We start from the raw sequence: 144,179 nt of genomic DNA on the forward strand, positions 1-144,179 counted from the left end.
AGCTCACTATTAAAGATAAATTTCCTATTCCTGTCATTGATGAATTATTGGATGAATTACATGGAGCAATTTATTTCACCAAGTTGGATCTTCGTTCAGGATATCATCAAATCATGATGAATACTAAATACATTCCGAAAACAACATTTAGAACTCATGAGGGTCATTATGAATTTTTGGTGATGCCTTTTAGCCTTACCAATGCACCTTCTACATTTCAAGGTTTGATGAATTCCATTTTCAAACCCTTAGAAAAATTGTGTTAGTATTTTTTGATGATATACTAATCTACAGTAAGTCTTGGAAGGATCATGTTCAACATGTTGACAGGGTGCTCAAACTATTGGTGGAGAAACAATTATATGCAAAAGCTTCCAAATTTTTCTTTGGAGTAAAAGAGGTGGAATATCTGGGTCATATTGTACCTCATGAAGGTGTTAAGGTAGACCCTAGGAAAATTAAATCCATTAAGGAATGCAAAATCCCCACATCCATAAAGCATCTGCGAGGATTTATCAGGTTGACATGGTATTATCGCAAGTTTGTTAAGAATTATGGGAGAATAGCAGCACCTCTAACAACATTACTTAAGAAAGATGCATTTTCTTAGACCCCAGAAGAAACAAAGGCCTTTGAACATCTTAAAGAGGCAATGTGCCAAGCACCGGTCTTAGCTACGCTATATTTCACAAAAACCTTTATTGTGGAATGTTATGCCTTAGGAAATGGAATTGGTGTCATTTTAATGCAAGAAGGAGGACCCATTTCTTTCGAAAGTCATCCAATCAAAGGAAAGTATTTACACAAAGCTATTTATGAAAAGGAAATGTTTGCAATACTACATGCACTTAAGAAATGGAGACCTTACCTAATGGGAAGACACTTCAAAGTGAAAATGGATCATGAGAGTCTTAAATACTTTTTAAAACAAATATTATCTTTAGAAGAGCAGAAAAATGGGTCACAAAGATGTTGGGTTATGACTTTGAAATCATCTACAAAAAAGGGAAGAAAAATGTTGGTGCAGATGCACTCTCAAGAAAGGATGAGGATGTGGAAGCATTGTTTTGTGCCATTTATATTATCCAACTAGATTGGATAAACGAATTAAGGGATGAATGGAATAATGACGAAGAAATGTACGAACGCAGTCAAACATTGCAGCAAGATCGCAGTAAATCTGATACATTTAGCTAGAAAAATGATTCATTATGGTACAAATATCGCTTATACCTCTTCTTGTACTACAACACACCGTTGCCCCCCATTTATAAAGAACAATAGCTAAGGTTAGGGCTATAAATGGGGACCCTTTTAAATTTTTCGGCTTAGGATAATAATACCTAACTCTAAGAAAATACCTAGAAAAACCTTGCAAAACAAACTGAGGATGAAATCCACATCGCAAATCGCAAATCGTACTTTTCCGCATGACTATGTTAAAACACCTTCGAAAAATTGTGATATGCGATTAAGTCTCCCGCTACAAAAACATCACATTGTCATTTCACAATTTCATTTCACACTTTGCATACTTCGCAAGAAACGTAACCATGCCATTAGAATGACCGTTAGCGATTTGTGAAATGAAATATTGCGATATTCACAATCGCATTTCACTTGATGCATCTAATAGCGCTATACTGTATCCCTTTAAAGATCGAGATGAATGATTAAGAGCGGTAAAATGTGTGGAATAATTATGTTTTAAATACCAAAACAAACAAGTTGACAGGTTAATAAATATTTAGCGGCTTGAGGAAGGATAATCCTTTTCCAGGTTATGGGTAGTTATAATCAAATATCTCATTAAACCTTTCTCATGATCCAAAGTCATTTCAGAGAAGCTTTCAGTCTTAATTACCATATATCATCTGTGCTGATATATATTGTCTATTTCAGGTAAGTGACAAAATACATGTTACTAAGAAAGGTGATGCAGAAACAGAGCAAACAGACCATTGTTGAATCTGAGTTGACAAAGATGGCTCTTATCTTCACTGATAAAGTTTGTGATGCTATCGGAGGCGTAACAACTTGGGAAGTGATTTACAATAGGCTAGAGGACGAGCGTCCTAAAATCATTGTTACAAGAGCAACAACTGACTCAAAAAGGCCTTCAGAACTTCAATGCAGAGATGCTTCCTATTCTTTCCTTCATATGATAGGAGCAAGAGCTAAAATCCTCCCCTATATAGATATGATCAGGTGGGTGATCGAAAACCTTATCATTGAAGATAGGCAGTTCAAGAATTCAAGGATGGAGCTCATAGGGTCATTTAGAGTATAGGACTTGAAGAAGATGTACCACATACCTAGCCTGCAAGATATCTACAACAACACATTTGTGGCTAATTTCACAAAGAAGAACCCAAAGACCTTCAAGTTAATTCAGGGTTGGAGAGTGTTGGACAAAAAATTCAAATATGAAAAATCGGGTATGTATTCTATAGCCTCTTTGGAAATCCCCTACAACTATGCAGCAACCATGTTATGTAGATTATATGGGCTACCCAATAATACTAAGTTTTCAATAGAATGGATTCCTTTGATTAATGCTTGTGTTAATTCCAATATCATGAATTAGCCTTCCATCCTATCTAACAACCTAGCCACCACCATTATCGAATATCGACAGAAAAAAAACCTCCTTTTCAGATAACCTTCCCCCCTTCTATTTTAGTGCCTACATTATGGATGCTATCTATTTTTGCATGACATTTCCAACCATGGGTTGGAAATGGACCTTATAATATCCTTACCTAATCCATCTCAGTCATAAAAAAATATGGGAATTGCATTACATACCTCACTTCTATAAGATATTCCATGTTGTTTTGTTGCCCCTACATCAAATAATTTTCAATAAGAAAGCCCCTAGGTTTTCCCAAGAAGCCGCAACAGACCTGCTTACTGTTGGCAAGTATTTCATTGAAGAGTGGTTCACCTACATTAGGGTTTTTGGTAGCACATCTGATCCACACGTCCTTCCTTTATATGTTTATGATAAGTTATTAGCAAGAGGGATTTCCTACCAGACTGTGGAAAGGGGCCTGACTAAAGTTCTCAAAGACGACAAGAAGTCATTATGGCCCATTTTCCCTGTCAAATGCAGTTCTTTTTCTTTAGGCAATTTTGTTCATGATACTAAGGAATCAACACATATGGAATCTCTCAGGCTTCATACATTTCCCATGAGGAAATTTGATCCAAACAACGTAGCATATAATATCACTACTGGAGTAAAGCTCAAGCCATACAATCATGAAGACAAATATTTTGAGGATTTGTTACAGTCGGCCGTATCATTTGAACAAGCATTCGAATGGGCAATGGTGAATCTAAAACTTGAAGATTTTCAAAGATTTCAAGAATTTAGAGATGAGAGGCTCTAGGTGATCCCAACGAATCTATTAAATCCCGAGGATAAGTCTACACCAAGTGTCACTGTTGATACTGGAGGTCCTAGCTTTCAAATAGACTCTCAAGTAAACACTAAGAAGGCACCAGACACAAGGAAACCCCAAGGCATAGACAACATAGCTGAGTCCAGTAGGAAGTGAGCTGAGAAACAAGTGATGAGCACCCCGACTAAAGATATCGGTTCAAAGGCCACAGGCGGTAGTTTGGAGCAGGAGTGGGATCAGTTTAATTAGAAATTGCAAGGCACTCCCAAAGCCTAAAATATCCAAGAAACAAAGGAATGCAAAATTCCTCTACATGTTCATAAGGATACAGAGCCCAAGTTTGTCGGCGAACAATCCACACCTATGGAGGAACAAGAAACAACATCCCAGCATAATTAAATTATACCTGCTCTGCCCACATCAAAAATTGTTCTGAAAGTAACTAAAATACCTCCACTTGAAGTGTTTTATAGCCCTATCCACAATGTTGTAGTTAGAAGGAAGAGAAAAAGGAGAAGGGTAGATACACCTGAATTCCCACTTGGAAACGAGCCAGTGGATGTTGTTTGGAAGGACATTCCTTTCAATCTGCTTGAGAACTTGACTAGACTATCATAGTTCATGGGAGCATATGCATCGGCCACTATGGACAAGGCTAATGAAGCGTCAGGGAGAAAGAGGAGAGAATTGTGCAGCTCAAACAAGAGATTGAGATAGAGAAAGTAAGCGCAAATAGGTAGGTGGCTGAGCAACTGGCACAATTGGAGCAAGACATGGAGGTCCTGAAAATAAGCCATGATTTTGATATATCGGCCAAAAATATGCAACTCCAGGAAATGCAGCAATCCATGGAAAGATACAAGGATGTTCCCACTACTGAGGAGTTGATTAAAGATGCCCTGGAATTAAATTCCCTTCTGGTGAAACAACAGGAGTATATCTGCCAAAAGATGTCACACATTAATCCCTATCTAAATACTAGTGACCAGCTAACAGATAAGGCAATTGAGCAGAGAATGGAGTTTAACGATTTAAAGACCAGAATCTCTGAGTTCATCTAATGGCAGGAAACAAAAGATGGAAGGAAATCCAATCTACCTGAGATTGAGGAAATGTTGGCATTTTGGCACAGGTGTGGCCCTATGGTATAGGTGTTGTCCTTGATGGCAACTCACTTTGGTGTCAAACCTCAGTTCAGGCGCTCAGAATGAAAGAAATCTTGTATACGTAGGTTCACCTTGCCGAAGACGCGTATACACACGGGTTATACGTTCAGAAGTCGTGTATGCGTATACACACACTTTTATGCACAGAAAAGCACGTACATGGTGGGAAACTTATTTTTGGTCCATGGTTGTTAGTCCTTGGAATTTGAACCTATGGTTTTGGACCAAGGTATCTTGTCAGAAGTGTTGACCCCAGGTTTTGGGCCCTTGGTATTGGTTTATTATGGTTTTGGACCGTGGTATTGTGGAATGCCTAAAACTATAAAAGAGGAAGGAGATCATGTGACAAGGCATCATCGGAATTATTATTGAATATTTGATAATGTACGAGATCTGAAATATTGGTGATTAGCATTGTGGAGCAGATCTGGATCTGAATGAAGGAGGAACCTTAGCGAAAAGAAGGATAAGTTCTATTGATGGGTCATAATCTCTTGGCTTGAATGATAATATCTTTGCATGATTTTGATCTGTTATATCTGACACATGCGTGATCTATAAATCTGATAATCTGGGTTAATCAGTGCCTGAATACTTGAAAGAGTGAATTATGTTTGTAGATTTGTACGCAGGTTCAGTTAAGCTAAGGTGCGTATATACGCAGGTTCAGTGAAGGAAAACAACATATACGCAGGTTGTTCCATACACAGAAGCGTATGCACGCAGGTTTCAGGTCATTAAAGTAGCGTATACATTTTGAGTTGTGTTTTTGCTACCTCTGTTTATTGCTGTAGTGTTCTGGGTTCAGTTTTTCTGGGTACAGTCGTCAGAAAGGTGTTTATGTTGATTTTAGTTTTGGTTAAAAGGTGATTGGTTGATGCAAAAATTCTTGATGGTTGATTGATGTTATTTGTGGGTCCAGTATGAAAATTTATGAAACGTGGTCCTTGAAAGAAAGAGAAGGTTGTAGCCTTCTGTAGGCCTGCACCTACATACTAGTATCTTGGCTAGTGCAAGAGCTAAGGGGGTTGTAGCTCCCTTCCAGGAGAAGCTGGAAAATGAGAGAGAGTTGTAGCTCTCTGCAGGTTGCAGCCTGCATATTGGTAAAAGGATTGCACCAGTACATTTGTAAAGAGAAGTTTCTAATTAAAGAAAAGATAGAGACGAATTGCAGCAGGTGGTTTTCACCCACATTGGGTTTCCACCTTATATCTTGTGTTCTTGTGTGCGATTGTCTCTCTGCTCTGCTTTACTGTTTCTGGTTACTGGTTAATTGCTTCTGAATCATAGATTAATAACTGACATCTGAAAGATAAATCAAATTATAAGACTACTTTGTATATGCGGGTTTCTTTATCTATAGTTGCGTATATACGCGGTTTTTATTAAGAGAAGTAGCGTATATCATCTGGAATTGAAAGGAAATATTTGACTTGATAATACTGATTCACCCCCACTCTCAGTATTATTTCCAACAATTGGTATCAGAGCAGGTCCTTCTGAAGAAGCTTGATCACGTGAAGGAAGACCCTTCATCATGAGCAACTACGAGAGGGAAGCATCAATCAGGCCACCAGTTTTTGATGGGACAAACTTCGTATATTGGAAGGTAAGAGTTACTGCCTATCTTCAATCATTGGGTACAGAAGTCTGGGATATCATAGATACAGGATATACTTTTCCAGCAACAACTCCTACAGATCCAGCTGAGAAGAAGAAATATGAAGCAAATGCAAAGGCGGTCAATACTCTGTTGGGATGTTTATCTCAATCAGAATTCGTGAAAGTTATGCAGTTAAAATCAGCAAAAGAAATATGGGACAAGATTGTCCTAAGCTATGAAGGAGATGATCAGGCAAAATGAGCAAAACTTCAAACCCTCAGGATTCAGTATGAAAATCTCAAGATGTATAATGATGAAAGTGTGGCTAACTATTTTCTTCGTGTAGATGAGATTGTTAACTGTATGAAAAATTTGGGTGAAGAAATAAAAGAGGCTGTTGTGGTTGAAAAAGTTCTAAGATCTTTGTCCCCTAGGTTTGAATCTAAAGTTTCTGCAATAGAAGAAAATGAGAATCTACAAAGCCTTAAAATGTCACAGCTGCACGGTATTCTAACTGCTTATGAAATGAGGAAAGGAGGACCATCATATAGGAGAGAAGCTGCCTTCAAGGCTTCAGGCAAAGGCGAGTACTATGAGTCAGGACGTGTGTCAGAAGAAGAAGAAGAATCAAATTTTGTCAGAAATCTTCAACGGGGTACTGGACGGTTCCGCGGTAAGTTACCTTTCAAATGCTTTGCTTGCGGAAGAGTCGGTCACTATGCTGCCAAATGTCCTCACAAGGATAAGATTGACAAAGGGAAGGAACTTGTTAGATGGAACAAGAAACATAATGCAAATCAGAAAAGCTATTACACTTATGAAGATAGTGATGGACCTTCAAATAGTGACGAAGATGAACGAGGTAATAAATATAAACTTTTAATGGCTTTTGAAGATGATGACTACATGGATGCTATAGATGTAGAAGGTTTTTCTGAAGAGATGACTAATCTCAAAATCTGCTTAGAAGAGAAAAGTGAAATTATTGAGTCTCTACAATATCAACTAGCTGAAAGGGAAAAACATCTTGAAAAATTGGAATGTGAAATTGTTTGTCTTAGAAAGGAGATTGAGAAAACAAAAGCTATTAATATTAAATTTGTTAAAGGATCTGAAACTCTAGATGAGATTATCAATGTGCAACGTTCTCCACTAATCAAGACAGGTCTGGGATATAATGGAGAAACATCTCAAGCTTCTACCTCCAAAAGTTATCTTGATGCAGCAAAGAAGAGCGAGCAAAGGCCTAATAGAAATCATCAGGTAAATCAGGGACAGTTTACCTCAAGAACGAATAAAGACTATCAAGAAAATCAGGGACAAGCTACCTTAAGGACAAACAGAAGCTACAATCAGCCACAGGTAAAATCTTCCCAATTTGCCTCAAGAATGGATAGAAACTACAATCGATTGGATGATAGATTTGATAATCACAGGAGTTTCTTCAATGGCCAATGTTTCTCTTGCCATAATTTTGGTCACAAAGCAGCTCAATGTGTTGCCTATAAGACAATCATGACTAGAGAAGCTCAAAAACAAAGGAATATGAATGGAATCATGAAAAGGACTTATAACAAATTTTCGGCCCTTGAAAATGAAGTTGAATGTTCTATTTGTAATAACTTTGGTCATGAAGATTCTGAATGCAGGAGCAGGTTTTGGAAGACAACTCAGAAGGAACATACCTCAAGTGCCAGAACATGGAGAATGAAGGAACCACAACTAGAAAGATGTGGGATAGCCTTCTATGCAGAAGGACAGGAAAATATATGGTATATCGACAGCGGATGTTCAAAGCATATGACAGGGGATAAAGAAAAACTTGAATCATATACTGCAGTAGAAAAGGGGAAGAAGGTGTCTTTTGGAAATGATACCCCTGCAGCCATAAAAGGAAAAGGCACTGCTCAGTTGAAAGAACAGGTCAAAGCTGGAAATGTTTTGTATGTTGATGGCTTGAAGCATAATCTACTAAGTGTTAGTCAGATGTGCGATCAAGGAACCGAGGTAATATTTCGATCAAATGGATGTAGTGTTCGTGATCTTGATACAGGAGAAACAATGATCAAAGGCAGAAGAACTCTAAATAATCTATACATATTTGAAGAAGGACAACAACAATGTTATTTAAGCAAGGATGATGAACACTGGTTATGGTACCGGAGGTTGGGGCATCTAAGCTTTTCACAAATAAGGAAAGCATGCAAATACCAGGCAGTTTGTGGTCTTCCAGATATCAAAATTCCAGACAACACCATATGCAAATCATGTCAGTTTGGTAAGCAAACTAGAACTAACTTTCCTGAGAAGGAAGGATCAGCTAGTAGGCCTCTTGAGCTAGTCCATACAGATGTATGTGGTCCATTTAGGACAAGGTCACCTCAAGGAGAAGAATACCTTATACTATTCATTGACGACTTCTCCAGGTTTGTTTGGTTAGGACTTATAAAGCACAAAGACAAAGCATTCGAAAAATTCAAAGCCTTGGCTGAAAATGAATTAGATTACAAAATTAAGTGCCTCAGGTCCGATAGAGGTGGGGAATTTACCTCAAATGAATTTTTTGATTTCTGTGAAGAACATGGAATAAGAAGGGAATTCTCTATAGCTAGGACTCCTCAGCAAAATGGAGTGGTGGAAAGGATGAATAGAACAGTCCAACAAATGGCTCGTGCTATGCTTGATGAGTCTGGAACTCTCGCAACCTTCTGGGGTGAAGCTGCTTACGTAGCGGTTTTTATTCTCAACAAAACAAATGTCCGAGTGAACAGCACTCAAACTCCTCATGAGCTCTAGTATGGTGAAACTCCTTCGGTAAAGCATTTCAAAATTTTTGGGAGCAAATGCTATATTAAGAATACTGATGAGCAGCTTGGCAAACTTGAACCTAGAGCAGATGAAGGCATTCTCCTTGGTTATTCTCCATACAGCAAAGCATATAAGTGTTACAATAAAAGGCTTGGAAGAATTTTTGACAGCATTGATGTAGTGGTTGATGAAAAAGGATACATCCCTAGGGAAGTGAATCATGAAAATATCAATGAGGATGAAGACTACTCTCTAAATCAGACAGATGATGAAGAAGAACCCAAAGAGGCACCAGAGGAATAGATAAGGATAGAAGAAAAGACTCCATCCAGGTACGTTCAGAAGAATCATCCAGAATCTCAAATTTTGGGGCAGAAAGAAGAAGGTATACAAACAAGAAGAACAATAGCAGAAGCTTCAAGCTATTTGGCATTGCTCTCTTCCACTGAACCGCAAAATGTAAAAGAAGCATGCAAAGATGAGTGTTGGGTTAAGGCAATGGATGAAGAGCTTGAGTAGATCGAAAAGAATAACACTTGGGAGTCGGTTCCTAGACCAAAAGACAAAAATGTCATAGGAACAAAATGGATCTTCAAAAATAAGTTGAATGAAAATGGGGAAGTGATTAGAAACAAGGCCAGACCTGTTTGCAAAGGGTATGCTCAACAGGAAGGAATAGACTTTGAAGAAACTTTTGCTCCTGTTGCTAGACTTGAGGCCATCAGAATGTTCCTTGCTCTCTCTAGCTTCCAGAAGTTCAAAGTATTTCAAATGGACGTAAAATCAACCTTTCTGAATGGAGACTTAGAAGAAGAAGTGTACATATAGCAACCAGATGGCTTTATCCTTGGGAATGATCCAAATCTTGTATGCAGACTTAGAAAGGCTCTCTAAGGGCTTAAACAAGCTCCAAGGGCTTGGTACTATCATTTGGATAAATATCTTCATCAACAAGGTTTTTCAAAAGGATCAGCAGATAGAAATCTCTATATAAAAATTGAAAATAACAAATTGCTAATACTTGTTGTGTATGTAGATGATATTATCTTTGGAAGCAATGAAGAAGCTATAAGTCAAAGCTTTGCTTTGGTGATGCAGAAAGAATTTGAAATGTCCTTGCTTGGAGAACTGACATACTTTCTTGGATTGCAAATCCAACAAAATGAAGGCGGTATCTTCTTGTCTCAAACCAAGTACCTCAAGCAGATTCTGAAGAAGTATGGCATGGAAGATTCAAAACCAGTATGTGCCCCCATGGTTACAGGATGCAGCCTCAGTGCAAATGATGAATCGGTAGTAGTGCATCAACCAACCTATAGATCTATGATTGGAAGTCTTCTTTATTTGACAGGTACCCGACCAGACATCATGCATGCAGTGGGAATAGTTGGAAGATTTCAGGCAAATCCAAAGGAAACTCATCTTCAGGCAGTCAAGCGAATCTTCAAGTACCTTCAAGGAACTCAAAACTATGGCTTATGGTACCTTAGAGATACAGATCTCACACTTCATGCTTACACAGATGCAGATTGGGCCGGAAGCGTGGATGATAGGAAGAGCACAAGTGGTGGTGCATTCTTTATGGGTTCCAGATTAGTATCTTGGTTCAGCAAGAAATAGAGTTCGATTGCTTTATCTACAGCTGAAGCGAAATATGTGGCTGCTGCATCTTGTTGCACTCAACTTCTTTGGATGATGCAAACCTTGCAGGACTTTCAAATCACATGTACTCCACCTGTCTCTATCTTTTGTGATAATACAAGTGCAATAAGCATTTCAAAGAATCCTGTCATGCATTCAAAGACCAAGCACATACCTATCAAATATCACTTTCTTCGGGAACAAGTGCTTGAGCAAAAAATCAAGTTGGAGTATGTTCCTTCTAAGGATCAAATTGCCGATATCCTCACCAAACCACTGCCCAGGGAAACTTTTGAATATCTCAGACAGAAGCTGGGAGTAGTTGATGCTTCATCCTGCTGTTGAAGCTTGTCTGTATCAAAGAAAAGTTGGTGTACGCGAGTTGGATGAGGGGAATCAGCATACATACGTCGATTTATGCAGGTGCAATCGCGTATCTGGAGAAAATTAGCAAGGACAGACTCTGGTTGAAGAGAGTCTGATATGGGTCTATCAGAGACCATCGGGCATGGGTTCAGGGGGAGCAGATAATCTTCTAATAATGCATTGTTGGCATTACCTTAGAAGCTCTTGGTTCTAGTACTCAAGCTGTTTTTGGTTCAGGTGGATCAGCTGCAGAAAGGAGATCAGAAGGAGAACATGGTTGCTGATATATACAGTGATTGTCAGAAGCTGCTGATAGTAGTTATTGGTCATTTGCATAAGTCTTGATATTTCGTCTCTATGTCATGTATATTATTTTATCAAGGTCATGTAACGGCCTATTTTGGTTTCCCCACTATGCCTGGGATGATTGATGTGATTGGTTGTCATATGTAAAATTCTGATGTATCCCCACTTCGATGATCCCCACTTGGTTGGGTGATGGTTGTATGTATTGAGTCTTTTGGTGATAGGAAGATCTTTTATGATGTATATGGTTCTTCTTGAAGAACATGTTTTTTGCAGATCTTTCCTACAGTCAGGGGGAGCACAGCAGAGCAGAGATATCAACATGTACTCAGGGGGAGCACAGCCCTTTGCCCTTGATGACAAAGGGGGAGAATGACTTTAAGGATCGTGGGGTTGCCATCAAGTCCAAAGGGGGAGATTGTTGGCATTTTGGCACAGGTGTGGCCCTATGGTACAGGTGTTGTCCTTGATGGAAACTCACTTTCGTGTCAGACCTCAGTTCAGGTGCTCAGAATGAAGGAAATCTTGTATACACAGGTTCACCTTGCCGAAGACGCGTATACACGCGGGTTATACGTTCATAAGTCGCATATGTGTATACACGCACTTTTATGCACAGAAAAGCGCGTACATGGTGGGAAACTTATTTTTGGTCCATGGTTGTTAGTCCTTGGAATTTGAACCTATGGTTTTGGACCAAGGTATCTCGTCAGAAGTGTTGACCCTAGGTTTTGGGCCCTTGGTATTGGTTTATTATGGTTTTGGATTGTGGTATTGTGGAAGGCCCAAAACTATAAAAGAGGAAGGAGATCATGTGACAAGGCATCATCGGAATTATTACTAAATATCTGATAATGTACGAGATCTGAAATATTGGTGATTAGCATTGTGGAGTAGATCTGGATCTGAATGAAGGAGGAACCTTAGCGAAAAGAAGGATAAGTTCTATTGATGGGTCATAATCTCTTGGCTTGAATGATAATATCTTTGCATGATTTTGATCTGTTATATCTGGCACATGCGTGATCTATAAATCTGATAATTTGGGTTAATCAGTGCCTGAATACTTGAAAGAGTGAATTATGTTTGTAGATCTGTACGCAGGTTCAGTGCAGCTAAGGTGCGTATATACGCAGGTTCAGTGAAGGAAAACAGCGTATACGCAGGTTGTTCCATACGCAGAAGCGTATGCACGCAGGTTTCAAGTCATTAAAGTAGCGTATACATTTTGAGTTGTGTTTTTGCTGCCTCTGTTTATTGCTGCAGTGTTTTGGGTTCAGTTTTTCTAGGTACAGTTGTCAGAAAGGTGTTTATGTTGATTTTAGTTTTGGTGAAAAGGTGATTGGTTGATGCAGAAATTCTTTATGGTTGATTGATGTTATTTGTGGGTCCAGTATGAAAATTTATGAAACGTGGTCCTTGAAAGAAAGAGAAGGTTGTTGCCTTCTGTAGGCCTGCACCTACGTACTAGTATCTTGGCTAGTGCAAGAGCTAAGGGGGTTGTAGCTCCCTTCCAGGAGAAGCTGGAAAATGAGAGAGAGTTGTAGTTCTCTGCAGGTTGCAGCCTGCGTAGTGGTAAAAGGACTGCACCAGTACATTTGTAAAGAGAAGTTTCTAATTAAAGAAAAGATAGAGACGAATCGCAGCAGGTGGTTTTCACCCACATTGGGTTTCCACCTTATATCTTGTGTTCTTGTGTGCGATTGTCTTTCTGCTCTGCTTTACTGTTTCTGGTTACTGGTTATTTGCTTCTGAATCACAGATTAATAACTGACATATGAAAGATAAATCAAATTATAAGACCGCTTTGTATACGCGGGTTTCTTTATCTATAGTTGCGTATATACACAGTTTTTATTAAGAGAAGTAGCGTATATCATCTGGAACTGAAAGGAAATATTTGACTTGATAATATTGATTCACCCCCCCTCTCAGTATTATTTCCAACAGGAAACACATAAAGACATTCTCTTCATAGATTGGGATGCCAGAATCAAATAGGTCGAGCTATTAGTCGCAAGGGTAGCCGAAGTATCAAAGAATATTATCAAAGCAATGAATCACATCTTGTTTGCCACCAATCTCATTAAAGAAGGAAATACAAAAGAAATGCCCGATTTAACTGCTCTGTATAAAGGCTGGCAAGAAAAGGAGGGGAGTCAAAGGGAGTCAATTACAAAATTGACCATGACCAACTAGGAGTTGTATTGGCAGTATCTTGTTAACCCACATATTCAAATTATGACTCTCAACTATTCCGTTCATACGACTCAAAGGATGCTACCACTCTCTAATGCAATCTTCACAGGACAACTCAAGACTCATTTCGGGGCACCTCCTCAAATTCAATCGATGACCGATATTTGAGATTTAAAGGACAAGATGGCAGACAACAAGTCATCCTCTTAGTTTTGTTCATTTAGCCTCTGTTTATTTGTGCAGTTAGTTACCTAGTTAGGAGGAAGGTTGTTTGAAACCTTCTCAAATTTTGTATAATCTATTTTTGCACACTTAGATATAATAGTATTTATACCCTTCTCATGCATTTAGAGAAGGGTCCAGAATTTTATCAAAAACATTTGCAAAGAATTCACTATTGTAATTTTGTGAATGCTTTGGTGAAATTATGGAACATGGTCATTTCTTTTAGATATCATACTATTTTCCTTTGTTGACTTTTGTATTGTTGGGAGACAATTTGATTTGAAGAAAGAAGATGGTCTATGTCATTTGTCAAATGAGCAGCACTTCACACATGTGGTACTATTATTGTGTATGCTTGATTATGTTTACGTTTAATTAGTGGAAAAACTTTACTTTTATGAATTATATGTGAGATTTATTGTTTCTGTTAAGCATTAATTGCACTTTTGTATGATGCCTAGTTGAAGTTGTGATTTTCATATATAACTCATCATATATGCGATATATTTTATAAATTCCTTTGACTAACTATTTATTCAGAGGAATTATGTTTTACGTTATCATCTCTGTTTAGTTGTGTTCAATCTTTATTATCACATGTTAAACATATATCCTTGTAGATCGCATACCACACAGGAATACCCGAGTTTATATTAGAATAAGTTAGTTAGAGGAATAGGTCAATTATATTATCATTATTCTATTGCAAAGCACTCATGAACCACCCACTCTCATCTTAAAACTCACACTGGGAAACTGGTTCCATTATCCCCAGTCGGAGTCACCACTTTAAACGGAAAAGGAGTTGTCCTAAGGTATGGACCGGGTGGTTATTCCCCATGTTTCGGCAACAGAATTCTGAGGCCGCAACATTTTTGCGCTATAAGAAGAGCATTCAATTGTGAATGGCATATAAACCTAAAGATCATTCAAAAAGCATTCATAAGAGTCAAAACCCCTCCACCATTTCCACACCTTCTGAAACTCGTTCAAAATCTCCTGATCGGAAGTCTGAAGTTGTAGAAACATGTCCCTCATCTCCTGAAGTAGTAAGACAACCACCCTCTCTAGATTACACTCCCGAGTCTCCTGAAGTTCATTCTTTGATATAGAAATTGGAACAGATATCCATTTCTGCATAGAAACTAGAGAGACCCCAAATGTTTGAAGAAAGTGTTACCTCCTTATTACAACAAATTGGTGTATTGACTAGAATGCAAAGTGAGAGACTTGGGGTTACCCCTTTCGAGTTCCCCATCCCTCCACGATGTAGGAAAGTCACTTCATCAAAATCTGGATCAGATACCAGCGAGATCACATCACCTTTCCATCCATTTTCTTCCCCATCCACTTCTACTCAATCCAATACTTATCAAATATCCATTTATTCAATTAGTACTACAATTAACAGTACTAATATAGTAGTAAGTTCTCCCACCATCTATACCTACTTCTCTACCGACCTTCCCATTTTCTCAGTTCCCAACTCAAGTTATGGCTAATCAACCTTGGACAAATCTTGGTGTTGTCCTAGTTGCAAATCCAAATGCACTCCCAGCAAACCCAGAAAAATGGTTGCTTAAGTATAATCTTGACGATTCTCTCCCGGTCGAAGAACATCTAAATAATTTTATGTTAGCCATGAATCTCAATGGGGTTGCACATGAAGATGTTGTAATCAGACTGTTTCCTTATACTTTCCAAGGATCTATTGGGTCTTAGTATTTTTCCCTTCCAGCAGGTTCAATTAGAGACTGGGATACTTTTTAAGAAGTATTTCTTGCAAAATTTGGTGATGATAGGACCATAGCATCCTTGATCAATGATCTTTCTAATTTGAAAGCTAATCCAGATGAAAAGATCAAAGATTTCAATTCTAGATTTAACAAATTGCTAAACAAAATCCCAGTTGCCTCTAATTTAACCTGTCGTAGATGTACAAATAGAATGGTATATATCGTCTCTTCCTTCTAATATTGCAATATTTCTAGATAGAGCCAATAAGGCTATCCTTGTAGAAAACATGAAAGAATCCCTCTGTGTAGAAAGAAGAATCATAGCTTTGGAAAAGAGATCATAAACAGCCGAAAGAAAGTCCAAGAAAGTAACATTTAAGGATGACTCTAAGAAGAAAGCTTCAAAGGACCCTTTCAATCTTAAAGGCCTTCAAAAAGTGTTAAAATAAATGTTTAATGAAATGGTCGAAATTAAAAAACAGGTCACAGAATCTTCTGCTCCTAAGAAACCTTTTCGATCTTTCAAAAAGAAGCCTTCTTTTGCATCCAAAAACCATTTCAAGAAGAATATTCTCCAAACGAAGAGGAAGTTGAAACGAAAGAAGAAATTTAACTAAACGGGATGTGGGATTTCATCCCCCCAACTGAAGAAGAGGCACAAGCAATGCTAGTGACTACAAGAAGTAAAAATTCTCCTGACATGTCTATCACAAATCAGAAGCAAAAAGTTGCTACTCCTGCAAAGGAGAAAATAGTAGCTAAGAAATCTAAGACTAGCCAAATCGATCCTATCCCTCTAGATTCCCCAAATACCTCAAAAACATTGGTAATCTCAGATACGGTCGAATACAATATAGTGGAAGACGTGAAAAAGACTAGAGCTAACATCTCATTGCATGATCTCACTAATCTCAAATAACAACAGAAGATTCTATTAAGGGAGTTGAAAGTAGTTCCTATATCTCCTCTACCATCTGTTGTAGTTACTCAAGCTGCCTACAATATGGGAAAACCTCCCTCATCCTCAAACAAAGTAGATCCTTCAGATCTAGTTCTGATTGGTGATAAGTCTATTTCTCATGTTCCTCCATTTCTGCTCACTTATGAAATTTTCAACAGGAACGTTCACAACTGCCTTGTTGATTCAAAAGCCACCTCAAATATAATGCCAAGAGTTGTGTGTACCAAATTGAACATTACACCTCAAAAATCTGTAGTACACATAGTTCAGTTAGATAGGACAAAAGTCGAGGTGCTTGGAGAAATAACATTAGTTTCAATTAGGCTTTCCTCTAATCCAAAAGTTTCACAAATAATTGATATTTTGGTGGCCGATATCCCTGAATTTTATGGTTTAATTCTCAGTAGGGATTGGTTTGAAAATTTGCACGGTTATTTCGCAATTGATTGGTCTCACATGTGGTTGCCACACAATGGTAAACCAAACCAAATCAGGGTAAACCGAGAGAAATTCATGAAATATACAGCCACCAACCTCGAGGGAAGCAACGAACTTGTTTCCTTCACTAATAATATCATTGGAAATTACTCAGCCGAGTCCTCTTTAGGATCCTTTAATTCTCAAAGGTCTCCCTTTTTAGATAACGTTGTAGTTTCTCAAATCAAAATTTTTTCACAAACAGATGCTTCCAAATGTCTAAATTTAGTAGATAAAGTTCCTAATAACTCTTCGTTCTAGACTCTATTTTGATGGTTCTAAATCAGAAGACAACATAGGTGCAGGATGCATTTTAATGAATCCTCAATGAGAGAAAACCATGCTGGCCTGCAGACTTGAATTCCAGTGCACTAATAATATCGTTGAATATGAAGCACTGATCCAAGGACTATATAAATCCATCGGTCTTAATGTCAAATACCTGCAAGTCTATGGTGATTCGTAAATAATTGTGAAACAGGTGAGAAATACAATCCATTGTGTCTCTGGGCACCTTAAACACTATCAATCTTTAGCTAAGAAATTGACTTCTCATTTTTCTTCTTTCAACATATCTTCAGTCCCTAGACTACAAAACGCAAGTGCTAACTTACTTGCTAATGTGGCATCCAAGCTTATACCTTCAGAAGATTTTAGCCCAGATAGATTTTCAATAGAGTTAATATTTACACCATTTGTTCCTAATAATGTAACAAATTGGAGAGTATTCAACAATGATGCAGATATAGTTAATTTCCTTACATCAGAGGGATCGTATGAAGAACAGATCATAGATGAACATGAGCATGATCTAGAAATCAAGCATAATCATGATCAAAACCCAATCCCAAAGTTTGTGGCTAAGATGGAAGATCTTTATGATCTAAAGGATAGATTCAAGAAAATTACTAACTCCAAAACTCAAAGCTCTACTCTGAGATTTGAAGTAGTAAACCTAGGGTCAAATGAAAAACCTCAAAATTTCAACCTAGGTCTTGGTCTATCATCTGAAGAAATAATATCATTCATTAGGTTATTTAAAAAATATAAAGGCATCTTTGCTTGGGATTATGCATATCTCAAGACTTATGATGCCTCTATAATTCAACATACCATACCCATGACTTTGAATGAAAAGCCAATTCAACAGAAGCTTCGCAAAATTCACCCAAACCTTGAAAGTCAAATCAAATATGGATTGAACAAGCTTCTGAAGGCCAAGATAATCTCCCCTGTTAGACATTCTAAGTGGGTATCGAATATAGTACCCGTAAGGAAAAAGAACGGTGATATTAGGATTTGTAATGATTTTAGAAACCTGAATAAAGCTTGTCAAAAAGATAATTTTCCCTTGCCTACTATGCAACAGATATTGCAATCAATTGCAGGTTCCGAATTAATGTATTTTCTAGATGGATTCTCAGGATGTTGAAAATGGCAACAAGAAATGCTGAAAATAGAACTGCTAAAAATAGCACTGCTATAAATAGCAGTTCGGGTACCAGTGTTGGACTTAGCAACAAGGAATGAAAAATGGAAGTGCTAAAAATAGCATTGCTATAAATAGCATTTCAGGATGGATTCCAATTTTAGTTAGTCCCTGAAATAAAATTGAGAAGTAAAATTCGAATTTGATCTTAGCAGCTGTTTGTAAAATAATTAATTAATTCATCTTGAGTTAATTAGTTGTAGAAAATCAAACATGAAGTCTATGTGAAGACATGCAACAATTTCTCCATTGATTGAGGAATTTATCCATCAGTTAAAGAGATAAGGATGAGTTATAATTTGACTTGTAATTAGTTAGCTCAGTTAACTGAGTTAATTCCAGTTAGATTAATTCAAACAGTTTGTTGAATTAATTGTGAGTTCAGTTAGTTAATGATTTCATGCATGTAATTGCTGCACTTCGGATAACTGAATATTATCTCATAGATAACTCATGCATGTCAGTTCAGTTAGAGACCCAGTTGAGATCAGAGGAAGGGACATTGTACTATCAGCTGGAGGATTTTTCCTATATAGGAAACTCAGCCATTTAGAAGGAATTATCTCCTTCAGGTTTGTGCGATTATTTCTGAGCCAAGTGAGCAGTGTGAGGTGGGAATTCACACAAGTGGAAGCACTGGACCCCAAGAAAAACTGCGCATGGAAATAGGAGGCTTGGAGGGTAGAGGAGAAGGTTTGTGACAGGCCTTTGACTGTCTATGAGCAATAAAGGGATTATACTGAGAGTTGGTTGGCTTCCAAGCTAAGGCTTTGTGTAATTCTGTGACTATTTTCCACTTGTATGATAATACAGAGATTGGGCTTTTAGCTGAGGTTTTCCCCAGAGTATTCTTCTATGTTTCATGTGATTGCTTTCTCATTCTCAGTTATATGTGTTCTTATTGATCTTGCTCATATTCGATTAAGCTTCTGCAAAGTTTGTTGTAGAAGTAGATCTTGTATTTTGCTTTAGTATATTGCATAATCTGTTGATCTACAGTGGGAATTTCTACGTGGTATCAGAGCAAAGGTGATCAAAGGATAGAAAATTATACTGTGATGGGAGAAGTTCGAAGTTTGAGGTTCCTAAATATAGAAATCAAGTTCTTATCACATCTCTAATTTCACCAATGGCGTTCAATGGTTTAAGGCTCAAGTATTGCCTTGATGGCAGCTCGAATTATATAGCTTGGAAGGATCGCATGGAAGCAGTATTAGAGGATAACAAGCTGAAGGACTTCATTGATCAAGAAGTCCCCAATCCCACAACAGCTAATGCTACAGAATTGGTGGAATGGAAGAAATGTGTGGCTAGAGCTAGGAGGATTCTTCTAGAGGGAGTTCGAGACCACATAGTCTTGAGTCTCCATGGGAAGGAGACACCATTTTCGATGCGGAAAACATTGAAAGATCTATATCAGAATAGCAACAATCAGAGGAAGCTAGCACTGAAAGATAAGCTTCGGAAAATCAAGTGTGAAAAGGGTGACACGATCTCTACATATCTGAACAAGCTCACCACCTGCAGGGATGAGCTTGGAAGTGTAGGGATTGTGACATCCGATGATGACATGGTGAGTCTTGCACTCCTTGGTCTTCCTAAGAGCTGGCATAGCTACCAAGACTCGGTAAATGGAAGAGAGAAACTGCCAGATTGGGAGTGACTTTGGTTGGATCCGATGCAGGAGGAGATAAGAAGAAGCCCCAGAGATGGTTCTTCATCCAAGGAGGATGAAGAAAATTGCACCTTAGCGAGTAAGGTGAAGAAAGGGAAGGAGAAGGATTCTCATCCCAAATCTAGTTCTTCCCATGGTGGGAAGAAGTTTGAAAAATTGAAAGCGCGATGCTTTCATTGTCATGAGGTGCGCCATTTTGCTACAAATTGTGCACTGAGGAAATCCAAGAAGGGATTCAAGGAAGGATCAAGAAGGTGAGGCACTGGCCTCACAGTTCGAGTTGGATTTCACCCTCTTCACATGCATGGTTTCATCCATGGTGGGATGTGGTTGGTTTCTTGACAGTGGAGCTTCTTTCCACACGATCGGCGACAAGAGTTTGTTCAATACCTTGGAGGAGAAAGATCTCCAGATACTCATAGCGATAGGTAATGATGAAAAGTATAGTGTCTCAGATGTAGGCACTGTTTTTTTTTAGAGGGAGCATGGAGCTCACATTACCTTGACCGATGTCAACTATGTACCAGAACTAAGGAAAAATTTGGTGTCGATCGCAATGCTGGAAGACAAAGGCTTTGATGTAGTCTTCAGTAAGGGAAAGGTTTTCCTTCGACACATCACCACGAGACAGGTTAAGTAGATCGGTTCACAAGTCAAGAACCTGCATGCTCTTGAGGTTCAAGATGCATTAAAAGCCTTGAGGAGCAAGGCGACTGATGGAGACTTGGTGGTTGAGAGGGAGAGTAAATTATCTCTCAACATGTAGTGCTAGAAGAAGTCTTAGACAATTGTGGAGGAGCCACAATTGGTGAAGCAACTTCAGGAGGTTGTGGAGCAGCCACAACTAGAGGAGACAAGAGGATATCGAGTAGAGACATCTACTCATGTAGAGACCTCTAGTAGGAGGAAATTTCGAGCCGAGTGGGTAGAGGGATGACATGCATCCATACCTCCAAGTGGGAGGTGGGGCGATGTGAAGTGATAGTACCAAGAAGGCTAAAATAGGTATAGGATCCATGAGGTACCCAACCTCTTTAATTAGACCTTGCTACGAGAGCCCCGACAAGGAGTAGCAGGATTGGCTAAGTGGGTAGAGATGGATGTGGATGGAGCGGCAAAGAGAGCTACAGTGCAGGAATCCCAAGACAGTGCAAAGCTAGTAGGCTACAACAATGCGAGAGGCACAGGAGTGTTGCACTAGTGTAGGATGGCACAGAGAGGTGTGCAATGTTGTGAGATGCATGGAGTATTGCAGCAGCTCAGAGGTCAGAGAAGGATCACTTGTCAGTGGCAGATGGAGATTCAACATGAGAGGATGTTTCTAGCCCAACAGGAAGGTTAGTTGGGAGTTTTTTTGTTTCTAGAGTTGTTGGGGTAACAACACTTGGAAGAAGTGTTGCATGCAAAACATTCCAAAGGTTCAGGATCGGGTTCGAGTTGAATGCCTTTCCTGTTGAGAGGGAGTGTTGAAAATGGCATCAAGAAATGCTAAAAATAGAAGTGCTAAAAATAGCATTGCTATAAATAGAAGTTCGGGTACCAGTGTTGGACTTAGCAACAAGGAATGAAAAATGGAAGTGCTAAAAATAGCATTGCTATAAATAGCATTTCAGGATGGATTCCAATTTTAGTTAGTCCCTGAACTAAAATTGAGAAGTAAAATTCGAATTTGATCTTAGAAGTTGTTTGTAAAATAATTAATTAATTCATCTTGAGTTAATTAGTTGTAGAAAATAAAAAATGAAGTCTATGTGAAGACATGCAACAGTTTATGCATTGATTGAGGAATTTATCTATCAGTTAAAGAGATAAGGATGAGTTGTAATTTGAGTTTTAATTAGTTAGCTTAGTTAACTGAGTTAAGTCCAATTAGATTAATTCAAACAGTTTGTTGAATTAATCGTGAGTTCAGTAAGTTAATTCTTGCATGCATGTAACTGTTGCACTTCAGATAACTGAATATTCTCTTATAAATAACTCATGCATGTCAGTTCAGTCAGATACCCAGTTGAGATTAGAGGAAGGGACAGTGTACTATTAGCTGGAGGATTTTTCCTATATAGGAAACTCATCCATGCAGAAGGAATTATCTCCTTCAGGTTTGTGCAGTTATTTCTGAGCCAAGTGAGCAGTGTGAGGTGGGAATTCGCACAAGTGGAAGCATTGGACCTCAGGAAAAACTGCGCAAGGAAATAGGAGGCTTGGAGGGTAGAGGAGAAGGTTTGTGAGAGGCCTTTGACTGTCTATGAGCAACAGGGGGATTATACTGAGAGCTGGTTGGATTCTAAGCTAAGGCTTTGTGTAATTCTATGACTATTTTCCACTTGTATGATAATACAGAGATTGGGGTTTTAGCTGAGGCTTTCCCCAGAGTATTCTTCTGTGTTTCATGTGATTTCTTTCTCATTCTCAGTTATATGTGTTCTTATTGATCTTGCTCATATTCGATTAAGCTTCTGCCAAGTTTGTTGTAGAAGCAGATCTTGTTTTCTTCTTTAGTATATTGCATAATCTATTGATCTACAGTGGAATTTCTACACAGGATATAATCAATTTTTTGTGCATCCAGATGACATATTAAAGATAACATTCAGGACCAAGTGGGGAACATATGCCTATCAGAAGATGCCTTTCGGACTCATTAATGTTGGTGCCACATTTCAACGTGCTATGGACATTGCCTTCAGAGGTCTAATCAATAAATCGGTTGTTATTTACTTGGACGATATCACAGTCTATTCTAAGGATAGGAACAATCATTTGAGTGACCTGAAACACATTTTTGAAAGATGCAAGAAGTATGGAATTTCCTTAAATCCCAAAAAATCCTATTTTTCTTTACTAGAAGGCAAACTCCTTGGGTTTATAGTATCCAAGAAAGGAATTTACATTGATCCTGATAGAGTCCAAGAGATTGAAAAGATTCCCCTCCCACACAACCAAAAAAACCATGCAATCATTCCTGGGCCAAATAAATTTTGTAAAACGATTTGTCCCAGATTTTTCACAAATTGTCCTACCCCTTCAAGCAATGATAAGAAAAAATGCAGTTTTCAGATGGAGCAAGGATGAAAGAGAGTCATTTGAGTTGATTGAAAAAGCCATTATTAATGTTGCCTCATTGACAACCCCTGAATTTCTCAAACCTTTTGCATTATATACGTTTTCATCTCATACATCATATGTAGCAATTTTGACATAGCTGAACGATGAAAATATTGAGGCACCCATATCCTTTTTCAGTTCTAACTTGTCAGGATCCGAATAAAATTAGTCAGCTGTAGAGAAACAAGAATTTGCTATTTTTAAAACTTTGAAACATTTCAGACCTTTTCTTCTTAAAACCCATAGAAAGATAGTTGTACCCTACCCTGTAGTAAGACAACTATTGATCCAAAGAGAAGTAGGGGAGAAAAGAGCTAATTGGGTAACTGCACTCCACGAATATGATGTAGAAATAAAGTGAGCTAAAATTTTTAGGGGCCAAGGTTTTTGCAAGATGTTAACAGGAGCTTCCCAGTTACCACCAGAAGAAGATCAAGGTAATGAAGTACAAATGTCAGAGGTAATCCTCAATGATACGTAATCACAATATGTTGATTTGAAATTTTATCTAAAAAATGGGTATGCTACTATGCATCTTAATTATAAAACAAAGCAAGCTTTAAGATTGAAATCAAATTAGTCTTAACTAGTCAATGATGTATTGTTTAGGAAAAATTATGATTCAGTATTGCTAAGATTCCTAGAGAAACCTGAAGCTGAAAAGGTCATGCAGGAATTACATGATGGACCAGCTGGAGGACATTTTGGAGGAAATACCACTGCTCACAAAATCCTACATGCAAGATATTATTGGCCAACGGTATCTAAAGATGCACATGAATATGAAAGGAAGTGCAAAACTTGTCAAACCATAGCCAGAAGAGAAAGAAAGCCAACATTCCCACTACAACCAGTTAACATCCAACAACCATTGGAACAATGGGGATTAGACATAATTGGTGAGATTATTCCTAACTCTTCCAAACAACATAGGTGCATCCTTACATCTATTGATTACATCACTAAGTGGGTAGAACCATTAAAGATAGCTAATACAGAAAACATTACAAACTTCATTGATCAGTATATAATTACTAGGTTTGGCTTACCCTCAACTTTAATGTTTGACAATGCATCTTACTTTTTTGGAAATACAATGGTATAATTTGCTCTTAAGTGAGGTTTCAAGTTGAAATATTCAGCCAATTATTATCCTCAAGGTAATGGATTAGTAGAATCAAGAAACAAGAACCTCATCAGAATTATCAAAAGGACTATTGATCAAAATCACAGGAATTGGCACAAAGCATTAACATTTTCTCTATGGGCAAACAAGATCACTCAGAAAGGCTCTATTGGTTCTTCTCCTAAATTCTCTTTAGTTTATCGAAAAGAAGTTGTTCTTCCCACAAGCGTAGCAATACCATCTCTTGCCCTAGTACAATTCATCGATGAAAACCCTTCATCTTCTCTCCAAGCTAGACAATTTCAAATTCTCAAGCTTGAAGAAGAAAGAGAAAAGGCTAAAGTAACCCATTTCCATCATCAACAATTTGTCAAAGCTTCTTTTGACACAACTTCTGCCAGTCCAAAAACTCTTGAAGTAGGTGACTTGGTTATGAAATGGGACAAAGCACACAAGGAAAAGGGTATACATACCAAATTCCAAAGCCTATGGCTTGGCCCTTTTCAAATCATTGAAAAAATTGGACAATCAACATTTCTTTTACAAGACTTGTCAGGAAAAAAAGATTCTTTGCCCGTTAATGGGAAAATTTTGAAAAAATACTTCTCCTAGGAGATAACGTCTTCCAATTTTGTAACATATTGCTTTTTAGGAAAATAATGGTTAACTAGTATTTATTTTTGGCTTTTCAAAATAAAATCTTTGATAACATTTCTGTTTTTTTGCTTTTATAAGAAAGTAAGAGTTAAAATGAATGATTAGGACATTTGAGTACTAAAGTAAACTTGATTTCTTTGGAAAAAGATTGATCTTGCTTAAAATATTTATTTTATGAACAAACTCTTATCTTTATAGAATATGAAGGTTTTGTTATCAGTCAAGAAAAGAATATTTAACCTAGTAAGGACTTTCTGCATATCAGTATCTTAAAAACTCTATCATTATCACCCAAAACTCTCAAAAGAGCCAATGATCCACCCCATCTATTAAAATTTTCCTTTTTCAGAGTGTAATTCTAAAATATATAAACTTAAAAGATAAAAAGTCTCATTACGAGCTTGTTTACCATGTTCATAGGGAAGTGATTAAAACTGATATTACCAATACTACATATCAAACAGGGTAATAGCTAATGATCTCCTCGATCAGAAGACAAGGGGTCTCATCAAGAGCCAGCTTGTTCAGTTTAGTTACAACCAGTGAATGGCATTGTCACTAGTAGGTTACCACGCCTAGACAATGTCTTTTAAGAAACCAAAAAAGAAAAAGATTACATTCAAAAGGGAAAAAAGGGACAAGGTCCAAGTGAGATTCAATCCAAGTGAATATCATTTTGAAATTTGAAAATTCATATAGATGGGATAATGAATCATTGTTGGTTAAAAGATAACCCTATCGAGGCTATGAACACCTGCTGGCAGCAGAGGCTCTATCTGTGATAAATGAGTAAACACCAAAAAACTAATCTGCAGAAGACACCTGCTATATTACTTTAAACTTTATTATTGGCTGATGCAAACGTTTATACTTCTATCATTACAAGGGTAAAGTAATTAAGTAAATAAGCTGAGCAAGTAATGATGATTCCAGAGAAATGTTGTTTACCTTATAACTCATGTAATCATTATTCTTATAACTCTAATTACTTTGAAAGTTTTTAGAAAATTTCAGAAAACTACTCAGAGATAACTAGTTCTCCCAAGTGAATCACCAATTGTTGTACTACGAAACAACACCCCCATTTATAAAGAACAATAGCTAAGGTTAGGACTATAAATGGCGACCCTTTTAAATTTTTAGGCTTAGGATAATAATACCTAACTCTAAGAAAATACCTAGCAAAACCTTACAAAACAAACTGAGGATGAAATCCACATCGCAAATCAAAAATCGCACTTTTCCGCATGACTATGTTAAAACACCTTCGAAAAATTGCGATATGTGATTGAGTCTCCCGCTGCAATAACATCACCTTGTCATTTCGCAATCGTATTTCACACTTATCATACTTCGCAATAAAATTAAGCATCCCATTAGAACGACCGTTAGCAATTTGTGAATGCAATATTGCGATTTTCGCAATTGCATTTCGCTTGATGCATCCGATAGCGCTATACTGTATCCCTTTAAAGACCGAGATGCACAATTAAGAGTGGTAAAATGTGTGGAATAATTATGTTTTAAATACCAAAACAAATGAGTTGACAGGCTAATAAATATTTAGCGGCCCGAGGAAGGATAATCATTTTCCAGGTTATGGGTAGTTATAATCGAGTATCTCATTAAACCTTTCTCACGATCCAAAGTCATTTCAAAGAAGCTTTCAGTCTTAATTACCAAATATCGTCTGCGCTAATATATCTTGTCTATTTTAGGCAAGCAACAAAAGACATGTCACTAAGAAATGTGATGCAGAAGCAAACAGACCATTGTTGAATCTGAGTTGACGGAGATGGCTCGTATCTTCGCTAATATAGTTTGTGATGCTGCTAGAGGTGAAAAAGCTTGGGAAGTGATTTATAATAGGCAGGAGGAAGAGCGTCCTAAAATCATTGTTACAAGAACAACATGTGACTCAAAAAAGCCTTCAGAACTTTAATGCAGAGATGATTCATGTTCTTTCCTTCATAGGATAGGAGCAAGAGCTAAAATCCTCCCCTATACAGATATGATCAGGTGGGTGATCGAAAACCTTATCATTGAAGATAGGCAGTTCAAGAATTCAAGGATGGAGCTCATAGGGTCGTTCAGAGTAGAGGACTTGAAGAATATGTACCACATACCTGACCCGCAGGATATCTATGACAACGCATTTGTGGCTAATTTCGCAAATAAGAACCCAGACCCCTTCAAGCTAATTGAAGGTTAGAGAGTGTTGGACAACAAACTCAAATATGACAAATCGAGTATGTATGCTATAACCTCTTTGGAAAACCCCTACAACTATGCAACAACCATGTTATGTAGATTGTATGGGCTACCCAATAATACTAAGTTTTCAATAGAATGGATTCCTCTAATTGATGCCTATGTTAATTCCCATATCATGAATTGGCATTCCATCCTATTTGAAAACCTAGCCACCACCATTACCGAATATCAACAGAAGAAAGCCTCCTTTTCAGATAACCTTCCCCCCTTCTATTTTAGTGCCTACATTATGGATGCTATCTGTTTTTGCACAACATTTCCAGCCATGGGACCTTACAATATCCTTACCCAATCCATCTCACTCATAAAAAAATATGGGTATCACATTGCATACCTCACTTCTATAAGATATTCCATGTTGTTTTGTTGCCCCTACATCAAATATTTTTCAATACGAAAACCCCTAGGTTTTCCCAAGAAGTCGCAACAGGCTTGCTTACTGTCGGAAAGTATTTCATTGAAGAGCGGTTCACCTACATTAGGGTTTTTGGTAGCATAGTTGATCCATGCGTCCTTCCTTTATATGTTTGTGATAAGTTATTACCAAGAGAGATTGCCTACCAGACTATGAAAAGGGGCCTAACTAAAGTTCTCAAAGATGGCAAGAAGTCATTATGGCCCATTTTCCCTATAAAATGTGGTTCTTTTGATTTAGCCAATTTTTTTCATGCTACTAAGGAATCAGCACATATGGAAGCCCTCAGGCTTCATACATTGTCTAAGAGGCAATTTGATCCAAACAAAGTGGCATATAATGTCACTACTAGAGTAAAGTTCAAGCCACACAATCATGAAGCCAATTATTTTGAGTATTTGCTACAGTTGGCCGTGTCCTTCGAACAAGCATTCAAATGGGCAAAGGCAAATCTAAAACCTAAAGATTTTCAAAGATTTCAAGAATTGATAGATGAGAGGCTCCGGGTGTTCCCAATGCATCTATTAAAGCCTGAGGATAAGTCTACACCAAGTGTCACTGTTGATATTGGACGTCCTAGCTCTCAAATAGACTCTCAGGTAAACACTGAGAAGGCACCAGACATAGGGAAACCCTAAGACGTAGACAACACAGCTGAGTCCAACAGGAAGTTAGCTGAGAAACAAGTGATGAGCACCTCGACTACAGAGATCAGTTCAGAGGCCAAAGGCAGTAATTTGTAGCAGGAGTGGGATCAATTTAATCAGAAATTGCTAGGCACTCCCAAAGCCTCAAATACCCAAGAAACAGAGGAACGCAAAAATCCTATGCATGTTCATAAGGATATAGAGCCCAAGTCTATCAGTGAACAATCCACACCTATAGAGGAACAAGAAACAACATCCCAGTGTACTGAAATTATCCCTGCTCTGCCTGCATCAGAAATGGTTCTAAAAGTAACTAAAATACCTCCACTTGATGTGTTCTATAGCCCTCTCCACAAGGTTGTAGTTAGAAGGCAAAGAAGAAGGAGAAGGGTAGATACTGTAGAAATTTCACCTATAGATTAAACTGATAATGCAATTCTCTAAAGCAATATACTTAATCTACTTCTACAATCAAACTTGTGGAAGCTTAATTGATTTTGAGCAAGATAATATAGAACACATATAGCAAAGAATGAGAAATCAATCACACATGAACACAAAAGAATACTCTAGGGAAAGCCTCAGCTAAAAACCCCGATCTCTGCATTATCATACAAGTGGAAATATCTGTATTACACAAAGCTTTAGCTCACAAGCTATCTAGCTCTCAATACAATCCCTCAATACAGCTCACAGACTGAATAGACGCAACATATGCCTTCCCTCAGACTTCCAAGCCTCCTATTTACTTGTGCAGTTTCTCCTGGGGTCCAATGTTGCCACCTATGTGAATTGGCCTCATATCACACTCATCGAAACTCAAAATTAACTGCACAATCTCCAAGGAATGAATTCCTTTTGCATGCAAGAGATATCCTTGATGGAATATTCCTGCAACTGATAGTACACTGTCCCATCATCTGATCTCAATTGGGTCTCTGAATGAACTGACATGCATGAGTTATTTATGAGAGAATATTCAGTTATCTGAAGTGTAGCAGTTACATGCATGCATGCATTAACTAACTGAACTCACAATTAGTTCAACAAACTATTGGAACTAATCTAACTGGACTTAACTCAGATAACTGAGCTAACTAATTACAACTCAAAGTACAACTCATCCTGATCTCCTTAATCAAGGGATAACTTCCTCAATCAATGGAGAAACTGTTGCATGTCCTCACATAGACTTCATGTTTGATTTCCTACAACTAATTAACTCAAGATGAATTAATTAATTATTTTACAAACAGCTGCTAAGATCAAATTCGAATTTCAGTTCTCAAATTTAGTTTAGGGACTAAATAAAATTGGAATGTATCTCGAAATTATATTTATAGCAGTGTTATTTTTATCACTTCTATTTTTAGCATTTCTTGTTTCTATTTTCAACAGATACACATGAATTCCCACTTGGAAACAAGCCGATGGACGTTGTTTGGAAGGACATTCCTTTCAATCTGGTCGAGAACTTGACTAGACAATCACAGTTCATGGGAGCATACGCATTGGCCACTATGGAAAAGGTTACTGAGGTCTCTACTTTACTAAGGGAGAAAGAGGAGAGAATTGCGCAGCTCGAACAAGAGCTCGAGACAGAGAAAGAAAGCGCAAACAGGTAGGTGGCTGAGCAACTGGCACAATTGCAGCAAGACATGGAGGTCTTGAAAATAAGCCATGAAGCTGATATATCAGCCAAAAATATGCAACTCCAGGAAATGTAGCAATCCATGGAAAGATACAAGGATGTTCCCACTACTAAGGAGTTCATTAAAGAGGCCCTAGAATTAAATTCCCTTCTGGTGAAACAATAGGAGTATTTCTGCCAAAAGATGTCACACATTACTCCCTATTTGACTACTAGCGACCAACTGACAGATAAGGCAATCGACCAGAGAACAGATTTTAACGATTTAAACACCAGAATCTCTGAGTTCATCGAATGGCAGGAAACAAAAGATGGAAGGAAAGCCAATCTACCCGAGATTGAGGAAACTCATAAAGACATTCTCTTCATAAATTGGGATGCGAGAATCAAACAAGCCAAGCTAGTAGTCGCAAGGGAAGCCGGAGTATCAAATAATATCATCAAAGCAGTGAATCACATCTTGTTCGCCACCAATCTCATTAAAGAAGGCAATACGAAATAAATGCCCGATTTAACTGCTCTGTATAAAGCCTGGTAAGAAAAGGCGGGGAGTTAAAGAGAGGCAATTACAAAACTGACCACAACCAACTGGGAGTCGTATTCACAGTATCTTGTTAAGCCACATAGTCAGATTATGACTCTCAATTGTTCCCTTCATACGACTCAAAGGATGCTGCTACCGCTCACTGATGCGATCTTCACAGGACAACTCAGGACTCATTTCGGGGCATCTCCTCAAATTCAACTAATGATCGATATTCGCGATTTAAAGGACAAACTGACAGACAACAAGTCATCCTCTTATTTTTTTTTATTTAGCCTCTGTTTATTTTTGGAGTTAGTTACCTAGTTAGGAGGAAGGTTGTTTGAAACCTCCTCAATTTTTTTATAATCTATTTTTGCACACTTAGTTAGAATAGTATTTATACCCTTCTCATGCATTTAGAGAAGGGTCCAAAATTTTATCAAAAACATTTGCAAAGAATGCAGTACTGTAAGTTTATGAATTCTTTGGTAAAATTATGGAACATGATCGTTTCTTTTAGATATCAAACTACCTTCCTTTGTTGATGCACTTTTGTATTCTTGGAAGACAAATTGTTTTGAAGAAATAAGTTGGTCTATGTCATTTGTCAAATGAGCAGGACTTCACACGTATGGTACTATTATCATGTATTCTTGATTCTGTTTATATTTAATTAGTGGAAAAACTTTACTTTCATGAATTATATGTGAGATTTATTGCTTCCGTTAAGCGTTAATTTCACTTTTGTATGATACCTAGCTGAAGTTTTGATTTTCATATATAACTCATCATATATGTGATATATCTATAAATTCCTTTGACTAACTATTTAGTCAAAGGAATTATATTTTACGTTATCATCTCTGTATAGTTGTGTTCAATCTTTATTATCACATGTTAAAAAGATATCCTTGTAGATCGCATATCACACAATAATACCTCGGTTTATATTAGAATAAGTTATTTAAAGGAATTTCATTATTGAATAGGTCACTTTTATTATCATTATTCTATTGCAAAGCACTCATGAACCACCCACTCTCATCTTGAAACCCACACTGGGAAAATGGTCCCATTATCCCCAGTCGGAGCCACCACTTTAAATGGAAAAGAAGTTGTCCTAAGGTCCGGACCAGGTGGTTATCCCCCATGTTTCAGTAGAAGAATTCTGAGGCTGCAACACCTCTGTAAGAATTCCCAACTCAAACAAAAGATTCTTCTGGAATTGCACACCTCTCCCTTAGGAGGGCACTCAGGATTTTTAAAAGCTTACCACAGGGTTAAGAAGGAATTTTTTTGGGATGGCCTTAAATCTGATATTCAAATGTTTGTGGCAGAATGTTTGATTTTCCAACAAAATAAAGTTGAGACAATTAAGACCCCAAATTTGTTACAAAATTTATCCATTCCAAGTCAATGTTGGGAGGAGGTTTTTGGATTTTATCATAGGTTTAGCCAAGTCTGAAGGAAAGAGTGTCATAAGGGTGGTAGTTGATAAACATACCGAGTATGCACACTTTTATGCATTATATCATTCATTTAAAGCCAATATAGTTGCTACTACATTTATGGAAACAATTCAAAAGCTACATGGAAACCCAAAGATTATTGTAAGCGACAGAGATCCCATTTTCACTAGAAATTTTTGGACATAATTATTTTCTTGTTTGGGTACCCAGTTAGCTCATAGCTCATCTTATCATCCCCAATCTGATGGGAAAACTGAGATAGTGAACACATGTTTGGAGGGATATCGTCGTTTCTTTGTATCTAATAAATAGACACAATCGGTCAAGTGGTTGCCTCTAGTTGAATGGTAGTATAATACTTCCTTCTATACTACATATAAAATGACCCCATTTATGGCACTTTATGGATATCATCCACCATCTGTCACATCATATTTAAGAGAAAATTCTAAGGTTCAAGTAGTGGAAGATCACATCGACCATCAACAACAAGTTCTCCAACTCTTAAAAGATAACCTCACTTTGGCGCAGAATAGAATGAAACAACAGGAAAATTAACATCGTAGCGAAAGAAGTTTTGATGTAGGTGATTGGGTATTTCTATGACTATAACCATACAAACAAACATCCCTCAAGCAAGCTAATAAGGATAATAAATTATCACCAAAGTATTATGGTCCGTACAAGGTGTTACAAATTATTGGTACTATGGCATACAAATTGGAGCTTGCTGCATCTTCATGAGTGCACCTAGTTTTCCATGTGTCATTCTTAAAGAAGGTTATAAGTGACAAGCTCCCAGTTCAAACAATATTTCCAGAACTTGACGAGGAAGGAAAAATCATATTGGAACCTGAGGTAGTCACAGAAACAAGAAATTGACAACTACGAAATCGATCAATTTTAGAGTATCTCATCAAGTGGAAGAAGCTACTCGCTGAAGATTCCACATGGAAGGATGATAATTTTATACAACAGCATCTAGAACTACTCAAGCGTTGAGGACAACACTTTTCTGAAGGAGGGGCACGTTAGGTCCCTATAATACTAGTGTAGCCCCTTATCGTTATTAGTGCAACCCCCTTATTGTATTGTTGTGCCCATGTAGTCCCCATATTTTTATAATTGTGCCCCTTAGAATCCCACTATTGTTGTTATTGTGCCCTTAGAATATTATTGTTATGTTGGCTCTAATTATATTGTGACCCCTTATAATCCAATATATAGAAAGGAGGTCTTGTCATTTGTATCATCCAAGAATTGTTCATTTGTGTAATGTAAAGGAGGTTACCCCCTCGAAGAGGCTGATTTTGAAGTTGTTGATCTATCTTTTCTTCTATTTTGTGAGTTAGCTGCATAACATAATCCAATCTCGGCTTGGTGTAATTGAACATCAATTCATCTTGATTCCCAACATGATATTACTGAATTAGAAGGAAGGAAAGTTGGATTATGTACTATGGAATATCTAAAAATGGTGAATAAATCTAAATTTACACAATTGTGAAGGTACTTGCAATATATTCACTTGTAATATGGATGATTTTTTTATATTATTTAGATATCAAAGGGTGATATATTAAACAAAATCTTTAACACATTTACGTTTACTTATAATTGAATTTGTAATTTACTTATAATTGACTTTGTTATTTACCTATGATTGTCTTTTTTTTAGTGTTTCCATTTCTAATGCACGCACAACTCAAACCATAAGCTATATTACCACTTCTACTTCTATAACAACAACATAGCCAATATTTTTTTAAAACTACTAATACAAAACCAAAAAACTCTTGTCGATAAGTATCATAACCCTATGATATAGATCAATGTCAAACCATATTTTAGTATTAGCATCTGTTACAGGTCTATTTGGGCACATCACTCTCGACAATCAGAGCAATGTAAACAGGGTCTATCAAACCCTAATTCAGTTGCTACATGCCCTAGACATGCCACCTCATTGAGTGCTTTCATCCATGAGAGTTTCCTGACTTCAAACCCTGCTGAAGTGCTTCCTTGGGTCACCAGTGCACCCCTGGTCAGGGGTAAGTGCTTTGTAGATCAGGTATCCCCATTTAAGGCTACGTGGCAAAGAACCTAATCCCACTGAAGCATGCATTGGGCGAGAATCCTGGAAATGTTCATTGGATCCTGAGTATATTCCTACTTTCTAGAGCCTTCTAGAAGGAACCCAACTCCTATCCTATCAAGATGAGCTCGACTTAAGATAGCCTTGGATCATCTAATCCTCTATCCTATCATCCCTTTGAACATGGAAACTAATCATCCAATTATGGAAAACCATTCAATGCCATATTAATGACAAAACCACTTTCATTCATCTATAAATTGGCCTCCCATCATAGAGCCAAGGGGCTGGGATATTATAGAGAAATATTGTTGGTTTATAGACTTGAAATCATTGTCAAAGTAATGTTATGTTGTTGGATTGATGTTGCTATTGGTGTGATGAGGGCTTGGACTAAGTTGGATGAGTGACACGAGATCGAACCACATTGGGTGTAACTTCTCCTTCTAACAATCAATAAAGTTGTTTGTCCCTTTTAGAATACTTTTGTCTATATCTATGATGAATGTATGTTCAAATGTTATCGATTCCATTTGTTTACAATAAATAGATCATATGCTTTGATTATTGTCATCTTTTGTTTATGTTGGCAGGTACCAATTGAGCAAATTTAGTTTGAGAGGGAGCAACAGGAGCAACTCAAAGGAGATCAAAGGAAGCAAAGGATCACAAGTAGGTTCTTTTATCTTATATGTTTATTGTAGTAAAAGGTTAAACGTCTTTACTTCAGTTTTTCTAAGTGTAACTACCCACTTAGGGAAGATATACTTATCCGTAGTTATAAATTCCGTATAACAACATCATAGAAATCATTAGCAATGAAAACCAAACCCAAAATGAATTGAATTGGTTCATCTCTGAACCAACAAACTATTCACACTACTAACCCTAACAAAGATTTATCGTCAGGTTTTGAATAACAGTTAATTTAGTGAATTAAAAACACCAAAAAGTCAAATAATTGAAATCGTTATAAACCTGCAATACCCATATTTTACTTACTGTCATTTTATCTCCTATGATCTATAATAAGATACGAAAAAGGAGGAGAGATGGAATCCAAGGTGTGTGCTAGGGTTTTAATCTGCAATGAATCACCCAGCACCATTGAGCTTTAGCTTTTATTTGCAACACTTGGCAATCAAAATCATGGATATTCAATGCGTCATTGTGGCCATGGCCATTGCACTATTATAATGGGTTTGGAAGCTCCCATTCTAGATGAAATCAAAATTTTTGACAAACGACTCAGAAGTGGGGAATGGTGAAGGGTTTTTCTTCGGTTACAAAGGTGTGACAACTCAAACCCTCCCTCGCAGATCTGAGTGTGTATAGGGATACTAGGGTTAAATGGATCACACATATTTGGTTTCTTGACTACTTTTCCTCTATGGGAATGGACGTGAATAAGGCCACAAAGATCCAACAGATCATGGGGAAGGTGAAGGAGATCATAAGCATTGTTAGTGTCAGTGTCTTCACACTGCTATCAGTGATAAAAATATGCTATTTTGTCTTTCATAGTAGGAGTCCCATATTAATGAATTTGCATTCCATTAGGTCATGGATTCACTGATGGTAGGGTTTACTTCAATTTTCCCTTATGATCTATACTTGTTGATCCTCTTTCATATATTTTAGTCATGGCTCATGTTCACTTTGCAATTCATTTCATTAGGTCTTAGGGTTTCCTCCATGGTAAAATTTAGTGATTACATGCTAATAGTGATCAGCAAAAACATGGTAAAGTCATAATTTATCATTTTGAAAGCCGAAGGTAGTTCTCACCTCAAAACTTGTTTTGAGGTGAAAACAGAGTATTTTGTTTTTATCTTCATTTCTTATGTAATTTTATGTTTCCATATGCAATATTGGTCATAAATTCTCCTAATCATCTAATTATTTTTCCAAGCACCTACCACTACAAAAATCAGGTCGTCTTGAGCACCAATGCACCTGCAAAAGAAAAAGAGAAACAAGCACTAAAACCCTAAATTCCTCTCCCATTGAGCTAGGGTTGGATATGGGATCAGAGATATCTGAGCAGAGGAGGCATAAGGGATATCAGAAGGAATGAGGCCATTTCATATCATCAAACATCAGGTCTCCATCATTTGTCGAGAATTCATTCCAAGGAACAAACCATTCACCACACATAAGGGATGTTTTTCCTTCATACTGTGTTTTTCAGCAATAAAAGATGAATTTGACAAAAGTGAGAGAGGTTTTTGTCCATCAAAAACCCAAGAAGAAAAACCTCCTTCAATTTTTACACAGGTTTCATGGTTTGGGAGAAATTTCGAAAACATCATTTGCCTCAAGAGGGTTGATGCACCTCTATAGTGACCTTTGTAAAATCATTTTTTCTCCTAGATGGGATGACCAAATGACTTTCTTGATGATTCAACTGAGACGTAGAGACAAATATCTTTCCAATGAGCTATCATGAGATCAATTTGGAGTTGAGGAAGACCTTCAAAAGTTGACTGCAACAACACTTTTCATTAGGCAGCCTCATTCTGCACATTTTGACCAGTCTTGGGAGATTGGACTTTTGACAGGGAAAATGAACTCTAAATTGAAAAATTCAAGATTTTCTGGAACACAGACTCAACAATATTTCCAACAAGCTATCACATGCCCAATTTGGACACCGGGAAGTCCTCCTCAAGTTGCCTGAAAAAGACTCTTCGCTTTGAGAGAGTGGCTCTGTGCTTTGAGGAAAAATTTCTAGTGCAAAAAACAACTGGCGCTGTGCTTTGATGGAGGCGCTACGCTTCTGTAGGGTGGCACTACGCTTTGGCTAGCAAAGCCAAAAATCCCTCCAAACTTCAAATTTCACTCAAATTTCCTCCAATTCCATGTTTTGCAAGTAAGTACTCCCTCCTATACAGTGTCTAGATTGCACATCTCATTTTTTGAACCTCTCCTCCATTCTTATTGCTAAACCCTAATTCTCCTCCATAAAACCCTAATCTCTTTGTTCATTTCACTAAAACTCTAATCTCTTTGTTCATTTCACTGTTTAGCCTCAAAACTCAAACCTTTCACTTTCCATTTCCTCCATCCTCACCTGCTTTTCATCACTTATATTTTAGTCCCATAAACCCTCCTTTCACCCTTACAGTTTGTGTCCTAACCACATACATTCACTCATAAACCCTAGGGCATACCCTTCACACCATTTACATTGTCCCATCTACATTGTCAACATTTGTCCAATTAAACAGTTAGTTCAATGGACATAGGAAGTGATTCTGACTATGATGAAGAGGCAGTTGGGCCTTCAACTCACGTGGAAACAGGAGATGAACACCAAGAGACAAAAACTGTTGAGGTACCGGTGTTCTTGACATATTAGAGAGGGTCAAGGAAGTTGTTTGCAGCTGCCAGGCAGGTGTTTACTCCACAAGGTGTGGAAGGGGCTTTGCCTTCTTCATCAGCAAATAGGTATAGGTTGAGCAACTGAGCAAAGGGAAGGAGAAGATACTCGAGGATGACTTGGATGATGACCAAGAGAGGGAATTTTAGTTAGAAGAGAATGATGATGAGCCACAACACCATACCCATCATGGAGTAGAGATCATTGATTTCGAAAGCCATGATGAAACTACAGCTCAAAACATGCTTATGATGGAAAAGGATGCACACATTCGAATTTTTATGGACACTATAGCAAAGGGTAGATCTATCATCACATATTTAGATTAGGAGAACAAACAGTTGAATGATAAGCAGGTCCTCATGGAACTTGAAATTCTGAAGATGAACAGGCAAATGGCCAAAGAGGCTCATGTTAAGTTTACTCCTATTGAGCAAGAGATTGAGAATGATAGGGAAACATGGCTTGAGAGGGTCAACATACCTTCTTGAAGGGATGATTGAGAAGGACAACAGGGATAAGAAGATGCTCCGACACATGGCATATCACTACATGACCCGCAACAAAATCTGTAACGTGAGGATTAGAAAATTGAAGGCATGGCTAAGGAGAGATTTGGAGGGAAAAATGAAGCAAGATAGATTGATAATGTTGGCTGAAGCCTCCGTAGTCCATCAAAGAAACTTATGGTGGTGTCCCATGCCAAATTTGGGCAAGTTTTTGCATTTTGGCAATTTTGAAATTTTTAACATAGGAATTTTGCCCAGAAGCGCAGCGCCACCAGCGTTGCGCTTTTTCCTGGAGCATCAAATGGAGGAAAAGTTTGTATTTTTGGATTCAAAATGATGAAAACATACACCCTAGAAAGTTTCAGAATTTTTGGAGTAAATCTGGGTCACCAAAAGGTCCAAAAACTACCAAAAAATGACCTTTCTGCCTCATTTTGGACACACAAAAGCAGTCTTGGGAGATTCAAGTTTTGAGGGGGAAAATGACCTCCAAATTCAAATATTCAAGTTTTTCCAGAAACCAGACTTGAATACCTTTCTAATATGCTATCGTGGGCTCAATTTGGTTAAGGGGAAGGCCTCCAAAAGTAGGTGGAAATCGGCGCTGCACTTTTGACCAATTTTCCCAAAAAATCCAAATTTCGCTTGTTTTCACTGAAAAATCACTTTCTTTCTCCTCATGGATGTTTTCAATGATGTAATTTATTACATGGCATGTAAATGTAATGGTAGATAGTCTTAGAAGGTAGATTCATTAGTTATAGGTGGTTTTGAGGGTAATGAATCAATTTCCATGCTTATAGAGGCAAGTAGTTAAACTGTCTATATTCCTGGTCCATATTTGGAAATGGTTGTAACAGCCCCTCTTCTCATGGATTCGACCCTTGATGGTCAGGATGAGTGGTTTTTATGTTTATATTATGTATTTTCTTTCTTATTCGCAAGGGTTGGACTCGAATGCTCTGGGCTAGATTGTACACCATTGTAAGCAGTTTGGCAAGGAAATTAACAGGATTTGCAGCTATTTTTATGGGATTCCTGTGGTATGGTGTTTTAGCATAGTTTCTTATTTGTTATCATTTTTTTATGTGTTTATGTATGCCATCATCTATTTCACTACTTCTAATTGAATGATATCAAGATAGATAGGTAGAATTCATTGTTTGCAGTGCTCTACCTTGGGAAATCATTCAGTACTCTATGTTTTCTATTGTTTGAGTAGGATCCATGATTGTCTCATGCCCTCCTCAGCGCCTCACTAGTCTTAGACATCTCACCTCACTAAATTTCAAGTGCTAAAGCCTATACCTACCTTGCCCCATAGAATACCTTGTGTTACACTAAAATTTATCACCATGACTATTTGCAGTCAGTATGGCTCCATCAATAAACATACTGCCCTCCTTGGCAAGTCTTGTACCTCTGCTCCTCATGTCAAACTCCAAAAAAGAGAGAAAGCCTTTAAAAATCAATATAACTATGGTTACGCACTTTCTCTTACTCTTACCTGTGGGCTCGCACCTCAAGTACATAATACCTGCATACTTGTACGCTCTGTCTGTAAAGGGGTGGGTGCGTACCCCTATAAAAGTCAAAAGGCGCAAGTTTTACTTCAAAAAACTTACTTGCGGTCGATTCTAGAGCATTCTAGAAGATGGGTTGACGTGGATTGAGCGCCTCCAGATGGTTCATGCATCCCAATGAAAGAGGAACTTATCCCATGAAGAGGGGAGCTATCCCTTTGAAAGAGGGGCTTATCCCATTGATGGTGGACCTGTTTAACTTCCTCCAAAGCATTATAAATACAGGCATTGGGCCAGAGGGAGGGGAGGTTGAAAGCTGAAGATTCCTAAGGGTAGATGCTGCTGAAATTAGGACTCCCTTATAGAGCTTGAGAGGAGAGATCCCATTCCTTTCTTAGCTTCATTTGGAAGTGGGTGAGCTGATCAAAGTAGAGGAGAACTCTTGCTGGACCCTGGGAGGGACCTGCACAACACCAAGGCACTGGTTGTAAGGTTTCTTTTGTTTCCAATTAATACAATTAAGTTCATTTTTCTCAACAAGTTTTTATATATAATTTGTTTCATAAACTCCTTGGTCTTTATGATGGATATGTTTTATTATATGAGTTATTCAGGTGCTATGTAATCGTTTGCTTGTTAGTGTATGCAGGCTTCAAGGAGAAGGAGCTCATCTGGATCGAAGAGGCTTAGCTGCTACAAACAGCGTTGGACTAAAGGTAAGCCTTAAACACCTGGTTGCTTTTATTTTAAATGCATATTTAGAGAAAGATAGTGCTTGATTGTTTTGTTTGTCACTAGAAACGCCTTAGTTTCTAGGGAGGTCGGTTTTGTCCGCAAAATTGACTCTTTCCGCATGACAAAATGGCGACCATACTGGGGAATCCATGGATTTGATTGATTTCTCTTTTGATTGATACTTTGATTTGAGAAACGTTGATTTGTTTCTGTTTTTGACTTGATGATTGTGGGATTGGGTGAATTTAGTTAATTTTGAGTTAGTTTTTATTTTTCATAGTTTTGGGAGAGGTACGCACCCTCTGAGTTAAGCACAGTGCGTACCTGTACGCACTTTTGCTTTGTGCACAGAGCGTGATCGCACCTGTGTAAATAAGTTGCCTGCGTACCCTGTCAAAATTTTGAGAAATTTTAAATTTTTTTCTTTTTATCAGTTTAGAATTTGTTTATAGGTTTTTAGCCACTGCCCAGACCTGCATGTGACTTGTCAGAAACTTTCCTTGGTTAATTTCACTGGCATTCCTGTTTTAAGCTTTTATCAATTCGGTGTTTTGAGTCTCTTTTTGAGAAATTCTTAATTTGATTTCCTTTGGTCATTACTTGGAGGTTTGTCTCAGTCTTTTCACAATTTTGCATCTTTTTTCTTTTGTGTATGAGTGTTAATCGCCTTTGAGTGTTTTTATATTTTGATATTTGGAACTCTCACCCAGTTTTCTCGACTTGCACTTGATTGGTTCTTAGATTACATTAGAATCATCTTGTGTTTGAGAATTCTCTTGCATAGATCACATTTGCATAATTAGAATTCTCATTTTCAGAATATGAATGAAAAATGTGCATAGATTACATTTGCATATTATTCAAGTGAATTGTGCATAGATTACAATTGCATAGTTTACATTCTGAAAAAACAATCGTAGATTTAGATCAATTTTCTTTGATTTGAATTTACATATTTTTATTCTTGTTTTTAACACATAAAAATAAAAATAAAAAAAAATGTTTTGAAATTGATTTGCATTAGTTTTTCTTGATGAAATTAGTGCATTAGAGAATTTTTTATATTTTCTCTTAGTGATCAATTTTTTGCATTGCTGGAAGTGAATGGAAACTCTCTCCTTACTTTAGTTAGGATTCATCAAATTGAAAGGATTACATTATCATATTCGATTGCATTTAGTTTTGAGTCGGGTCATAACACCATTGGTTTCGTATCCATTTACCCCTTTGAGTAATAACAGCCTAAATAACACAGCGCTTAATTAAAATTCATCTAGTAATTTTTACATTTCTAGGGCTCTGATACACCAACATAGCTTAGGCTAGTGTCTTGGAGTAGGAGAGCAATTAACTCTCCAAGACAGTGAAACAAACAAGTAGCTGTATCTTGTGGTAGGAAGAAATCCAATTGTTGCATTTATACTCTGGGAAAGCTCCTCTTAAAGGAGAAGCACGAGATCGTGTCCGAACCAGTGTGGGAATCAATCCTTCCTCATTGGGAACGACGCAAGATATTCACTTATTAAAAACGGTAAACCTCGGATTAACCATTGTCGAGGAACCTGGGGTCACTTGTTGGTAAACCTTGGATTATGTCAAGGAGCCTTCAAGGGGATTAAGCTTGCTACTCTGCCCTTGCGTGCGTATCGGATCGTAGACTGTTCCCCCAGGTATATTTGTTTCGGTTGGTAACCTTAGTGACCATATTCTTTAGGATTCTTCCTAAGGTGACAGTGGTGGGAAGATCCCACTGTACCTGGAGCAGATGTCGGCTAGACTCACTTGGATTTTCTGGGGGGTTCTCTTCACTCGAGACGGTTTAGTGGAGAAACTTGTGCCAGTCTATTCATTAAGCAGGTTTCCGGGGTAACTGTTCCAACCGCCATTTCTGTACTGAATTCTGCGACGTTGGATTTCATCACCAACTAGTGTTTTCGGTACGGAGAGTTACTGTTTGTGTGTGGTTTGACTCCTAGATTTGATAATGCGTGTTAATTTGTTTGTTTTTTACTTTTAGAGACCATTAGTGTGAATTGTGAATTGTTAATTTTAGTTTTAAATTGTTAATAAAATTCACTGAAGTTGAATATAATGGCAACTGTTCCGGAATTTACCAACCTAGGAACCCCTCTTAACGAGGATCCTAGTACTTTTCCTTTCTTTGGAAATGTTGGTCCTCCTTATATGGCTACTTTGTCATTACCTGGATTTACAATAGGTTTACCGATATGGTTATTTTCAACTTCATTGGCCCCAAATACTCCAATTATTCCACCTCAACCGAATGCTTCACCTCAACAGAGTTCACCATCTCAACATCACCAACCTTCTGTTGACCCTTTACCTTCTTCGCCTAATTTTTCTTCCTCCATTTCTTCCTCTTCGCTTGGTAAAAACCTTGACGCTAGTAACCAGGTGGCTAAGAGGAAGAAGAAAGGGAAGAAGAAGAAGAAGAAGAAGAAGCAAGATAAGAAAGAAGTCAACCAACCAACCACAACTGTAAGTGTTAGTTGTGTTGAGGAAAACTCCGACATGCATCGTAAACCCAAATACCCTTGCAGGCTTTGTAAGGGTGACCACTTCCTTGTCAATTGTCCTGGTATTCCAAAGGTCTTGGAAGTATGGTCAGAAAAATCTCATCAACTTTCCATTGATGCATCAACCAGTGATAGTCAGGTTCCTGGGAAAAAAGGTAAAGTTAGGTTTCCTTGTAAGTTATGCAAAGGGAGTCATCAAACTCACATTTGCCCTCACATGGATGAAGCCTCAAAATTGTTGGAAAACCTTACTGTTCCACAGCAAGAATTTCCAACTGGTTACCGTAAACTTTCTCCCAACCTACCGTCAACTGACGGAGTGATTGATCTAATTTCAAGTACAGCCGATCACACTCTTCCATTGGAGAGTGAAACTCATGTCACTCAAGCTGATGATCCATTATTTGAGCAAGTGGTCGATTCAATTTCACATTCAATCAATCCCACTTTCCCTTTAGAGAGTGAACTTCATACCGCTCAGGTTCTTCTTGTTACATCAGATTCTTCTATGCCGGGGGGAATTTCACCTGTTTCTACTGAACCCCCTCCAAGTACTGAGGTCTTTTCCTTTGATTGGAATAGACTGACAGAACCTTGTCTTCCCTCCTCCATCCCTTTCCAAATCATTGTCAAGGCTGATGGTAGGGACATGCACCGCACACAGGTAGATGAAGGTGCTTTTGTTAGTATCTTATCCTCAACTGCTTGGAAAGCTTTGGGTTCCCCTCAGCTTGCACCTATTACGCAGAATTTGAAAGCTTTTAACAGAACCATTAGTGAACCTTCCTAAGTTTTCTATTACCTTGGAAGGTAAAACTGTCTGTATTGATCTTATAGTAGTTCGAGGTCCCTTGGATTTCAATTTACTCCTTGGGCGAGACTATGTTTATGCAATGAAAGTTGTCGTATCGACACTCTTTCGCGTGATGTCTTTCCCTCACAATGGAAATATTGTGACTGTAGACCAGCTTTCGTTCCCTAGTCTTGTTTCAACTACCAATAACATGACACCCCTAAATGTTCCTGATTCTAAAGTGGTATCTACCCCGCCACGGGTTAATTATGTGGCAACTGGTCCCATGTTTTCAGTTACCGATGTAAGTGAGCCTCTCACTGTTTGCTCATCTTCCTTTGATTTAGATTCGGTAATTGACATGGAAAACTCTATGGGATTACTTGAACACGATGTTATTATCCCTTTTGAGTCCCTTGACATGTGTTCCTTCCAAAGAACTATTCTTCCTTCTGATGAAGACCTTTTGGAAGCCATGATCAAGGTGTGTCCATTGACATGTCTTTCTTCCAGTTGGAAGCCATGATCAGTGAGCAAGGATAGTTTTTTCCTGTATCAACCTCATTAAAAAATGAAACAGGAGGCTGCGAGGATAGTTTTTTCCTGTATCAACCTCGTTAAAAAATGAAACAGGCTAGTATGAGGATAGTTCTTTTCTTGTGTCAACCTCCTTAAAAAATGAAACAACTCCCTTTTCAAGTTAAATATTGAAAGTAAACCTTCATTCCATCCACCTGGTTGAATGCAATGAAGCTTGGGGGGCATGTACCTCACTTTGCATCATTATGCTGGGGGCATGCGAACTTCTGGAGCATAGTTCCTTGTCTTGTGTCAAGCTCGTTAAAAAATGAAACAAGGAATCTTGAGCATAGTTCCTTGTCTTGTGTCAAGCTCTTTAAAAAATGAAACAAGGGTAGGTTATATAGGTAGATTGTAGAAAGTAGAAGCGAGGATAGTTTTTTCCTGTATCAACCTCGTTAAAAAATGAAATAGGCTGTCGCGAGGATAGTTCCTTTTCCTGTGCCAACCTCGTTAAAAAATGAAACAGGTGTCAGCGAGGATAGTTTTGTTCCTATGACAACCTCGTTAAAAAATGATAGGGTGTTTATGAGCATAGTTCCTTGTCTTGTGTCAAGCTCGTTAAAAAATGAAACAAGGAGTCATAGGTTATATAGGTAGATTGTAGAGAGTAGACATGAGCATAGTTCCTTGTCTTGTGTCAAGCTCGTTAAAAAATGAATCAAGGACTTTAGAGCATAGTTCCTTGTCTTGTGTCAAGCTCGTTAAAAAATGAATCAAGGTTTTTAGAGTATAGTTCCTTGTTAGGTAGATTGTAGAGAGTAGTTATGAGCATAGTTCCTTATCTTGTGTCAAGCTCATTTAAAAAATGAAACAAGGGTTTTGAGGATAGTTCTTTTCCTGTGTCAACCTCACTAAAAAATGAAACAACTCCCATGAGTCTTTCCAAGATTTCAAAAGTAAAGCCTTCATTGCATCCACCTGGTTGAATGCAATGAAGCTTGGGGGGCATGTACCTCGCTTTGCATCATTATGCTGGGGGCATGCGAACTTATAACAAGCATAGTTTTTCGTTTCAAGCTTGCGTAAACATGAAACTGGATCTGAGCATAGTTATTTTCCTATGTCAAGCTCGTTAAAAAATGAAACAAATCCTCCTCTAATTGATTCGAGAGTTTGACTAGATCTCATAAATGTTAAGTTGTATATTTAGGTTAGTTATTTCAGTTTTTTGTATAATTTTCTTACAGTTTTAGGTCCAGTCTTTCAAATGATCTCGTAACTGAACCTTCATTTCATCCAACTGGTTGAATGAAATGAAGCTGGGGGGCATGTGCTCTAGTAGTTATGCTTAGGGGGCATCAAGCACAGTTTTCTTTATGTTTCAAGCTTGTGTAAAAATGAAACTACTTTGAAGCATAGTTTTTCTCTGTTTCAAGCTTTTGTAAAAATGAAACCTATTTCGAGTCAATTTCAGTTATTTTCAAGACTCGTTAAACTCATGAAAATACCGAGATTATTTTCCTATCTTTCATTCTCATAAAACAAATGAAAATGCTGAGTTCTTTCTGTCTTTTCCTGCTCGTAAATTAAATTGAAAGTCGACCATATGAGTACATTTTTATCATTTTTTCGAACTCATTAAAACTTACGAAAAAGTGAAAACCATGAGTACATTTTTGTCATTTTTTCGAACTCGTTAAAACTTACGAAAAAATGAAACCTTAGAGTCACCTTTAAGCTCTTTTCTGACTCCTAAAATGTGAAAAGATTGCCGAGTTTTCTTTTTAGCTCGTTAAAACAGAATTAAAAAGACGGCCCTCTTACAGCCCTTTTCTGACCGTAAAAACATGAAAAGATTGCCAGATTTTTGTCGTTTCAAATTCGATATTGGAAATAAAACGACGTGTCCTTGATCGCTTTCTACTTTTCAGATTAGAGACACTAATCATGAAAGTACTCCTTGGTCGTAAAGATCAAGTGGTTCTCTCAAGTATTATTTTATACTTTTTCGGGCTTGGGAGACACAAATTTACGAAAAAGGTCAACCCTGGAGTCTTCTTAAGTTTTTTCAGACTCTCTAAAATTGAAAAACGCCGAGTTTCTCCTATACTGGACTCGTTAAAATTTCACAGTAAAGGACCTGTTCGATTACAAACAGGAATGGACCACTCCTTCTTAGGGTTCGAATCTAAACTAAGTTGGACTCATCCGAAGGATGAGCTTATAATCAAGCAAATGTTATCCTCCTCAAGCTTGTAAAAAATAAAGAGGTACTTGCCAGAAATGGTGGGGAAAAAGAGAGGAAAATGAGCCTATTTGTTATACTTTGTCTCGGAAAAACCTTATCACCACTCTTGAACGCGACACTTTTCATTCACCCGGGTTGGGAAATCCTTTGCCTAACAGTTGATCAAACCACATTGAAAGTCTTTAGCCGGTTTCTGGGTATTAACTTTGGGTCAATTGTCACCAAGCCATCTGTTGTGTCGTTATGTGTTCAAGAGGTCACTGCAAGTAAACCATTCATTTGCAAAATATCTGTCATCCATCTTGACCATCCCTGAGTCAGTCCTTACAGCTACATTTCTTCAACTTGATCTATGATTTCATGTTGTGGGCTTGCCTACGACGGATCACTTTCTATCGACATCAGCACATTATCTAGAAAGACGATCTAGGAATCGTCAGTACCTTGAAATCTGCATGCCTCAATGGCAGGTTTCTCGCCTTTGACGACAATTTACATCATTGACTTTCGATCGAAGGATTCCATGACATGTTCGACATCAACACATCTATTCACATCTCATGGATTGTACTGGGTAGTTTGAGAACCATTGACATCACTGGTGGTCTCTCTCACACTTGTTAACAGTTTACATCATTGACTGGTAATCAAGTGGTTTCTACCATGTTCGACATCAACTCATTTATTCGCATGGATAGAATCGTACTATTTCGGGAAGCAGAAATGAAGACCTTGGATCTAGTTTCCGCCATCCAGGCTGTGAGGAATTTTGTATTCATTATATAGTAGACTGATTATAAACAGATGGCTGCATCCATACTGTGTCTACATGTGTCTATGATTATGATGTACTGCGAAATCATTCCTATATCAGAGCAGTAGTTAGTTTGTTAGTTAAGTTATTGATCTGAGTATGGGAATGCCTACCTCAGCGATGATATGATCTCATATATGTATTTTGTGTTGAATATTTGTAGGTTCCGACTGGGCTCTCCACAAGATAATCCTCGAAATGATAAAGTGCTTCACCCTTCCTAGATGATATAAAACCCTAATCTACTACAGACCTCACACTTTAGGGGGCAATCTGTTACACTAAAATTTGTCACCATGACTATTTGCAGTCAGTATGGCTCCATCAATAACCATACTGTCCTCCTTGGCAAGTCTTATACCTCTGCTCCTCATGTCAAACTCCAAAAAAGAGAGAAAGCCTTTAAAAATCAATATAACTTTGGTTACGCACTTTCTCTTACTCTTACCTGTGGGCCCGCACCTCAGGTACATAATACCTGCATACTTGTACGCTCTGTCTGTAAAGGGGTGGGTGCGTACCCCTGTAAAAGTCAAAAGGCACAAGTTTTACTTCAAAAAACTTACTTGCGGTCGATTCTAGAGCATTCTAGAAGATGGTTTGACGTGGATTGAGCGCCTCCAGATGGTTCATGCATCCCAATGAAAGAGGAACTTATCCCATGAAGAGGGGAGCTATCCCTTTGAAAGAGGGGCTTATCCCATTGATGGTGGACTTGTTTAACTTCCTCCAAAGCATTATAAATATAGGCATTGGGCCAGAGGGAGGGCAGGTTGAAAGCTGAAGATTCCTAAGGGTAGATGCTGCTAAAATTAGGACTCCCTTATAGAGCTTGAGAGGAGAGATCCCATTCCTTTCTTAGCTTCATTTGGAAGTGGGTGAGCTGATCAAAGTAGAGGAGAACTCTTGCTGGACCCTGGGAGGGACCTACACAACACCAAGGCACTGGTTGTAAGGTTTCTTTTGTTTCCAATTAATATAATTAAGTTCATTTTTCTCAACAAGTTGTTATATATAATTTGTTTCATAAACTCCTTGGTCTTTATGATGAATATGTTTTATTATATGAGTTATTCAGGTGCTATGTAATCGTTTGCTTGTTAGTGTATGCAGGCTTCAAGGAGAAGGAGCTCATCTGGATTGAAGAGGCTTAGCTGCTACAAACAGCGTTGGACTAAAGGTAAGCCTTAAACACCTGGTTGCTTTTATTTTAAATGCATATTTAGGGAAAGATAGTGCTTGATTGTTTTGTTTGTCACTAGAAACGCCTTAGTTTCTAGGGAGGTCGGTTTTGTCCGCAAAATTGACTCTTTCCGCATGACACCCTGTATTCTGACCTCATTTCCTAGACCCAAATTGCCTAGCTCCATCTAATCTAGCAAAAAACCAACAAAATCAATCAAAACCCTTGAGCTACTATACCTAGCCTAAAATCCCATCTGATCCAGTCATTTTGATTGAGATCCATAAAGGAGAGAGCCCTCTCCCGACCTGGTAGGGCTAGCAACCAAGTTAAGCTTGGTTTGTGGTTATCCTAGAATTCCCTTCCTTCAGCCTGAGGTTAATCTAGGCTCTAACATAGTGGCGACCATAATGGGGACGTAGTTTTATGTTCCTCAGCAAAGTGTATAAATTTTGGATCTGATTGTTGATGGTGGAAAACGATCAGACACCAAAAGTCTGAAATCATTCACTTGGCAACTCTAAATCAGTTTCGAGATCAGATCCAAGGACTCCACTAGAGGATGAACTCGACCAACAAAAGCATGAAAGGACAATATGGAAAGATCAGGTATTCAAGTTGGAATTTCATTCAAGACATTATGTTCTTTGTTATAAATTATTTCTTATCTTTTCCTGAGAATGTCAAGAAGGTTTTACAAAGTATACTGTATTCAAGAAAAGATCCTAGACCTAAATTTGATGCTTTCCCTTTGAAGATTGCGAATACAAAATATTCGCATGCCTTTGATCTTGATCAAGACCTGATCCGAATGGAAAATGGCATCAACCCATGGTACTCATCCACCCATATTATTCATTCACCCATGGAATTTACCCATGGTATTGTAAATGGCATCTGTCAGTGGTATTGTAAAATCCACCCATGGTATTCATTCACCCATGGAATTTACCCATGGTATTGTAAATGGCATCCGCCCGTGGTATTGTAAAAATCCACCCATGGTATTCATTCATCCATGGAATTGACCCATGGTATTGTAACTGGAAAAATAATATAAGTAACAAGTCACATTTTGTAAAAGGACAGATTTTCCACCACAATGTAGCCTTTACAATTCAAAGGCATGTAGCGACCACATCTCTTCTCAAAGATAAGCTACCATCACCCTGGCTGGTTTATTTCCATTACTATTTTAAATAAAAGTTTCTTTGTGGTTTTTTTTATTGGGCATTCTCCTATTTTTCTTTTGGCAATGTAAGTTTTCAGATCTTGGGGGTCTCTCTACCCCAAGATCCATTTCAATCTTTTAGATCTTGGGGGTCTCTCCTACCAAGATCCGGATCAGTGGTATTAGAGCAGGTTATGATTCCATGGGAATGAGGGTTTGATGCATATTTCAGTTTCAAATTTTGCAGCAATACTCAACAAACTTCATGCATGTGCTACAACCTCCACAGAGCACTTTCTTGGGTCAAGCAAGAAGAATTTTTCTTTTTCCATTTTTTTTGCAGGAATTTTTTTGGGCGGCGACTTTGCAGATCAGATCTGAAACATTTGGTACAAAATTTCCAAAAAAAAATACTCGATCTGGATTCCTCTCGAAAAATCACCCAATTTCAAAAAAACAATGGGTCGAATCGGAGTTCAGATGTGGGAGATATCGCTGATTTAAAATTAGCTATTTTATCATAATTTTTGTGACGACGGAACTATTGCAGCGCAAATCTGAGATCTCAGAGTGTCTAGATATGGATTTCCAACTCATGGGAAGATTCAAAATGATCCTTCTGCTTCTAAAAATAGGTTATAATAAATATTATGAGTTATATTGGCTGAGTTATGTCCATTTTAACTTTGGAGCGGCATTCAGAGTGGGTTTCCATTGGAGACGTGCCCTCCCACCCCACTTTAGTAGGCACCTACTTCACATTCATCAGTTTCAACATAGCAGCATTCGGCTTGGGTTATTTGGAGACGTGCCCTCCCACCCCAGGCTATGTAGGCACCTGCTACTTCATCAGCAACCAACATCAGGGTTATGGGTCAACCACATAAAATCCTTGTCATCGAAGTCCATTTGCTAGGCCGCACACTATCAGAATCACAGTTGGTCACAAGCATTACAGGGTATCTCTATCCTCGGATCTTTGTTTATCAGGGTTTTGGTTTTACCACATAAAACCCTTATCTTCAGTGGCTCTTCATATTCAACAAAGGCTTTACAGGAGGGAACTTTACACAATGGGGACCATTGCTTCTTAAGGAGGGAGGAATGATCCGAATGGAAAATGGAATCAACCCATGGTACTCATCCACCCATATTATTCATTCACACATGGAATTTACCCATGGTATTGTAAATGGCATCTCCCCATGGTATTGTAAAATCCACCCATGGTATTCATTCACCCATGGAATTTACCCATGGTATTGTAAATGGCATCCGCCCGTGGTATTGTAGTAATCCACCCATGGTATTCATTCATCCATGGAATTGACCCGTGGTATTGTAACTAGAAAAATACTATAAGTAACAAGTCACATTTTTTAAAAGGACAGATTGTCCACCACAATGTAGCCTTTACAGTTCAGAGGCATGTAGCCGACACAACTCTTCTCAAAGATAAGCTACCATCGCCCTAGCTGGGTTATTTCTATTTGTAAGCATACTTCAGTATTCTCCATTAATGAAATGAAGTATTATTTCCGCTGCATCTCTATTTTTATGGTTATCGTATCTCTGTATTTATGGTTATCTCTGTAATCTATTGCGTTCCTGCTTAAATCTGGATCAAGACCATTCCTCTGAATCTTATGATGACCGCCTTCAAAATGATGAGCCTAAAGAGACCAAGACTGATCCTATAGCTTTTGCATATACCCTATACCTTGTAAAATTCCAGATAGTTACAAGCCTTTGATTTTACCTCCTATATCCCATGCTTTCCCTAAAAATATTACCTATGTCTACCAATATTTGACAGTGACTATGACAATATCATTGTTGAGAGACATGTACTGAATTTGAAGTCTTTTCTTGACCTTTTTGAAGTTGATGAAGATGATGTTAGTATTGGGCTTTTTTCTCTTTCTTTGCAAGGAAAAGTAAAGAGTTGGTTCAAAACTCTGCTTGATGCGAGCATCTCAGATTTCCAGTAGTTCGTCAAAGTTTTCCTCGACAAGTGGGTGGTCAAACAAAACCCTTTCTTGATTCTAGAAGAGTATAACTAGCTGAAAAGACTGCCAAGGGAGATAGTACAACAGTTTTCTACTAGGTTTAACCAAGTTTATTTTTCGATGCCTGTTAATATAAGACCTCCTCCTGGATTCGCTCTCTTGCACTACCTGGATGCCTTTGATCTGAAAATGGAGTTTCAGCTGAGAGAAAGGAACCTTGCAACAATTGAAGAGATGCAAAATAGTGCAGTATATGTAGAGGCTAATTTACTGATCAGAAGGGCAAAGGTTAAGGAAGAAGAGATGAAAAATATAGATTCAGAGGAATCGACATCTTTGGAGGTAAAGCTCGACATTTTGATAAGTGCAGTCGAAGAGATGATGCAAAATATCACCACAAGGAATCAGTATGAACATGGCTCGCTGATTGAACACGAACAAGTGGCCGATCCAAAACATTTTCTTTCTTATCGCAATTGTCATAAATCTGATAATTATTGTTTTATAGATCATCTTGGAGAAGAGAGATCTGTTGATATGACATGTATGGTTGATGATGTGTTTTATACTGATGATTTCCCTAAGTTTGATCAGTATGATGATAATTATGTTCTCCAAACAGAAGCTTGTCTTGCAGACAAATCAGCAGCTGGTTTGTGGAAGGAGGAAGCTCACTTTCAACAGCTTGAATACAGTGATCAGCCGCATCTTAGCTATGGAAGTGAGGAGAAAAGTGCAACAAATGTTGAAGTGAAGTATCTTTGCCTTTTTTCTTTTCTTCATTTCAATTCATCGGAGACAACTTTCATGCAATCAGAAATAAACTGTCGACAAGTTTTGATCTGTACCATCTTGAGGGCAATGAAATCCTTGTTCAACACTTCTCATATATAGATTTGCGGCCCCCGAATGCCATTGATTTTCAAGTTGCAGATGAAGACTTGGAAGATGGAACATATGATCAAATGATGCAAGATGATTCTGTCCCATTCTGTTTTGAATCATTTCAGCTTTTGAAGGGAAATTTGCAAGGTATATCTTCAAATGAGCAGCCTATAGAAAATCATGCAATCTCAGTAGAAGCAATAGAAGATGGGTTACAACAGTCTTTTCAAGTTTTTCACGATCCAATAGCTGATGTGTTGGATGATGTCTGCAGTCAAAGTCCTTCTCCATTAGCTAACTATGAGCTTGAAACAAGTATTGATACAAATTTGATCTGGCAGCCGGTTTCTTTGTCAGTTTCAGCAGGAGTCTCATCACAACGCTTAAATGAAAGTTTGCATTCAGGTATGAGGAGAAGGAAAGTAATCCATTGGATGATCTAAGTCCCAGTGCACATGAATTTCAAGATACTTATGCAGTATTTTTGGAGTCAGATAGAGAATCTATATTATTCATTCTGCGAAAATTTGGATCTGTTTACAAGTTTTCATGGGAGTTGCCTTTCAGTAGTTCTCTCTTGTTGTTCATGAGAAAGCACTTGTAGAGAATTCAAATAGCAGCTAGAATGCTTACTTGGTTGCATTGGTTGTTCCATTTCGCTTGATCAGGTGATGAATGGAAAAGTTAGGGTAGGTTTTATTGAATAAGCTCCATTTTGAGCATATTTTCCAGTTTGTCAATTGTGTTTTAGTATCGAGTCAATTTTTAGTTGAGTAAAAGTTAGTTTGTGTCTTTGAGTCATCAATATTCAGTCATGTATTTTAGATTGGGTTTTGTTTTGACTCCATGCCCAATGGATAAGGCTACTAGGTCTATGGTGTTCTTGGCACCTCCAAGGAGCTACCATCCCCATTGGAGCCAATGTTAGTGTCAGTGTCTTCACACTGCCATTAGTGATCAAAATCTACTCTTTTGCATTTCATAGTAGGAGTCCCATACTAATGATTTTGCATTCCATTAGCTCATGGATTCACTGATAGTAGGGTTTACTTCAATTTTCCCTCATGATCTGTACTTGTTGATCCTCTTTCATATATTTTAGTCATGGCTCATGTTCACTTTGTAATTCATTTCGTTAGGTCTTAGGGTTTCCTCCATGGTAAAATTCAGTGATTACATGCTAATAATGATCAGCAATGACATGAGGAAGCCAATAATGATTGGTAAAGTCATAATTTATCATTTTGAAAGTTGAAGGTAGTTCTCTAGAGTATTTTGTTTTTATCTTCATTTCTTATGTAATTTTATGTTTCCATATGTAATATTGGTCTCAGCTGCTCCTAAGCATCTAATGATGTTTCCAAGCACCCGCCACTACAAAAATCAAGTCATCTTGAGCACCAATTCACCTGCAAAATCAAAAGAGAAACAAGCACTAAAACCCTAAATTCCTCTCCCACTGAGCTAGGGTTGGCTATGGGATCAGAGATATCTAAGCAGAGGAGGCATAAGGGATATCAGAAGGAATGAGGCCATTTCATATCATCAAACATCAGGTCTCCATCATTTTTCGAGAAGTCATTCCAAGGAACAAGCCATTCACCACACATAAGGGACGATTTTTCTTCAAACTATGTGTCTGAGCAATAAAAGACGAATTTGACAAAAGTGGGAGAGGTTTTTGTCCATAATATAACCAAGAAGAAAAAAATCCTTCAATTTTTACACATGTTTCATGGTTTGGGAGAAATGTCGAAAACATCATTTGCCTCAGGAGGGTTGATGCACCTGTAGAGGACCTTGGTAAAATAATTGTTTCTCCTAGATGGAATGACCAAATGACTTCCTTGATGAGTCAGCTGATATCTAGACACAAATGTCTTTCCAATGAGATATCATGAGCTCAATTTGGAGTTGAGAAAGACCTTCAAAAGTTGACTGCAACAACACTCTGCATTTAGGCAGCCTCATTCTGCACATTTTGACCAGTCTTGGGAGATTGGACTTTTGATAGGGAAAATGAACTCCAAATTGAAAAATTCAAGATTCACTGGAAATTAGAGTCGACAAGATTTCCAACAAGCTATCACACGCCCAATTTGGAAATTGGGAAGGCCTCCAGAAGTTGCCTGCAAAAGGCGTTGCGCTTTGAGAGAGTGGCGCTGCACTTTGAGGGCAGTGCTGCACTTTGAGGCAAAATTTCCAGTGCAAAAAACAACTGGTGCTGTGCTTTGAGGGAGGCACTGTGCTTCTGTAGGGTGGTGCTATGCTTTGGCCAGCAAAGCCAAAAATCACTCCAAACTTCAAATTTCACTCAAATTTCCTCCAATTTCATGTTTTGCAAGTAAGTACTCCCTCCTATACAGTGTCTAGATTGCACATCTCATGTTTTGAACCTCTCCTCCATTCTTATTGCTAAACCCTAATCCTCCTCCATAAAACCCTAATCTCTTTGTTCATTTCACTAAAACCCTAATATTTTGCTCATTTCACTATTTAGCCTCAAAACTCAATCCTTTCACTTATCATTTCCTCCATCCTCACCTACTTTTCATCACTTATATTTCAGTCCCATAAACCCTCCTTTCACCCTTACAGTTTGTGTCCTAACCACATACATTCACTCATAAACCCTAGGGCATACCCTTCACACCATTTACATTGTCCCATCTACATTGTCAACATTTGTGCAATTAACTATGATGAAGAGACAACTAGGCCTTCAAATCATGCGGAAACAGGAGATGAACACCAAGAGACAAAAAATGCTGAGATACCAGTGTTCTTGACATATTAGAGAGGGTTAAGGAAGTTGTTTGCAGCTGCCAGGCAGGTGTTTACTCCACAAGGTGTGGAAGGGGCTTTGCCTTCTTCGTCAGCAAAACAAGTACAGGTTGAGCAGCTGAGAAAAGGCAAGGAGAAGATACTCGAGGATGACTTGGATGATGACCAAGAGAGGGAAGTTCAGTTAGAAGAGCATGATGATGAGCCACAACACCATACCCATCATGGAGTAGAGATCATTGATTTCAAAAGCCAAGATGAAACTACAACTCAAAACATGCTTATGATGGAAAAGGATGCACACATTCGAATGTTGATGGACACTATAGTAAGGGGTAGATATATCATCACATATTTGGAGTAGGAGAACAAACAATTGAATGATAAGCAAGTCCTCATGGAACTTGAAATTCTGAAGATGAACAAGAAAATGGCCAAAGAAGCTCATGTCAAGTTTACTCCTATTGAGAAAGAGATTGAGAATGATAGGGAAACATGGCTTGAGAGGGTCAACATACCTTCTTGAATGGATTATTGAGAAGGCCAACAGGGATAAGAAGATGCTCTGACACATGGCATATCACTACATGACCCGTAACAAAATCTGTAACATGAGGATTAGAAAATTGAAGGCAAGGTTAAGGAGAGCTTTGGAGGGAAAAAAGAAGCAAGATAGATTTAGAATTTTAGTTGAAGCCTCCATAGTCCATCAAAGCAGCTGATGGTGGTGTCCCATGCCAAATTTGGGCAAGTTTTAAAAAGTTTTTTCATTTTGGCAATTTTGAAATTTTTAACACAAGAATTTTGCCTAGAAGCGCAGCACCACCGGCGCTGCACTTTTTCCTGGAGCATCATATGGAGGAAAATTTTGTATTTTTGGATTCATCATGATGAGAACATACACCTTGGAAAGTTTCAGAAGTTTTGGAGCAAATCTGGGTCAAGTTTTTCTAGAAACTAGACTTGAATACCTTTCCAATGAGCTATCTTGGGCGCAACGTGGTTAATGGGAAGGCCTCCAAAAGTAGGTGGAAAGTGGCACTGCGCTTTTGACCAATTTGCCCAAAAAATCCAAATTTTGCTTATTTTCACTGAAAATTCACTTTCTTTCTCCTCATGGATGTTTTCAGTGGTGTAATTGATGAAATGGCATTTAAATGTAATGTTAAATAGTCTTATAAGGTATATTCATTAGCTAGAGGTGGTTTTGAGGCTAATGAATCAGTTTCCATGCTTATAGAGGCAAGTAGTTAGACTGTCTATATTCCTGGTCCATATTTGGAAATGGTTGTAACAACCCCTCTTCTCATGGATTCGACCCTTGATGGTCAGGATGAGTAGTTTTTATGTCTATATTATGTATTTTCTTTCTCATTTGCAAGGGTTGGACTCACTTGGATGCTCTGAGCTAGATTGTACACCATTGTAAGCAATTTGGCAAGGAAATTAACAGGATTTGCAACTATTTTTATGGTATTCCTGTGGTATGGTGTTTTAGCATAGTTTCTTCTTTTTTATCAGTTTTTTATGTGTTTATGTCTACCATCATCTATTTCACTGCTTCTAATTGAATGATATCAAGATAGATAGGTAGAATTCATTGTTTACAATGCTCTACCTTGGGAAATCATTCAATACTCTATGTTTTCTGATGTTTGAGTAGGATCCATGATTGTCTCATGCCATCCTTAGCTCCTCACCGGTCATAAACATCTCACCTCACTAAATTTCAAGTGCTAAAGCCTATACCTACCTTGCCCCATAGAACACCCTGTATTTTGACCTAATTTCCTAGACCCAAATTGCCTAGCTCCATCTGATCCAGCAAAAAACCAACAAAATCAATCAAAACCCTTGAGCTACTATACCTCGTCTAAAATCCCATACGATTTAGTCATTTTGACTGAGATCCATAAAGGAGAGAGTCCTCTCCCAACCTGGTAGGGCTAGCTACCAGGTTAAGCGTGGTTTGTGGTTATCCTAGAATTGCCTTCCTTCTACCTGAGGTCAATCTAGGCTCTAACAAGCATCATGAGGTATCCCTTCCTTGTGGTTTAACATAAGAAAATATTTGCTAATTTGGAAATGCTTTTTTTAAAATAATCCATTTATGCTACAAATCCATTAAATATCTCCACGGATCTAGTAGTGAATCATGTGGTGACGAGTTTGCACAATACATCCACAGATCTAGAGGATTTTTTGTCGGATCCTTGCAAAAATCATAAAGGATCTCCCTTGTGCAAACTTGGATCTATGACTATGTGTTAGTTTTTATGCAAATATAGACATAGATGGGGATGAGGGGATCATAAGTTTTGTGAAATCGTGATGGTTTGACAACTATTCTCTTGTAGAGATGGATGTGGATAGGGTTACAAGGATTTTAGGGATTCTAAAATCATGGTGTATACACTGTTTTATACTTGCAGATATGGATGTGAGGAAACCTTTCTAGCTAGATATGGTATTTGGTCGATCCCTATCAGATCCAACGATGAGGAAAAAAGAGAAGGAAAATTTTCAAATCTTCATAAAACACCTCAATGGGAAGACCCCCATCTATTGGATCTAGTGGAAAATCTTAAGTAGACCATCCATAACAATATGGGTATATCTTCAATTATCCAAGTCTTGGAAGATGAAGATAAACTGATGTAGGACTATTTTCAGCTAGAAGATTATGATGTGGAAAAGGATTCAATTAGAATATTAAAGTTTCATTTGTAGGGATGTTATTAAAACATAAGAAACTAAAACTCAAATCCTAGGAACCCAAATGGATCTATATCATTCAAGGATTCACTCAAAGGGAAGAATGTTGCTCAGGTCAATCAACTTCAAAATTTGCTAGGATATTACATTGTCGAGAAAATGGAAAATTCTTCATCCATGGATGTAAAAACCCTAGAGGTAAAATATTAATTTTTTTATCTACTATCCACGATGTTAATATGTCAGTTTAATGGATTTTGGTTGAAACCATAATACTTATACCAATGGGTGTACACTTATCGTACAACAAAATGTGTTCTATACTTGTGCTCTAAAGGTTTCTTCATAACGCAATTTGAGACTCGGGAAGATATGGACAATGTTCTAAAACAACGACCATAGTTTTTGGGTAGAGGAAAGCCCTTTGTTACCCCATGGTTTCCATAGCTTGATGCAACAAACGTGGTAGTAAAAATGACTTCGGTCTGTGTGAGGCTGCCAAACCTGCCCCTTCCTTTTTGGCACCAACACGTATTAGAGGATATCAAAAAAAATTTGGGCAAATTCAAAAAAATGAACCTAGATAGAATATCAAAAGGTATTTTTACTTTTTCTAGGATATGTGTAGAGATCGACCTTAGCAAAGATCTTCCTAATCATCTTTTTATAAAACATGGAAACTTTCACTGGACACAAGTATTAGGCTATGATAACACAACTTTCATATGCCAAACATGTTTCCAGATACAAAATTTTCATCATTCTTTCCCACAAGAAAGAAATGCACCAAAAAAGTAAAAGAGGCAAGCTCCTAAGAAAATGGGATGGAAATTCCCTAACGATTTAGAAGATGAAAAAGAGGGCCTCGAGGAAAATCATCCAAATTTTGAAGCACAGACTCAACATGGAAGTTAGTCAAATGGTGGTGAGGGTGATATGTTTGGATCAGTGGATCTTACCTAGAATGCTAATGAATCAACAAATATCATAGCACCAGAAAAATAGAAAGTGGAATTTACCCATGGAAAAAGATTCAGGAGGCATAAAAAGATCTCATGTATCTCGAAGCTTAGACTTAGACCAAGATATCCCACTATAGACAAATGGTAATCAAATGGAAATAGTAACAAATGTCAATCATGGTGTTTGGCGAAAGGAGGAGGAAAGGAAAGGAAAAAAGGGGACTTATGTACAACTTTGTTATTACACTTGTGTGAAGCTTCTAATGGGACATCAAATTGGAAACCACAGATGTGCCTAGATTTCTGCACAAGCATGTGGAATAGGTGTATTCATATTTAATAGGTTATTTTTGTAATGCATGAAGAATATTGCTTTTTCTTTTGGCATTAGTGTTGATAACAACACTTTTTCCACCCTTTATTCAAACCATTATTAAATAAATAAATGGTGGTATAATTTTTTATTTGTATGTTATTAGAAATTTAATGCACCTCCGCACAATGGAAACCTCCACACATTGGTTTGTGCAGAGATGCAGGGTAATGTAAGCCTTCACACAAAATTATTCTCTTCAAACACGTGTCTTCTCTTTTCTTACCTATATGCGATCTTACCTTATCATTTCGATGATTCTCTCGATCATTTTCATGTGGATTTTTAATTTATTAATTAATTTAAGGGTCTATTCATGTAGTTGGGTTACACTTTTGTGGCAAGCGAGTGCACATTTTGGGTAAAAAAAAAAACAGCTTGATCAAGCCTTTTTAAGCGCTCGATCAAACAATATTTAAGCTCTTGAACGAGTTATTTGAGGGCTTAAATATTTCTCAATCGAGTGTTAAAACAAATGCTCGATCGAACTCCTGTGTAACCCAAGGTTAGGGGTTCGATGGAGCCATTTTTTTGAAATTTCCCGCAAATAAATCTTGGGCACATAAATAAAAAGGGTGGCTTAATCGAGCCTTAAAACTCGATCGAGTTATGGGCTCTGTTACTGCTCAAACTAGCATGGCATCTAAGGAGAATCCTTAAAGGGAAAATGTTAGGCCAAGGGCAACAAATGGAGTCTTAGCCCATTGTCACCTCAGTTAAGTCTCCCTTCTATTTACAGACTTTCACCGACAGGAGGAGACCTGATATGTATGGAGTCACCAATGAATGATAAGTCAATGGATGTGTGTGACCCAGACCCTTTCCAAGAAGGTTTTTAAGGATCGAGCTTGCTTGCTTTCAAAGCAAGGTACTATGTGCTTCTAGGAAAAGGAAGAGGATTTTGGGGGTTAGGTTTATGGGATGATGCTTGTGAAGGAGTTTCCCAATCCCTAAAATCGTTGTGAGGATTGGTATCTTGGATGGTTCTTGAAAAATGGTCCTTCAAAGGAGTGGGACCACACGGGGCCAAGTGGACCCAGTCTAGGGTATGAGGAAGGAATGTAGCAACCAATGACATTCTTACTCTAGACAAGGTGGGGAGAGAGTCAAAGAAAATATGATTACTCAAAGATGTTGGTTTGACCCTAAGAAGTGCTAGCCTTGGGGATGGTAGGGAAAAGTTTGGTCCCGGAGCTAGGGCATGGCTTTTCTCCCAATTCCACCATCAGAATATCTTCCAAGCTAGAGGAGGGCTAGGAGAAAGGCCAGCGTAGGAGATTGAATTTTTTTAGTGGATAGCTTGGAGGGAAATTGATGCCCTAGGCACCCGAATTTGGCTAGAATTGGGAGAAGGTGAAAGAATAGGAGTTTTGGTGACCACCTGTTGAAGCCCCGAAGATCGGGTCGACAACAAGGGGGATACCCACCTAGTCCGGACCTTGGTTGGCAGCTCCTTATCCGTTTGGTATAGCGGGTCTGACTGGGGATAATGGGACCAGTTTCCCAATCTAAGGGTGTGTGTGTGTGCAGAGTTGGATGTTGCTGATCTAAGAATACTTTAAAGCTAATCTAATTCAAACTTTTAAACTAAATCTATGCTATTGTAATCTAATGAAAAACAGCACATCTAATCTATGCTAACCCGGGGTGTATTTCTTCTATTATGTAATCTAAAAAGATTTCAGACAATAACTGGTAATAAAGATCATTCAGCTATCATAAGAATAGAAATCAATTAAGATGAACTATTTTGCATAAAAAGTTAGGCAAAACAGTTGTGAACAGCATATCGCATAATAAGTTATTCATATATCAGACATAAATAAATGGCTACACCATACAAAAGTGCCAAATGGTAACTCACACATTCATGCAATAACATATAAACAACTAAAACTGTATATCACTTTCAGAATATAAGCAGAACTGGTCAAGAGATAAAAGTACCATTTATGACTGATCCTACTCATAAGCTTCAAGCAAAAATGATTTATCTCTACTTGTTCTAACATCTACTAAGAGTACAAAAGTGCAACATCAGTAGCATACATCAAATGAAAACATTAATAAACCTCGATCCATCCATTCATCAAAACCTCCTCTGAGGGTGCAGAAGTGCATGTTCTGAGGACAAGTTTTTGAAAAATTTCTGGACCCTTCTCCAAATGCATGAGAAGGGTTAAAATACTACTTCCTAATTCTAATAATAGTTTGTTTACAAAATTTAGGATGCGGTTTTCAAATGACCGTCCTTTTTCTAATCTAATTTTAAAGAAAAAACAACATTCTAAATAAGACTATTTCTGAATCTGATCTTTAAAGCTGCAAGTGTTCATCATGGGCTTGAGGAGAGTCGGCTGGCAAACTTCTGCTTTGAGCTGGGCTGCGAAAACGGAATCTATGAGAGTTGGCACTACTTTTTCGGCCGTGTTTATGATGCATTTCACAGTCATCCATTGACTATGCGGCTTGACCGAGTATGCCTAGTAACACTCCCAATTTAACCTGTTTAATGCTTGGATCGTTTTTCCCTTCTCCTGCGCCTTCTGCTTCCATTCTTCTTCCAGTCGTAGTTTATTTAGTAGATACCCCGGGGTTGTCTCTTCGATTAAATTTGCTCTGTGCAAATTTTCATTTACATAGTCGATAAGAATGCTTGCTTGCGTGGCCGCTGTCTCCGCTGCTTGTTCCGCCTCTCTGATCTGATCGTCCCATTTATTAAAGGTCAATTCTTTATGATTCTCATTTATTCTAGGTGCACTTGCTCTTTTCCCTTCATCTTCATCCTGCCAAGCCAAATACTCCGTCACCCGTTTGTCACTCTGATCATAGTCACTCCGCAAAGCTACCACTTGATTGGTGATTTTATCGCTCAGTTCGCAATAATGACTCCACTGTGATATCTTACGTCCCAACTCTTCCTGTTGCTGCAGTAGTTGTTCATTTAAGCCAATAGACTCGGAAATAAATTTTGTAAGCTTAGGCTCATCTTTATGCATTTCTTGAAAAATTTGTAATTGTTTTCCTTTCTCGTCTAGACTTCTTTGATAGCCTATCTGCATCTGCTGAAAGTCTTCCTGCAACTTCTCGAGCTATTTATTAGCTTCAATATTAGCATTGGCTTGTTGCAATTGTCATTGTAGTAGTTGTGTTTGATCTTCATGTTCTTTCAACAGTTGTTGAACTTCTGATGCCTTATCAATAGTTGCAGAAGCATATGCTCCTGCGATCTAAGACAACTTAGTGAGATTTTCAGTTGGGTTATTGTTGGGGTCTTTCCATAAGACGTCCAATTGTTCAACATCTTGTGACAGTGTATTTTCTAGTTTTCTTTTTTTTCTCTGCCTTCTTACAACTGCTTTATTTTGGGGACTATAGAATACATCCAGTGGGGGAATTTCTTCTACATTAAGTAGAAGCTCGGAAGGTGGAGCGATAGGAATGTGCTCCGTCTCTGTGACACTGCTGACTATGGTTGAAACAACTTCTTGTGCTACCTATGTATTGGTCACAGGTGTTCTTGGGGCTTGCCCTTCAAGATTGATCAGCTCATTGAAGGTTTCCCATTCTTTTTCTAATTCTGTCGTGACGGGTGGCGTTTTAATGACAAGAGGGGGGACATCTCTTGGCGGGGAGGCGATAACATGTTGTTGCGACATTGCACTTGACTGAGCCGTGTCCTTAGCTGTTTCTTCGTTCTTGCCTTGGTCGCTTCTAGACCCTTTAGAATGTTCAGGTACTCCTTGCGCAGTATTAGATTTAGATCTGGAAGTGCTTGAGTTCCCACTGAGGCTAACGCTTGGAGTCGGTTCTCTGGTAGGCAGTCGCAGCTTTTCTAAAGGAACACTGGCCAGTCTTCTTTCCCTGTATACCATGAATCTTTGGAGGTCATCTGGAGACAATTTTGACTGAGCTTCCCGCAAAATTTCCTGGAATGAGCTTTTATTCTGAAATAAATCATCAAACAAATCTTTCTTTCCAACGAATACTTTTATTTTGACATTCTTTGTGAAATCTTGAGCAACTTCATTAGGGTCAAATGGCCTGGTCGGGAATTTAAATAATTGTAGACACGTCATATTCTCCACTTTGGTGAACGCGTGACCTACATCGAACAATGAAAAGGCACCACAATCTAAAGAAAATTGAGCCCATATGGCATTCTTTTTGTCTTTTAGGTCTTTTGTTAGGCCGCCTTCTGAACAGGTTTGATAAGCAATTTCTCGAGCCAGCAGTTTGTCAGGAATATACAAGGGTAGGACATGAGGATGGATGGTGCTTCCAAATACTCTAATATAGGTGAACCATTCTTCCCCGAACCATCTTGCGATGGGGATGATATCTATCTGTGCCTCGGGTGAGCACCTTGGGGGATCTTCATCATACATCATTCTATACAAGGGTAAGATAAGCCCATGACAAATCTGGTAGAAATGTGGGATGAACTGAGAATCCCACAGTACCTTATGATAAACATGGATAGGTAATGGGTCCTGGGTAGTCCATTTCCAACACATAATGGGAAATTTAGACACATAACAAATAGAATCCATAACATATGCGGATAGATAAAAAGGAGGATAGATCCTTTGAGACAAGGATCTCTTAGACCAGTAATTGATAATAGCCGTGTATAGATTATCAGAAAAGATCTTGGCCCAATCCATAATATTGGCATTTGTGGCAGCATCTATTAATGGTAACCATTCAGACGAAAACTTATTGATATCTGGCATCCCAAATAATCTACAAAGCATGGCCGCAGCAAAACAATACTGAGAGGTGAGGGAACCAGTGCTGTACATAGTGTTTTTGTCTTTCTTGAGCGGTTCCTCTTTTCTAGACCAATCTTTGGTGGTCTCTGATAGGTCTGGGTTCTCCGCCACAAATTTCTTAACGAATTGTGCATTGTAAGTCGCCTGCGGTTCAGGAAGATGATACATAAGCTTTAAATCTTGTGTAGCGAATGATCCGATGAGCCCTTGTCCTTGAATCTTGAATTGTCTGTTGTCCATGTTTTCATTGTCAAGTATCCACTTGATCATATCCGTATATGGTAGAATTTTTGGCCTTGCTGCTATCCGATGAAGAAATGAGCATGCTAGCTCTTCTAAGGACGCTTCGGAAGAGCGTTGTGAGCCCGCGACAGCAGTAACCTTTATTATTCTGGGATTCTCTTTTTCAAGTAATCTGTACATGCTTTCCCACGTCGATATCCCTGCGTCTTTGTTACAAGCTGTTTCTGTATACAAAGGCGCCATTTCCTTCGTATTTTCCTTAGCCTCAGAGCCCTGAGCTCTATTTTTCTTTCCCATTTCTTCCTGCGTATGGCTGTGTATCGTCTTTCGCTCTCCGTTGCTGCAGCTCACAAGTGAAATGGAAATGACTGATCAAGAAAGGTGATGGGAGAGTTTTAAATGCAACAAATATATCAAATATGCCACCTTACGTGAAGTAATTCTTTACAAAAGCACGCGTCTACATTTCATTTAATAGCTGAAAACTAATCCCTTTACTATCATTAAAAGCGCACGATCTTGAGTCAGATTATGGTAAGTGGATTTTCTTAAATAGCGTTCCCGAAGGATTCGTGATGAAGTGATTTTATGATTTGCTTAGGTAACATCGCAGATCGCGCCATCGCACCATCGCAGATCGCGCAAACACAGGAATATAACATCGCAGCGATCGCAACATCGCAGATCGCAGAAGTTTTATGCTTGCCAAATCTTGTCAGCTCATTTTCTGCGATATGCGATCTTGTGATCGGTGTTATCGCAGATCGGTAAATCTTGAAGTTTTTCCGTTATGAGTATTACTTTATTGCGATGCGATATATTGCTTAGCATGAGAGTCTTGTATATACCGATATTATAGCGAAATGGAGGCACTTCCTATCTTTTTTGCAACGCGGTTTTAAAGATTTTTTCCTTATCATAGACTTAGGTTTTAAAATATTCAAAAGATCTTCCTAAGCTTACGATGGTAACCTTATTTTGAAGAAAGGAAACTCTTGCTTTCCCTAAATTTTAACTAAGGGTCCCCATTCATTTAGTATTTTGGACAACACTTTAAATGAAAAAAGGGGGGGTTGTTGCTAGCCACAACAATTGGCGATTCACTTGGGAGAACCAGTTATCTCTGCATTTTCTATTGAATTTTTTAAACTTCCGAAACAACAAAAAAAAATTTCAGAAAATTAAACTTTATTATAAAAAGATAAAGCATACTATACTCCAAACTGTCAACGATATTTTGTTTCAACTTCTTTCTTTTTTAATCTCAGTTTGTCCTTGCATTTACACCAGCCATTACTTGGTCTTGTAAAGATAAAATAAAGTCTTCCCTGTGTAGCAGCTTTTTTAAATATGCTCCTTTGTCGCAGGTAGAGCCTCTGCTGCCAGCAGGCGTCCATAGCCTCAACAGGGTTACCTATTACCCAGTAATGATCCTTTATCCTGTTTAAGGTGATCTACAACTTTAAAAGAAAAATCCAGATTGACACTCTTTCCTTTTTTATTCTTAAAGAATAATGTCTTGGTTTGGTAGCCAAATTATGACACAGTCATTCACTTGATTTACACTTTTGCTGAACAAGCTGGCTCGTGATGAGACCCCTTGTCTTGTGATTTCAATAATCTTAAGTCGTTGCCCTGTTTTGTGTAGGTTTTAACCCTGTACAGAAATTACCTGCATACGAATTCTTAAACAAAGAAAATAAACAATGCGAGAGCATAACCCATAAAACACATATGCACAGAGATTTTTCCCTGGATCCCAAAACCGGGACTACCAGCTTGATTTTTCATTATGTTCCTTTCAATGTTACAATACATATTTATACATGCCGAAGCATCCAATACCATGGACCGAAAACCATCGCGTCCAAAAAACATGTGCGAAAATCATGCACAAAACCATAGGTGGGTCCGCCCAACCTAACATATGGTCCAAAACCAAAATTTTCCGGGGCGTTGCCCCGAACCCCATAAAGTGGGGTTATGGGTGCCCTTCAAACCCCCTATTAACTACGTGGAAAGAATATAACACAACCCAACAATCTCCCACTTGTTGTTTTCTTTCCACAGGGGGCCATAGGAGAGCTTAGTCATTTTTTCAGCCCTGAGATTCCCATTGCTTCTCTACACCAAGAGAACTTCTCAGAGCTCACAGATTTTGTCAATGCATCTGCAGTATTCTTCAAAGTGTCCACCTTTACCAGCAACACCTTTCTGTCTTCTATCATATCCCTCACAAAGTGATACTGAACATCAATGTGCTTTGTCTTTGAATGATAAGCAGGGTTCTTTGCCAAGAAAATTGCACTTTGGCTGTCACAGTCTATTCTTATAGCTCCCTGTACTAACCCCATACTTGAACACAATCTCTACAACCAAACTTCTTCCTTGCTTGCATGAGTGGCTGCCATGTATTCTGCCTCTGTAGTTGATAGTGCCACTACAGATTGTTTCTTACTCATCCAACTGACTGCACCTCCAAATAGGTTAAACACATACCCACTTGTAGATCTTCTCTGATCCAGATCTCCAACCCAGTCTGCATCAACAAAGCCATGAATATCCAACACTCTGTCCAATCCTGGTCTTCCTTGGTAGCACAAACCATAATCACTAGTGCCACGCAAATACCTGAAAACCCGCTTCACTACTGTCTAGTGCTCCTTCCCAGGTTTTGACATAAACCTGCTCAATACTCCCACTGCATGTGTAATGTTTGGTCTAGTACATACCATTGCATACATCAGGCTACCCACTGCACTTGCATATGGAACACGGGACATGTCCTCTTCCTCTTCTTGTGCCTTGGGACACTGTTCAGCAGATAACCTCACACCTACAGGAATAGGAACCTTCACCGGTTTACTATCCTGCATATTAAACCTCTGGAGTATTGTCTCGACATACTTCCTTTGGTTTAACCAGAGCTTCCTCTTTGACCGATCTCTTTTAATTTCCATGCCCAAAATATAGTTTGCAGCACCAAGATCTTTCATGTCGAATTTGGAGGACAATTGGGTCTTCAAATCCTGGATAATTTCTTTGTCATTTCCAACCAACAACATATCATCCACATACAAGACCAGATAAATAACACGGTCACCAATTAATTTAGAATACACACAATGATCTGCTTTGCTTCTGGTGAAGCCAAGTCCCCGTATAAATGTATCAAATTTCTGATACCACATCCTTGGTGACTGTTTTAACCCATACAGAGACTTCTTTAACTTGCATACCAGTTCTTTCTTACCTTTCACCGCAAAGCCTTCAGGTTGCTTCATGTAGATTTCCTCTTCCAAATCCCCATGAAGAAATTTTGTCTTCACATCCATCTGTTCTACCTCAAAATCAAAAGCAACAGCAACAGATAAAAGTAATCTAATAGAAGTTACCTTGGCAACGGGAGAAAAAATATCACCAAAATCAATTCCCGACACCTGGGAATAACCTTTTGCTACCAACTGAGCTTTGTATTTCTCCACCTTTCCTTCTGCACTTGTCTTCTTCTTGAACACCCATTTGCTGCCAATGGGTTTCCTTCCAACCGGCAACTCCACCAGATCCCAAGCCTCATTTTTGTGCAAAGATGCCATTTCATCGACCATGGCCTCTTTCCAGAGTTTTCCATCCTCTGAATCCATTGCTTCCTTCACAGTTCTGGGATCATTATCAGTAACAGAAAAAGTGAAATTTGAACCGAAAGCAGATGGAATATACCTTTCTAGCTGCCTTCTTTCTCGAACTGATCTTCTCACAGCCGGAGTTTGTGGCTCTTCATCTTCTGATTCCTCCTCTGCTGCAGAGTCTGATTCTTCCTCCTTTGGCTCAAACTCTATCTTCTCAGGTTCCTTTGGTTGGACTTCATGTTGAATAACATCTTTTACCTCTCTGAACAACACATCTCGGTTGTACACAACCTTCCGTGTGACTGGGTTCCAAAGCTTATAACCCTTTAAACCATCTTTATACCCAATAAAGATGCACTTTTCAGATTTACTATCCAACTTGGTTTGTTTCTCCTTTGGAACATGTACATATGCATCACATCCAAATACCCTTAGATGTGAAAGAGAGGGTTTCTTACCAGTCCATACTTCTTGTGGAGTCTTATCCTCCAACGCTGATGAAGGTGATCTGTTGATCAGGTAACATGCAGTATCCACCGTCTCTGCCCAGAATTCCTGTCCTAACCCGGCACCACTGAGCATGCTTCTTGCCCTTTCCATCAACGTCTTGTTCATTCTTTCTGTGACTCCATTTTGCTGAGGTGTATATGGAGTAGTCTTCTGTCGTGCTATACCACACTTCTTACAAAATTCTTCAAATTCCTTGCTGCAAAATTCTCCACCATTATCTGTCCTCAGCACCTTTATCTTCTTCTTTGTCTGATTTTCCACCAGGGCCTTAAATTCTTTAAACCTGTCAAAGACTTCAGATTTCTTCTTAAGAAAATATATCCATGTATTCCTTGAGAAGTCATCTATGAATGATACATAGTACACAGACTTACCCAGTGATGGAACCTTCACAGGTCCAAACACATCACTGTGCACAAGCTCTAATATCTGTTTCGTCCTCTTACCACCATAGGGGAAACTCACCCGATTCTGCTTCCCATATACACAATTTTCACAGAAATCAAAATCCAGAGAGCTATTATTCATACCTTCTACCATACCTTTACCATGAGGTATTCGAAGGCCCTTCTCTCCAATATGTCCAAGCCTTTGATGCCACAACATGGTCTTCTCTCCAAAGACCATTAGATTCTCTACTCCATTTTCAGGAACCATAGAACTATTGGGTGTGCACCCATCAACAACAGTGCTACCTTGCAGCTTGTACAGAGTTCCAATCCGAACTCCCCGCATTAATATCAGTGCTCCTCGAACCATCTTGCATGTATCTTTCTCGAACACCGTCTTTACACCTGCATCATCCAACTTGCTTACAGAAATCAGATTTATGGCCAATGCAGGAATATGTAGAACACCCGGAAGTGTTCTAACCCTTCCACCTTGCAACTTCAACTTTACTTTTCCCCGACCAATGATTCTAGCCTTCCTATCATCTCCTAAGAAGACATCACCACCATCGTATTTCTCATACTCGCAGAACCACTCTCTATGGGGAGTGAAGTGAAAGGATGCACCTGAGTCAATCAACCATGCCTCATGATCCACATGTGTACTTGAAGAAGCCAAGTACACATCCCCACCTTCATCTAAGGTGGTTTTCGCCTCTGCAGAAGGAGCATCATCAGATCCCTTTCCTTTATCAGGAGCTTTAGATTTACAATCCCTTCTGAAGTGCCCTTCCTTTCCGCATTTCCAGCACACCACCTTTGTAGGTTTTCCTGGAGATTTAGATCTCCCTCTAGATTTAGATCTCCCACTCGATGACTTATTTTTTTTTATGTTCTGGGACCGTCCTCGTACAGACAAGGCATCACCATTCTGGTTGTCCATATTTTTCCATCTCATCTCCTCCGTCAGTAAGGCTAAGACTATTTCATCAAACTGCAAAGCAGTTGCATTGCTACCTATTGCAATAACCAGACTATCCCACGAATCTGGTAGAGAACACAACAGACTGATGCACTTATCTTCATCTGAAATTTTAATATCAATAGATAATAATTGACTTACCACAGTATTAAACGCATTCAGATGCTATATCACTGAGTCTCCATCTTTCATCCTCAGGTTATACAGCTTTTTCCGTAGGAACAGTTTATTCACCAGAGACTTAGATTGGTACAAAGTCCCTAAATTGACCCACAAAGCCTTTGTCGTAGCTTCCCCTGATACATTCAGCAATACTGAATCTGAGACACACAATCGTATTGTGCTCTTTTCCTTCCGATCCAACTTCTTCCATTCTTCATCGGTCACTCCTGATGGTTTAGTACCCGGATCTACCGTGATCCACTGATCTTTATCCACCAATAGATCCTCCATCTTGAGTTTCCACAACTCAAAATTCTGACCATTGAACTTCTCAATCTCTATCTTTCCGCTGCTCGCCATCTTCTTTCACCACCAGAATCGATCTCGCAGATCTCCCACTGAACAGGGTCTACCATAGGCCCGAGCGAAACCCCTCAGCAACAAAGGCGTCCCCTTGAAGCCAAAACAGCTCTGATACCAAATGTAGGTTTTAACCCTGTACAGAAATTACTTGCATATGAATTCTTAAACAAAGAAAATAAACAATGCGAGAGCATAACCCATAAAACACATATGCACAGAGATTTTTCCCCGGATCCCAAAACCGGGACTACCAGCTTGATTTTTCATTATGTTCCTTTCAATGTTACAATACATATTTATACATGCCGAAGCATCCAATACCATGGACCAAAAACCATCGCGTCCAATACCATGGACCGAAAACCATCGCGTCCAAAAAACATGTGCGAAAATCATGCACAAAACCATAGGTGGGTCCGCCCAACCTAACATATGGTCCAAAACCAAAATTTTCCAGGGCGCTGCCCCAGACCCCATAAAGTGGGGTTACGGGTGCCCTTCAAACCCCCTATTAACTACGTGGAAAGAATATAACACAACCCAACATTTTGGTGGACAGTAATGGCAAAGTCAGCAAAGTTTATAATATCTGTGATTATGATAAGCCGGCTCGTGATGAGACCTCTTATTCTTTGAGATATAGTGTTTCTTGGATTGTCTCTCTGAATGCTGCGATTTTCTCTAACAGGGAGGATATCATTGCTTTCCTTAAGAAATCTCTGGACGAAAATAATAGAGTTTTTTGGAAATGGTTGTTTCTACAGGGAATCCTTATTTTGTTATTGATACCTTTCATTGTACTGATATAAAACAATTTCTTCACTAAGATTACTTTTGTCAAGTTTTTTGGAAGTTGAAACTAGCATCATATCTGGTTTAAAGTTTTTAACTATATCTATTAATAATAAAGATCAAGTTTCTAAATTTTTTTTGCTATTTATACAAGAAAAAGTTCAAAATCTGATAGAGAAATGGTGTCTTTAGTAAATGTGAAATGCTGTTAACCACAACAAATTTTATTAGGAAACAAAAAAATATAAAGAAATGAGAGGTTGAAATTCCCTAGGATTATGTACATAATAGGGATAATATCTTCTCTTATTTTGCCTACCAATATTTAAAAACCAAATTATCCACCTAATAACCTAGCTAAATTACTCCTACTCCTATTCTAATTATACACAGAAAAATTAACTAGGTAAAATGATATTTCCAGTGGAACCATCTTTTCATTTTTATTCCTACATGTATGTACCTTTTAAACATCAGTGTTGAGAACAAAGCTTTTCTTGGATTGTGAACATTGGATGTGAAATTAGAAAGTGTAACTTCAGTCGAAATTATGTCTGAAATTTCTTTCTTATGAAATCTTCTGTCCAATTGGATACCTATTGGATCATAAAAATCGGGATGAATTTCTGTTATGGATTGGTGATCATGTAATAGGAAAGATGACAAGCCAGGTTGCGAATAAGATTTTTTGGTTTTAATGGCCTGTAATCTACTATGCGTCAAGGTCAAGCTTTTAGCAATTTCTCGTAAAAGGAAAGTTTCCACATATAAATCACTAAATAAATCAATGAAGAATAGATGGAAATTTCTGGAAAGAGATTTATCAATTAGCGCGAGTTGCCGGCAAGTTTCCAAAAGTACCTTCTTTCGTAGATGATGCTTTGGAGGACATAGAAGTTTTTTAAGGAAGTCTGATATTGATTGATCTTGGAATTGAAAAAGTTCTATACTTCCTTGACACAAACTAGTTTTCCAAAATGGTAGCACATCTTTCGAATGTTCTTTGATAAGGTGCTCAGTATACCATAGTAATCTATCAAAAGTCTGAAAATTTAAAACACAATCTGATTTTGTACAAAATGAGTGCAAGTGAGAAAGAATGTAATGATTATCTTTACAGCTAATGTTACAGCACGACTGGGATTGAGTTGAAATGTCTTCTTTTTCACAAGAACTGGCCAGAATTATGGGATCCGAGCAATTTCGAATTCTGTCTTGTGAATCAGAAGACAAGTTATGATTTTGAACAGGCATGGGGGTTTCCTCATGATATGAATCATAGATCGGGGTATTGTCTTGGATAGTAAAATCATGCAAATGATCCTTTACTTTGAACTGAGGATTGACTGATATGATTCTTGAATTAGAATATCTCTCATTATCTGAGCTTTGTTGAGTTACTTGGGATAAATCAACAACATCATTGTCATCAAAGTAGCTATCATAAATGATTTTACAGGTTTCCCTAGATTTCTCTTTTTGATCCAATATTTTCAGACAAGGAAGGTCAAGTGGTTCTTGTTTGACAATGATCAAAGGATGTTCTATAGCTGTCTTTTTATCTTGAAAACCTAATGATGACTCATTTGAGTAATCCTCTGTACTTTTTGAGATATCTTTAATACTGAGAGGGGGAAAATTATCATCACTAAAAACACCAGGATAAAGAGAAAAATGCGATTCTGGAACAATGCATTTGAAAATATCATCGTGAAAAAAACTTTGTTCATCAGATTCATCATAGACATCGGGCTTTAGATCATACCTTTGTGTACTGATACTTTTTGAAAGAGAATTAGTTTGCTGTTCTAACCTTGGCATCTTCATTTGTTGACTTGCAATGATATTATCTGACCTTGTATCAAAGTCATCTCCTGGTTCCAAGGCAGGCTTTCCTCCAACATCCTCGCTTTTGTCTTATTGCATTAGAGCATGCATGTCTCCTAGGCTTTGGGAACCTTCTTCATCATGACTGATTTGTATACTCAAATTGGAATTCTCATTCATGTTAGAAGAAAATGAGACAAAGCGCGGACTAATTTCTGTTGGATCAGACATAGGAGGCAGGGAATGCACAGCATAATCTGAAGATTCTTCATCTATGAGTTCACTTTCAAGATCATACTTTAGACAACTAAGATGAAATCGCATATTAAAATCCCTAACAGATTCATCTTGTTTCCGTAGATAATCAATTTCATCATATACCTGGTCATAGTCATAACAATCAAATTTACAAATGAAAGTCTTGACGAATTGGTCCCAGCTGTGAATTGAGGCAACTAGGAGGGTTCTACACCATTTTCTAGCTTCCGCCGTGAATGTAAGAGTAAAAATTCTGCATAAAATGCCTTCATCAATTCTTTGAACGTTCGAACTTGAAACTCTTTGAATAAATTGAAGAGCATGATTAAAAGCAGAAGAATTATTCTTACCATTGAATTTTACCTGAGACAAGAGTCTTACCACTTCAGGTGGAGTGTTGGAAGAGGCACGAACATGGATGCAACTCAAAATGGGAAGTTTGTGAGCGGCCATCCTGATTCAAATGTTACAATTGAAAACCATTCCAACAGACACTATGTTCAGCCCTCCTTCTAGCGCCAAATATGTTGAAGCCCCGAAATCGGGTCGACAACAAGGGGGATACCCACCCGGTCCAAACCTTGGTTGGCAGCTCCTTATCCGTTTGGTATAGCGGGTCCAACTGGGGATAATGGGACCAGTTTCCCAATCTAAGGGTGTGTGTGTGTGTGTGCAGAGTTGGATGTTGCTTATCTAAGAATACTTTAAAGCTAATCTAATTCAAACTTTTAAACTAAATCTATGCTATTGTAATCTAATGAAAAACAGCACATCTAATCTATGCTAACCCGGGGTGTATTTCTTCTATTATGCGATCTAAAAAGATTTCAGACAATAACTGGTAATAAAGATCATTCAGCTATCATAAGAATAGAAATCAATTAAGATGAACTACTTTGCATAAAAAGTTAGGCAAAACAGTTGTGAACAGCATATCGCATAATAAGTTATTCATATATCAGACATAAATAAATGGCTCCACCGTACAAAAGTGCCAAATGGTAACTCACACATTCATGCAATAACATATAAACAACTAAAACTGTATATTACTTTCAGAATATAAGCAGAAATGGTCAAGAGATAAAAGTACCATTTATGACTGATCCTACTCATAAGCTTCAAGCAAAAATGATTTATCTCTACTTGTTCTAACATCTACTAAGAGTACAAAAGTGCAACATCAGTAGCAGACATCAAATGCAAACATTAATAAACCTCGATCCATCCATTCATCAAAACCTCCTCTGAGGGTGCAGAAGTGCATGTTCTGAGGACACGTTTTTGACAAATTTCTGGACCCTTCTCCAAATGCATGAGAAGGGTTAAAATAATACTTCCTAATTCTAATAATAGTTTGTTTACAAAATTTAGGATGCGGTTTTCAAATGACCGTCCTTTTTCTAATCTAATTTTAAAGAAAAAACAACATTCTAAATAAGACTATTTCTGAATCTGATCTTTAAAGCTGCAAGTGTTCATCATGGGCTTGAGGAGAGTCGGCTGGCTGACTTCTGCTTTGAGCTGGGCTACAAAAACGGAATCTATGAGAGCTGGCACTACTTTTTTGGCCATGTTTATGATGCATTTCACAGTCATCCATTGACTATGCGGCTTGACCAAGTATGCCCAGTAACACTCCCAATTTAACCTGTTTAATGCTTGGATCGCTTTTCCCTTCTCCTGCGCCTTCTGCTTCCATTCTGCTTCCAGTCGTAGTTTATTTGGTAGATACCCCGGGGTGGTCTCTTCGATTAAATTTTCTCTGTGCAAAATTTCATTTACACAGTCAATAAGAATGCTTGCTTGCGTGGCCGCTGTCTCCGCTGCTTGTTCCGCCTCTCTGATCTGATCGTCCCATTTATTAAAGAGAAATTCTTTATGATTCTCGTTTATTCTGGGTGCACTTGCTCTTTTCCCTTCATCTTCATCCTGCCAAGCCAAATACTCCGTCACCCGTTTGTCACTCTGATCATAGTCACTCCACAAATCTACCACTTGATTGGTGATTTTCTCGCTTAGTTCGCAATAATGACTCCACTGTGATATCTTACATCCCAACTCTTCCTGTTGCTGCAGTAGTTGTTCATTTAAGCCAATAGACTCGGAAATAAATTCTGTAAGCTTAGGCTCATCTTTATGCATTTCTTGGAAAATTTGTAATTGTTTTCCTTTCTCGTCTAGACTTCTTTGATAGCCTATCTGCATCTGTTGAAAGTCTTCCTGCAACTTCTCGAGTTGTTTATTAGCTTCAATATTAGCATTGGCTTGTTGCAATTGTCGTTGTAGTAGCTGTATTTGATCTTCATGTTCTTTCAACAGTTGTTGAACTTCCGATGCCTTGTCAATAGTTGCAGAAGCATATGCTCCTGCGATCTGAGACAACTTAGTGAGATTTTCAGTTGGGTTATTGTTGGGGTCTTTCCATAAGACGTCCAATTGTTCAGCATCTTGTGACAGTGTATTTTCTAGTTTTCTTTTCTTTCTCTGCCTTCTTACAACTGCTTTATGTTGGGGACTATAGAATACATCCAGTGGGGGAATTTCTTCTACATTAAGTAGAAGCTCGGAAGGTGGAGCGATAGGAATGTGCTCCGTTTCTGTGACACTGCTGACTATGGTCGAAACAACTTCTTGTGCTACCTGTGTATTGTTCACAGGCGTTCTTGGGGCTTGCCCTTCAAGATTGATCAGCTCATTGAAGGTTTCCCATTCTTTGTCTAATTCTGTCGTGACGGGTGGCGTTTTAATGACGAGAGGGGGGACATCTCTTGGCGGGGAGGCGATAACATGCTGTTGCGACATTGCACTTGACTGAGCTGTGTCCTTAGCTGTTTCTTCGTTCTTTCCTTGGTCACTTCTAGACCCTTTAGAATGTTCAGGTACTCCTTGTGCAGTGTTAGATTTAGATCTGGAAGTGCTTGAGTTCCGACTAAGGCTAACGCTTGGAGTCGGTTCTCTGGTAGGCAGTCACAGCTTTTCTAAAGGAACACTGGCTAGTCTTCTTTCCCTGTATACCATGAATCTTTGGAGGTCATCTGGAGACAATTTTGACTGAGCTTCCCGCAAAATTTCCTGGAATGAGCTTTTATTCTGAAATAAATCATCAAACAAATCTTTCTTTCCAACGAATACTTTTATTTTGACATTCGTTGTGAAATCTTGAGCAGCTTCATTAGGGTCGAATGGCCTTGCCAGGAATTTAAATAATTGTAGACATGTCATATTCTCCACTTTGGTGAATGCGTCACCTACATCGAACAATGAAAAGGCCCCACAAGCTACAGGAAACTGAGGCCATATGGCCTTCTTTTTGTCTTTTAGGTCTTTTGTTAGGCCGCCTTCTGAACAGGTTTGATAAGCAATTTCTCGAGCCAGCAGTTTGTCAGGAATATACAAGGGTAGGACATGAGGAGGGACGGTGCTTCCAAATACTCTAATATAGGTGAACCATTCTTCCCCGAACCATCTTGCGATGGGGATGATATCTATCTGTGCCTCGGGTGAGCACCTCGGGGGATCTTCATCATACATCATTCTATACAAGGGTAAGATAAGCCCGTGACAAATCTGGTAGAAATGTGGGATGAACTGAGAATCCCACAGTACCTTATGATAAACATGGATAGGTAATGGGTCCTGGGTAGTCCATTTCCAACCCATAATGGGAAATTTAGACACATAACAAATAGAATCCATAACATATGCGGATAGATAAAAAGGAGGATAGATCCTTTGAGACAAGGATCTCTTAGACCGGTAATTGATAATAGCCGTGTATAGATTATCAGAAAAGATCTTGGCCCATTGCATAATATCGGCATTTGTGGCAGCATCTATTAATGGTAACCATTCAGACGAAAACTTATTGATATCTGGCATCCCAAATAATCTACAAAGCATGGCCGCAGCAAAACAATATGGAGAGGTGAGGGAACCAGTGCTGTACATACCGTTTTTGTCTTTCTTGAGCGGTTCCTCTTTTCTGGACCAATCTTTGGTGGTCTCTGATAGGTCTGGGTTCTCCGCCACAAATTTCTTAACGAATTGTGCATTGTAAGTCGCCTGCGGTTCAGGAAGATGATACATAAGCTTTAAATCTTGTGTAGCGAATGATCCGATGAGCCCTTGTCCTTGAATCTTGAATTGTCTGTTCTCCATGTTTTCATTGTCAAGTATCCACTTGATCATATCCGTATATGGTAGAATTTTTGGCCTTGCTGCTATCCGATGAAGAAATGAGCATGCTAGCTCTTCTAAGGACGCTTCAAAAGAGCGTTGTGAGCCCGCAACAGCAGTAACCTTTATTATTCTTGGATTCTCTTTTTCAAGTAATCTGTACATGCTTTCCCAAGTCAATATCCCTGCGTCTTTGTTACAGGCTGTGTCTGTATACAAAGGCGCCATTTCCTTCGTCTTTTCCTTAGCCTCAGAGCCCTGAGCTCTATTTTTCTTTCCCATTTCTTCCTGCATATGGCTGTGTATCGTCTTTCGCTCTCCGTTCCTGCAGCTCACAAGTGAAATGGAAATGACTGATCAAGAAAGGTGATGGGAGAGTTTTAAATGCAGTAGATATATCAAACATGCCACCTTACGTGAAGTAATTCTTTACAAAAGCACGCGTCTACACTTCATTTAATAGCTGACAACTAATCCCTTTACTATCATTAAAAGCGCATGATCTTGAGTCAGATTATGGTAAGTGGCTTTTCTTAAATAGTGTGCCCGAAGGATTCGTGATGAAGTGATTTTATGATTTTCTTACGTAACATCACAGATCGCGCCATCGCAAATCACACCATCGCAAATCACGCAAACACAGGAATATAACATCGCAACGATTGCAACATCGTAGATCGCAGAAGTTTTATGCTTTCCAAATCTTGTCAGCTCATTTTCTGCGATATGCGATCTTGCGATCGGTGTTATCACAGATCGGTAAATCTTGAAGTTTTTCCGTTACGAGTATTACTTTATTGCGATGTCATATATTGCTTAGCATGAGAGTCTTGTATATACCGATATTATAGCGAAATGGAGGCACTTCCTATCTTTTTTGCAACGCGGTTTTAAAGAATTTTTCCTTATCATAGACTTAGGTTTTAAAATATTCAAAAGATCTTCCTAAGCTTACGATGGTAACCTTATTTTGAAGAAAGGAAACTCTTGCTTTCCCTAAATTTTAACTAAGGGTCCCCATTCATTTAGTATTTTGGACAACACTTTAAATGAAAAAAGGGGGGGTTGTTGCTAGCCACAACACCACCCTTGGTAGATAATGTGAAAATTCCTAAACCCGGAATCCCTACTACATCAAACTGATGTTACTTCTCCCACTTGTTAATCCATACAACTTATTAACTATGTTCTATGGTAAATATCGAAGTAAATACAACTGCAACATTCATTATCTAAAATAATATGTTGAAACAAGCAACTGAACAGGAAATAGATACAACAGAATGACACTTTTATTTTTGGATAAAAGTCCCTGGAAAACCCAATGCAGGAAAACCAGTGCAGAAACTCTGAGGTTTTTATTATTATGTAGTAGTAAATATGAGTACAATTCACCCGACTAGCTATCCGATACAGAGAGAAACCGGACAAAAAAAATAGTGATATGATCTCACCCTGTCACTGGAAGAATCTGACCCTGAGCCTCTACATAGATCTGTCTCAAACCTACGTAGTTTCTGCATCACCTCTAGTGGGGATTGCGTTGCTCCTCTTACAGATCCTCTGCTGCCGAGAAACTTCGATTTTCTACCTCCTGGTCTGACACCCCAGATCCTAACTTCTGAAACTCGATTTCTTCAGCAGGAATTCAATCTCCCTCTAGGCTTTGAGCTACCACTGCATGGACTAGAGTCATCCTCTCTCTGGACGTCATTCTGCCCTCTATGTATTGTACTCTCTAGCCCAAGAAAACTTCCCTCTTCTGGACACTATCTCTGCCCCTCAGTACAAAAGATCACTTCGAAATTATTTCCGACTGTTGCTCTGCTTCTGAAAATTGATCTTTTGATATTCACTTGATGAGTTCTCCAAGTTCCCATCAAGCCTTCTCTTATAATCCTCTTGTTGATCAATAAATGGCCCAGGTTAGATCCTAATCAATGGCTAGGATCATAATGACTTGATCTCCACCTTCTTCTAAAATTTTCACCCACAATTTAGATTCATACCCATTAATTATTTTAATTTCCTAAGTTTAGACTTAGGGTCCCATTAAAAATAATTAATTATTTTAATAAAACTGTCTCTAGGTGTAATTTCCCAAAACTATTTCTGGGTATTGGAGAATGCATGTGTTTAAGACTCCTTGCAAAATTTGAGACTTATATCACTTTTGTTGCTACTAGGAATCAACACTCCCTCATAGTGAGGAATGTTCTCTAGCAATGCAACATGCTGAAGCATCACTATGTTTTGTAACATCTTCTTCTGTGTTGTTGATATCTAACATCACTACCCACCAACTACTGCACAAATGTTGCATCTATACTGTAGCTGACCCTGCCACTGTCAACACTGCATCTGTACTGCAACTTTGATCAAGTGCTCAAAAGTATGCTCAAAAATCAAAGTGTCAGAATCTTAATAAACTTAGCTTCAAATCAAAGAGCTCATTATGTTGATTCCAATGGTGTTAATGACACTCAAATCCGAGCTCGTATGTAGAATTTATGGGAAGTCAAAGTTCAGGTTTGACTTGCTTACATGACAGGATTGAATGATGTGGCAAGATCCTTCAGCGAATGAGGAGGCACCAAGTGGAAAGCCACCATTTGCCCCTACATGTTGCAAATCGCAATCGCAGACGGGTCAGCGTTAAAAATCGGCCCCAAAACAGCCAGGGTGCGATGCGATGAATCGCAATCACAGATCGACAAAGGGGAGGTGTTACAGAATTGGCCCCCGACAAGGTTCGAATTGTGATGCGATATCGAAATCGCATATCGCAAAAGGACATAAGTCCCATATATATGGACCATCGATATTCTGTCGAATTGCGATTGCGATATCCCAGATGCGATAAGGTTATAGTCCGCAGTTAAGAGTTTTGTCTGGTTCGCTAAATCGCAATCGCATATCACCCACTTGGTTCACAGTCCATAAGACCGCAGGACTCCTCCGATTGCAGTTTACGATGGAAAGTCGGTGCTGACAGATTATGGCTTGCTGCGCGACAAAATTCTAGCTCAGTTAGCGGATTTTTGGAGCAAAAATGTGGGTTTATGTCGGATGTGGAGCATTTTGTGGAACGAATAGTGGGAAAACAAGGAGAAGTCATACATTCTTTAGTTTTCCACCAAATTGGTTGCAAAAAGAGGCTAGATAACCATTTTTTAGTATTCTGGACTCATTGGAGCAGGTTTCAGAAGCATTTGAGCATTGTAAACACATTGTTTTACACTTTTGAGCATAATAGATAGGCCCAAGCCATTGTAAGCTGGACCAAGGAGATGTAGCCCAGGAAGGGTGAACTCTTTTATCATGTGCTTGTTGTAATGTGTTTCTGATGATGTTCTATACATGTTTACGATTCTGTTTAGTTTCTGGTTTCTATTAAATTTCTCATAATTAACATAAAAACTCTTCATTTTACTTGCAAAAATTGATGAATCCTTAAGCATAATGGAAGCATTTAGTTTATAATCTAAGGAAGATCTTAGCATTGCAAACTAGTATTCTAAATCAGATCAGTTTGGTATCAGAGCATTAGGTTTTCTTTGTGAAAAAAGGATTTAATTGTTTGCAAGTTTATGTCATGCTTACAAGGTTAAACCTCAAAAGAGGTGAAGGAAAGCTGGCTGGAAGCCCTGAAGTTGGGTCAAGGGGAAGAAGAGCAAGGTTTCCACAATCTCCAACACCATTTTAGCCTCAATTTGCAATTGGGACTCCAGAGATCATGTCTCATGAAGGAGAACCTACAAACATGACAGAAGATGAGAAGACCTTCAGAGAAGATTTCTTTGATATGACAGAGATGTTGAAGGTCCTCTATGAAGAGAGGAATAGAAGGTTGCAAGGAGAAAGTTCCAAACCTCTCAAAGGATAAGGCTCTTTAAGAGGAGGGAATGGAAAAGGAGGTAATGGGAATGGATACAAACCTCCACCCTCTCCACCATCTTCTTCATCTTCTGCTTCACAAGCATATTCACACTCTTCCACTAACACAACCCGTACTCATACTCATCATCATTCTTCAAAAGGAACTGGTAAATCACCTTTTCTAAAACTTGATGTTAAATTTGAGTTTCCGATGTATAATGGTGAAGTGAATGTGGAGAAGCTTGATAATTGGATTCGTTAGTTGGAGGTCTATATGGTGACATAAATATTTAGTTAGCTTCCTTGAGAATGGAGGGTGCATCACTTGTATGGTGGGAACCAAAGACCTAAGACAAATTTAAAAACACGGTAAGATATCAATTTCTTCGAATGATTTCATTGCTACAATCAAAAGACAATTCTACCCTCTAGCTTATATGCAGAAATCCATCATGAATTGACAGAACTTTAGACAGCTAAAAGGTCAAAATGTGTAATATTACACCCAAGAATTCATAAAATGGTCTCTGATGTTAGGTATAGATTTGAAGTCATAGGACACTTTGCTGAAGTACATAGGGTTTTTACACAGTTACCTTAGGCACACTATCTTACTGTTTAATCCTAGTAATCTAGATGATGTGTGTGTGCAAGCCACTCATCTTGAGGCAAGAGGGAAAAACACCCAAGAAGAAGGTAGTAACAAGCCATTTGAGAGTAAGGGGAAAGAAAAGGATTTCAAAGGAAGGCAAATAAAAATGCATCTATCAAGAAAGAAGGAGAGAAAATTACATGCAAACACTGTTCAAGAGAGGGTCACGATGAAGCTCACTGCTAGAAGCTTCATCCCGAAATGAAACCAAAAAGAAACAACAACAAGGGAAAATAGAAGACAACTACAACCACTCAATAGGATTTGGCATCCGATTGGGGTGATGAAACTAAAATCACAACCATTGGGTTAAAGGGAAAAAATCCATTGCGAGCATTAGTTCTTCAGACTCACAAAATGAAACTCCATATGAAAAGAGGAGAATAGAATTGTTTCACATAAGGGTGATCTCAAAACATAACAAGATTGATATGTTGTTTGATAGTGACTCTCAAGCCAATCTTATCTCAGAAAACACTGTCAAGAGTTTAAATCTGGAAACTATTCCACATCATAAACCATATCCACTTGGATGGGTATGTGACAATGTGTAATTGCAGGTTACTAGAAAGTGTAAACTGAGATTCTCTATTACTGTAAATTTCATAGATGAAGTGGAGCTTGACGTTGTGCTATTAGATATCTATGGCATGGTTTTGGGCTGCCCATACCTTTATGATAGAAAAGCTATCTTCCATTGACATGAAAATAAATATCATTTATTCAAAAATGGAGTAGAATATATTGTGAGAGCTCACAGCAAGAAAACAAATCTTTTGCTTGTTAATGCAGGGCAGATGAAAAGATTGGTGAATTCGAGCAAGAATTTCATGCTTCTCATGATCAAACCCAAAAACGATGTTGGTAATGAAGCTTTTAAAGGTTGTGATTCGAATTTGAAATCTGAATTGGTTGACGTAGTTAACCAATATGATGAAATGTTTCAGGAACCAAAGGGATTACCTCACAAGAGAGGAATCCAACATGAGATACAGTTGCAACAAGATTTTCCTCTTCCTAACATTGGCATGTGCATGATGTCAGTGATGGAAAGTGCAAAATTTAAGATGCAAATCCAAGAGTTGTTGAGTAAAGGTATCATCAGACCATCTTCCTCGCCTTGTGGTTCACCTATTGTCCTGGTGCCAAAGAAGGATGGAACATGATGCATGTATGTGGACTTTCACGCATTAAACAAAATTACAGTAAAGAACTGTTACCCACTGCCTAGAATAGATGATTTACTGGATCAATTGAAATATGCAAGGTATTTTACTAAGTTGGACTTTAGAAGTGGCTACCATCAAATTAAAATAGTTGAAGGAGACATTTGGAAAACAACGTTAAAAAAAAATAGGTTTTGTTTGAATGGCTAGTTATGTAGTTTGGTTTATGTAATGCTCTTGCGACATTCATGCGTGTGATAAATGATGTGTTGAGGAAATTTCTTGATGAATTTTTCATAGTCTACTTAGATGACATCTTAATTTTCAGTAAATCTCGTGTTGAACGTGTCATGCATGTAAGAAAAGTACTTGATATCTTAAAAAAAGAACAGTTGTATCTTAAGATGTCAAAGTGTGAGTTTGGAAAGACTTCTTCAGTTTACTTGGGTCATATTGTTGGAGGAGGTAAGTTGAAAATAGATCCCTCCAAGGTTGATGTCATTGTGAATTGGCCAAGGCCCAAAACAGTTACAGAGGTAAGAAGCTTTCTGAGAGCAACCCAATACTGGAGGAAATCCATTGCTAATTTTTCTCTTATAGCAGCTCCTTTGCATGCGTTGACAAGCATGAAAAAGGTTTTTCAGTGGGGAGGCAAACAACAAAAGGCCTTTGATGCGTTGAAGGAAAATATCAATATAGCTCCCGTACTCGCACTTCCAGACTTGAGATAGTCATTTGAGATTCAGACAGATACCAGTAACTATGCTATGGGTGCAGTCCTTATGCAACATCGTAAGCCTATCCGTTTTCATTCGGAAACTTTTAATGGTGCAATGATTAACTATCCTACATATGACAAGGAATTGTATGCATTGGTGCAAAGTGTGAAAAAATGAAAACACTACTTGATGGGTAAGGAAATAGTCATTTGCACATCATCAAGCATTGCAATACTTGCAATCTCAATCAAAGTTGCAACAATCAAGGCACTTCCTATGGATGGGTTTTCTTTCTTCAACAATTCCACTTGGTAATGAGGTATAAGAAAAGTATCTACAATAAATTTGTTGATATGCTTTCTAGGTCAATTTTTAGTGTAACTACTTTACTCAAGCATAATTATGTTTTACATGAAAGTTATATTGAGAAATATGCATAAGATAATGACTTTCAAGATGTTTATGCAAGATTGAGTCAAGGTAACCAAGTAGAGGAATTGGATTATCATTTGCATGATAACTTGTTGTACCATCTTGGCAAGCTTTGTATTCCACAGGGAGAAATATTTAACATCATAAGAGAGGCACATACTTCTGTTATTGCTGGTCACTGCAGTGTAAGTAAGACGATGGCACATCTACAAAGGTATTGTTATTAGCCCCATATGCTTGAAAGTGTGTCTTGTTTTATGAAGGGATGTTCATTATGTGAAATCAGTAAGCCTAGTAATAGGAAGTTAGGATTGTACACACCACTTATGGTTCCTTCACGACTATGGGAGTGTGTTTCTATGAATTTCGTAGGAGGTATTACATTGTCAAAAAGAGGTCATGATTATTTGTATGTAGTTGTGGGTAGGTTCAGCAAAATGTGTATTTTGATGCCATGTAAAAATCAAGTTAAATCTGAACAAACTTCTCAGCTATTATTTCAGAATGTTTGGGTCCATTTTGGATTGCCTACATCCATTATTAGTGATCGAGATTCTCATTTTGTGGGGAATTTTTGGTCAAACTTGTGGGGATTCATGGGCACCAAATTGAAAAAGAGTACAACCTTTCATCCACAAACAGATGGTCAAACAGACGTAGTGAACAGAACAATGATACATCTTCTACGTGGATATTGCAACAATCATCCTAAGTTGTGGGATGAACAGTTGCACTATATTCAACATGCTTACAACCGCGCTAAGAACTCTTCCACTCAAACTTTTCTATCTGAGGCATCCATGGGATGCTTTCCTAAATCTCCTTTGGATTTTATATTTGGAAAAGATGTTGCTATTGAAGGTCATAGCAACATAGACAAAGCAAGAAAGTTCATTGAACAAATACAATTAGTACACCAAAAGGTTCAAGAACAACTTGAGAAAAGGCAAGGCAAGTACAAAGTAAGGCATGACCAACATCGTCGAGATCACAAGTTCCAACTTGGTGATGAATTTTTTCTTCACAATAACAAGGAGAGGCTCCAAGGAGAAGGTAAAAATCTAAAATCAATTAGATATGGTCCATTCCAAATTTTGGAAAAGATTGGTAATTTTGCCTTCAGTTTGGATTTGCCTTCATATATGCAAATTTACATTGTTGTTAATGTTGAGAATTTAAGGTTGTATGAGCCTCCTTTAATTGAAGACCAAGGAGAGAATGTTAAAATTCCATCTATTAAAGACTTTTCTCGAGAATTCCTTGATGTGCTTCAGCAAGACACTCTACTTGATAGAAGATCAAGGACATAAAAAATGGGAAGTATTGATTATCTTCAAGTGGGGCTCAAAGGTAAAATTCCTTAAAAAACCAAATGGATAGAGGTTGGAAAGGTGAGGGAATTGTACCCTCTCTTGCTGAACAATTAAAAGTGATCCTTTTTGGGTCCAAAAGTGTTAAGTCTAGGTATGTTCTATGCTTAGAGAAATTTATTTCAATTTTCATAGTTAGCTCAATATTGTTTCAGGATTAGCAATCAAATCAGCATTAAAGTAAACTACAAATAGAACATAAACATAAATCGCAGAAGACAAACCAAGACAAGAGGACACAAGATGTGGTGCTATCTAGGGACAAACCCCAATGTGGGTAAACCCTTGATCAATTCTTCTTATATGTTCTTCAATAGTTTAGCAGAGAGAGATAGTACAAATACATTTGAAGTCAATACTTTGACTTTCCAAAATGAGAGATCAAACATCAGAGATCTTCACCATGAAGATAACACAATGTAGCAGATGATAGGCCTAGAGCAGCTCAACCAATTGCCCAAAATACTGAAGCTTTCCTTTTATAATGCTCTTCCTCCTTTGCTGCTTCACTGATCATGTCAAGTCTGCCCATCTAGCAACTTGTGTAAGCTGAAAGGACTGAAGCATTTCATAGCAGACCTGGACACAGAATAGAGCACAAAAACTATGAGCTACAACGTTCTAAATCAACCCCACAGTCCATCTATTGACTGCAACTTTCCTACACACATTTGCTCCAATGATACCCTGCCTTATAGGGTCTGAATGAAGCACTTAAGGATGCCTCCAGCTGCTGGCTATGGCAGGTGGCCTACCCCAGTAGTTGACTCTAACCTAGTCCCTTCATATAATGATCCAATCAGCCCTCAAGAAGCAGCCCCATATTTCCTCCTCATTGGATACTTTTTCCTAGCACATCATACCCAAACATGGCCCTGATATCACCTACAACAACAATAGCTAGGTGACTATGTAAGGCTTCTTTCTGCACATAAACCAACTGTTAGTATTGCCTATGACCATCCTCCTAAAGTTGTGGATCATACTCTAGATGTGAAACAACAAGTAAGGGATTCCTAGAACATTCATCCTCAATTGCGGGTTGAGGCCTTTGTTGATAGAGTATTTAAGACACCTTATTACAGCAAATAAGGGCTTCTTGGTCACCCTTCAATGCGTATAAAGGTCACCTCTTCTTGACAGTGTTTAGGGATTATGATTGTGCTCTGAAACAGTAGTTAGGGCATCTCCCTTTAGCCCTGTGCTTATATTTCTTCCTAATTGTTTGAGGGCTTCCTTATGACAACGTAATACATCTCTCTTTTGCCTGTGGCCAGATCTCCTCACTACATGTCCAGCTTATAGGACTCTTGTCCTAGAGTCTCCATTATGACAGTGTATTAAAAACTTTAAGGATTGTGGATTAGGAGCTCCATAAACACCCAATCAAGGTTCTCTTCTTGCTGCATTTGAGGGTCTCTTGAGACAACAAATTAGGGTCCCTTCATGACCTGCAGCTAGGGGATTTGGGACAACATATGAGGGCTTTATCTTCAGCTGTGTGAAGGCCTCTTTTACTAGGGATCCCTATAGGACTCCTTAGATTTGCATTGAAGCTCTCTTAGGCTAGAGATCCTTTCCTTGGCTGCGTTGAGGGCGTACACTTCACTGCCCTTCTTGACTGCGGCCAGGGCACATCGAAGACTTCTCCTTTAGGGTTGCGTAGAAGGCATCTTCTCTAAACCTTCCCTTCCACCAAAACCCCAAACAAGTGGAGAGCGAGATCACAAGAGTTGAGAGTTAAATGACTTGAAGGCCACCTCTATTTATACTAAAACGTTGAGCACAAGTGGGGTTTATTTGGTTTTTGGCCGACCTTGGCGAATTGTCCCATAACACAAATAAATTCATATCTCCATGAATACTTATTGAAATCGGATGATCTTTAGATCAATCCTACACGTCTCGATGAGAGGGATCCAAGAAAAATATTAGCTGCCATTAATAAGATGACCCACATGGAGTGTGGCTTTAGTTACCAATTTTAACAAAAAGGCTTCTAGTGGGGAGGAGTGATCAGGTGCTCAAAATTATGCACAAAAATTAAAGTGCCAGAATCTTGACAAAATTAGCTTCCGATCGAAGAGCTTGTCATTCTGATTCCAACGGTGCGAACAACACTCAAATTTGAGCTCGTATGCATAAGATATATCAAGTCAAAGTTCGTGTTTGACTTGCTTACATGGCAGGATTGGATGATGTGGCAAGGTCCTTCAGCGAATGAGCAGGTTCCAAGTGGCAAGTTGCCATTGGCCCCTGCATATCGCAAATAGAAATGATAGATGGGTCGGCGTTAAAAATCGGCCCTAGAACAGCCAGGGTGCGATGCGATGAATCAAAATCGCAGATCGACAAAGGGGAGGTTTTACATAATTGGCCCCTGGCAAGGTTCGTGTTGCGATGCGATACTGCAATCACATATCGCAACAAGACATAAGTCTCGTATATATGTACCATTGATATTATGCTGAATTGCGATTATGATATCACAGATGTGATAAGGTTATAGTCCGTAGTTAAGAGTTCTGTCGGGTCTGCCGAATCACAATCGCATATCGTCCCCTTGGTTCACAGTCAATAAGACCGCAGGACTCCACCGATTGTGATTTGCGATGGACAGTTGGTGCTGATGGATTATGGCCTTCCACGTGGAAAAATTCTTGCTCGGTTAGCAGATGTTTTGAGCAAAAATGTGGGTTTCTATGGGATGTGGAGCATTTTGTGGAACGAATAGTGGGAAAACAAGGGGAAGTCATAACTTCTTTAGTTTTCCACAAAATTGGTTGCAAAAAGAGGCTAGATAGCCATTTTTGAGTATTTTAGACTCATTGGAGAAGGTTTCAGAAGCATTTGAGCATTGTAAACACATTTTTTACACTTTTGAGCATAATAGAGAGGTCCAAGCCATTGGAAGCTAGGCCAAGGAGACGTAGCGTAGGAGGGGTGAACTCCTTTATCATGTGCTTGTTGTAATGTGTTTTTTATGATTCTCTATACATGTTTATGTTGTTGTTCAGTTTCTGGTTTATGTGAAATTTCTCATAAAATTAACACAAAAACTCTTCATTTTACTTGCAAAAATTGATGAATCCTTAAGCAACAATGAAAGCATTTTGTTTATAATCTAAGGAAGATCTTAGCACTGTAAACTAATATTCTAAATCAGATTAAAATCCCTCTTAATTTTGCATCTGTGCTACTGCTAGTATTGCCACTGCCAACTACATCTGCACTACAACCTTTTCCAAATGTTGTTTCTACTGCATCAGCAATGGAAAAGCATCCCAAATTACTGAACTGGTGTTCAGTATGATGCATCTCGCTTCTGGAGTCCGATTATTGCTAGTATCTATGCTTACCCTCTAAAGCCTCTATGTTTTTGTTGATCTCTGCTCTATGCCAACTGCACTATTGTCAACTTTTCTCTGTGATGCTTAGTCTTTGGCACTCCTATCCACTACAACTGTCGCTCTAGCACTCCTCCGCACCAACTTACACTGGTCCATCTTGCTACTACTAATCTAGGCTCCCCTTGCAAGGAATTGATCTAAGAGGTGAGCTCCTCAAGGATCCTGCCCATTTGTAGCTCTTTTGAACCATAGCTCTAAATCAGCCCACCTCCCTCCTAGAGGTATCTCGGTTGTCATGGAAAACTCCTTGTCCTTGATATTCACGGGTGCAGCCTTTGGATCATGCTTCTCATATTTGTCCTTCTTCTTAAGAGGGCATTGTGTTGCGTAGTGACCCATTTCACCACACCTGAAGCATTTAATCTTTGAAACATCCTTCTTCCACTTCCACTGCTCCTGTTGCTCCTTGGATGCAAGGGTTGCATTCTCATCCTCCTGCTTGGGCTTCGACCCACTGTTGCTTCTTCTGTCAAGTTTACACTTGACCAAGTCCCTCCTCAACTATTCTTGCTTAAGAGCTTCCCACATCTCATCCCAATTTGGCAAAGTCACCCTGCACAGGATGCTCTAGACAAAGACTTGCCACTCCTCATATATTGAATTTAGGGCCAGTCTTACCATCTCAGAACCTTGAGGTGTTGACCCGACAGCTGCCAATTCATCTCGAGTCTCCTGAAGCTTAGTGAGAAATGGATAAATGCATTCCCCCTTCTGCATATGTGTAGATCACATCTTCTTCTCCAAGTACATCTTCTATTGCTTGGAAGATCCTTGATCCAATGTCTACAATGCATCCCACATCTCCTTGGCAGTGTTTCTTCCAGCTATGTGACAGATTATATGATCCTTCACACTGTTGAGGATAATTATTTTTTTCTTTACCATTTCTCCCTTGTACTTGTAGGAAATATATACAACACAATGACACCCTTATTTTTGGACAAAAGTGCTCGGAAAAACCCAATGCGGGAAAACTTGTGCAGCATCTCAGAGGGCTTTACTACTATGCACTAGTAAATCTAAGTACAATTTGTTGGAAGCTTGACTCGCTATCTGATACAGAGAGAAACTGGACAAAACAAATAGTGAGATTATCTCACTCGTTCACTAGAAGAATATGACCTTGATCTTGCTGGAACGAGGCTCTGTGTCCCCTCTGCATTAGCCTCTATGTAGATCTACATCAACCCTATGCATTTTTTACATCACCTCTGCTCGGGACTGCGTTTCTCCTCTTCTGGATCCTCTGTTGCCCAGAAACTTCGATTTTCTGCCTCCCAGTCTCATACCTCGACTCCCGGATTCTGAAACTCAATTTCTTCAGCAGGAATTAGATCTCCCTCTAGGTTATGCGCTGCCACCACATGGGCTAGTGTCAGCCTCTCTCTAGGCATCATAATGCCAGCTTTGTCTTGTACTCTTCGGCCCAGGAAAACTTTTCTCTTTCGGATACTATCTCTGCTCCTCATTGCAAAAGATCACTTCGAAATTCTTTCTAGCCGCTACTCTGCTTCAAAAAATCGATCTTTTGATATTCACTTGATGTGTTCTCCAAGTTCCCATCAACCCTTCTCTTATAATACTCTCGTTGATCAATCAACGGCTCAAATTAGATCCTAATCAATTTCTAGGATCATATCAACTTGATCTCTACCTTCTTCTAGAAGTTTCACCCACAGTGTTGGCTTAAGAGGGCCTAACCCAAGTTTAGAGTTGTTTGTGCCAACCAAGAAAACCCTAATTATTGGCCCTTTTAGCAACAATCTGCATAACGCAGGCTACAGTCTCACCCAAAGTAGTATTGGGGGATGTTAGAACTAGTTTTCTTCATCCAGAGATAGTGTGATAAGTGATCTTAAGCCTTTGTAGCTCAGATTTTCCTTTGTGCAGATCTATATCCTTCTATGTTCTACTATTGTAACTCGAAGAAAAAAGCTTCTAGGCCTTTTCAAAGGTATCGATAAAATTTTATAGACTTAAAGGAAGCAGATTATCCACTTTTGCGCATTAAATGACAACCCTAGATCTTCTTTCGCACAGATCTACCTAATTCAATAGAAATCGTCACAAATTTAACCTTTATCTTCGTGAAAACAGATAATTACTTAGTTCATGCATAAATATTGAAGATTCAATAGGTTTGCGCAGTAATTACACATTATTCCACAAAAAGAAGATTATTAAGCCATAATGCATAACTTGAGCAGAAGTAAGAATAATACTCAAAAGAAAGATATTTGTCCCAAAATCAGTCTTTATTAAGTTCATCGTTCAGTTTATAGACTCTTCCACCCTGCACACTCAGCTGTAGGGGCCTGCACACTCAGCTGCAGACTTGCCAAGGTCTCCACGCACTCAGCCGCAGGAGCCTTCCCCTTTCGCTTAAGTATAGGAAACATATATTTTCCTGGAAATAATCTTCTATCTTCGATTGATTACTTACACTCTATGACTTAGCTATATATAGCATTTTCAATACAATACCATGGTTCACAGACCATGGGTGAGTCTCAAGAACTGACTTTTCACTTACCCAAACAAGGGGCTCAAACTCCTTTGACTCCTACTTAGTTGCACGCTCCACTTCCACACTTCACGGAGACTTTACATTCTTTACAAAATCTATTACAAAAATTTGTTAAACTATCCCAAAATTGACCCTAAGGACCCTATCCCAACAAGCCCCCAACACAAATATAGTGAGTCACCCTTGAGTCACTCGGCTGGCACCTCAATCTTGTTGAGGAGGCCACCAAACCGGACCTAAATCATACTACATCAACAGATCTCTGTACCATGTCCTGTTGCACTTCTTCTACTAGCTTCTCTATTGTCGGCCCTTCAACGAATAAGCTCATCGTTCTCTACGTCTGCTAAAGTGTCTTTAACTTCTCCTGAAGTGATAGAGTAAGTTGACACACTTCCTCCATCCATGGTTGTAGTTTGGCCTTGAGAAGGGCCTAGTTCCTCTGTAACTCATCAATAAATGATTACAATTGTTTTCCTTCCCGCAATCGCGTAAGGCACTAGACTGGCACCAAAGTGTGTGCAGTCGCTCTGAATTCATCAAACTTGCATTGTGTCTCCCAAACCTATGCCAAAGTGATTGGCTGTAACTTCAGCTGAATCTCTGATATCTTCATCTGAAAGTTGAATGTGACTTTACCTATCTCATCTTTGGACGTGTGGACCGCAACAGCCAATTTCCTGATTTTCGTTGTTGCTGTGGCATCCTCCAGAATGTTTAATTATATAACTATATTTCAGGCCTACGTTATTGTTGTCTCTAGGCTTTGACTTCACGCTTGCAACTCCTATTTCTCTTTTGGAGCCTGAGCCTTTTCCACGAACATCTGCACATTGTTTACTATGAATTCACTGATCACTGCAAGCACGTGCTGCTCTATGATCCGCAACTCATCTGAAACCCCCTGATGCAGATCATGGAGGGTCTGAAGTGGCAATGCAGCTAAGTTCACCCCCATGTCCTTGACTATGCTCAATATAACGTGATTTTCCTCCAATTCTGTGTGGCTGATCCTTCTATTAAAGATATGAATCTGAGGTCTAGAGTCTGCTCTAGCTTTTCTATTGTCTCTCTCCCTTGCACCAGACTTACTTGCACCCCACTCGCTTGCCCAAGGCTTGCTTGAATCCTACCAGTCTGGATTTTTAGCTCGCACAGATCCTTATGGATGCTCCCTAGTGTCTGCGTGTATTACTATTCAAACTGTTTCGACAAATTTGTTGTGGTGTCTATTACCTTGTCCCCAATCTCATCGAGATCCCCCTCTGTGAGGACCATCACATCAATGCGCGCATGTTTATCTGATTTATGCTTCTTTCTTAGATTGACAGTTGTCTCCTTGCCGCGCTTCCTCAATGTGAAGGGAGTGCTCTGCTCCTCTCCATCGCCTCCTTAATGCTCTGAGCATTCCGACTCATCTGTATGTTAGGAAGATGATTCTTTGAATTCATCTGTATCAGTGCGCTCTTTCTCAACATGCTCTTTTGCAGTGCACTCTTTTTCCATGGCTGCGTTAGTAGCAACTTCTTTCTTCTTTTGTTTAGCCAAAGCTCGCGCTGCCTTCTATGCTTCTTCTTTACGCTTCTGCGCAACTTCTGTCTATGGAACAGATCTCTCAACATCCTTGTTGGTACCTACACCAACATCCATGGGTTCATGCCACTCTGGTGGCCAATTGCCCACAATCTCCTGCACATCTGTCTTTGAGACTAAATATGCTAGCTACTGCTAGATATGTTTAGGGTCCTTTCGCGCCTTGATTGAGACGTTATGGAAATCGGCCTTGAACTTCGCGAAGGCCCTCAAATGTTCAAACAAGGTTGGAGACAACCTTGGCCACTCACTGATTATTGTCTGGAGATCCATTTCCATTAAAATCCAGAAAATATTTGATTCTTTGACCTGCTCTGGATCCTTTGTCAACCACAGCGAAGCAAAGTTCACTGCCTCTTATAAATCTTCTGGATGCATAGGAAACTAACTATCCTATGGCAATCTCCATGCTACTAAGACAATTTACAATAGGAGCCATGCATAATGAAACGGTTTGTTGTCCTCCTATGCTTCGCGACAATTCCTGAGGAACACCTTACACAAATACTGCACCCAGTTATATTGTACTGCTTTCGCGCATTGGGGAACTAATGATACTACTGGCGCCGAAACTTCATCCGCACGAAACTTCCTCATAATCACTCTTGCAAGAATTTGGGTGGAAAAATGCACTGCCTGGTCCTGAATGGAGCAGATAGAATATCCACGCGAATTCTTTACTAACCCAAATCTTCCTTCATCTTATTGGCCAACTCCTTTTCTCCACTCTTCCCTCCAAACTCCTTGGGAGGTTCCACCCCTTTATAGGGCAGCATTTTAATCCGATGGATGAGCATATCCATGATCGGGATGGGCTCGCCAAGCCATAAGCACCCATCACACACCAGCACGAGCAACTGGCACACACACGGTGTTGATTATTGATCTATGAAAATTTGGCACGTAGAGCACGTGCAGCACCCGACCTGCTCAACACCTATGACCCATTTCATGGGTTCCAGACATGTAACCCTGGATTCTTCCTAATGAATATTCTTCATGTACTTGTGGGCAGCCAAATGAGGGAATCTCTCGTGGTCCATGACATCCCAATCTTCCATCTTTAGCACCGGAATGCGCACTAAACCTATGCCTTCAAATTCCACTTGTTCTGGTAACAGGGGCGTCGAGACAGTAAACTTTCCTAAATCAAGGTCTTTTGTTACTTTTTTCTTCCCTTTTCATGGATGGATATACTCCAGGATCTGTGTGATAGGCTCTCCCTCCTCATCATCCAATTCCTCCACTCCTTGGAATTCTTATTCCTCTAGGTCCACAACTTTCTCCGACTGCTTATCTTTCTTCTCCTTCTGCCAAACCTCTGAGTTCTTCCTCTGTGAATATCTTAGTGGCATAGGTTTCTTCTACTTTTCTTTTGTAGTCAATTTCTTTGGTCTAGGCGACCTTGGCGCCATAGGCATAGTGGGTGTAGCTTCCATGATCCTTATTTCAAGTGTCGCTGTGTTGGAGACTGCAGCTTCAGAACTAACAACCTCTATGGGATTTGTGGCAGTCATTTGCATGAGAATAATCCTCTAGTTAATTTCAGGAAACGTTGCGAATGTCGGACTGGAAATTAATTCCTCCCAAACCTTACAATTCATACAGCGACAACAAGAGGGCTCAAACAAAATTCTCAGAATGTAAAGTGTTCTTTGGCAGACCAACATGCCCAATTTATAGGAGGTTTTGAATTCAAATCTGACCGTTCCCTATAATTTCTAATCATAAATGCATCTTTGGCAGTAGATCTTCAAATATTTTCTACATAAATGGTGCCTACCCACTCCTCTTAATGAAATTTTTGTCATCAAATCATGAATAGTAACTCCAACGGCTACTTTTGGACCCATCTGCACAACACCATCCTCCATGGTGCAGCTCATCTAGCGTAGCTTCTCCTGTCACACTCCTGTATTCCATTGCACAGCCTCCCTACTATGCTTTTCTCTTCTTTAGGTAGCATTGTTTATAGTCCCGTAATCCCTTGCAATTTCCTAGAGTACTAAGACTGTCCTACTACCATATAGTCATTGCGCAGGGGCAGGATCCCATGTATACAACTTCAACTTACTTCGATTCACTTTTCCAGGGAATTGTTCCCCATTCAGCTTTGCGAGATGAACTGCGCCACCATCTATGATCAATTTAACAACATATGGCCCCAACCAGTGCATTTGATATTTTCCTGGAAATTTGGTGAACTTGTTGTCATATAGCAGCACTAAATCATCTATCTTAAAAGTGTGCATCTTAAAATTCCTATCGTGCCATGCTTTCTCGTGTTCCTTTTGTGCTTTCTGGTGAAATCATGTAAGAAAGCGGTCCTCTTCTAATTCCATTATTTGCGCAAGCTGTTCCTCCAAGGTCTCGTGATACACCATCCCTATCAAAACTACAATACATAAACTTTGCACAATATACTCCATAGGAATCACTTCTTCAATCCCATAGACCAACCTAAATGGTGTTTGGCCTATCAACTTCTTGCAGGTCATCCTATATGCCCATAGCACTGCTGGTACATGCATGTCCCAGTCATTTCTTTGTGCATTGCAGACCTTCGTCAACGCATTCTCTAATATTTTGTTAACGGCTTCCACTGTGTCATTCTCATGTGGGTGATACGGCATGCTCTTTTGATGATACACTTGGAATTCCTCAATCATCGCGTTGATCATTTCATTCAAGAAATGTGTACCCCTATCACTCAACAATATCTTAGGGTATCCAAATCACGTTAAGATAGATTCAAACAAAAACTTCGCAGTAGTGGCAGCTATACAATCCTTCACTGGCTGCCCTTCTTCCCATCTAGTTAAACATTTCATGGTAGTAATGATATACCGTGCGCCCATCTTCTTACCTTATGGTTTTATTGGACCTATAAAGTCAATGGCCCACTTATCAAAGACCTGTAACGAAACCTGAGGATTTAAAGGAAATTCAACTCTTCACAAAGGCTTCCCCGTCCTTTGGCAAGCATCACACGCCTTGAAGTATACCTTAGAATCCTTATGTAATGTCAGCCACCATAACCTAGTGCATAAAATATTCTGCGCGATCGCTTTTCCTATGTAGTGACTTCCTGCCACTCCTCCATGTGCTTGAGCGAGGATACTAGCGCGTTCAAACTGAGGAACATACCTCCACAATATTTCATATGTTCCCATCTTATACAAGTGACCCGCAATCATTGAAAAATCCACAAATAAAACTACTAATTCCTTCTTCGATTGCATAGAATAGCCTTCTGGAGCTATACCCATAGTAAAAAATTGCATGATATCAATGAAGTGGTCATCTGCAATGTGCATAGAAACAAGTTGCACATCTAGCAGTCCTTCCTCCAAACTATTTGGTTCTTCACCAGTTTCAATCCTTGACAGATGGTTAGGTCCTACATTTAGCCTTCCAGGCTTCACAATCACCTCAAAGTCATATTCTTGGAGCAACAGTAACCATCGATAGATATTCCCCCCCAACATAGGCTTATTGACTAGGTACTTCAGTGCGGAATGATCAGTATACATTTGAAGGTGTCCACCCAACAAATAGTGCCTAAATTTTTGCAGCACGTAGACCATCGCCAGCCCTTCACACTCTTTAGTGGAGTAATTCTTCTCAGTTTTGGATAACTTTCTACTCACAAAGGCTATCAGATGATCTATCTCTCCTTCTCCTGCCTATGTTAATACTGCACCTAGCGCAATGCAAGAGGCATATACATGCACATGGAATTCCTTTTTCCAGTCTTGAAACACCAAAATAGGCACAATTACCATATTTTCCTTCAAGACATCCAGACTACACTGATAGTCTCCATCCTAGAAAAACATCGTATTTTTCTTCAATATTTTTTCCGTCGACACAGTTATCTAAGCATATGCCTTGATAAACATCCTATAATATTCAGTGTGCCCCAATGTCACACGCAGCTATTTTACATTCCTAGGAGCTTCCAAATTCACAATCACAACAATCTTCACAGGGTCCACCATCAATCCTTGCTTACATACAACATGGTTGAGAAAGATTCCAAAGGGCACACAGAATATGCACTTCTTCAAGTTCAGCACGATCTTTTACCTTTGACATGTATCCAGCATAAGGCACAGGCTCGCAAAATGGCGCTTCACTAACCCAAACACAGTTCAATCGTCAAAATACTCCTCCAGAAATTTTTGAATAAATTCCTTGAACGGCACGATCACTACCCGAGAGAAAATTGCAGGCATGTTCTTCAATCCGAATGGCATTACTGTATATTGAAAGCAACCCGACTCTGTTGCGAAGGTTGTTTTTCTTCGATCTGCCAGTGCGATCTTTATTTTATGATATCCCGAGAAACCATCAGTAAACAAATACACCTCCTATCCTTCAACATTCTCTAATACTTCGTCTCTAAATGGTGTTGGAAACGAATCATGTACGCATGCATCATTCATCTTTCTGAGATCTACGCATATTCATATTTCACCTTTATGTTTCTTCTCTTGGACCACAATCAGACTTACCCAATTGGATTCCTCTACTGGTTCAATAATACAGGTATCCATCATCATGGTTAGCTCTTGGTGCACCTTTTCTTTGTATTTTGGATTTAGCAGATAAGGTCTTTGCTTAACACGTTTCACATCTGGCTTCAACATAATCTTCATAACACCTAAATCTCCATATCAACCTTATCAACCATATCTTCATCCCAATAGTCCCCTATCTTCATGAACTTAGGCTCTACTTCAGATCCAATGTTTACTTGTCAGCTTTTCAAAGGTTTTGATATATCCGGGTTCACCACCTTCAATATTTCAACTTCGCACTGTCCTTCTGTCTCTGGAATGGTAATATTCCATGGATTTTCATCTTTCTCTTCAGCAATCACATTGTAACACTCCAGTGCATGGCGCAACTATGTAATCCAATCCGGCTGATCCCATTCTACCTGTTCCTTAGATGTTATGAATTGATCCAGGTGGATGGTGGTGGCCACCCACCTATCCCATTTGGACCCCCACAACTGTCTCTTTCAGCTTTTTCAGTTTCCTAAATTGTAGCACAGTTTACTATTTTTAGCAGTTTTTCGGGTCCTGAACTTCCGGAGCCGTTTTGAGGCCCTAAACGACGTTTTTTTGGGAATCTGGGGCAACATGGGTCTGTGGACCGATGTTGCCTCCCAAAGTGGTAGTACTCAGATAGATCTTTCTAACGAGCTATCGTACGCGTCAAACGGAGATCGTATGCCAAAGTTACGACCCCGGGAAATTGATGTACCAATTTACCCAAACGGGGCCCACAATTTGGCGTTTCATCTTCTAGGGATAGGTTTCGGGATGTGAAGGGTTTTCCATTGTTTCTTAACAATAAATAGGCCTTCGAGCCTCATTGTAACACAGTTTGAGAACAGTTCAGAGGCATGTAGCCATCACATCTCTTCTCAGAGATAAGCTACCATCGCCCTAGCTGGTTTATTTCCATTTCTGGTTGTAAGCATATTTCAGTAATTTCCATTAATGAAATGAAGTATTATTTCCGTTGCATCTCAGTATTTATGGTTATCTCTGTAATTTGTTGCGTTCCTGTTTAAATTCGGATCAGTGGTATCAGAGCGGTCTGCTTTTTCTCTGTTTTTCTTTGCATGTCCCCAACAAGGTTGGGATATAAGGAGTTAGGGCTTGAATTGGTCGAACCTTTGCAAGACCAGCCTCGCAAATCCCGACGGCCTCCCATAGCGGATGAGAAGAAAGACGAGGGGGCAGGAGATCCTATCAAAATCTTGCTCGAAGAAGCGCTTGAGCGACAAAGGAACGCGATGATGGATAGCTTCGCGCAGATCCTTCAGTGGCTACCCAGAGGTGTCGCATCGGCTTCCAACAGCGATTCTGGAAACGCCACACCGTTTAAGGTACAAGTTAATTTTGAAATCCCCATCTTCGAGGGTCAAATAGATGCAGATGCCGTAGATAAATGGTTAAATCTGCTAGATGGGTATTTTTCTGTTCATGAATTTTCAAGTCGGGAAAAGATTGTTTTTGCTCTTCTCAAAGCAGCCCCCCACGTCAAGGACTGGTGGGAAACCTACTGCGAGCAAAAGGATGAAAGTACAGGCTCACTATTTTCAGCCGCACCCACTTGGAATGACTTCTGGGATGCCATCAAGGAGCAATACTACCCTGTCGGAAGCTATGAGGACAAATACATCAAATGGACCACACTGCGGCAGGGACGAGACCAAGATGTGCCGGAGTTCACAAACATTTTTCATACCCTTCGCACACAGTTGGGTATCAAAGATTCTGAGCTGCATCTAGTACTCAAATACCGTGGCTTCCTACACAGATACATCCAGGAAGAGATGGTGTTCTTGAACATTTCCTCACTCGGCACAGCATACCGATACGCTGTCAAAATCGAGAAAAAGTTCAAACAGAAGAAGCGAGACTTTGGATCTGCAAATCCGAAGCCCAAAGGACAAAGCCAAGGCGGGATGACCCAAGACAACCCGTTGAAGCCGCAAGAAAAGAACAATACCACGAAGCCGAAGAAGGACACAGGAAAGTGGTGTGAGTTCCACAAGAGTCCCACTCATAACACAAGTGAGTGTCGGACCAAGCAATCGCTGGTGGCTGAGTTGAAGGCTTCCGAATCAGATGCATGTTCCGATCCTGAGCCAGAACCCGACAAGGGGAATGGCAAAGGGAAGCAGATCATTGATGCGGATCCCAGCGCCACTGTTGCCACCGCCAAGATCCAGAAAGATGAGCCCGAAAATCCAGAGGAAGGGGAGCGTCTTTTCCACTCACAGATGTGGGTGAAGGGTTTGCCACTACAATTCATTGTCGACAGTGGCAGCCAAAAGAACCTTGTTTCAGCAAAGGTCGTGAAGCGGTTGGGCCTACCGACTACACCACACCCGCAACCGTCCAGTATCGGGTGGCTTCATGAAGGACGAGATCTCAAAGTTCGCCAACAGTGTTGCCTTCCCTACAGCATCAAGCCCTTCACAGACGAGGTATTGTGTGATGTTACACCTCTGGATGTTTGTGATGTATTATTAGGCCAACCATACTTGTGGAGGCGACATGCTGTGTATGAGTCAAGGCCTCGTGCTGTCATTATTTCTTTGAATAATTCATTATACATGATACCGGAGGTAGCCCCACCTACCGCCACATCTTTGATCACTACCAAGAAAGGCAGGAAGCTCATATCACAGACCAGGAAATTCATCTGTCTGGTTCACTCCCAAAATAAGGGGAAGATCGTTGCTACATCCATGACCCCTACAAAGGGTTCCTCCACGCAGCAGCAGCAGCAAAGGGATACGGTCATGACAGAACATAGGAACAACTTCTCCTCACCCACAGGGGTACCACACAAGTTTCAGGTGGGCAACAAAGTCTGGTTGCATCTGCAGAGAGAACGCCTTACCAGAACCCATCAGAAGCTCAGACCACTCCAACATGGTCCTTACAGCAGTGCCAAGGCTATGGGCAACAATGCTTTGAAGCACAGCATTCCTCCATTCCTTCGCTTGCACCGAGTGTTCAGTGTGGACCGTCGTCGACCATGCTTCCCACCATTACTGGACACATCAAAGATTGCAGAACAGCTCACCAGAGACCCAACTCAGCAGAAGCTTCCTCATCTCAGGGGGTTACTCAACGCAATGGGGACCATTGCTGCCTAAGGGGGGAGGAATGATCCAGGTGGATGTTGGTGGCCACCCACCTATCCCATTTGGACCCCCACAATTGTCTCTCTCAGCTTTTTCAGTTTCCTAAATTGTAGCACAGTTTACTATTTTTAGCAGTTTTTCGGGTCCTGAACTTCCGGAGCCGTTTTGAGGCCCTAAACGACGTTTTTTTGGGAATCTGGGGCAACATGGGTCCATGGACCGATGTTGCCTCCCAAAGTGGTAGTACTCGGATAGATCTTTCTAACGAGCTATCGTACGCGTCAAACGGAGATCGTATGCCAAAGTTACGACCCCGGGAAATTGATGTACCAATTTACCCAAACGGGGCCCACAATTTGGCGTTTCATCTTCTAGGGTTAGGTTTCGGGATGTGAAGGGTTTTCCATTGTTTCTCAACAATAAATAGGCCTTCGAGCCTCATTGTAACATAGTTTGAGAACAGTTCAGAGGCATGTAGCCACCACATCTCTTCTTAGAGATAAGCTACCGTCGCCCTAGCTGGTTTATTTCCATTTCTGGTTGTAAGCATATTTCAATATTTTCCATTAATGAAATGAAGTATTATTTCCGCTGCATCTCAGTATTTATGGTTATCTCATCTCTGTATTTATGGTTATCTCTGTAATTTGTTGCGTTCCTGTTTAAATCCGGATCATGAATATAGCTACTTTTATCTCCTCGAGCGCTTCATCAATGCACTCAAAACCCTCCTCAACACTGAAAGTTAATAGAAAACACTCCCTTAAGATGTTCCATTCAACTATTCCATGGCAAAGCTCCATCTCCAAATACCAGTTCATTGGAATTGTATCTAAGGTATGACAGAAAATGTACACCCATCCTGGTTGTGGTTCCATTCCTGTGGTGTAGGTAAATTCTCTGTGCGGACATAAACAATTCCTCTAGCCCGAGAGAGTGGGTCTAGCCACAAACAAACAATCTATGGAAAATTTCCTTCAGCTAGAATCAAATAAGAAGGCCTACCTCTTAGAACGTTATTCCGTTTGGTGATGATCCTGCCTCCTTACTCCAACTATCTTTCGTTTCCCTCCTTTGAATACCTGAAACAGGCAAACAAACAACAAACGTGATAGCATACAAATTGCATTCAGCCTACTTAATAGGTCAAGGAACATTAAGCCATAAATATGTAAGATAACATTTCATGTAGGCAATCAATCAATAGTTGTATTCATATAAGTTCAGAAAGAGATTACAACCAATGCCTTGACGTTGCTGGTCTCCTCTGACGTATCCGAGTTCCCAAGCTCCTGCTAGCATATCATGGATAGCCTCAATAATGAGAGTTTAAGGTTGTTCCCCTCTAGTTTCAAACCAAACACACTAATGCCTATTCTCCCTTCACACACTAAAAGATTAAAGCTATTTGATGTATTGTTGGTTCCTTAAGCTCCCAACCAAGACTAGAGTAGCTTGGGAAAAGAGAGGTTTATATAGCTTTAGTGGAGGGGAAATGGTTCCTATTATGATGAGAGAAAGCTTATCTCTTGATTTTGTTCCATCCTAATAGGGGAAAGGAGCCCAAACTGAATTCCTCGGCTCTATCCAACCCAACCATTTACCAAAATTCCGTTATGAAGCTTCTAGACCTGGAAGCTTCGACTCGATATTTAAAAACCTTCCAAAAGAGGATCGGCACGACTGAAACAAGGCTCATTTGCGTTATATGGCACTACGACTGGTTTTAAACTAGGGAAAATTTTAAGAACCCCCCCAAATTTACATGTATAATAAATGGGCGAATCTCCATGGTATATATGAAAAATGGAAGGTGATTTTATCAATAATATGATATGTATATATAATTTTTTGGCGAATCTCTCACCAGACATGGCGAATATTTTACTCAATTATAAAATATTGTGTTTATTGAATACACAAATGAAATCATTGCATTTCTTTAAAATATCTTTTGAAATCAAAATTGCCGAAATTACATATCGATAACCTAGTGGGTGTAGGATAAAATTCACCCGTGCCATTCACACAAAGCATGAGAAAAAACCTAATACTATATATAAAACTAAGAAAAATTCAAATTCATCACTTCTAGGGACCTCGTAACCACCCTGCCAATACACAAGTATGTTCCTGTTTGCAATTAGAAAAATTACCCAAATTACAATCTATTTACTCCACTTCTAGGGACCTCGTAACCACCCTGCCAATACACAAGTATGTTCCCGTTTGCAATTAGAAAAATTACCCAAATTACAATCTGTTTACTCTAGCATATGTTGGAAAGTTATAGAAGGATGACTAGTGCAATCAATCTATTCCTTTTAGCCCTGGATTTATTTTAGTTTAAAACAGAAGTATACAAATATACTTGTCCAATGTCTATGCTTTAACCATTCACCTTAAGATGTTTTTACAGTATAATTTCCTAAGTCTATTTAATATCTTCATTATCATAAAAACCAACCTATATCCATCTTAACTCCACATCTACCACTCTTAGGGGAATGAAATCTATTTATCCCTATGAGCACTTGGTAGACCCAGAATTAAGATGGATCTAAGATAGAATTTCCCCTTTAAACAGTCTATGCTCACATGAATACCATGGGTTATCATAAACCTAGAGCTTAAAAATTACTATTAGTAATTTATAAAAATTAATAGTTGATTTTTATTTTATTTTTATTTTAACCAAGCTAAAATGTTTAACATACATTAAATTACAACATCCATTTTTACTCTTGATCGGATCAAATATTTTTTCACTCTATGCTAGTTTGCATATCACGATATTTGATACCTCTCGGGGGTTAGTAGATCCAAAGTAAAGATGGATCTATGCTGGTTTAATTCCCCCATTTAAATAGGCTACATTCCAAGTGAATACCATGGGTCAATACCAGGTGCCATTTTGGTGAATACCATGGGTCAATACCATGTGCCATTTTTATTTTTATTAATACTAATATTAGGGTTAATAACGTTTTTTTGCATGGTATTAATAACAATCTAGTCCATGGTATTTGTCCCATAGTATAAATATAAGGTGACTTATGGAGTAAATATAAAAAAATGTTTTATTTGTTTACCATACCTCTCGTTTATTTATATTTTTATTAATTTACCATACCATTCATAAATACAAGGTGACTTATGGAGTAAATATAAAAAATATTTTATTTGTTTACCATACCTCTTGCTTATTTATATTTTTATTAATTTACCATACCTCTTTTACAAATATGGTATTTGGCCCATAGGATTCACTTAAATAAAACCTCTTTCTTGAGCCTTCATAAATGGAACGAGGGTTATGGACTAAATATAAAAAGAGGTTTTATTTATTTACCATGCGTCTAGTTTATTTATATTTTTATTTAGTTACCATACCTTTTGAGTAAGTATAAAAGGACATTTTATTTATTTACCATACCTCCACTTTACTTATATTTTTATTTGTTTACACCCTTGCATGTATATAAGGTGACTTATAGAGTAAATATAAAAAACACTTTATTTATTTACCATACCTCTCATTTATTTATATTTTTATTAATTTACCATACCTCTTTTATAAATATGGTATTTGGGCCTTTGGCCCATAGGATTCACTTAAATAAAACCTATGCTTGAAAATGGGCGAATGGATTCACTTAAATAAAACCTATCCTTGAAAATGGGCGAATGGAAGGTTGTAACTCCTAATTTCAAGGGCTAAATTTACCTTTTTTACCCTCTCCCATAAAATAAGGTGGGCTATTCGAGGTGATTTGTAAAAATGTACTATGATACAAAATTTTCGCCCACTAAAAATTTAAAACCCCTTAATTTCGCCAAAGGGCAAACATTCTCCCCTAAAATCACCCCTATTTTAAACCCTACAAATCAGCATGAGTAAGAAATGGGTCATTAGTGCCGGTCTTGTAAACCGGGAAAAAGGAAGATTCTTGGGAAATGATGCAAAAGGGAATTGTTCTGTTCATGAAGAGGGACATAATGGGAGTTTCTTCATGGTGGGAAAGCATGTAGGATTCACTGTAGAGGTCCTCCAGGATCGAGGAACAGGGAGTACAGGGATAGTGAAAAAATCTTATGTAATAGATGCCCCCTAAAGCGTGAATGCCGAACTAGAGTAAGGGGTGAAATGCTTTGAAATTAAATGCAAGGAACCAGAGTCCATCGTCGAAGAAACTACAAGGAAGCATAGATACATATACATCATTGAAATATCTAAAAAAGAATACATGAATCATGGTATGGACGCAACCACCCAGAGAAAGATAATTTAAATGGATCCAAGGCATGGGCGCAACCATCTTGTAATGAGGATCATGTCAAAACCAAGGTATGGTTAGAGCCATCCAATAATGAGAAGGATCACATACAACAACTCATGGTATGGTCACAACCATCCATCTAAGAGAGACATGTATATCAGCATGATCATGTCACATCGCCTTGCAACTTGGACTTTTGTAATCTGAGCCCAGGGTCTTGCGCTCCAACACGAACCAATCAAAGTGCAAATTCTAACATGTGAATGGATGTATCAAAGTCGAACATGCTAGAAAATCACTTGATTACTAGTCAATGATGTGAACCGTTAACAAGCGCGAGAGAAACTACCAATAATAACAATGGCTTTCAAGGTACCATCAGCAAAATTCACAGAATGTGAATAAGGAATTGAAGTTAAACACCTGTGAAATCACCCGATCAAAAGCCAATGATGTGAACTTGTCGTCAGTGCAAAGAACTTGCCATTAGGGCATGCAAGCTCTAAGGTACTGGAAGGGAGTCTCTCGGTCAACTTCCTGGATAATGAGCCGAAGTCGACAGGAAGTGACCGTGTCAAAGGAGGGAAATTATGTATCCCACATCATCAACATGAGACAAAGGGATGTAATGATTATGTAATTCAGAGGATCATAGATGAGTGTAACTACAGAAGGACAACTCTTGAACATATTGGCGACACGACTCTGGAGTTGGAAGCTTTTGGATCCATAGGATGAGAGGTCATGATGACGTGGTAGGGATCAAATGGAAGGAAAAAATGAATGGCCCAACCCAGGAAAGTCAACCATGCAGTGAGGATATCCCAACCCGACATGAAGTAGAAAGTGTCATGTTCAAGAGTGAGTTGCTGATACAACTGATGTAATTTCCAATTTTCCCCCACCATTTCTGGCAGGTACCCCAATTATTTTTTATCGCAAGCTTGAAGGGGATAGCATGTGCTTGCACTGTAAGTCCATCCTTTGGATGAATCCGACCTAGTAAGATTAATGAGCCATAGGAAGGAGAAGCTCATGTTCATCATGGTGACGAATCCGATGTTGTTTGGTGTTTTAACGAGTCTGACAAAGGTATAACTCAATATCTTTTTCATGTTTAGAGAGTTTGAAAACAACACGGAAAAGAAAACTCCACATGGTCCCTTTTTGTACATTTGTGTCTGTCGAGCCCGAAAAGGTAGAAAACGATACTTGAGAGAACCGCTTGATCATTTCAGTCAAGGAGTACGTTTTTCGTAAATAGTTTATCCCAACCCGAAAAAGTAGAAAATGTATATTGGGTAAACGATGTTTCACATCCTTTAACGAGTTCAAAATGACAAGAGCTCAAAAATCTTTTCTTGTTTAAAGAGTAAAAAAAAATCTTAAAAGCGGACCCCCCATTTTGATTCTCTTTTACGAGTTAAAAAGGGAAAAATGATCGACGATATTTTCTTTTGAGTTTTGTGAGTCGAGAAAAGAGCTTAAATGCTACTCTAGTACCATCATCAATGATCTGTCACCTGTCGCTACACAAAAGGTAAATGCATTATCCAATTTCTAAGGTAACAATATATTAAAAATGTCTTGAAGACCTTAATATTTCATGAAAAATGAATAAAAGGAGGAAAAAGTAGATAATTTTTACCATTTCACTTTTTACCTTGTGTGGAGAGCTTTTCACCCATTTGTGCCCTAGATTTTCAGGAGAAGATCGCGACAAATACAGGAGGCCATTGGATGATCTGTTAGTGGAATGTAAGAGCCTAGACATTTAGCTTCATTTTTATGCTTGTTTTGCCTAATTTTAACCGTTTTTCGGATTTCTTGAGGAGGATTTAGCAAAAACAATTCACCCTCGGTCAGCACGATTTCCGGGCACGGAATCGCACTAATCGGGGGCTATTAACAATGTCAAGCATGCTATTGGCGCTACTATTCGTGTCGACATCATGAACAAAAAAATTTGAAGTTTTTTCCTAAATTCCTCTGTTTTAAACCAAATTTCTCTAGCCAAGGATGATTGTTGACTTGATTTTATGGTTTTTGTAGGGAAAACACAGTGAAAAATGGTTGATTGGAAGGAACGTGAGCATGAGGTCATTGATTCACAGGAAATGGTAGACCCAAACTGCATAAATGCCCTAAGGAACTGTGGGCTCCTCAAATTCTTCCTCACACCAAGTCTCCCGGCTCAACCCGAGTTGCTGCAGTACATAATCAATGCTTGGGATGTCAATCGGGAATTTTTTATGATTTGGGAGCAAGAACTGGAATTGGAAAATTTTGATATCTATTTCATCATTGGACTGTCCCGAAGAGGGGAACTAGTCAATTTGTACGGGTCTAGGCCTATTGGGGCAAGTGTGAGCATGTTGCTCGCAGAACACTGCTTGGAAGCACTAAAATTGAAGAGTGGTAAGATCGAGATCATGAGCATTCGGGATCTTGTGCTTAGAGTGCCTCTGTTGACCATAAACATAGTGGCTGGGGCTCAGGCATAACTTGAGACCAATAAGTCCAAATTTCAGTATGCTATAGACTATACGACATCGACTATCTTCAACTGGGTGGAAGCCATGAAAGTAAACATAAATTGCCAGCTATCCAAACCTAAGGCTAGAAACCTAAAGCAGCTTTGCTTAGTGACCTTCTTTTTGGAGAAAATCCTGCTATTTCACTACCATCTTACTGAGGTGGATCTGTTGATGCCACGAGGCCTACGGATGGTCCGTTGGAGTGCACTGATACCTAGAATCACCGAGGCCAACATATGTCATATAAGCCCGCCTTATTTTCATGGCTACTATGGCAGTTGATCATAGTAGAGGATTGGCCTTATAGCGGTACCGACTTTCGCGGCGATCCAGATATGCCATTCCTAGAGGGAGAAGATTATGATGATGGAGGTAAAAAACAATTTTAATTTTTGATTTTTTATTGTTTTGAAATATATGTGTTTGTAACATTTCGATTTTGAAAATGCAGGTGTGGGATTGGAATGACCAGTTGGGATGTCCCCAATTTCTAGGCGTGTTACTCATTAGTTTGATATTGCTCCTTATCAATAAGGAAGCGATAATGAGGAGGAAATCACGCGGAAACTTGAGGGATTGACCAGAGGTATCCCAGAGTATTCTCGGGTGGGTGATATCCCGCGCCAGTATCATTGACATACAGTGGGGTTATGAGACTAGATTCGATGACTACTGGCTTGCATAGTTCAAGTAGTAGTGTGCTACCATGAGCACCATGATGATTAGTCCATAGTTTTTAGCATTTACAGTTTTGAGGCCTACGAGCCACGGATGTATTTAAACACATATATTATTTATTGTGATTTTTATGTATGACACTTCAAACATTATTGACACACACACACACACACACACACACACACACACACACACACACACACACACACATATATATATATATATATATATATATATTCTATATTTCCGGCTTACTATGATACACATGTTTGTGTTTTTCTTCACATATTTCGCAAATGTTTGTCCAACACATAATTAGCTAATGCATCAGTTAACGTATTCATGTGTCTAGGAATATGATGAGATGTAATGTAATCAAATTTTCTCTCCAATAGCTGAATACGCAAATACATTCTCAATATCTGAGGGTTTTTTACGGAATATTGCTCGTTAAGTTGAAGGACAACAAGTTGTGAATCAAGGTTGACAACCAATTTCCGAATGTCAAGAGCAATGGCTTCTGACAACAATTCGATAATTGCACTATACTCGACAATTTTGTTGGTTGTTCGACCCAAACAAATACCTTGAAGATTGATCAATTCACCATGGGGATCATAAATGGCCCATGCTACGGAGGATTGATTCCAGGTACTTCAGAAAGCACCATCAAAAAAACTGATGTTAGGATTCACGACCATCTGCAAAGAAGGTAAAGACATAATAAGTAGGAAACCTGCTTGAAAAACAATACACCAAACCAAAACTACAAAAAATTGAATAACACACTATAGTACAAAAGTAGCCATGCAAGATGACCTAGGCATAGTACTTTTTGAGATAAATCCCATTACAAGGCTTGTCTAAGGCATTTCCCTCATAATAAATTAGCTCATAGGCCCCTTTCTGTAACACACGTTTAACAATGTAGGGCTCATGCCACATGGGTTCGAACTTACCTGCCCCTAACTTATCATTAGCCTGATCATATAGTAAAACAAAATCACCCTCAGAGAAAGCATGAGGGGATACCGACTGATGAAAATGGGACTTGACCCGCTTCTTCTATGCTTTGATGACCAAAGCAGCAAGATGGCGAGTCCCATCCAATCCTTCTAAATACAAGATGTGCTCTTCTTGAGGTGAGGCTTCGGGAAGAAGTTCAAAAGTTAGCTTGAGTGAGGGAATTTCGCACTCAATTGGTAAATTTGCTTCCAGACCATAGACTAGCTAGAATGGTGTGAATCCAGTTGCGTCCTTGGTTAAGGTTCGGTAAGCCCACAGAGATGAAAAGAGCATGAGATGCCAATTTTTGACTTGTGCATCCCAATGGTATGCTAAAGCATCGTAACAAAAACTTTGTTCACAGCTTCAACTTGGCCATTGGCCTGAGGGTAATACGGGGTTGAGCCATCGTGGTGCAAGCGCAACGTAGAAGTTAACTCTACCATCATGTAATCTTGAAAATGGGAGCCATGGTCGGTGACAATGGCCTAAGGCACTCCAAACCTGGAAATAACGTGATTGAATAGAAATTGAGTCGTAATTTTACTGTCCGCAGAGTATGTTGGCATCGCTTCGGCCCATTTGGTGAAGCAAACCACATCAACGATAATATAACCATGCCCCCTGGCCGAGCAATGGTTACATGTCATATAGTCAATGCCCCATTTGGCAAAGGGACCAACGGTAATAACGGGGCGTAGGTGAGCGGGTGGGGCGCGCATTTTGTGTTGGTAAATTTGGCACTCATGGCATTTGTGAACAATAAGGATGCAGTCCTTCAAGGCGGAGGGCCAGAAATAACCAGCTCGGAATATCTTTTGAGCAGTAGAATGTCTAGACAGATTACCACCACATGTGCCAGAATGGTAGTCCTCAGGGCTCTCTCAGCCTCCTCGAGAGTTAGACATCGAAGAAGAATGAAATCGACATCGACGCAGTATAAAGTATCTCCAATGATACGGTAAGGTTTGGATTGATGCTGAATGCGTTGGTGATCATCTTTGGTCAACGCAGAGTGGAAAGTGGTTGTTTGGAGATACACGATGATATCACCGTACTAAGGGTTGAGAATGTTAATCAGGAAAAGAGTCTTGTCTAGGAGCTGTTCATCAGCACCAGCAAGAAGAGAAGCAGAGGGAAGGGAGAAAATTAACTCAGCAAAGACCAGTGATTTCTTAGATTTGGTAGTAGTGAACACCAAATAAAATTCTTCAAGGATGACAATCCACTTAGAATACTTGACCCCAGCAACTGATGAGTCAGGATGTAGGTCACGGGGTTGCATTTAGAAATCACAGTGGTAGTGCGGAGGAGAATGTCGGGCCGAAAGCACTAAACAACCTGCATGATGGCTAAAACCAACTTCTCGACGTGAGAATAATGCATCTCAGTGTCGAGGAGATTACGACTGAGGTAGTAAATAACATGTTCATTGCATTCACCATCATCCTGTACCAACACCAAAGCGATGGTTCTAGAGGCTGTAGCTAGATAAATGAAGTAATCACGATGATAATTTGGAGGGTGTAGCAAAGGAGCATTGATGAGGACAGCTTTGAGGTCATCGAGAGACTTTTGGGCATCCTCATCCCAAATAAAGGGCATTCCTTGCTTTAGCAACTGGGTGAAACCTGAAGCTAGCTCAGCATAATTCTATATGAAATGATGGAGGAAATTTGCTTTTCCCTTAGACTCTGCAGTTGATGCAATGAAGATGGAGGGGGTAAATTAACAATGGCCTCAACTTTAAGAGGATCAAGGGGAATGCCTTCCTTCAAGACAATAAAGCTAAGGATTCGTCAGGATTTGATGCGAAATACACACTTATGTAGATTCAACCAAATATTGTAGTGTCTACAATGAAGAAAAACTTGCCAGAGATGATCAGGATGATCATGGCGGTTATGAGAATGAGCGAGAAGATCATCCAAGTAAGGCTGAACGATGTTTCAAATGTCATGGAATGCATAAGACATTGCTCTTAGAAATGTTGCCCCAACATCCTTTAGGCCAAAAGGTAGATTTTTATACGTGAAGGTCCCCCATAGATAAATAAAGGTTGTCTTATCTTGATCAGCTAGCGCAATGTTGATCTAGTTGTAACCAGAAAAACCGTCCATAAAGGAAAATATTTCACTCCCAGTACATTCATCAATGATCTGGTCAATGAAAGGAGTGGGGTAATTATCCTTAGGATAGGCACGATTGAGATCATGGTAATTGACGCAAATGCAAATAGTGCCTTGTTTCTTTGTCACCGGTACAATATTCGACACCCAATCTGTAAGATAGATTGGATAAATAAATCCAGCGTTAAGAAGTTTTCCAAATTCACCCTTAATGGCAGCTTCTTTTCTAGGGTGCACTGGACGAAGTCGTTGGTGAACAGGCTTCGCATGAGGGTAATGTTGGAAATAATACTGAGAGGAGGGGTGAATCAGTATTATCTAGCAATATTAATAAATCTTCCTTATTTGATCTTTGAATTATTTTTGCATGTTAGTACCACAAAATAATGAGCATGAAAAACAGATAGTCGCATCAAAGAACACAAGATGTAAGGTGGAAACCCAATGTGGGTGAAAACCACCTGCTGCAATATGTCTCTATCTTCTTTCAATTTAGAAACTTCTTTTACAATGATTTTGTACTGGTGCAGTCCTTTACCAGTACGCAGGCTGCAACCTGCAGAGAGCTACAACTCTCTCTCTCGTTTTCCAGTCTACTCCTGGAAGGGAGCTACAACCCCCTACTTCTTTTCATAAAGCATCAGATGATCAACAAGTACATAACAGTTACAGATTACTACAGATATCAGATCAGCAATAACAGAATTAACCCAGAACACCTTATCAACAGAGAAATATAATCAACAGAACAGAGACGCAGTTTTCCCTTCTGTGGCCTGCGACCAGACGCAGTTAACCTTCTGCTGCCCTGCGTGCCCACACACTGTTCCTTCAACTGTGCTGTGTCTTTTTCTACAGGGACGCACCCAAAAACACTATCGCGCCGCGTCCTGTTAACCCAAGGACGCACCCAGAGATACTATCACGCCGCGCCTTTTACCTCAGGGACGCACCTGAACCTTGTCTGTCCTGCGTCCCCACGCAGATCTCCCGTTACTGAGCTGCGTCCCGGACGCACCTGAGCCACGTCTGCCCTGCATCCCCACGCAGGTCTCTCTCTGCTGCGCTGCGTCCCGGCGCACTTGCCCTTCACTGAACCTGCGTCCTTTCAGATATAAATGATATGAAGACTTCAGGACTAACCCAAACAGTCAGATCTACAGATCTGATCATGCGCCGTGGAGATCACAGTCCATTAGAAGATTCGCCCTCTTAGATTTGGACTAGATCTCACCAAATAAGATATTCAACCAAAGACAATGAATCATCCAAATGAACTCCTTTGCTTTATATAGGCAAGCTCCTCCTCAAAACATGGAACAATACCACGAGCCGACACCATAGAAACATAAAACCGTCGGCTAGATACCACACAAGAAGCCCCCACGTGCTTTTTCTCTGCCTTGAAATGTGTGCACTGGGTGGACGCACCCCCTGAACGGTTGGCCTGCGTCCTTGGACGTGGGTTCTGCATGGTATACCTGCGGGGACGCACTTACTGAACAGATTGCCTGCGTCCTTCTTAATTTTCATCAAACTGAGAGCTTTACCACTGGAGTTGCCATCAAGTACAACATCTGTAACATACAGTCGTACCAGAAAACATAATGCCAACAATCTCCCCCTTTGGACTTGATGGCAACCTCACAAACTTCAGCTTCATTCTCCCCCTTTGACATCAAGGGCAAAGGGTATGCTCCCCCTAAGCTCATGCTCCCCCTGAATATGAACCAGATCTGCAGCAACACACCACCATGAAAGAGATAGAGACATATTGCAGCTATTTCCAAGATCTCCTTCTCCATAATGCCAACAATGCATTATGTGCTCCCCTTGAGCCTGTACCACCAATAAGAAGAGGTTCAACAAGATGATGCATCAACAACCCCCAGCTTATCCCTGAGGTATTCAAACGTGTCCCTGGGCAATGGTTTGGTAAGAATATCAGCAACTTGTTCCTTGGAAGGAACATACTCCAACTTGACTTTTTGTTCAAGCACTTGTTCTCGGAGAAAATGGTACTTGATTGGTATGTGCTTGGTTTTTGAATGCATAACCGGATTCTTTGATATGCTGATTGCACTTGTGTTATCACATAAGATGGGAATAGGTGGTGTACAAGTGATTTGAAAATCCTGCAAAGTCTGCATCATCCAAAGGAGTTGAGTGCAACAAGATGCAGCAACAACATATTCCGCTTCAGCTGTAGACAAGGAAATCGAACTCTGTTTCTTGCTGAACCAAGATACCAGTCTGGAACCCATAAAGAATGCACCTCCACTTGTGCTTTTCCTGTCATCCACGCTTCCGGCCCAATCTGCATCTGTATAAGCATGAAGAGTAAGATCTGTATCTCTAGGATACCATAAGCCATAATTTTGAGTCCCTTGAAGATATTTGAAAATTCTCTTTACTGCCTGAAGATGAGTCTTCTTCGGATTTGCCTGAAATCTTCCAACTATTCCAACTGCATGCATGATGACCAGTTGGGTACCTGTCAAATATAGTAAACTTCCAATCATAGATCTGTAGGTTGGTTGATGTACTGCTGCAGATTCATCATTTGCACTGAGACTACATCCTGTGACCATGGGTGTACATACTGGTTTTGCATCTTCCATGCCATATTTCTTCAAAATCTGCTTGAGATACTTGGTTTGAGATAAAAAGATTCCTCCTTCCTTTTGTTGGATTTGTAAACCAAGGAAATATGTCAGTTCTCCTAGCAAGGACATTTCAAATTCTTTCTGCATGACCGAGGCAAAGCTTTGACTCATAGCTTCTTCATTGCTGCCAAAAATAATGTCATCTACATACACAACAAGTATTAGCAATTTGTCATTTTCAACTTTTATATACAGATTGCTATCTGCTGAACCTTTTGAGAAACCTTGTTGATGAAGATATTTGTCCAACCGGTAGTACCACGCCCTTGGAGCTTGTTTGAGACCATAGAGAGCCTTTTTCAATCGGCATACAAGATTTGGATCATTTCCAAGAATGAACCCATCTGGCTGTTCAATGTACACTTCTTCTTCCAAGTCTCCATTCAGAAAGGCTGATTTCACGTCCATTTGAAATACTTTGAAGTTTTGAAAACTTGAGAGAGCAAGGAACATTCGAATGGCCTCAAGTCTTGCAACAGGAGCAAAAGTTTCTTCAAAGTCTATTCCTTCTTGCTGCGCATACCCTTTACAAACAAGTCTGGCTTTGTTTCTAATTACTTCTCCATTTTCATTCAATTTATTTTTGAAGACCCATTTTGTTCCGATAACATTCTTATCCTTTGGTCTAGGAACCAGCTCCCAAGTGTTGTTCTTTTCGATTTGCTCAAGTTCTTCATTCATTGCTTTCACCCAACATTCATCTTTGCATGCTTCTTTCACATTTTGTGGTTCAGTAGAGGAGAGTAATGCCAAATAGCTTGAGGCTTCTGCAACTGTTCTTCTTGTTTGTACACCTGCTTCTTTCTGCCCCACAATCTGAGATTCTGGATGATTCTTCTGAACATATCTGGATGGAGTTTTCTCTTCTATTCTTGTCTGCTCCTCTGGTTCTTCTTGAGGTTCTCCTTGGGGTTCTTCTTCTTCATCATTCTGTCTTTGAGGGTAGCCTTCATATTCTTTTATATCTTCATGATGTACTTGTCTAGGAATATATCCCTTCTCATCAACCACTACATCAATGCTGTCAACAATTCTGCCAAGTCTTTTATTGTAGCATTTGTATGCTTTGCTATGTGAAGAATAGCCAAGAAGAATGCCTTCATCTGCTCTAGGTTCAAGTTTGCCAAGCTGCTCATCAGTATTCTTGATATAGCATTTGCTCCCAAAGATTTTGAAGTGCTTTACCGAAGGAGTTTTACCACTCCAGAGCTCATGAGGAGTTTGAGTGTTGTTCACCCGGACATTTGTCTTGTTGAGAATAATAACTGCAGCATGTGCAGCTTCACCCCAGAAAGTTGCGGGAGTTCCTGATTCATCAAGCATAGCACGAGCCATTTGTTGGATTGTTCTGTTCATTCTTTCAACAACTCCATTTTGTTGAGGAGTTCTAGCTGTAGAGAATTCTCTCCTTATCCCATGTTCATCATAGAAATCGAAAAATTCATTTGAAGTAAATTCCCCACCTCTGTCGGATCTGAGGCACTTAATTTTGTGACCTGATTCATTTTCAACCAAGGCTTTGAAGGACTTGAATTTTTCGAATGCTTCATCTTTGTGCTTCATAAGTCCTAACCAGACAAACCTGGAGAAATCGTCAATAAATAATATCAAGTATTCCTCTCCTCTAGGTGTTCTTTTCTTGAATGGACCACATGTATCTGTATGTACTAGCTCAAGAGGCATGCTAGCTGATCCTTCTTTCTCTGGAAAGTTAGTCCTGGTTTGTTTTCCAAACTGACATGATCTGCATATGGTGTTGTCAGGAATTTTGATATCTGGAAGATCGCGAACTGCCTGATATTTGCATGCTTTCCTTATTTGTGAGAAGCTTAGATGTCCCAACCTTCGATGCCATAACCAGTGCTCTTCATCCTTGCTTAGATAGCATTGTTGTTGTCCTTCTTCAAATATGTACAGATTATTCGGAGTTCTTTTGCCTTTGAGTATTATTTTACCTGTATCAAGATTACGAACGAGACATCCATCTGATCTGAAAATAACCTCGGTTCTTTGATCACACATCTGGCTGACACTTAGTAGATTATGCTTCAATCCATCAACATACAAAACATTTCCAGCCTTGACCTTTTCTTTTAAAGGAGCAATACCTTTTCCTTTTATAGTTGCAGGAGTATCATTTCCAAAAGAAACTTTCTTTCCTTTTTCTAAAGTAGAATAAGATTCAAGTTTTTCTTTATCACCTGTCATATGTTTCGAACATCCACTGTCAATGTACCATAGATTTTCCTGTCCTTCTGCATAAAATGCTATCCCACATCTTTCTGTTTGAGGTTCCTTTATTCTCCATGTTTTGGTGCTTGTGGCTTGTTCCTTTTTCCCTTCTTGTTCCTTTTTCTCCTGAAACCTGCTCCTGCATTCAGAGTCTTCATGACCAAAATTATTGCAAATAGAACATTCAACTTCATTTTCAAGAGCCGAAAAGTTGTTATAGGTCCTTTTTGTAATCATACTTCTTTGTTTTTGAGCTTCCCTAGTCATGATTGTTTTATATGCAACACATTGAGCTGCTTTGTGACCAAAGTTATGGCAAGAAAAGCATTGTCCATTGAAGAAGTTTCTGCGGTTATTGAATCTACCAGCCAACTGATTGTAATTTCTATTTTCATCTATTCTTGAACCAAACTGAGAAGATTTTACCTGTGGCTGGTTGTAGCTTTTGTTCACCCTTAAGATGGATTGCCCCTGATAGTTTCTGTTTGTAATTCGTCCCTGCTTTACCTGATTATCTTCATTGTTCTTTTGTTCATTTCTTCTTGCTGCATCAAGATAACTTTTTGAGGTGGATGCTTGAGAGGTTTCTCCTTTATAGCCCAAACCTGTCTTGTTTAGAGGAGACCGCTGCACATTGATAATCTCATCCAAAGTTTCAAATCCTTTGACAAACTTAAGATTAATAGCTTTTGTTTTCTCAATTTCTTTTCTGATACCAACAATTTCACCTTCTAGTTTTTCAAGATGTTTTTCCTTTTCATCAATTTGAAATTGTAGAGTATCAATGATCACATTCTTTTCTTCTATACATCTCTTGAGTCTAGTAATTTCATCATAGAGATTATCCACATCTACAGCATCCTCATAATCATCATCTTCAAAAGCCATTAACAGCGTATATTTATTACCTTGTTCATCTTCATCACTGTTTGATAAGCCATCACTATCTTCATGGGTGTAGTAGCTTTTCTTATTTGCACTTTGTTTCTTGTTCCATCTAGCAGGTTCCTTTCCTTTATCCTTATAAGGACATTTTGCAGCATAATGACCTACTCTTCCACAAGCAAAGCATTTGAAAGGTAGCTTACCTCTGAACCTTCCAGAACCCCTTTGAAGATTTCTGACAAAATTTGATTCTTCTTCCTCTTCTTCTGGAACATGTCTTGCTTCATAGTAATCTTCTTTGCCTGATGCCTTAAAAGCAGCTTCCCTTCTGTCTGATGGACCTCCCTTTCTCATTTCATAAGCAGTTAGAATTCCATGTAGCTGAGACATACTGAGAACACGGAGATTTTCCTTTTCTTCTATTGCAGATACTTTAGATTCAAACTTGGGGGATAATGATCTTAGAATCTTTTGAACTACTATAGCCTCTTTTATTTCTTCACCCAAATTTTTCATACAATTAACAATCTCATCTACCCGAATAAAATAATTAGCCACACTTTCATCATTATACATCTTGAGAGTCTCATATTGAATCCTGAGAGTTTGAAGTTTAGCTTGTTTTACCTGTTCATCTCCTTCATAGCTCGTGACCATTTTGTCCCAAATCTCTTTAGCTGATTTGAAGTGCATTACCTTCATGAATTCTGTTTGGGATATACTTCCTAATAGAGTACTGATTGCTTTTGCATTTGTTTCATACTTCTTTTTCTCAGCTGGATCTGTAGGAGTAGCTGAAGGAAAAGCATAGCCTGTTTCTACAATGTCCCAAACTTCTGTACCAAGAGATTGAAGATATGCAGTAACTCTTACCTTCCAATAATTGAAGTTTGTCCCATCAAAAATCGGTGGCCTCATTGATGCTTCTCTCTCGTAGTTGCTCATGATGAACGATCTACCTTCAAGCGATCAAGCTTCTCTGAAGGACCTGCTCTGATACCAATTGTTGGAAATAATACTGAGAGGGGGGGTGAATCAGTATTATCTAGCAATATTAATAAATCTTCCTTATTTGATCTTTGAATTATTTTTGCATGTTAGTACCATAAAATAATGAGCATGAAAAACAGATAGTCGCATCAAAGAACACAAGATGTAAGGTGGAAACCCAATGTGGGTGAAAACCACCTGCTGCAATATGTCTCTATCTTCTTTCAATTTAGAAACTTCTTTTACAATGATTTTGTACTGGTGCAGTCCTTTACCAGTACGCAGGCTGCAACCTGCAGAGAGCTACAACTCTCTCTCTCGTTTTCCAGTCTACTCCTGGAAGGGAGCTACAACCCCCTACTTCTTTTCATAAAGCATCAGATGATCAACAAGTACATAACAGTTACAGATTACTACAGATATCAGATCAGCAATAACAGAATTAACCCAGAACACCTTATCAACATAGAAATATAATCAACAGAACAGAGACGCAGTTTTCCCTCCTGTGGCCTGCGACCAGACGCAGTTAACCTTCTGCTGCCCTGCGTGCCCACGCACTGTTCCTTCAACTGTGTTGCGTCTTTTTCTACAGGGACGCACCCAAAAACACTATCGCGCCGCGTCCTGTTAACCCAAGGACGCACCCAGAGATACTATCGCGCCGCGCCTTTTACCTCAGGGATGCACCTGAACCTTGTCTGTCCTGCGTCCCCACGCAGATCTCCCGTTACTGAGCTGCGTCCCGGACGCACCTGAGCCACGTCTGCCCTGCGTCCCCACGCAGGTCTCTCTCTGCTGCGCTGCGTCCCGGCGCACTTGCCCTTCACTGAACCTGCGTCCTTTCAGATATAAATGATATGAAAACTTCAGGACTAACCCAAACAGTCAGATCTACAGATTTGATCATGCGCCGTGGAGATCACAGTCCATTAGAAGATTCGCCCTCTTAGATTTGGACTAGATCTCACCAAATACGATATTCAACCAAAGACAATGAATCATCCAAATGAACTCCTTTGCTTTATATAGGCAAGCTCCTCCTCAAAACATGGAACAATACCACGAGCCGACACCATAGAAACACAAAACCGTCGGCTAGATACCACACAAGAAGCCCCCACGTGCTTTTTCTCTGCCTTGAAATGTGTGCACTGGGTGGACGCACCCCCTGAACGGTTGGCCTGCGTCCTTGGACGCGGGTTCTGCATGGTATACCTGCGGGGACGCACTTACTGAACCAATTGTTTGCGTCCTTCTTAATTTTCATTAAACTGAGAGCTTTACCACTGGAGTTGCCATCAAGTACAACATCTGTAACATACAGTCGTACCAGAAAACATAATGCCAACAGGTAAGTCGGTATTTCGTGGATGACTATACTTGGGTCAATGTTGGGCATTTCTTCATATGACCATGCAAAAACATCGTGGAATTCTTGGAACATATAAGTATAGAGCTTGATCTCATCTGGAGAACAAGTTACCCCGATATGGACATTTTCAACGACACTAGGCTTGACAGAAATATCAATGGGCATAATTTGGGTAATGTTACCCATGTTCCCTTTCGACCAAACTTCATGAGTCATGATCGGTGTTTGAAGTGGTAGGGTCGAGAACTGAGAAGAGAAATTCTTGAGACAAGTAGACATGATCGACGGTCCAGGAAAGAACAAGGAATGATGATGAGTGTCATTCCAAGGTACTTCCTCCCGAGACATAACTTCCATGATACTCTCATTAGAAAGAAAATTCTCGGCTAAGGGATCAGGGGATTCCGAAGAACCAAGCAAGGGGGATTGAGAATACACGTCGAGAGATGTACTCGAGATAGGATGTTCAGAGGATACCGAAGCCGAGGTCGATACAATCTTGACGTAATTAATTTCGGTAGGGATTAGCGGCATAACATCACCCCATGTATCAACAAGATCTGGAGAAGAAATGACCCAAGGATCAGACTTCACTGAGATCATGTTGACGGAGGCAACATGAGGAGGTGGGAGTGGAAAAATAACCATCAAGGAAGGATCTTTAAACAGTCCTTCCCCCACACTCTCATAAGGAGCACTAATGTGCTTTACATAAGGAACATTGCCATCCGAGGAGGAAGAGGCAAAGAAGGATAGTTGGTCGGCTGTGACTATCTTCCCTTGATTGGCAAAAACGAATCACGTGGAAAAGAGAGGAGGCCATAAAATGCATAGCATGGGTCCAACTCCATCCGAGTATAATGTTATAGTTGAGATTAGTGTCAACAAATTCTACTTCGATGTGAACTATGTTTCCTTCCAAAGTAATGGTAAGGCTAGGAAGGACAACGAATGGTCACGAATCTGGCTCGTCAAAATTTTACAAAGTGTTAGGTCATTGGTTCAGAGTAGGAGAACCAATTGCCTTCCAACAAGCGACAGACATGATGCAGGTAGAAGCACCTTCATCAATGACGGTCCTATGAATGGTTTTCTCATTTATGATCACCTGAATGAGAAAGTAAATTTGATGAGATAAACGCAGAACGTGGTTTTCCAAATCAAAACAAATGAGATTAGAATCAACTGGATCAATACCTCGAATGGTCGATAGTAATGATTTCAGTTGAGAAGGACAACTTTGAAGGACCTTGAGCGCTAACATAGCTGATGGCGCTTGAGCCAAATCCTCAACAATGTTATAGTGTTGAGCGGCTCTAGCGTTGGGACTGTACGAGGAATTTCGTAGCACACCTCGAGAAGGTGGTCGAATGGCAGAATTAGTATTAGGTTGCTCTATATGGAAAGGACCAGAACTCGATGGGATAGAAGCGTAAGGGGTACTTTCTTTTTCTTTCCCTGTTGTCACGGTAGGTGTTTAATAATATTTTGATCTTGTAGCCACATTAATAGGAGTACTCATCATGAACACTTGAGAACCTGAGGAAGTGGACGACTGGGGTTGGTCTACCATTTGGGTCTGTTAGGACAGAAAGGGCTCTTTCAAGTTAGTCGGGGTCCTTTTGAGCAAACGACTAACTTCAGATCGTTGGTGACAATCTTTAGTATAGTGATCCTCCTAACAAATGAGGCATGGATACTTAGGTTTCCATTGAGAAGCATCACCAACAGACGACATAGGAGGGTCCTTTTTCGGGGCATTGGTTTTACCTTTGCATTTGCCCTTCTTCATATCTTTTGAGGATTTTTCTGTTGCGGCAGACTAGAAAACGTGAACATCACAGGTTTTACCAAGACCAGGTGGATTTCGAGAAGACTCAAGGGAAGCAGTGTTGGAAACCGACTTCTATTTGGAAGAAGATTTTTCCAAGGTATGGGACACTAAACCAATTACTCCATCGATAGGAGGTGTAGTTGGAGACTTTGATGTTGTCAGGTCGGATGATGGCCTTGGCACATCAGGTAACACGTCATACAAAGTCCCAGATTGAAAATAGATGAGGTCTAGGTATTGGGCACACGCGATGGCTTGTTCCTCTGTGACACATCCACTCATGGCTATGTCCTCAAAAATTTTGTTGACAAATGATTTGGTGAACCATTTGGTCAGCAACTGATCAGGAATTTTAAACTTGATCAGGTGATGCTGATGCCTCCATTCATGGATGTGATTAGAGATGTGGGTCGCAGTATCTTGCTTGAGCGATGTAAGGAGATGGGTGTCAGTTTCATAGTGAACCAACAGCTAGAAATGTGTGAGAAAGGCCATAGAGAGAGTGTTAAAGTCATCATAGGTACTTCGAGGTATTCCGATGTACCACTTGGCAGCAACACCTGTGAGAGTTCGTTGGAAAAGATGGAGTCGAATGGAATCATCAACATAGGAACTCAAGGAGCACCAGAGGTGATATGTCATCACATGGGCTTGTGGATCCTCCTTCACTTTTCCTTCAAACTTCGAACAATTGCTCAGGATATTGGACGAAACTGGAGGCCAGTACGGTGAATGAAGAATTGGATCATTCATGAGCCTAAACACATCTGGAAATTCCGATGTGGCCAAGAACGACAATTGAGTATTGAAAGGAATTTGGGGCCTTTGAGCACGCTCGAGTTGCAGAATCCATCCTTGTTCGTAAGGATTTTGTCCCCATAGTGGAGGATTTTTTCCATACGGCATTTGTTTTTTCCCCCACTATAGGTTACCTTGCCCGTAGATAGGATTCTGGCCTTGGTATCCTTGAAATTGCCCATCCATAGGCTGCTGATAAGCAACATATGAGTTAAAAGGTTGTTGAGCCTGTTAACCTTGGACAAATGGATTTTACACTTGATGCCCTTGAGCATAAGGGTTTTGAACTTGTTGCCCCTGGACAAAAGAGTTTTGGACCTGCTGCCCTTGAACAAGAGGATTATGAACCTATTTCCCTTGGACATAAGGATTTTGGGCCTACGGTTGCAGGACTTGACCTTGACCTTTCCCTTGCAAAGGTTGACCCTGTTGATATGAGTATAAGGGTTATTGCTGGCCGGGCCGACCCTTGTTGCTACAAGGGCTGACCTTGCGGTTGTAAAGGTTGTCCCTGTGGCTGCAGAGGTTGACCTTGTGAGGACATAGGCTAGGAGGATTGCTAAACATACTGCATTTGGGGCTGCACGGCTTGCTGTAATGGTTACAAGGGTTGCCCCTGTGGTTGCTGCAGTTGTCCTTTCTGCAGCACTATTTTCCCTTGCTGCTACATGGATGGCCCTTGCTGTTGCAGAAGCTATCCTTACTGCTACACTGGTACTTGGACAATTCCCGGAGTGACACCTTGAAAGTTCTCGAACTGTATTTGGCCACATCCACCGGGGGCAGCAGACGGACTAGGTTGAACATAAGGTCTAGGCTGAAGCATGTAAGGTGGATTAACCATTTCTTGTGAACCGTATGGAACATAAGGAGATTGGTACTGAACCTGAGCCACATAGGGTTGTTGATACTAGACGTTGCTTGACTCAGACGGACCAATAGGGTTCGGTTGTTGGTATTGGACATTACTCAATGGCACCAAAAGAAGGCTGGTTCATTCCAACCATGTTAGTTTGTGATCCACTCACATTGGTTGTGCCAGAAATCATGGAAACATTCGGGTTATGCCCCCCAGGCAGTGGCATAGTCTATCCACTTACTAGAGGGGTCGCAGAAATGACAGAAACCTAACTTGAAACCTTCGGCTGGACTGGATGGGTGACTTGGACCGACGAAACAAGAGGATTCAAAATGGTGGGTTTCACCGGAACTGAAGTGACTGCTAAATGGACAATCGGCTAAGCGGTCAGGTTCTTAATGAACAAATCGGAGGTAGGCATAGCACCTGAGGACCAGATGGGGTTGTGATACAACGATGCGGTACTAGGTGTACCTGAAACCAACTGAGCTAAAGACACGTAATCACGCGGTAACTCAGGGTAAGCACTGGTTGGAATGCTTCCCGTGTAAGGAAAACCTTCAAGAAGAAAATGATACTCCTGCTCAATGGTAGTGTAAGGAATGTGTGTAGCGGAAACCTCTAAGTGACCTGGAGAGGAGACTGGAATCTTGCCTTCTGATTCCATGGGTGGAAACAAACGACGACTGACAACTGAAGATGTTCGAGGGGATATTTCCAAAGGAATACCCAGTGTATCATACGAAATGTACTGACGCTGCGGTGATATCACAACAAGATTGAATAAAGGATTCGACGGGTAAACGACCAATCCTTGCTGACCTTTAGAAGTCGACGGAATCTCAGGAGTCTGGATAGGGTTATCCGAAGATTCTGGGCTAGTTTCAGAAAGTGACACAGTATCTGAGGGAGGAGGAGGAAGAGATGACAAAGGTTGAATACTCATAAAAATTCCAATTTCAACACCTTGGTCCTCAAGTGATTGCAACAATTTAGGAAATGGCTCCTCAAATGATCTTTCAGATAGAGGAGAGGAAGAGGAACTAGGTGAACCTGATGGTTCAGCCATGATGACTTTGTCTCAATTAACAGGGAGAGAGAGATAAATTCCAAGGCTTTAAAACTTGTTTAAAGGTATGCTCACAATGTGTTCTAGAAAAGAATAACAGGAATGTTATGAGATCGTGGGCAACAATTTTTTAAGACGCAAAAACAAACTGATGCTTTTTCATGTTTTAAGAGTCAAGAAAAAGCAAAGGTGACTCTACACTTTCATTTTGAAACAAGCTCGAAAGGACAAGCGCTTGGGTGATATTTTAAGTTTAAAGAGTCAAAAATATCAAGTCACTACTTAGGATGATCTAGGCAAAAAGGATTACTAGGTAACCATGAACTGCAGAATACCTCCCGGCGAACCAAGAAGTATGGGTAGGCAATCTCCCCGAATGATGTTTTTGGTGTATCATGTTTACAAGGTGGAAGACTCAACTTCCTATGGATAAAGGATTACAACCTAGTGGTGTCTCCCTTTATATACACAATGATATAGGGAGAATAAGTCCGTACTAGCGTTGTCTAGTGCCTAAGCGAACGACAATTGCTAGGTTTAAAGACACTAGAACATGTCTCTACCCTAGAACTTCTAAATGTAATCGTTAGGTTTCAAATGTGACTTAGGTTAATTGAATACATTTTATAGTTTATCTTGAAATTATGTCTCAGTTTTCAGGCCTTATCGATGTGACTCGAAAAAGTTCCTATATGCAGCTAAATGAGACAAGACCCTTTCAATTCGATGAATTGTTTACACTAATGAGAGTGGGGAACACAATAAAATGAAAAAAAAAAGCAACTGAAAGCACAAAGACTTTTTCACCACTTCACTTTTCGAAAACAAAACAATGAAAAACTATTTCCAATTCCTATCTTTTCTATCAAGTGCACTTCAATTAGTCCTTTCAACAGTAAAGAGAATTCATTTATTTTCAAATGAAAATGATGATGAAACTCTAGTCTTCAATGATGCTAACCAATGTAACATATTGATGCAACAAATTAGAATTATGTATCTTTCAATGAAATGACAAAATGAATCTTTCATAAACACTTCAATGAATTTTTTTGAAAACAATAAATCCTCAAGCAAATGCAAAGCACAAAAAATAACTCCTTCTGAACTAATGATTTAATGACTCAACCAAGAACAAGACAAACAATGTAATCTATGCCTGAAAAGAGACGCTTAATCAGCAAACGAAACTTCTCAAACTTGTTTAATAAAAATCAAAGCAATAAAAGGACCAAAAATGAAATGCAATGAGCAATTTGACCAGCAAATTCACTTGTTGACCACACACACAACTGAATGGATGAAGACCTAGATTCCCAAGGGCTACAAACCATCCAAAAACTCAGAAAATCAATCAGTGAGAGGGCAAACCAAACAAGCACACAAACCAAGCTAAAAGAGCTTTCCAGTCAGGGAGAACAAAGGGAAAATGAGCTAAGAGGGATGAATTGGGAGGGAAAGACACACTAAAGTGAGATGTTTTAATTGTCATGAGGTGGGCCATTGTGCAACTAATTGTCCATTGAAGAAATTGAAGAAGGGATCCTCAAAAGGATCTGAAGGTGAGGCATTGGCCTCTCAATTTGAATTGGATTTTACCCTCATTTCATGCATGGTTTAATTGATGATGGCTTGCGGTTAGTTTTTTGATAGTGGAGCCTCTTTCCACATGACCGACGATAAGAGTTTGTTCAGTACTTTGGAGGAGAAAGACCTCAAGATACTCATAGAGGTGGGTGACGATGAAAGGTACTATGTTTCAGGTGAAGGTATGGTTTCTTTTAAGAGGGAGAATGGAGCTCGCATCACCTTGAGAGATGTGAAGTATATGTTGGGACTGAAGAAGAACTTGGTATTGATCACGATGTTGGAGGAAAAAGGCTATGATGTAGTCTTCAGTAAGGGAAATGTTTTCCTTAGACACATCACCACGAGGCAAGTGAAGCAGATCGGTTCACAAGTCAAGAACCTGTATGCTCTTGAAGTTCAAGATGCATGCAAAGCCTTGAGGAGCAAGGCATCTGTTGGAGACTTGGTGGTTGAGAGGGAGAGTACATTACCTCTCAACATGCAGCGCCAGAAGAAGTCTCAGAAAATTGTGGAGGAGCCACAATTGGTGAAGTAGCTTCAAGAGGGTGTGGAGCAGCCACAACTAGAGAAGCCGAGAGGATACCGAGTAGAGGAATCCACTCATGCAAAGACCTCCAGTAGGGGGGAATTTTGAGCCAAGTGGGCAGAGGGATCACATGGATCCATACCTCCAGGTGGGAGGTGGGGCGATGTGGAGTGATAGTCCCAAGAAGGCTGAAATATGGGTAGGATCCTTGAGGTACCAAACCTATTTGATTAGACCTTGCTACAGGAGCCCCGACGAGGAGTAGCAGGACTGGCTAAGTGGGTAGAGACAGATGCAGATGGAGCGGCAGAGGAAGCTTCAGCATCAGAGGGTGTTTTTAGCTCAACAGGGAGGTCAGTTGGGAGATCAGTTACTTACTTCTCAGTAACTGAGTTGTAGTGCAACAGTGGGCAGCACGATGCAACATGATGAGAGGAGGTGCAGTGTGGATGCAGTGTTGGGAGATAGGACCAGCAGCAGCACAGAGGCAGCAAAAGGAATCATTGTGATTAATGCATTCAGAGATCAAAGTAACAGAGGCTAGAGCAGTCAGATACTGAAGAGCACAGAGGTGTAGAGTTTTCAGTCGACAAAGGTAATAACAATCAGAGACTTTGATGACAAAGGTATCATAGGTTATTTTTTGTTTCTGGAGTTGTTGGTGCAACAACACTAGTGAGAAGTGTTTCATGCAGAACATTCCAAAGGTTCAGGATCGGGTTTGAGTTGAATGACTTTCTTGTTGAGAGGGAGTGTTGAAAATAGCAACAAGAAATGCTAAAAATAGAAATGCTATAAATAGCATTGCTATAGATAGCATTTCAAATACCAGTGTGGAAAATAGCAACAAGGAATGATAAAAATAAAAATGCTAAAAATATCATTGCTATAGATAGCATTTCAGGATATATTCCAATTTTAATTAACCCCTGAATTAAAATTGAGAATTAAAATTAAAATTTATTCTCAGCGGCTATTTGAAAAATAATTAATTAATTCATCTTGAGTTAATTAGTTGGAGAAAATCAAACATGAAGTCTATGTGAAGACATGCAACAATTATCCCTTTGATTGAGGAAGATACCCCTTAATTAAGGAGATAAGGATGAGTTGTATTTGAGTTGTAATTAGTTAGCTTAGTTAACTGAGTTAAGTCCAGTTAGATTAGTTCCAACAGTTTGTGGAACTGATTGTGAATTCAGTTAGTTAATGCATGCATGCATACAACTAGTGTACTTCAGATAACTGAATATTCTCTCATAAATAACTCATGCATGTCAGTTCAGAAAAAGACCCAGTTGATATTAAAGGAAGGGACAATTTACTATCAGTTGCTAGAATATTCCCATGTGAATATCTCTTTCGTGCAAAAGGAATTCATTCCTTGAGGATTGTGCAGTTTCTACAGAGGTTAGAGTAGTGTGTGAGGTGAGTTTCACACAGGTGACAGCTGGAGGACCCAGGAGAAACTGCGCAAGGAAATAGGAGGCTTGGAGGACTGAAGGAAGGCATATGTGTTGTCTATTCTGTCTATGAGCAGCAGTGAGGGATTGTACTGAGCGTTGGATAGATTGTGAGCTAAAGCTTTGTGTAATCGTGAGATATTTCCACTTGTATGATAATACAGATAGCAGGGTTTTTAGCTGAGGCTTTCACCAAAATATTCTTTTGTGTTTCATGTGTGATTGAATCTTATTCCCTATTATATGTGTTCTAGTTGATCTTGCTCAAAATCAATTAAGCTTCCGCAATTTTGATTGTAGAAGTAGATTAAGTATTTTGCTTTACTACATTGCATAATCAGTTTTAATCTACGGTGAAATTTCTACAATTTAATCCAAAGTGATGATGAGAAATGATATCACCTCACTTGTATTTATACACATCTAAGGAGTTCGAATTAGCTTCCTTGGCCTACATAAGCCCAAAAAAAAACAATGTGCTAATAATACAACCTTTTGGTGAAAAGCCCACCAAACTAGCTCACAAATGAAAAATTAAGCCTCTCAAGAGGTCAAATAATAATTTATGCATGTCGTAGGGTCATCTAAGAGGCCTAATGACGTCCATGGGTCCCACAATGAAGAATAGTACCCTCAAAAGCAGTCGACAAAGGGTTGGCCCCTAGTAATAACCTGTGGTGCTCCAAATAACTGTGGGGACACTCAAGTGTCCTCATGGGTCTCCAAACAAATCGAAGATGCCTGTAGGTTTCCCTCAAGGGATAGGATGATAATGTAGGAGATGTCACATCATCGTAGAAGTCCTAGATCATCTTCCAAGTGTATGGTGTAGATCTGGGGCTAGTTGGGCATCATGTATTAGGTGTATCCTCCTCGTCCAATAAGTGAACCACAGACAATCTCTGAATGGTTGTGGGGATCCAGGAAGTGAAATCTATTATTGTGGAGGCCCATGGCTATCAACAGTCACCCTATATGTGTGAATGTAGCCCTTTGGAGGATTAGGACCCCATATAGGGATACCAAACCCCAAATGGAAACCTTCTGTACTCCTGCATAAGATCGAATGCAACCCCTAGGTTTCTAGTACAATAATTCATTAGAGAAATTGAGTAAATGAGCTTACCTAATCATGCACCATAGGTGGGGACTTCATAATGGCCTACCCTTCCATAATGGGCTTCGATATGTGTCAATGTCTCCTAAACTCCTAATGGGTTAACCAAGTACCCTATTAGGTAGTTTCTACTTCTAAAGGGGATAATATAGTTAAGGTACATCTGTCAAAAGGTGGTGGCATGTGGAAGATAGGGAAACTAATTAGGGAATGAGAAGGGGAAACCTTAGGTCACATGTTGGTGTACAAGGGTAGCTAATAAGAGGGAATCTCACACTTGGGTTTATAATGTGTAGGAGGGAGAAATCATGGTACATGAGGTGCCCCAACCTTGGTTTTTCTACCCTTTTGTATATACCTTTTGCCTTTTTATGATTTACTTTAATTAACTTCTCGGGGCTGAAGGGGTTAGAGCATGATGTATAAGATATAGTAGTGAATCGCCCACTTCAAGGTGGAGTGGTTCATCGCCCACCGGGGGTTTGGACAATCACGGGTTCCCATATGATTAAGAAGGATCATAGAACCTCTTGGAACCAATGTGATGACCATGATGATGGGGTAGAGCTCATGTATTGACTTTTTTCCAAGTGCTAAATGTTCTTGTCCTGACCATCTTTTTCATTTTGTGGTACTTTTCCTATTGAATATGGCCATATATTCTTTTAACTTTCTTTTTAGCTACATCAACCTCTTCACTTCATTCCAAGCCATGACCCAAGGTGTGGGTAAGGGGAAGGGGTGAGCTGACCCTATGTGGACCCGATGGAGGAATGCGGACCCAGGTGGGAGAAATGGTGGATGGAGTAATAATGAGTGGAAAGAGGGTAATATAAGAGGATAAGGGAGAGGAACCGCACAACCAAAATTGTGGTTTCCCATGAAATAACATACCTAAAATCAAATGGTCAGCAAAAGAGATCCCAAGGGACTAGAATCTAAGGTTAATTCCTAAAAGGGGTCTAGGGGAAAGAAGCACAAACCTAGCCCATTATTTCTACCGAATCCCCCCATTAATCTGTGCCCAAGAGTGTCCATGATAAGAAAACTACAATACTCAATTTCAAAATGACAAGGCATACCTTTAGATTCGAGAGGTCCGCCTTCAAACATACGATCAATGCAGATGGGCGAGGGACCACATGGCTGGCTCAGGTGGTGGAGAAATGGCACAATGAGCTAGTTGATGGCTGATGGCTGTCAGCTAAGGACCATCTTGCAGAAAAAATCTCTCCTAGAGATATCACCCACAAAATGGTGGGTAATAGGCTCGATCAACATTTAAAGCTCGATAAAGCCATTGCTTAACCATGTTAAGGGCTCGATCGAGGGTTTTTAAAATCATCGATCAAGCTATTTGATCTTTTACCTTAAACACTTGATCTAGAATTTTAAGCACTCGATCAAGCTTCTGAGATTCTAAAATGCTAGAGTTTTAGCTCCCCTTATGTAGATTTCTTTGCAACACAATTTTGTAGCCTAGTAGACTTAGGTCATAATTTGTCCTTATGTGGTAGAGTTGATCATGTTGGATTCGTGAAAGAATCCTCTATCTAATAGAATATGAGTTTGAAACTTTCAAATTCATATGATATTTTTCATGTAATTTTTTTAAAACACAATTCTTGAAATTTTTGTAGAAATTTGATATAAATTTCAACTTCTCAAGATTTCACACTAAAAAACAAGAGACACAATTCTACTCTACTGATATGCGGGATGAAAATCACAATTTAGAACAACATGCATAGACATGTAATAAGAAAAATCACAAATACAATGTAATTTGTAGGGTAACCCAACTGGGAAAAACCCCTCAACCCTTTTTGTATTAATCAGTAGAATAAACTATTACAATTAATAGCTACAACTCTAAGCTCAACCTGCAAAATAATAGTTGTTCTCTATGCTCAATGAGAAACTCTGGCCAACACTTAGTCAATTATTTTCCCACCCAGCCTCTTATTACCTTACGCAAATCCTGAAGAAATTCGAGCTCCTAAACAATAGGGAATTCCCTATTTCCTTGCACAATTCCCAAGGATTGATCAACTCCCTGCCTACAAAATTTTGTACAGTCCACTAGTATACAAATAATTTTACATTAGCCTTAATTCCTGCACTCCAACTGAGGATTCGAATTCCATGCATGCATGAGATATTTTGGGTTGATTAATCAATTAACTGATAGATCTCTGAGTTAGACAGTTATCTCACTGCACAAATGACCTTCAACTGACTCTATCAATAGTTGGAGGTTAGTTAATTATATACAACTGAAAATAACTGAAATGGATTACTAAAATTTTGCAATCACACATGCATTACTGAACTCCAAGCCCTCTAACTCAAATTTACTGAGCTAACTAAGTGACAAGATACATGTCACACTAATTAACTTCCTCCAATTTAACTTGCTGATGTGGAAATTCTATCTACACAATTTGACTAAGTGTTTTGGAGAATTTGGTATCTACGAATAAATACTAATTCCCTAGATAAGTATCCATATCTAGAACAACAGTTTAAAGTATTTTAGTCTTTTCCTATAGGAAATAGATAAGATGAGAAGACCTACTTGTAGTTCCGCTTTCCTCTCATCTCCTTTGTATCGATCATTTCACTCCTTCCCGTACTTAATACGCTTGAGAAGTACCTGTAAACACAAACAGAAAACAAAGAATCAATCAAAGAAAAAGATATATTGAATATAAGTGAATGGAATCAGATACATTTCACACATATAAGCGTTATAAGACAATACAAACATATGGGAGAAAGGTTCAAATACTTTATTGAGTAGAAGAAGGAATTGAAATCATTGTGTCTTATTCAAAGTCATTCCTCCAACTTGGATCCCATCCACAACACATCAAAAGTATGAAAAACTTGTAGCATTACAATACTTGCTTCAAAGCCAATTCTCATAGCAACATTATCTCCTTACAATTCAACGTAGTCCAGGCCCTGATCACTTACATGAGTGGTCAGTTTATAGGGAGATGAAGGAGGTTTTGTCATAAATGGTGGTATTGAATGGCCTCCCATACTTGAATTAGTTCCATGGAGGAAGGGATGAAAGGATAAGATGCACCTTAACTCATTCCTCATCCATTTTCGAGCTCATAGGAGTTGATAAGTGAGGGAACCTTCTAGACGATTCCAAGAGATAAGAATATTCCCTTAACCCTATGTGAATTTCGCTCAAACTCGCCCAACGCAGGTGAAAGGAAGCCTAAGTGCTCTGCAGAGCACCCTAGCATGGACTTAACTTCTCTGCAGTGCACTCTTACATGGGCCTACCTGCGCTGGTCCCTCTAGATGTCATTTCTGGATGTCTTCAAGTCATGAAATTGTCTAGGAAGGAGGCATTCAAAGGGATGACTTGTTTAGGGCATGTAGCAACTATAATTAAGGTTTGATGAGCCCTAAACATTGATCTGGATGATGGGATTGATGTGCCCAAATGGATCTGTAATAGCTGCCCCCTAAAGCATGAAGTTGAAAAAATGCCAATGTCGAATGAAATTCTTTACGATGTGATGAGGAGCTATTGATGTGGAAGGTGACCTACATCAATTACAATAAATATATCATGATATTTTGATTTTTACATGAATTTCTGAGGGAAGGCATACCCATTCTTAGCTTATAAACTTTCATTATATGTACATAAATAGTCGTCGATAGATATAGACCCATGATCGGAATGAGTATCAATGGAAAACCATTGTACATATGATTTAGTACTCCTAAAATCGCAGCCCAGATGGATGAAACTAGATCCAGGGTCTTCTATCTCGTTTAATCGTTAGCTCAAGTACGAGTCTAACCATGTGAATATATGATCTCAATTCGAACATGGGAAGACACCGTCTGATTACCAGCCAATGTTGTAAGTTGTTAACAAACGCGAGAGAAATCACCGATAATGATAATGATCCTCTAGGTACTACAATACATTCTACATGTTGTGAATAGATGATGTGATGTCGAACACCATATAAAGTCTTTCTGTCGAAGGTCATTGATGTCAACCTATCACCGAAAGCGAGAAACCTGCCATTGATGCATGCAAGCCTCAAGGCACTGGAAGGGTGTTTCTAAGTCAACTTCTTGGATAATGTGTTGATGTCGACAAGAAACGACTCGTCGTAGGAGGGCCTTAATCTATCCCACATTAGCAACACGAAACGAGTGTAGTGATTTTGGAGATGGAATTTTACTGATGACACAAGGTTTAGGAATGGTGGTCATGAAAATGAAGGTTTATGGTATTGCAAAAGATGAATTTTCACTGGATGACTTCTCTTGAACATGTCGGCGACACTAAAATGAATTGGTAGCATTGACCCAAAACAAAGCGATGGATGGTATGATAGACCAACGGTCTGATAACAATAAAGCTAATAACCCAACCCAAATAGTCACGGTGATGGAGTGAAAGTGTCATGTTCAAGAGCGACCTACTACCATAAAGTGGTTTTCCCCTTTTTCCCATTTTCCGCAGTCATTGCTGACCAGTACCTCTTTATTTTTATCAAGTTTGAGGAGGACAACATATGCTTGTTGTATAATTCCACCCTTCGGCTGAATCCATCGCTATTTGATGTTTTAATGAGTCTAGAAAATGTGAAACTCTGTCTTGTCTAGATGGAAAAGTTTGTTGCTATTTGATGTTTTAACGAGTTTAACGACAAAGATAACTCGATCCTTTTCATGTTTAGAGAGTTTGAAAAGGGACAAAAAGAAAACTCCACAAGTTATTTTTTGTAAATTAATCTCTCAAGCCTGAAAAAACGTAAAATAATACAAGAGAGATGTCATTTCCAATTTCTTAACGAGCTGAAAAGGACAAGCGCAAGGCAATATTTTCATATTTAGAGAGTCTAAAAAGAGCTTAAAGAGGACTCCACTTTGAGGTACGAGTGGTGTCTAGGATATCAACTAGTTACGGTGATGTTGGAACTTCTCAAAAAATGTTGATTTATGTGAAGAGGTTGGCTAATAAGACCACTCATTGCAACTATTCCTCAAAAAGGATAAAACAACCAAGTGAAAGTGTATGATCGGCCAAAGGCATGGTGGCAATGGGATGAAAACAACCAAGGCTCATATGACAAAAGAGGCTGATAGAATGGCAATCATGAGGGTTAAAAATGGAAATGGATTCATTTTTACACAAGCTTGAACCATAGGGAACTATGCTTGGATTCAGTTTCATGTTTACACAAGCTTGAAACGAAAAACTATGCTTGTATTCAGTTTCATTTTTACACAAGCTTGAAACAAAAAACTACACTTGAGATTGGTTTATATGCCGCCAGAATGATGAAAGGGAGAGTCTCCTAACCAGATGGAAGTCACTGCAGTGTAGCAGGACAGTTATCCAACACCTTCCTGGCTTCGTCCAGATAGAGACAAAGGTGAATGGGGTGATTCCCTTCACATAACCTATATGGAAACTTAACTTTACCACTAGGTGCATGCCCCCCAAGCTTCATTACATTCACCTAAGTAGACTACTCGTGGCTATTAGGTGGATGGAATGAAGGTTCTTTTACGAGATCAATTGAAATACTCGACTAGGATTTTACAAGATCTAATCATAAACTCGAATTGTAACTTTGCGACAGGGGACCTTGTTTCATTTTTTAATGAGCTTGACACAAGAGAAGGAACTCTGCTCAGATTCCTTGTTTCATTTTTTAATGAGGTTGACACAGTAAAAGAACTATTCTCATATCCTTGGTTTCATTTTTTAATGAGGTTGACACAAGACAAGGAACTATCCTCATATCCTTAGTTTCATTTTTTAATAACGTTGACACAAGACCAAGAACTATCCTCATATCCTTGGTTTCATTTTTTAACGAGGCTGACACAAGACAAGGAACTATCCTCATATTCTTGGTTTCATTTTTTAATGAGGTTGACACAAGACAAGGAACTATCCTCATATCCTTGGTTTCATTTTGTAATGAGGTTGACACAAGACCAGGAACTATCCGCATATCCTTAGTTTCATTTTTTAACGAGGTTGACACAAGACAAGGAACTATCCTCATATTCTTGGTTTCATTTTTTAACGAGGTAGACACAAGACAAGGAACTATCCTCGTATTCCTTGGTCATGACCTATAAGAGGTCATGACTTCCAAGAGGTTCTCATTAAATGGGATAACAATGCTCTGGAAGGAGAGATCTGGTTCCAATGCCCCCAGTACATAATGTACAACATCACCAAATTGATCATCCATTGATGTAGGCACAGAACAGGTTACCACATAATTAACCCGTGGCGGGGAAGATACCATTGGTACAAAAGGAACACTTAGGGAAGTGTTGGATTGATGGGGCCTGACACAGGTTCAGAGTTATTTAGCCAAACAAATCCCTGTACTACTGGCCCTTTCAACAAAAGCCTGCAGAGCATGGACTGAGGTCTCACCCAAAGTAGTATGGGGGGATGTTGGAACCAGGTTTCCGCACCCTTGAGATGTCTAAGGGATCGATTTAGTCCAACTGTGAATACCTTCACACAGGTTACTTCGCACAACTTTCTGACTTGCGAGGCCTTCGCGCAGGTCACTCCACACACCTTTCTGACTTGCTAGGCCTTCACACCCTGTTGTAATCACCTTCGCACAACCCTAACTAGGGGTTGTGGAGCTTTCGCGCTGTTACACTGTGGATCTTACCTATCTTCTTATAATAGTTAGTTATATTTGTGTAAATAGATACTTTATCTTATATTCACTTATTCAACATATTCATATAAGTTCACACAACAAATAAACAGTGACCTTACAATTCATGCCCAATACACTTCAAAGCATAAAATAGGAAAAAATACATAGAAATGATGTAAAACTTCTCTTTATTATAGCTTCAATCGGTTACAGACTCAACCTGCCCCACGCACTCAATTGTAGGGGTTCACACACTCAGATGTGGACTACTAGGCCTCTGCGCACTCAGCTGCAGAGCCTTCTCCTATTGTACGACCCAACAACTCACCCTATACTTAGATCAGACTCAATTCATTGTTTAAGTATGGGGGATTTACGCAGTGCATTATATTAGATATCATGCTCAATTCAGACTCAATTCATTGTTATTCAGACTCAATTCATTGTTATTCATTCCATTCTATCTCTTTTTTTTGGTGTCTTTTACAACTTAGAGCCTCACTCTATTTATAAAATCCCATGGTCCGCGGACCATGGGTAGATCTCTCAAGCCGACATTACATTACAAAAATGAGGGTAGACAACCCTCTGACTCATTTACAATCTTCACGCTCCACGCCCACACCTCGCGGAGTCTTTACATTAGACTTAGTCAAAACTTGGGCTCTAAGCCCCAAAACTTGCCTTGGGGGATCCCGTGCCCAACAGGCCCCCAACACAAACATCGTGACTTGCCCTCGAGTCACTCTATTGGTGCGGAGATCTTCGCGTGGAGACCTCCCAACTCTGCTCTGACCGCAACCCTGTGACACTTCTCTCCTGTGCGTAGCCCCGACACCATGCAACTCTCGGGCAGAGTAGTTTATAGTCCCATTCCTTCTTCCAACTACCTGGAGCGCTAAGATTGTGCTTCTTATGGCTAGTCAGGTGGCTGCACCACCTGTATAGAGTTCCAACCGGCCATCCATCACTTTTCCTGAATAAAATCCGCCTTTTATTTTCATTGTCTGCATTGTGCGCTTTACCATCTGCATCATGCCACCATGGGTGATCCCTCTAGTAATGGACGGTCCAATCCAAGGCATCAAGCTAATCAACTCTTGATGGTAGTCCCCAAATTTGTCAACATAATTGTGTGCACCCTGTTTTATCAGCATGAATTTCTTATTGAGAAAATCCTTCTTTATTTCTTCCTCAAGCTTCTTGACTGCCGCTTCCACCAGAGAGCTTTTCTCTCTTAGCTGCACTCTTTCTTTCATAATTTCTTGGAGCCTAAGATAACCCTGTCGAATTTCTTCCTCAGGTCCCAAACGTTCTTCTTTGTTTAGCTGCGCGATCCCTTCTTCTGAGGCTCCGTGAACCGTCATATCCACCGGTGCTGCTATGCGCAGACTAGGCATATTATATTCTATCGAGACTATAGCATCTACTCCATAGGCTAGCCTAGAAGGCATATGTCTCATCAGTTTCTTGCACGTTGTCCTATAAGCCCACAAAACTACTAGTACGCGCAAGTCCCAATCACTTTGCTGCACATTATATACCTTGTTCAATGCTTTGCGTACTTTGTTAAATGCTTCTGCATGGGTAACCTTCTGCGTACTTGTTTTTTTCACCCTCTATCATTCCAATTTGAGGGACCGTTCGCGCAGTTGACTCCCCAAAACATGCTTATTTACCGTGTCTCCCAACGTGAAATCCATATGCATCCGCACAAGTTGTTTACCATATGCCTGTACCCACTTGGAAAATTGCGCGCGCGGACCATCTCGTACATTGTATTTATCTGTTAGTTGTGTTTGAGGCTTCCCAAAATGCATGCGCATCATTTTCATACATTTGCACCAGTCCTCAAAGCTTCCTTGGCACGTACCCCACCATCTTGTGGGCGTAGCACGCAATACCCACTTCAAATTTGTGAAACGTTGTTGTTCTAGCACTTCCCTTTCAAATATGTTCAAGAAAACATCTACCTAACCTAATCCATAATAAGTAGGTAAATCTCTCATTTCCATTGAAACATAGCACAACGATCTTGTCATCATGTTACAGTCCAGCGTAGTTACCTCATGTAACTGGTTCCACCATCACTCTATTTCTTCATCTGAATCCGACATACAGGAGCTTTTGCGCTCCCAGGAGATTCGTCCATCCGCGGTGGGATTTACCCAGTCTTGCTCTCACGCGGTTATTTTGTAGATGCAATCTTATTTTTCATCGCTTTCATAGTCGTGCACTAGCTCAGTGTAGCGTGATCCCTCAGCAGGGTCCAAAGGTATCACTACACGCAGAGACTTCTTCTCAAAAATCATCTTGCGCTTTTTCAGGTTAATAACCCCATTCATGTCAGTGGCCTAATCGATTCCTAAGAGCATAGGGTGGGGATTGCTTTCATTGACAATATCTATCACCTCAAAGTCAGCTAGCATGCTCTCTCCTTCAATATCCACTGTGATTCCCTGCAATTGCCCCAAGGGTATTATCTTTTGTTGGTTCGCCATGCACAACTGAATAGGAGACCACTACAGCGTAGGCCTCCCCATGTTCTCCCATGTCTTCTTTGGCAGAACGTTCGTGTCCGATCCTAGATCCAGAATTACTTGGTCCATCTCATACTCGCCAATCTGCATAATTAGCCTCATTTCTCTTCCTGTTCTTGTCTTGTGTTTTCCAATCTTCCAGACCACGTGCGGTTCTCCTGGCATGGTCCTAGCACATCTATTAATGAGTTCCTGTAGTCCCTTTACCGCCTTACTGTCGCGCAGTAACTTCATACATGTTTCTAGGAACATCGTAAGCATAGATGGGTCCATTTCCGGCTCCGATCTATCTTTTCTTCCCGAAGTGGAGGCATCAGCGAAGCTCTTCCTAGCTTCCATGAAGGTTTCCTTAGTGTGCTCCAAATCAAACTCTGGTTCTTTCATCAGAGCCTTGCAAACCCAAGTACTATCTTCAGGTTGTTTGCCTTTATCCTCTCCTGTCGTAATCCCACTTTGGAGCACAATGTTTACATTTGGATCTTCCTCGTGTGGCTCAGACCTCATCATTTGTAGGTTCTGAGTCGGGGGAGGTTGGAGCGCTCCCTTATCGCGCAGCCTAGCTATCAGCGTGGGACAATCCTCTGTCTCATGATCAAACAAGGTACAATATAGACATGATGGACGCGTTGGATTCGTACAATCACGTGCATAATGTCCTGGCCCTCTGCAATTGTAGCATATCAGCTGTCTGCAACCTCTCCTAGGTCCTCCTCCGCCTCTACCTCATCCGTACCCCAGGAATCCAGCCCGCGCCATCCCTGTGCCCTGGTCTAGGGGCTGCGTTTTAGCCTGAACCCTGTAGGTAGGAGTTCTATCCATCATTAGCTCATAACTTCTACAGGTGCGCTCATCATGTCCCACTGATCTACATAAATTACAGAACAACTGTTGTGAATTCTGTGTGTACTTCTGCAATAGATGACAGTTATCCATAGCATGCTTCCCTCCTATTTGACAAATCGTGCACCACAAGGCAGGCTCTGCGCTCAGTTCTGCTTGCACTTCTGCCCTTACTGGCATCAGTCCTCCTCCTGTGAGATAATTCGTAAATACCAAGCAGTGGTCCTTGTCATGTCCCCGAGCCTTAAATTTTATGCACCACACTTCCTCATGCGCTTCTGGTCGAACTATCCTGTCCTATTTCAGAATCTGCATCTCAAGGCATAGGTTCTTCAACTGCACGTGGATCTGCTGAACTCCCAGGTTAGGATCTTGTATGGGGGTCTCATGCAGCCTCATTGCGGTCTCTAAGGCTTCGGCCTAAGTTGTCAACCTTTGTTGTGACAACGCGTTCCTCAAATGCGGCGATAGTGATGCTACAAACCATTCACGGTGTTGTCCATCTGTCAAGGTCATATTAGCTTTGTGAATCGTGCACTTCAGCCTTTGATCCAACTCCCAAGGAGTCTCACCTGGTAGCATTGTAATTTCTTTGAACCCAATGATTGACTGCGCTTCTGACTTTGGTCTGCTAAACTCCCTAGTTAGCACAACTTGGATAGCCGTGATTCCTGCATTCAGGTGATCACTAGAGTGCTTAATGTACTAGGTTAGTGCGCGATCCTGTAGAGCACTAACCAATGTTGCTTTCTTGATATTATCATCCATCACTCCCTGTGCTTCCCATACAGCTTTTACCATGAACCAAAACTGGTCTGGATCTTCATTTCCCACTCCTTTGAACACAAGAAACTTTATCGAGCTCGCCATATTAAAATGCGGGGGTGGCGGAGGTGGTACAGGCGAAGATGGGGGTGAAGGTGGTGAAGTTGGTGGTGGTGTGGGTGGGGGTGTTATGCGCAGGATCCTCTGCCTTATCAAATTGATCGCACTTCTTGGTGAGACCTTCGTGAGCTCTTCCTCATCCCCTCGCGGAGGTGAGATCAAGGGGCTAGTTTCTAGATTTGCGCTACCTTCGTTTCTGTAAATTCTCCCACTTCGTGTAGCCCCGAACATCAATGTATTCACATAATCCTCTTTTCACACAGTAGCATTTTAATCCCAGAGACTTAACATACTTACCTCGCATTCCTTTGAGAAAGCATCACTCGGCCTCGCTGTAGCTTACCGTAGTGTCTACTGCAAACTCAATAATGAATCCTCTTATAATCTGATCGAGCCAGTGATCAACAACACACACGATCTTATCCTCTGATGCTTCCAATCTGTGTACCAATTCTGGGGTCCACACAATAGGACTGTCAAGCTTGCACCTTCCTTGGCTATCTACTAGCTTCGCGATCCAATCGTATAGCTCAGTGGGGAAAGACGGGAAGAAAATTTTGTGGACCTCTGTGTACAGGTAGCAGTCTAACCACTCTTCTTTTATTAGTCGTGGATTCATGTTCTCCTGCGCCGTGAACTCGTGGATTCTCCTATCCAACCAACCTTCAATTTCCTTCTTAGTTGGATTCCAATGATGCAACATCAGACATCTCTATGCAGATTCTAGTCCTGGAAATGAAACCATTTGTTGGATTGATGGGGCTCAACCCAGGTTCGGAGTTATTTAGCCAAACAAATCCCTGTACTACTGGCCCTTTCGACAATATCTCGCGGAGCGCGGACTAAGGTCTCACCAGAAGTATTATGGGGGGATGATGGAACCAAGTTTCTGCACCCTTGAGATGTTTGAGGGGTCGATTTAGTTCAACTATGAATACCTTCGCATAGGTTACTCCATGCACCTTTCTAACCTGCGAGGCCTTCGCACCCTGTTGTATTTGCCTTCACACAACCCTAACCAGGGGTTGTGGAGATTTCACGTTGTTACACTGTGGATCTTACTTATCTTCTTATAATAGTTAGTTATCTTCGCGTAAACAAATACTTTATCTTATATTCACTTATTCAACATATTCATATAAGTTCGCGCAGCAAATAAACAGTAACCTTACAATTCATGCCCAATACACTTCAAAGCATAAAACAGGAAACAATACACAAAAATGATGTAAAACTTTTCTTTATTAGAGCTTCAATCGGTTACAGACTCAACCTGCCCCGCGCACTCAGCTACAGGGGTCCGTGTACTCAGCTACGGACTACTAGGCCTCTGCACACTCAGCTGCAGAGCCTTCTCCTACTCTACGACCCAACAACTCACCCTATACTTAGATCAGACTCAATTCATTGTTATTCATTCCATTCTATCTCCTTTTTTTGGTGTCTTTTACAACTTAGAGCCTCACTCTATTTATACAATCCCATGGTCCGTGGACCATGGGTAGATCTCTCAAGCCGACATTACATTACAAAAATGAGGGTGGACAACCCTCTGACTCATTTACAATCTTCCCGCTCTGCACCCACACCTCGCGTAGTATTTACATTAGGCTTAGTCAAAACTTGGGCTCTAAGCCCCAAAACTTGCCTTGCGGGATCCCGTGCCCAACAGGAAGATGGCTGACTGGAAGCCATATTTGGACTGGGAAATGAAAGCTAGTCAAAGGTGACAATTCTGCCTTCATGCGGGAAACAAATCACTTGAAAGAGTGTTGAAATAATAGCTCCCATGTCATAAACATAGTCACGCCCAAGAATTAAATTGTAATCTAAAGGGCCTGGGACTACCATCACATTCAGATAAATGATTTTTCCTCCCAATGTAATAGGAAACTGAGGAATGATCCCTTATGGTTGACTCATTCCTCTGTTAAAAGCCAAAATATTCCGGGTAACAGGCACAAGTGGTGGAAAACCGAGCGCTTGCCAAGAATTTGAGGAAAGGATACTCACAAATGCACCTTCATCTATAATAGTGCCATATACAATAATATTACAAACCTGTACTATGATCTGGAAAGGCACATAAGAAGGAAGACGACATCCTGCCAGTCGATTCCAATCAAAGGAAGTGACCAGACTACTTGGAGGGGGTACCGTAGAAACGAGAGAATTAACCCCTTGAGTTACGAGAGCGGGAGGATTTTCCTCTTGTCTTAATGGAATAGGAGGATTGCCCCCAAGCTCATTAGAATCTGAAGAAACGAAAAGAACCTGAGTAGTATCATACTCACTCTCTACGGGAAAGGTACGATTAACTGAAGGTGAAATCCGGTCAACTGTTTCCTTGACATTTTGATTTGGGTCAGGTATAGACTCATAGGATTCACTTTTAGAGAGAGTGGGTTTGACTAACAGTTGATTTTGGTCAGTCAATTCACCAACTAGTTTAGGATTAAGGGAGAGTCTCCTATAACCAAATCGAAGTCACTGCTGAGAAGCAGGATGGTTATCCAACACTTTTTTGGCTTCGTCCAGATAGGGACAAAGGTGAATAGGGTGATTCCCTTCATGTAACCTATAGGGAAACTTAACTTTACCCTTCTTTCCATGAACTGTACTACCACTAGTTGATGGTGTGTCACTAGCATGATCTCTAGAAGTTGATGACACTGGATGATGTGAACGAGAAGCCCATTCTTCTAAGATCTAAGGAATACCAAAACAATTTTGAAGAAGATGGTCCCTTGCACAAAGTTTGCATGGATATCAAACTTTGTGAGGCTTGATGGACGGTTTCTCATCAGATGTTGCATTCAAAGCAATGGTTGCTTGGTTGCCCCTCTGCGGAATTTGCTTCTTCTTCTTCTTCTTCTTCTTCCCTTACTTCTTCTTCCCTTTCTTCTTCTTCTTAGCCACTTGGTTACTAGTACCAATACTTTCACCAAGCAAAGAGGAAGAAACAACCGAGGAACAAGGAAAAGGGTCAACTTTAGGATCAACTAGAGGTTGATTTTGTCCAGTTGAAGGAGTACTCGATTGCAGAGAAATCATGACATTTTGAAGCAAGGAGGTTGAAAACAACCATATTGGCAAGCCAATGGTAAGTCCTGGAAGGGACAATGTAGCCATATAAGGAGCACCAATATTTCCGAAAGGAGGAAAAGGACTAGGATTCACATCAAAAGGAATTCCTTGATCGATGGACTCCAGATTTGTCACCATATATTTCAACTTAATATCAACCAAGAAGTGAGTGTGGAGGATGTTATCCACGTTCAATTAATTTTATTTAATCAAAGTAACAAAACAAAACAAAAAAGGGATAATCTAGGCAAAAGGTTTACCAAGCAACTGTGAGCTACAGAATACCTCCTAGCAAACCAAGAAGTACAGGCAAGGAATCTCCCCGAATGCTGTGTTCAGTGTATCACAGTGTACAAGGTGTCCGACTGGATTACCTAAGGATGGATAGCAACCTAGTTTTATCCTCCCATATATACCCAAAATTACGTGGAGGCCCAATTTGTATAAGCGTTGTCTAATGCAAAACCGCATAGTGAGAGCATTCCCATATACTTTACGTACTGTAACATCGCCCTATATACCCGAAGGTACATGGACGAGCTACGATATACTCACGTACATGGAATGAGGTATCACACTTAGGATGTATTGCAGACAAGTTAGCGACAACTTCTTTGTTTTACGACATCGGAACACGTCTCTAGCCTAGAACCACTAAATGTTTTTCATTAGGTGACAATGCTCCATTAGGTAAATTCAGATAAATTTTAAGTTGATCTTCTTTAGAACTTTCCTTTCAAGGTTCACCACGTGATGTATGTTTTCAATTCCTAAAATTCAACTAATATGATAAGCATTATTTTCATTCAATTGAACAATGAAAACCTTAGCTAGTAGGGATAAAGCAATGAGATCTTTGACAAAGAACAAAGAGCACATCTAATGCAATTTCCCTAGTTATTCCTTTCAAGCATTCACAAACTACAATATGAAGGATGCAAGTTTTTCTTTTCGAATCCCTTAATTTTATGATGAACAAAAGAGAAACTAATGCACATACAATCAATCAATCTTTTTATAAGAACGAAGACTTTATGACAGTTCAGTTTCGAAGGAAAAGAAGACTTTTACGATACTTTATTTCCAACAAAGATTAATTAATTATATTCTAACTTTGACTATAGACCGATAATGATAAACAAAACATTTAAGAAACATTAATCAATCAAGTCAAAGTAGGGCTAGACAAGGAGATAGAAACTTGTTCTCTAAGACATGACATTCATTGATCAATCAACAAGAAAACAAACAAAGAAAAGTTGGCAAAAACACATTCCAAAGGTGGGAAACTGACCCTAGGAGGATCAGCACAGCCCTGAATGGGAGACAATGTGCTTCATATCACTTTCCCTAAGCCAGGTGTGTCTGCAGCGCATTGTGTCCCTCACAAGCATGCGC

This window comes from Pinus tabuliformis, chromosome 4_2 (assembly GCF_031772625.1).
Source record: "Pinus tabuliformis cultivar Carrire ecotype Pingquan chromosome 4_2, CPIR1, whole genome shotgun sequence".
NCBI lineage: Eukaryota > Viridiplantae > Streptophyta > Pinopsida > Pinales > Pinaceae > Pinus > Pinus tabuliformis.